Consider the following 144,179-nt stretch of genomic DNA (forward strand, 5'->3'; position numbering starts at 1 on the left):
TTTGGTGGAGCTCTATTCTTTTAGCCTTCTTTTGTCTGGGAAACTCCTCATTTCGCCTTCCATTTCAATTGAGAGACTTGATGTGTAGAGCAGCCTTGGTTGCAGGCCTTCATTTTTCATGACTTGGAATATTCCTTGCCATTCCCTTCTGACCTGCAGTGTTTCTGTTGAGAAGTCAGCTGCTAGCTGTATCGGGGCTCCCTTATATGTTACTACCTCTTTCTCTCTTGCTTGCTTTAGGATTCTCTGTTTGTCTTTGATATTTGTCATTTTAGTGATGATATGTCTTGGAGAAGGCCTCATTGGGTTCCTTTTGAATGGTAACCTCTGTGCTTCCTGGACTTGTGCGACATTTTCTCTCCTCCAATTTGGGAAGTTTTCCATCATTACTTTTTCAAACAGGTTCTCTATCCCTTCCTCATCCTCTTCTCCTTCTGGTATCCTTATTATAAGAATATTATTATGTTTCAGGTTGTCCTGCATTTCCCTAAATGCCTCTTCATTCTTTTAGAGTCTTTTTTCATTTTCTTGCTCTTTCTGGGAGCTTTTCTCTACCTTGTCCTCCCACTCACTTATTCAATCCTCTGCTTCAATGAGCTTGTTTTTTACTCCTTCTACTGTGTTCTTCAATTCAGAAATTATATTTTTCATATCCTCTTGTCTCTTGTTGATAGTTTCTATGTCCTTTTTCGTGCTGATATAGGTTGCGGTAAGTTCCTCGTAGTTTCCATGTAGTTCTTTGTAATTCTGTCTGAGCCCACTGAGCTCATTGAGCTTCCTTAGAACTGTTGTTTGGAACTCAGTATCTGATAGTTTAGTTGCCTCTATTTCATTCCATTCTCTTTCTGGGGATTCTTCCTTTCTCTTCAAGTGGGTGGTATTTCTTTGTCTTTGCACTATTTTGAGACTCTTCTTTTTTGCTTCTGCTTCTTAAATTGATCTGTCTTGATTTCCTGGCTTTGTGGTGTGAACTTCTATGTTAGGAGACAGCTATTTTTACTTTCTGGATATGCTTTTGATGATATCAGATGTTGACTCTGTGTGGCTTTAGACAGACTGTTTGAGACTTCCAGTAATCTACTGTTTGTGGCTGTCTCCTTCAGCTGTTAATTTAGTCACTCTGCACTCAGCAAGCCAACAGCCTAGGGCAGGGCAGAGTCCCTCCTGGGGGCAAGGTTATTGGGATCTCTCTCCCTGCAGCCATATGGGGAGGAGTCAGCACTGGGTTCCTGCCAGTTACTCTCTCCATTCTCTCCCCAAAGCCTCCATTTCCAGTCTCTCCTCAAGTGTCCCCTGACCTCTCTGCACCTCTTTTAGCCAGGTATCTACTATCTGTGGTTGCCACTTTGCACTCAGCAGGTGGCTTAGACAGCACAGGACAGGGTGGAATCCCTGTTGGGTCCTCTGACATTGGTGCCACTCAGGGGAGTGGTCTCTGCCTGAACAAGATGGTTGCTGCCACACGGAGGATAAGTCAGCACTGAGATCTGGCCAGCTACTCTTTCAATTCTCTCCACAAAGTTCAAGGCCACTTAACCAAAACAGTCTGGTTCTAGCCTAAGAACTGACAAATATATCAATTAAACAGAATAGAGAGCTCATAAATAAACCCATGTCAATAGGGTCAGTTAACATTTGACAAAGTGGACAGGAACATAAAATGGAGTAAGCATAGCCTCTTCAATTAATGATGTTGGGGGATCTGTACAAATGCATGCAAAACAATGAAACTAGACCACAAACTTACACCATACACAAAAATAAACTCAAGATAGCTAAATATAAGTTGACACAATAAAAATCCTAGAGGAAATCATAGGCAGGAAAATTTCAGATATCCCATGCAACAGTATTTTCACCAATACATCCTCTAGGGCAAGGGATATAATGGAAAGAGTAAACAAATAAAAATACATCAAACTAAAAATTTTCTGCATGGCTAAAGAAAACTTCAAAAAAAAAATGAAAAAGAACAATCGTACAGAAACATATACTTGCCATTCATACCTCAGAGAAGGGTTTGACCTCCAAAAAGAACTCACATGACTCCACATCAGGAAGTCAAACAATTCAAATTAATAAATGGGTAAAAATGGGTCACTGGTTCGATTCCCAGGCATGTCACATGCCTGGGTGGTGGACCAGAGTCCCCAATGGGGGACATGCTAGAGGCAATCACACATAGATGTTTCTCTCCCTCTCTTTCCCCTTCCCTTCCCCTCTGTCTAAAAATAAACAAGCAAACAAATAAATAATGTATTTTTAATGGGCAAAGAACCTGAATAAACACTTCTCCAAGGACATACAGAGGTCCCATAGACACATGAAAAAATGTTCAGTATCAGTAGCCATTAGAGATGCAAGTCAAAACCACAATGAGATACCATTTCACATCAGTCAGAATGGCCATCATTAATAAATCAATAAACAACAAATACTGGCAAGGATGTGGAGAAAAGGGGACCCTAGTACACTGTTGGTATGAATGCAGACTGGTGCAGTCACTGTGGAAAACACTATGGAATTTCCTCAAAACACAAATATGAAATTGCCTTTTGATCCAGTGATCCCACTGATGGGAATTTACCCCAAGAATCCTGCTCACCAATTCAAAAGAACCTATGCATATCAATGTTCATAGCCACCTTATTTACAATAGTGAAGTGCTGGAAACAGACTAAGTGCCTATCAGTAAATGAGTGGATCAAAAAACTGGTACCTTTACACAATGGAATCCTACACAGCAAAAAAAAAAGAAGGAACTCCTCCTACCTTTCATGACAGCATGGATAGAATTGGATAACATTTTATTAAGTGAAATAGGCCAGGTGGTGAAAGACAAATACCATATGATCTCATCTTAAGTGTAACTTAATCAACAAAACAAGCAAATGAGCAAAATAGAACCAGAAACTTGGAAATAAAGAACAATCTGACAGGGACCATAGGGAAGAGGGGAGATGGATAATGAGGGAAAGAAGTTGAGGAGGCAAGCAGAACAACATGAATAGAGGATTCATGGGCACAGACAATGGTGGGTGATTGACTGTGGAAGTAGGTGGCTACAGGGTTCGGGTGAGCAAGGGTGGAAAAGGTAGGACAACTGTAACTAAACAATAAATATAATAATAATAAAAATATAAAAATAAATTTTAAAAATGGATCAAAGACCTAAATATAAGATCTGAAACAATGAATTACATAGAAGAAAGCATAGCTACTAAACTTATGGTCCTTGGTCATGGTCCTTTTTATGAATTTGACCCCAAGACAAGGGAAGTAAAGGCAAGAATAAATGAATATGACTGTATCAAACCAAAAAACTTCTGCACAGCAAAAGAAACTGACAACAAAACAGGCAACCAACCAAATGGGAGATGATATTTGCAAAGGATAAGTCCAACAAAGGTTTAATATCCAGAATATATAAAGAGCTCATAAAACTCACCACTAAACAAACAATTCAATAAAAAATGAGTAGAAGACCTGAACAGACAACTCTCCCAAGAAGACATACAAATGGCAAACAGATATATGAAAACATGTTCAACCTCACTAGTTATTAAGGAAATGCAATTCAAAACTACAATGAGACCCGAGCTCTCCCTCTTACCAGTACCTTTCACTTTCCCTCTTTTTCTTCCTAAGTATGTTACCTTTGTTTTTCCTTCTCCTATGCTCCAAGGGCTCCTCTCTTGCTTCTCTAACTTGTCTCCTGAGCCTATGCAGCACAGCTAGCTCACTTCTACTACTGCTGTAACTTCGTAAATAAACTTTCTCTTGTAGTCTGAAAAAAAAAATACTACAATAAGATACCACCTCATACCCATTAGAATGGCTATTATCAAATAGACAAATAATAAAAAGTGTTGGAAAGCTTATGGAGAAAAAAGAACCTTCACTCACTTATGGGGAATGTGGACCGGTGTCCTGACTGGCTCTGTGCCCAGCTGAACAGATCAGGAGACCAACAGCCAATATGGAAAACAATCTGGTGGTTTCTCAAAAAATTAAGAATCAAGTTACCATATGACCCAGCAATCTCTCTCTTGGGTATATACCAGTAAAACTCAAAAACATGTATTCACAAAAATATATGCATCCTTGTGTTTGTTGCGGCATTATTCCCAGTGCACCAGGCAGAGGATAACCAAAATGTCCTTCAATAGAGGACTGGTAAAAAAGATATGGTACATATGTAAAATGGAATGTTATGCAGCCACAAGAAGAGACAAAATACTGCCATTTGCAACAACATGGATAGATCCTGAGAATATTATGCTAAGTGAAATAAGTCAGTCAGAAAAAGCTAAGAACCATGTGATTTTACTCATGTAAAAAAATCCTGAGGTGCCTACACACTTCAGAAACCCTGAGACTGAAGCTAGGGAAAGGTATGTGGAGTCAAGGCCCAGAGTATATCAACAGAGATAAAAGTAAGAGGATCAGTAAAAGAGTTTAATGAAACATAAATAGGTCCAGGGAGGGCTTAAGTAAAGTCATGGTTGATCCATAGCAGATTGTTAAGAAACATCCCTTACTCTTGGAAGTACTGTTATAGAAACTACCATGCACCCCTCACAGGTATCCTGGGAGCTTGGTCAGGGGTGGAATTCCTGAGCACATACACCCTGGGCTGACCTGCAAATAAGGAAGGGGAAATTTCTTGTTAAATTGTAATTGTGGGTCCAGGATGGAGGGTGAGAGACTGTCCCAAAAATACTGCAAAGCCAGAAAGACCTGTCATGGCTGGAGGGAATAAGAACACTGATATTGGGAGAAGCAGTGCCCAAACACCTGGCCTCGAACATCTGTTCTCAAACATTTGTGACTCGCCATAGCCCAGGAGGCAGAGAGCGATGAGACAGATGTGGGGCATCACACCTGGTCGAGGCAATTCCACTGCTCCCAGCTCCACTGTCCCTCCCATAGGGATGCAGGGACATGGGTCACCACCATGCCATGATCCAGAGGTGCCAATTCATGCCCTCTTTTTGTGCCCACACCACTCGTCCTCTGATGCAAGATGGGTATTTTTCCTTACAGGCAGTGGGGACCAGCCTCAATCTTCCCTTCCCAGAATCAGTGTCCTGACTGGCTCTGTGCCCAGCTGAACAGATCAGGAGACCAACAGCAAGACTCCCTTCCACACCTGCCCTCCTGGGCCTTCACTCCCACACTAAAGTCTGCTTTCTGGCTGACTCTGGACACCCAGCCATTCCTCCACACATACTCTGTCTGTTCCAAGTCACCCTATTTGTGGCCTAATTTGCCTCTGTTCTTTGAGAAGAAATCCAGACTTTACAATTGCAAGTCTGAGAAGGACCTATTGATAACTTTGCTTGCCTCCCCATTTTCACTCCCTCCTGCTAACTCCCCAGCATCTGCCTCTGCCCCCTTATTTCCCCCACCTTATCCCGAGCTTCACATTAACCAGGTTCTCCAACTGTAGTCAAGGCTTTTAAGCAGCCCATGGGCACATGAACAAGTCTTTCAAATAAACTGGGTATAGAGTAAGCAGTCTCAACTTGGTATGCACAAACCTGAGGATTTTTGTCAATGCTGACTGGTAGTAATTTCACTTTCTAAGTCCCCATCTCCTTAATAGTAACAGAGGGGTTTGACTGTGGGAAGAGGGTCAGGAGGGATGAAAATTTGGTCTTTCCAAATCAATGTCTGGCATTCTGATAATTTCTACTTCTAGTTGCAGCAATTTCACATCAATCTGATCACAGATTGATGTGGTTATGCTCAGTGAAAATTAGTTAAATGCCTCATCTAAAAGCTGGAGCAGATGGCTGCTGAGGTGGTCAGGGAAAGGACAGCCTTCCTTCCCTCCTCTGCACTTCCGCACAGAGAGCCAAACCAAAAAAAGTTGCCTGAGTATCAGGGGAATGGGGGAATGGGGAAGATACTTGTTCGGCCACTGTTTTCTTCTTTTCTTCCTTTCAAGTATACAGAGGAGAGCAGCTGTCCCCTCACACTAAGTACTGTGGCCAGTTGTGGTTTCTTGTTGTAGAAGATGCATACTGCAGGGGATAGTCCCTCTGTCCTGGCTCCAAGGCACAAGCAGACTGATAAAGGGATTGGCATACTTTCTTCCCTTGGACTCCTGCTAGAAGCTACATTCCTCTGCTGCATTTGGGAAAGACTTCTTGTCTTAGCTAACTTCCAGATACTTTACGGGGAAAACACAGAAACTTCCAGGTCCCTTCACAGCTTCCCAAACCAGGAGAAGCTGGTGGAAGGCTGCCCAGCCATTTTTGTGGTGGAGATGGGTCACAATGCAGGACTCCATGCCAGTACTTCCAAGGGAATACTCTGCTTGGCACAAGACATTGGAAACATATATTTGCTCATGACCCTGAATCACACTGAAACCTCACAGGCAATTTTCTTGAGGCCTCTCCCCCAACTAAGGCAGAGCCCTCCCCCTACACACACATACAGTTTTGACTAAAATTAAGGAAGAGGGGCATGTCTTTAGTCTCTGCTTGCTTCTCAAGATTTTATTCTCTTCTCTGCTTTCCACCAGCTAACCTCAATCTGGATTTCTGTTCCCTCTTCTTCAGTGTTCATTTGGCCTTAGGGCCTCCACAATCCTCTCTGAGGCCATAATCTCTTCCACAGACACCCTGAAACCTCTGTTCCTGTCTCTTGATTCAAGTTCAAGCTGAGAGAATGAATCCGATTGGTTTAGTTCAGCCTCTTGCACCATGTGACAATCACCTGTCCATCACTGCTTTAGCCAACAGAGTTGCAGGCAGTGGGTATTCCCAGGAGAGAGGTAAGGCCTGCAAGCAGGCAGTGACATTTACAGTACACTCTCAGAATTGTTCTTAGGTTTAAACATGATGGGGAGTAAATACATGGCTACTAGCTCCAAACATGGTACACGACAGGTGCCCCTTCCCCTCTCAAATGTGGGAAAAATGTATCCATGGTCTCCACCCTCCCTGTCCTAACTGTAGCCCTAACATTTCCACCATTTTCTATCTTCCCACCTGGGTCTCTTCAAAACCAACACTGCTCAGCAGCAGTAGCAACCCTAAGCAGACAGTGAGCTGCAAAGCTAGCAGTGTACGGGAGCCACATCTTTCACTCAAAAAGGATGGACAAACATGTTTAGAGAAGAAAAGAGGCCAATAAAAAGGTGTAGTCACCCAATGCTGCTAGTTTTGCTGGTTGCCCAGGTCTGACCAGAAAGCCAAAGTCTTCCCCAGTCAGCAGAGAGGGAAAAGGTTGGTCTGTTTCCATGTCTTTTCCCCTCTCTCTCTCAACACCTCTCTCACATCAGAAAATGTTTCTGAGCAATCCCAATATTCACCCCTTTTTCTTAATGGTTGGCAGGTGGCCAAGGGAGGAGGTTAAACAGAGAACAGAATGAGCAGGCAGAAAGCATGTGAGCAGAGCTGGAAGTAGAGGTGGAAATTTTTCTAACTGACTTTCCCCAAACTCAGCATGGTTTTCTCTAGACCCTTGGGCCTGTGTGTTTGAGCATAAGCAACAGGATCCCACCTCACTCACAGAGAGAGTGATAGTAAATGGAGCACCCACAGCTGAATCCTGGCTTCCAATCCAACACATATAGCACTGTGGAATCCTCCAGCAAGTTACACAGCCTCCCAGAGTCCATTGTTCTCATCTGTAAAATGAACATAGTAGTGGAACCTAGCTCATAAAGTTGATGCAAACTCCAAATAAAGAGAAGTATATGCAAACTTATAACACAGAAACTGGCATTTACCAAGTGGTCAGTAAGAGACAACCATTATCCATTTTGTCAAAGAGAGACAAAGAAATCCATCTCTTTGTTTTAATTGATTAATTTATTTATTTTTGTTCACCTACATTTATCTTCACCTTCTCACCACCACTTTCCCCTGCCCCCCTCCCTCAACTCCATCCCTCGGTCCTTCCTCACTTTGGCTTTGTCCATGAGTCCTTGATATAGGTTCCTTGACTTGACCCTTGCCTTCCCTTTCCCAGCACCCCCATCCCTCCTTCCCTCTGGACTCTGTTGGTTTTATTTTCTTTTTTTCTTTTAATTTATTTTCTTTATTTTTACAAATGCATTTGTCTCTGCCTTCCCCCCACCACCTTCCCCTTACTCCTCCCCCCCTTCCTGCCTCAATCCTTCCCCTTTGGCTTTGTCCATGAGACCTTGAAACACATTCCCCAACCCACCTATTCCCTTCCTTTTCCCCCATCCCCCCCTTCCCTCCATTGCTCTTGTCTCTGTTCATTTCTTTTCCTTTCAATATTGTTGGTCTTATTTTCCTTGCATCTTTGTATTATTGGTTAGGTTCAGCTTACAGGTGAGATCATACGGTATTTGTCTTTCACCCCCTGGCTTATTTCGCTTAGCATAATGCTCTCTAGTTCCATCCATGCTATCACAAAGTATAGTAGTTCTTTTTTTCTTTCTGCTGCATAGTATTCCATTGTGTAAATGTACCATAGTTTTTTCATCCAGTCATCTACTGATGGGTAGTTAGGTTGCTTCCAACACTTGGCTATTGTCAATTGTGCTGCTATGAACATTGGGGTGCATAGGTTCTTTTGAACTGGTGTTTTGGGATTCTTAGGGTATAGTCCCAGCAGGGGAACCAATGGGACAAAATGCAGTTCCATTTTCAGCTTCTTGAGGAAATTCCACACTGCTTTCCACAATGGCTGCACCAGTCTGCATTCCCACCAACAGTGGACTAGGGTTCCCTTTTCTCCACAGCCTCGCCAGCACCTGTTGTTTGTGGATCTGTTTATGAAGGCCATTCTGACCTGTGCGAGGTGGTACCTCATGGTGGTTTTGATCTGCATTTCTCTGATGGCTAGTGATGCTGAGCATCCTTTCAAATGCCTCTGGGCCCTCTGTATCTCCTCCTTGGAAAAGCCTCTGCCCAGGTCCTTTGCCCATTTTTTGATTGGATCGTTTGTCTTCTTGGAGTGGAGTCGAGTGAGTTCTTTATATATCTTGGAGATCAAACCTCTATCTGATGTATCATTAGCGAATATATTTTCCCATAGGGTTGGCTCCCTTTTCATTTTGCTGATGTTTTCTTTTGCCGTGCAGAAGCTTCTTATTTTGATGAGGTCCCACTTGTTTATTCTTTCCTTTATGTCCCTTGCTTTCGGAGACATATCAGTGAAAAAATGGCTGCGTGGGATATCTGAGAATTTCCTGCCAATGTTCTCCTCTAGGACTTTGATGGTGTTGCGACTTATATTTAAGTCTTTTATCCATCTTGAGTTTATTTTTGTGTATGGTGTCAGCTGATGATCCAATTTCAATTTTTTGCATGTAGCCGTCCAGCTCTCCCAACACCATTTGTTGAAGAAGCTATTATGGCTCCATTTTAAGCTTCTGCCCCTTTTGTCAAATATTAGTTGCCCATAGAGACCTGGGCTTATTTCTGGGCTTTCTATTCTGTTCCACTGGTCTGTGGGTCTGTTCTTGTTCCAGTATTAGATTGTTTTGAGTATAGTGTCTTGGTTACAGATTGATGTCCGGTATTGTGATCCCTCCTACTTTGTGTTTCTTTCTCAAAATTGCTGCAGCTATTCGGGGTCATTTATGGTCCCATATAAATTTTTGATATATCTGTTCTATTTCTGTGAAATACGTCATTGGTATCAATATGGATTGTCTTGAATCTATAAATTGCTTTGGGTAGTATGGACATTTTGATGATATTAATTCTTCCAATCCATGAGCACGGTATATGCTTCCATTTATTTGTGTTTTCCTTAATTTCTTTCTTCAATGTTGTATAGTTTTCTGCATACAGGTTTCACTTCCTTGGTTACATTTATTCCTGAGTACTTTATTTTTCTTCTTGCTATATTGAATGGTATCTTTTTTCTGATTTCTTCTTCTATTTCATTGCTGGTGTACAAAAATGCCTTTGATTTCTGAATATCGACTTTGTATCCTGCTGTTTTACCAAGTTCACTTATTAGGTTGAGTAGTTTTTTGATAGAGTCTACAGGGCTTTCTATGTACACTATCATGTCACCTGCAAACAGTGATAGTTTTACTTCCTCCTTTCCTATTTGGATGCATATTATTTCTTTTTATTCTCTCAACACTGTGGCTAGGACTTCCAATACCATGTTCAAAAGAAGTGGTGAAAGCGAAGATCCTTGTCGTGTTCCCAATCTTAGTGGGAAAGCTTTCAGTTTTTGCTCATTGAGTATGATGTTGGCTCTAGGTTTTTCATGTATGGCCTTTATTATGTTGAGGAACGCCTCATTTATTCCCATTTTGCTGAGTGTTTTGATCATGAGTGGGTGCTGTACCTTATTGAATGCTTTTTCTGCATCTATGGAGATGATCATGTAATTTTTGTCTTTCCTTTTGTTTATGTGATGTATTACATTTATAGATTTACATATACTCAACCATCCTTGCCACATCCTGAGATGATTCCCCCTTGATTGGGGTGGATAATCTTTTGAATGTATTGCTGGATGCGGTTTGCCAATATTTTGTTGAGGATTTTAGCATCTATATTCATCAGCGAAATTGGCCTGTAGTTTTCTTTCTTTGTAAGGTCTTTATCTGGTTTTGGGATCAGGGTGATGCTGGCCTCATAGAAAGAGTCTGGGAGTCTTCCCTCCTCTTGGATGTTTTGAAATAATCTGAGAAGGAAAGGGGTTAGCTCTTCATTAAATGTTTTGTAAAATTCTCCTGTGAAACATCCAGCCCAGGGATTTTGTGTGCCGGGTGTTTCTTGATTACTGCTTCAATTTCCTCAGCTATTATCATTCTGTTAAGGCTTTCTGCTTCTTCTTCATTGACTGTTGGAAGATAATGCTTTTCTACAAATTTGTCAATTTCATCAAGATTTTTAAATTTCTTGGTTATAGTTGTTCATCATAGTTTCTTACAATCCTTTGTATTTGTGTGGTGTCCGTTGTTATTTCTCCTCTTTCGTTTCTGATATTATTTATTTGGCTCCTGCTCTATTTTTTCTTGATGAGTCTGCTGAAATGTTTGTAGATTTTATTTACAAATAACCAAATAAAGAACCAACTCTTGGATTGGTTGATCCTCTGAATTGTTCTTTTTGTCTCTATGTCATTCAGTTCTGCTCTAATCTTGACTATTTCCTTCCTTCTCCTTGCTCTGGGATTTATTTGTTGTTGTTTCTCCAGCTCTTGAAGTTGTAGTGTTAGGTCATTTATTTAAAATGTTTCTGTCTTTTCTAGGTAGGCCTGTATTGCTATGAACTTGCCTCTCAGGAATGCCTTTGCTGTGTCCCATAGGTTTTGGTCAGTTGTATGTTCCTTTTCATTTGTTTCCAGAAACTTTTTGATTTCTTCTGTAATCGCATTATTGACCCATTCATTGTTTAATAGTGTGCTGTTCAGTCTCCATGAGTTTGCAAGTTTTTGAGGTTTCCCCCCTGAGGTTGATTGCCATTTTCAAGCGCTTGTGGTCTGAGAAAATGTTTGTTAGTATTTCAATTTTCCTGAATACGTTGAGGCTTTCTTTGTGTCCAATCATGTGGGCTATCTTTTTAAAACCGCCATGAACATTTGAAAAGAATGTGTATTTTTCTTCATTGGGATGAAAAGTTTTATATATGTCATTTAAGTCCATTGATTTAATGCGTCATTCAGCTCTGCAATATCCTTGTTGATGTTTTGTTTGGAAGATCTGTCCATTTTTGACAGTGAAGTGTTAAAATTCCCTACTATCAATGTGTTGCTGTCTATACCTATTTTGAAGTCATCCAAGATTTTCCTTATATATTTGGGTACTCCTATATTGGGTGCATATAAGTTTACAATGTTTATGTCTTCTTGATGGATTCTTCCTTTCAATATTATGAAGTGTCCCTCTGGGTCTCTTTTTATGGCCTTTGTTTTGAAACCGGTTTGTCCAAAATAAGTATTGTTACCCTTGCTTTTTTTCTTGTCCATTTTCTTGGAAAAATTTTTTTCCATATCTTTACTTTCAGTCTGTGTATGTCTTTTATTCTCAGGTGTCTCTTGTAAGGAGCATATGTGTGGGTCATGTTTTCTTATCCATTCAGCTATCCTGTGTCTTTTGATTGGGGCATTTAGTTTTGGAAGCAACCTAAATGCCCATCAGTAGATGATTGGATCAAAAAATTATGGTACATATACACAATGGAATACTACGCAGCAGAAAGGAAAAAAGAACTACTACCCTTCGCGACAGCATGGATGGAACTGGAGAGCATCATGCCAAGCGAAATAAGCCAGGGGGCGAAAGACAAATACCATATGATCTCACCTATAAGCGGAACCTAACCAACAATGCAAAGAAGCAAGGCAAATATGACCAGCAACACTGAAAGGAAAAGAAATCAACAGAGACAAGAGGGAAGGGGGGGCAGGGAAAGGGAAGGGAAGGGGAAAGTCAAGGAACATATAGCAAGGACTCATGGACAAAACCAAAGGGGAAGAGCTGAGGGAGGGAAGGTGGGAGGGGGCAAGGGAAAGAGGGGGGGGGGAGGCAGAGACGAATGTATTTAAAAAGTAAATAAATTAATTTAAAAAAAAAGAGTTATTATTGATAGAAACATTCATTTTTTTCCCTTTATACCTGTGTTTTCTCTTTCTCATTCTTTTTCTGCATCTTTTTAAACCAGTTCCTTTAGCATATCTTGTAGTGCTGGTTTGGCTGAGATGTATTCTTTTAGTGTTCTTTTGTCTGGGAAACTCTTTATTTCATCTTCTATTTTAATTGAGAGTCTTCCTGGGTAGAGCAGTCTTGATTGTAGGCCTTTGCTTTTCATTGCTTGGAATATTTGTTGCTATTCCCTTCAAGCTGGGACTGTTTCTGTTGAGAAGTCAGCTGCTAGCCATATCAGGGCTGCTTTGTATGTTACTACCTGTTTCTCCCTTGCTATCTTTACGATTCTCTGTTTGTCTTTGATATTCGCCATTTTAATGATGATGTGTCTTGGAGTGGGCCTCATTGGGTTCTTCTTGAATGGGGCCCTCTCTGCTTCCTGGACCCATGAAATCTTTTCTGTCTTCAAATTGGGGAAATTTTCCATCATTACGTTTCAAACAGATTCTCTATCACTTGCTCCTCTTCATCTCCTTCTGGTATTCTTATTTTGAGGATATTATTATGTTTCAAGTTGTCATGCATGTCCCTCAATGCCTCTTCTGTATTTTTGAGTCTGTTTTCATTTTCCTGTTCTTTCTGGGAGCTTTCTTCTACCTTGTCTTCCAGCTTGCTGTTTCGATCCTCTGCTTTAACAGGCCTGCTTTTGATACCTTCTACTGTGTTCTTCAATTAAGAAATGGTATTCTTCATTTCTTCTTTTATCTTCTTGGTAGTTTTCTATGTCCTTTTCCAGTTTGATATAGTTTGCAGTAAGTTCCTCATAGTTTCCCTGTAGTTTCTCATAGTTTTTGAGCTCACTGAGCTCCTTGAGCTTCCTTAGAGCCATTGTTTTGAATTCAATATCTTATAGTTCACTTGACTCTCTTTCATTTAGCTCTCTCTATGGGAATTTCTCCTTTCCCCTCATTTACAGGGTTTTTCTTTCCTTCTCCTTATTTTTGAGAGGTTTTTTTGTTTGTTTGTTTGTTTGTTTGGGTTTTTTTGCTTCTGCTTCAATTGATCAGACTTGATTTCTTGACTTTGTGAATTAAACTTCTATGGTAGTAGGCAGGTCTTTTTTTATTTGTTTGTTTGTTTGTTTGTTTATTCTTTTCTTTTCTTTCTGTGTCTGCCTCTGATGATGTCAGTTGTTCACCCTGTGTGACCACAGGCTGTTTGTTTGAGCCTTCCAGGAATCTACTGTCTGTATTTGTCTCCTGTAATTGTTACTCTGCCCTCCGCTGTCAGGATTAGGCACCACTGGGTGGGACAGTGCCTCTGGAGGGTGGGACTCTCATGTCCTTACAGTCTGCTGTCACTCTGGGGAGTCATCTGCCTGAGCAAGATGGAGACCATAGAAGGGGGATGGAGTCAATACCGGGATTGCCCCCCCCCCCGGCTATTCCCTTAGTTCTCTCCCCAGTGCCTCCAACTTCAGTCTCTCCTCAAGAGTCTCTAGGCAGCTCTGTGTCCCCTTTAGCCAGGGGTCTACTATCTCTGGAGGCAGCTCTACACTCAGCATGAAGGCCCACATGCAACCTCTGTCTGGGCCCAACTGCTCTATGGCAGGGTTATTATTTCCTTTCCCACTGCTACCTCTTTGGGGTGTGGCCTGCCTGCCCAAAATGGAGACTATGGAATGGGAAAGAGTCAGCTCCGGAAATCCCCAGCTACTCCTCCAGTTATTTCCCCAATGCCTCCATCTCCAGTGTCTCCTCAAAGGTCTCTAGGCAGCTGTTTGTCCTCTTTGGCTAGAGATCCTCTATTTCTCATGGCCGCGCTGCACTCAACACCTCATCCAATGCCACGTGTGTGCAAGCTCTGGGCGGAGTGCACAGAGGCAAGATTATTAATTCCCTTATGCCTGAGAAAGATGGTAGCTGCAGAGTAGGAGGTGAGTTATCACTGGGACTCCACTGGCCACTGTCTCAGATCTCTTCACAAAGCTTTTCTCACCAATCTTTCCTCACCAATCTTTCCTCAGGCATCAGCCCACTCTACTCCCACCTCTACCCAGCAATCAGGGAGGGTGGTTGCCACTGCAAATTTTTGCGTTGGCCCTTTAAACGTCTTTACATCTCCAGCCACTGTCTCTGGCATAGAGTGCCGCTAAGGTTTTCATGGTTGCGTTTTTGTCTGTGTGATTTTCCGGTTTCAGATGCTGTAGTCTAGGGGTCCCTGCTTATGATTCAGACTCTGTTCTTCTCAGGGGAATCGAACTGGCCTTTTCAATGACCCTTTGGTGTTGGTGCCTGTGGGCACCTAGCCCACCCTCTCAAACCTCACCTCACTTCTCACCCATTAGGATGTGCGAAAGTCGATTCCACTGTGTGTCCGAGGCTCCAAGGCTCCTCTCACTCTATTGTTCCATTGTTTTCCCTGTGATTTCTCCACATTTTAGTCACAATTCCAGTTTGGTCTTGGGAGGAGGTCAGCATGACTTCCACTCACTCCTCCACCATCTTCTACCCCTCCATCTTTTTTTTCCCCTTGGCAAGTCTGCCCACTGCCTGCCATGTCCCACCCCACAGTATAACAAAAACAGGGCTGGGCAGCTGGAGAAGCTGTGTGTGATGCTGGACCTCTCTCAGCCCTTTGGTTAAAATTCCAAGCATGTGCAGAGAGTAAGAAGAAGCTTGCTTTAGAAGACAGCTCTGCCCTTTTTTGTCCCCTTCTTTGTCCCATGGAATGTTCTGGTCTTTGAAAGTCAGATTTCATGCTATTCATCAATTTATTTCCTTCATACTTTTCCCAGTTCTGGAAAGTAGACTCACTAAAACTCTAAAGATTTCTCTTTTTTCTTTTTTTTCTTTTTTTGCTTTGTCTCTTCCTTCTCTGTTTTTCCTATTCTTCTTCTCCTTTTGTATCTATCTAAAGTGAAGAATTGTGGCTGATCACCATTACTGGCCCTTCACCTTCTCCACAGAGAAGTTGGGTATTAGAATATCATAATCTGTGTGTCACTCAAACTTTCTCCCTGGATCAGGCATCCCTCACACAGCACCAAGAAGAAGCAGAAGCAACACAGACTTGAGCCGTGATCAATGAGGATGAATCCACGCAAGAGTAGTATGCAAGATGATGAGACCTAACTCACAGAGGTAGATGAGGCGACTACCAATCTGGACTCCAACATTTCCACCACCCCCAACCTTTGTCTAGACACAGATCTCTCCATTAGCCAGGATACACTCCCCATCCAACTACTTAGATCTCTGTAAAAGGTAGCCCTTTGGCTACAGGTCACAGAAGACCTGTCCAGGCACAGCTCAACTTCACCCATATGCTTAGAAGGAGAATGAAGCTCTGCTCCATGCCCAGTAGCATGGTCTTTCTGACCTCTGCCATGTGAACCTCACTTGAAAGAGAAGGGAGAAAAAGAAAGGGATGCAAAGAGAGAGCTGAAGAGAGGCCCTTGGCAAATGGTATAAACATATATCAGAGGTGCATGTGCATGCAATTCTCTGCAACCACCGGAGTCAAGCAGGAGCACAAGTGACTGGCCTGGCCTCTGCTCACATACATAGCTCTCTATAAAGCCTTCTGCAACTCTTTTGCCCCATCTGGAGCTCACCTGTTGTTTGGTTTATTCAACAGATATTTGTGAGGTACCAATACTGTGACAGTCTCTGCAGCACTGACCTTCACAGCCGATGCTGTAAATTGAAACACTGGAGGACTTTACAGCTCTGACTCTTGTCAGCAATTACCCTGGAGTGGCCAGACAGATCTAGAGTACAAGCTATCTGGGGTTACCAGAAGCCCCTCAAGACAATGGGAGAGGAGCCCTGACCCTGAGTGGGCCTGGGAGACTGGGGATGTAGGAACAGAAGAAGGTGAAGGCCATCTTCTTAGGCAGATCCACAGAAGATATGGGAAGTCCCTAACAGATGCCTCCAGGGTTGGAGACTTGGCAATCTTGATTAGAGGTCCAGATAAAAATGTATGTCATCACAACTGCTCCCTATACCCAAGATGCCAAAATAAAAACATTATAGACTGAGCTAGGGGCAGGGAAAGCAAGCTAGGCTAATGCCTGCTCCATGCATGAATGCAGCTAGCCAACCCTCTGCCATACTAGTGGACTCATTTTATTCCTTTGTTCAGTATTATTTTTTTCTTGGCTTGTTTTCATTTTGTTTCCTTTCCCATTTTTGGCTTCTGTTAACATCATGTTCTACTAAGGATTATGTGCTTCAGAAGCTTAAGAAAAGGCCAGGAATCTCAAGCAGATGAGGGGTTTTGAAACACCTCAGAGTACCATGTCCTTTAAACCTGGAAGAATCATTTGTTTCTAGTGCCATCATTCAGCCATTTCTGAGAACTGCAGCTGAAAGAGCTACAGTAATGAGCCTAGTTGCCCTCAGTGCTGAAAAACCCTTTTTCTTCTTGGGAAAACGCCAGTATAACTTGGCACAAAGTCTGAGCTGGAGGTGTTTTCAGAGTAAAACAATGGCTTTAAAATTTTCAAGAGCTTGCAGTAACAGTTACTGGGCCTGAGACAGGACCAGGGAAACTGGAAGTTTTTGATGGACAAGATTCAGCAACTATCTCAGTCCTCATTTTAGACCATATCTGGATAAGATCAGTTTTACATGTAAAAAAATAAATCTGCTTTTTGCCCTGAAGAAGAGTTCAGTGTGCATTTTTTTCCAGGCCAGCTGGAGCCCCTCACTCGTCTGTCCCTTTGCGCACAGTCAGCCCCCACCATCCAGCATGTCCTGCCTCAAATTGTCAGAGAAAAAAAGTATCATCCTCCCAAGGATGTGCATTCCTTGTAACTCTAATTGTAACGGGTACAGCCAGGGCCCCCCAAAGGGTATTGGTAATGGGGTCCAGAGATTGGGGTGTCCAAGAAAAATATATTCTCCCCACCCCAGAGTGGGCTGCCATGGGGGATGGGAGCCTTGAGCAGGGCCATTGAGAGTAATTTTGTATGTCAATAACAGGATAGCTTCATACCTCATATGCAAAGAGTGTTATTTTGCATTTCACCAAAGCTAATCAGGAAGGTTTCAAAGACTTAATAGGAATGTAACTGGGGGAGAAGGAGGAGAGACAGTGGCCTACAGGAGAGACAAAGGGAAACAGACTTTGGGAAAACAGTGTGAAGACCACACAGGAAGAAAGAGGGAAAAAGGACTCTTGCTAGTGAGCCATGAGAAGGTGCCACATGGTTATGGATTAAGAGCTGGAGATCACCATGATGCAGTGGATGGTGCTGAGACCTGTGAGAGGCCTGCCTAGCTGAGCCCTGGACTTCTGTTCTTTTTCTTCTGAAGAACTGTACTGCTGACTGGCCGGACCAGCCAAAGGAGGGGAAGGCAGGACTGTATGGGTGTTGGTGATTGTTTTGAAGGGATTTTGAGGTTTAAAGGTGACATTTAGCAATTAATCAAACCTGTATAACTTTTGAATAAATAGTTCCTTTCTTTTTCACCAAATTCTGTCATTCAGAGCTATAATTCCAAGGGCAGCAGGCAAAGGACCCACAACTGAGAGAACCCCCGGGAAGGAGGGTGTCGTTGTTTCAGTAATAGCATCTGGGTATCTCCCCGCCACAGGTCCTTTTGTTCGGTAACATAATCCTACTACGACTCCTGGCATGTTGAGGTGCTAGTGTTGTCTCTGGGTATATTGTGCTCAGATGAATTTCCTTCTGCAAGAGCCTCAACTTCCACAGTAACAATGACTCAGATGGCCAAACCCAACAATGTGATTTCTAGGAATATATTGTATCTTCCCAAGAAATACACTAGAGTAAAATTCTGAATAAATTCACTCATAGTAGTGTTTTAATAGCAAAATATAGGCAATAAAATAAATACCTCTCAATAAGAGAATATAAAATGAATAGTGGTACAATACAATGGAACACTAAGTAGCCATAAAAAAAAAAAAAATGATGTGGATCATCATTAAAATGGCAAATGTCAAGACAAAGAGAGAATCCTCAACGCAGCAAGGGAGAAGGAGAAAGTAACATACAAGGGGGCCCCGATATGCCTAGGAGCTGACTTCTCAACAGAAACACTACAAGCCAGAAGGGAATGGCAACAAATATTCCAAGCCATGAAAAGCAAGAAAAGCATGAAAAGCATGAAAAGCTACAGCCAAGGCTGCTCTACCCAGCTAGGCTCTCCATTAAAATAGAAGGGGAAATACGGAGTTTTCCAGACAAGAGAAGACTAAAAGAATACATCTCTACCAAACCAGCACTCCAAGATATGCTAAGGGGACTGGTTTAAGCAGATGAAGGAAAAGAATGAGAGACAGAGGAACACAGGTACAAAGAGAAAAGATGAGTAACTTTCTATCAGTAATATCTCTCAATGTGAATGGACTAAATGCCCCAATCAAAACACACAGGGTAGCTGAATGGGTAAGAAAACACGATCCACATATACACTGCCTACAAGAGACCCACCTCAAAGCAAGAGACCTACACAGATTGAAAGTAAAGGGACAGAAAAAAATATTCAAAGCAAATGGGCAAGAGAAAAAGGCCAGGGTTGCCATACTTGTATCAGACAAAGTAGACTTCAAAACAAAGGCCATAAAGAGAGACCCAGAGGGGCACTTTATAATACTTAAAGGAAGAATCTATCAAGAAGACATCAACATTGTAAACTTATATGCTCCCAATAGAGGAGCCCCCAAGTTTATAAGGAAATTGTTGGATGACTTCAAAAAGATATAGAGGCAACACACTGATAGTAGGGGATTTCAACACCCCACTGTCCAAAATGGACAGATCTTCCAAAGAAAACATTAATAAACATATTGTGGCGCTGAATGACACACTGAATCAAAGAGACTTAACTGACATATATAGAACCTTACATCCCAAAGAAGAACAATACACATTCTTTTCAAATGCTCATGGCAGTTTTTCAAAGATAGACCACATGATAGGACACAAAGCAAGCCTCAGCAAATTCAGGAAAATTGAAATAATACCAAACTTTTTCTCCGACCACAAGGCCTTGAAACTGGAAATGAACCTCAAAGAGAAACCTCAAAAACTTGCAAACTCATGGAGACTGAACAGTACACTATTAAACAATGAATGGGTCAATAATGAGATAAGAGAAGAAATCAAAAAATTTCTGGAAACAAATGAAAATGAACACACAACAGTCCAAAACCGATGGGACACAGCAAAGGCAGTCCTGAGAGTGAAGTTCATACCAATACAGGCTTACCTAAAAAAGATAGAAACATTTCAAATAAAAGACCTAACACTACAACTTCAAGAGCTGGAGAAACAACAACAAATAAATCCCAGAGCAAGTAGAAGGAAGGAAATAGTCAAGATTAGAGCAGAACTGAATGACACAGAGACAAAAAGAACAATTCAGAGGATCAACCAATCCAGAAGCTGGTTCTCTGAAAAGATAAATAAAATTTACAAGCCTTTAAGCAGACTCATCAAGAAAAAAAGGGAGAGGACCCAAAGAAATAATATCAGAAATGAAAGGGGAGAAATAACAACTGATACCACAGAAATACAAATGATCATCAGAAACTATTATGAACAATTATATGCCAAGAAACTTGAAAATCTTGATGAAATGGACAAATTTTTAGAAAAGTATAATCTTCCAACACTGAAGGAATAAGAAACAGAAAGCTTGAACATACCGATAACAGCTGGGGAAATCGAAGCAGTAATGAGGAAACTCCCAGCACACAAAAGCCCAGGGCCGGACGGTTTCACAGGAGAATTTTACAAAACTTTGAAGGAAGAACTAACCCCTGTCCTTCTCAGACTATTCCAAAAAATCCAAGAGGAGGGAAGACTCCCAGACTCTTTCTATGAGGCCAGCATCACCCGATCCCAAAACCAGATAAATACCGTACAAAGAAAGAAAACTACAGGCCAATTTCGCTGATGAATATAGATGCTAAAATCCTCAACAAAATATTGGCAAACCGCATCCAGCAATACATTCAAAAGATTAACCACCAGGATCTGGTGGGATTCATCCCAGGGATGCAGGGATGGTTCAATATATGCAAATCAGTAAACGTGATACATCACATAAATAAAAGAAAAGACAAAAACCACATGATCATCTCGATAGAGGCAGAAAAAGCATTCGATAAGGTACAGCACCCATTTATGATCAAAACACTCAGCAAAATGGGAATAAATGGGGCATTCCTCAACATAATAAAGGCCATATATGAAAAACCTACAGCCAACATCATACTCAACGGGCAAAAACTGAAAGCTTTCCCACTAAGATTGGGAACACGACAAGGATGTCCGCTCTCACCGCTTCTTTTCAACATCGTATTTGAAGTCCTAGCCACAGTGGTCAGACAAGAGAAAGAGATAAAAGGCATCCAAATAGGAAAGGAGGAAGTAAGGCTATCACTGTTTGCAGATGACATGATTGTTTACAAAGTAACCCTGTAGACTCTACCAAAAAACTCCTCAACCAAATAAGTCAATTTGTCAAAACAGCAGGATACAAAGTCAACATTCAGAAATCAAAGGCATTTTTGTACACCACGAATGCAATAGAAGAAGAAGAAATCAGAGAAAAAATACCATTTGATATAGCAAGAGGAAAAATAAAGTACCTAGGCATAGATTTAACCAAAGACGTAAAAGACCTGTATGCAGAAAATTATACAACATTGAAAAAAGAAATTAAGGAAGACACAAATAAATAAAGCATATACCGTGCTCATGGATTAATATCCTCAAAATGTCCATACTACCCAAAGCAATTTATAGATTCAACGCAATCCCTATTAAGATACCAATGACGTATCTCAGAGAAAAAGAACAGACATTTCAAAAATTTATATGGAACCATAAATGACCCCGAATAGCTGCAGCAATTTTGAGAAAGAAACACAAAGTAGGAGGGATCACAATACCGGACATCAAACTCTACTACAAAGCCACCATACTCAAAACAATCTGGTACTGGCACAAGAATAGACCTGTAGACCAGTGGAACAGAATAGAAAGCCCAGAAATAAATCCCGGTCTCTATAGGCATCTAATATTTGACAAAGGGGGCAGAAGCATAAAATGGAGCCATAATAGCCTCTTCAACAAATGGTGTTGGGAGAGCTGGACGGCTACATGCAAAAAATTGAAATTGGATCATCAGCTGACACCATACACAAAAATAAACTCAAGATGGATAAAAGACTTAAATATAAGTCGCAACACCATCAAAGTCCTAGAGGAGAACATTGGCAGGAAATTCTCAGATATCCCACGCAGCCATTTTTTCACTGATATGTCTCCGAAAGCAAGGGACATAAAGGAAAGAATAAACAAGTGGGACCTCATCAAAATAAGAAGCTTCTGCACGGCAAAAGAAAACATCAGCAAAATGAAAAGGGAGCCAACCCTATGGGAAAATATATTCGCTAATGATACATCAGATAGAGGTTTGATCTCCAAGATATATAAAGAACTCACTCGACTCCACTCCAAGAAGACAAACGATCCAATCAAAAAATGGGCAAAGGACCTGGGCAGAGGCTTTTCCAAGGAGGAGATACAGAGGGCCCAGAGGCATTTGAAAGGATGCTCAGCATCACTAGCCATCAGAGAAATGCAGATCAAAACCACAAGGAGATACCACCTCGCACAGGTCAGAATGGCCTTCATAAACAGATCCACAAACAACAGGTGCTGGCGAGGCTGTGGAGAAAAGGGAACCCTAGTCCACTGTTGGTGGGAATGCAGACTGGTGCAGCCATTGTGGAAAGCAGTGTGGAATTTCCTCAAGAAGCTGAGAATGGAACTGCCTTTTGACCCAGTGATTTCCCTGCTGGGACTATACCCTAAGAACATCAAAATGCCAATATAAAGAACCTATGCACCCCAATGTTCATAGCAGCACAATTGACAATAGCCAAGTGTTGGAAGCAACCTAAATGCCCATCAGTAGATGATTGGATCAAAAAATCATGGTACATATACACAATGGAATACTACGCAGCAGAAAGGAAAAAAGAACTACTACCCTTCGCGACAGCATGGATGGAACTGGAGAGCATCATGCTAAGCGAAATAAGCCAGGGGGCGAAAGACAAATACCATATGATCTCACCTATAAGCGGAACCTAACCAACAATACAAAGATGCAAGGAAAACATAACCAGCAACACTGAAAGGAAAAGAAATCAACAGAGACAAGAGGGAAGGAGGGAGGGGTGGGCAGGGAAAGGGAAGGGAAGGGGAAAGTCAAGGAACATATAGCAAGGACTCATGGACAAAACCAAAGGGGAAGAGCTGAGGGAGGGAAGAAGGGAGGGGACAAGGGAAAGTGGTTGGGGGGAGGCAGAGACAAATGTATTTAAAAAATAAATAAATAAATAAATAAATAAATAAATAAATAATAAAATAAAATTTAAAAAATAGTAATTCTGAATAACCCACTGAAGTCCAGTTGAAGGGAAGCCTTATAACCAAGGCCTTACACAGGAAGTCACATCAAGACTGGAAGGAAGTGTGAAAGATGAGAGGGTTGCCTGGGCTCCCATGAGTGGCACCTGAATTCCCTGAGGCGAATCTCAGCTGTAATGAGGTTCCTCCTGAATATTGTGGGGCCTAAACCCAAAGCCAGGCTCCCCAGCCTACAGCACCAGAACCAGGAAAGATGCTTCATAACATCCAGCTCTGAAGAACAGTGGGTTTCTGTCCACCAGGGAGAAATGAGGTGCAGCCACCCTCTTAAAGGAACGAAACACAAAATTTTGTTTTCCCCACTAACCCTGGGCTAAGGCAGAGAAAGGTCAGAACAAACTGGAACCATGTAAGGAGAGTCTGGATTTGGTAGGTCTGGGCAGAGAGCTGAAGGGTCAGTCACTAGGATCATAGTGCTCAGTCATCCCCACTATAACGCAGAAGCCATCTTTCTTGGACAGACAAAACCCTCCATGTGGGTATACAATGAGAAGCTCTCAGTGACTAAACCTAACAGTCATCTTGCAGGCAGAGGCAAATCCCTGGGTGTTTTGGGACTTTTGCCAACCCACCCCTGGGACCAGTGGTGGAAATAGCCAGCCTTGGTGTCCTTGGTCTTTTCCACAGGCACCCAGGCCCAGCAGAGGGAATCACAAGCTGTGAATCACTGATAGCTACAAACAGGTGGCCCAGAACCATTCACTGGTAGTGTCTAACATAGGTTTGAACCAGAGTCTTTGCAGATCTACCTAATACATAGAAACAAACACAAAGAGGCAGCCAAAATTAGGAGACAAACAAAAGACCACAAAAGAGAGAGAGAGAGAATTCTTCAGAAGAAGAGTTAAAAGAAATAAATGAAAGAAATTTTTCAGATATAGACTTCAAAGTACTGATTATAAGTATGATCATCAGCAAGAAAAAAGACATAGGAACCATAAAAAAGGACCAGTAAGAAATAAAGAATGCAATATCTGAAATAAATAATACCCTGAAAGGAATAAGCAGTAGGTTAGACAAAGCAGAGGATTGAATCAGTGTTTGGAAGATGAAACATTTTCTTAAAAAAACAATCAGAAGAGCAAAAAGAAAAAAATGAAAAATGAGGATAGTTTAAGAGACCTTTGGGACAACATGAGCTGCTACAGTGTCTGCATCTTAAGGGTACCAGAGGAGGAAAGGGAGCAAGAGATCAGGAAATTATTTAAAGAAATGCAAATTGAAACAACAATGAGATACCACTTTACACCAGTAAGAATGGCCATCAAAAACAGATCAACAAACAATGGGTGCTGGCGAGGCTGTGGAGAAAAGGGAACCCTAGTACACTGTTGGTGGGAATGCAGACTGGTGCGGCCACTGTGGAAACAGTGTGGAATTTCCTCAAAAATCTGTAAAATGGAACTGCCTTTTGACCCAGTGATTCCCCTGCTGGGATTATATCCTAAGAATCCCAAAACACCAATTCAAAAGAATCTATGCACCTCAATGTTCATAGCAGTGCAATTTACAATAGCCAAGTGTTGGAAGCTATCTAAATGCCCATTAGTAGATGAGTGGATCAAAAAACTATGGCACATTTAACAATGGAATACTACGCAGCAGAAAGAAAAAAAGAACTACTACCCATCGTGACAGCATGGATGAAACTAGAGAACATTATGCGAAGCGAAATAAGCCAGGGGGTGAAAGACAAATACCATATGATCTCACCTATAAGTGCAACCTAACCAACACAACAAACAAGCAAAAAAAATATAACCAGCAACACTGAAAGAAAAAAAAAACCAACAGAGTCAAGAGGGTCAAGAGGGAAGGGGGAGGGGGAAGGGAAGGGAAGGGAAGAGTCAAGTCAAGGAACATGTATAAAGGACCCATTGACAAAACCAAAGTGGGGAAGGATTGAGGGAGGGAGGTGGGGGAGAGGGGCAGGGGAAAGTGGTCGCGGGAAGGTGGAGACAAATGTATTTGAACAAAAAATAAAGAAATAAAACAATAAAAAATGATCAGCACAGAGAGCCTAAAGAAAATAAAGAAATAATGACCAAAAACTGGCCTAACCTGGTAAAGGAAAAATACACACAAGTCCAGGAAGTGTGCAGTCCCAAACAAGATGGACCCAAAGAGGTCCACACCAAGATACATCATAATTAAAATGGCAAAACTTAAAGATAAGAAGAGGACCTTAATAGCCACAAGAGAAAAGCAGTTATCTACAAGAGAGCTTCCATAAGACTGTCATCTGATTTCTCAATAGAAACATTTCAGGCCAGAAGAAATTGGTATGAAGTATTCAAAATGACAAAATGCAAGGACCAACAATAAAGATGTATTTACCCAGCTAGGCTATAATTTAAAATTGAAGGAGGAATAAAGAACTTGTCACACACACACACACACACACACACACACACACACACACACACACACAAATGCTAATAGAGTTTGTTACAACCAAACCAATATTAGAAGAAATGTTAATGGGCCTGCTTTTAGAAGGAAAAAAAAAAAAACCGAAGAACATAGTTAAGAGATAAAACCCTTTTGTATAGGGTTTTAGGTATAGGTATAGGGTATAGTCCAGAAAGCAAAAGGACCTCTATCAAATTGAACCCAAGGAGGCCCACTCCAAGACAAATGATAATTAAAATTCCAAATTATAAGGAAAAGGAGAGACTCTAAAAGGCAGCAAGAGAGAAACAAATAGTAACATACAAAAGAGCTCCAATAAGTCTAGCAGCTGACTTCTCAACAGGAACACTATAAGCCAGAAGGGAATGGCAGGAAATATTCCAAGTAATGAAAAGCAAAGGCCTGCAACCAAGACTGTTCTACCCAGCAAGGATCTCACTTAAAATGGAAGGTGAAATAAGGAGATTCCCAGACCAGAAAAAGAAAAAGGCTAAAAGAATATATGTTCTCTAAACCAGCATGGCAAGATATGCTAAAGGGACTGCTTTAAGAAGATGAGGAAAAGAGTGTGAGAGAGAGAGAGGAACACAAGTACAAAGTGGTAAAAAAGGCAATGAATAAGTACCTATCAATAATAACCTTAAATGTAAATGGATTAAACACTCCAATCAAATGACATAGGATAGTTGAATGGATAAGAAAACATGACCCACACGTATGCTGCCTATGGAGGCCCACCTCAGAACAACAAAACTACACAGACTGAAAGTTAAGGGTTGGGAAAAAAAAATATTCCAAACTAATGGAGAGGAAAAAAATGCTGGGATGGCAATACTTATATCAGACAAAATAGATTTCAAAACAAAGGCCATAAAGAGAAACTCAGAAGGACACCTCATAATACTCAAGGGAAGACTCCATCAGGAAGACATAAACATTGTAAACATATGCACCCAACATAGAATCACCCAAATATATAAGGAAAGTCATGGAAGATGTCAAAAAAGATATAGACAGGAACACTATTATGAGAAAAACATTATAACACCCCACTGCCAAAATGGATAGATCTTACAAACAATATATCAACAAGGGTATTGTGGCACTGAATGATGAATTAGATCAAATGGACTTATGATTATATATATATATATATGAGAGAGAGAGAGAGAACCTTCATCCAAAAGAAGCAAAACACACATTCTTTTCAAATGCACATGAAACATTTTCAAAGACAGAACATGTGATAAGATAAAAAAACAAGCCTCAACAAATTCAAGAAAAATTGAAATAATATCAGGCATCTTCTCAGACCACAATGGCTTGAAACTAGAAACCAACCTCAGGGAAAAAAACTAAAGAACATTCAAACTCATGGAGACTGAATAACATGCTATTACACAATGAATGGGTTAATAATGAGATCAAAGAAGAAATCAAAAGCTTCTGGAAACAAATGGAAATGAACACACAACACTTCAAAAACTATGGGACACAGCAAAGGCAGTCCTAAGAGGGAAGTTCATAGTGATAGGGGCCTACCTAAAAAAGATAGAAACATTTCAAATAAATAACCTAACCCTATGTCTGCAAGACTAGACAAACAACAACAAACAAAGTCCAGAGCAAGTAGAAGGAAGGAAATAATCAAGATCAGAACAGAATTAATGGACATAAAGACTAAAAGAATAATTCAAAGTATCAATGAATCCAGTAGCTGGTTCTTTGAAAAGATAAACAAAATCAACAAGCTTTTCAGAAGACTCATCAAGAAAAAAAGAGAGAGGGTCCAAATAAATAAAATCAAATAAGAAAGAGGAGAAATTGCAACCAATACCACAGAAACACAAAAAATTGTAAGAAATTACTATGAATAACTATATGCCAAGAAATTTGAAAATGTGAATGGAATGGACAAATTTTGAGAAACATGTAATACTCTAAAACTGAATCATAAAAAGTGAACACTCTGAACAGACCAATATCAGCTAGGGAAATTGAAGCAGTAATCAAAAAATTCCCAGCACACAAAAGCCCTGGACTGGATGGTTTCACAGGAGAATTCTACAAAACATTTAAGAAATACCTAGCTCCTGTCCTACTCAAACTATTCCAAAAAAGACAAGAAGAGGGAGTATTTCCAAACTTTTTATGAGGCTAGCATCATCCTAATCCCAAAACCAGATAAAGACACAAGAAAGAAAACTATGGGCCAATATTGTTGAAGAACATAGAAGCTAAAATCCTGAACAAAATATGGGCAAACCACATCCAGCAATACAATAAAAAGCTCATGCACCATGATCAAATGAGATTCATCCCAGGGATGCAAGGATTGTACAATATTCACAAATCAATAAATGTAATATATCACAAAAACAAAAGGAAAGACAAAAATCATGTAATCATATCAATAGACATGGTAAAAGCTTTTCATAAGATACAGCACACATTTATGATTAAAAACACTTAGCAAAGTGGGAGGAGAGGGGGCGTACCTCAACATAATAAAAGCCATACATGAGAAACCTACAGGTAATGTCATACTCAGTGGGCACACTAAAAGCTTTCCCACTAAGATCAGGAGCAAGAAAAAGGTATCTGCTTTTACCACTTCCATTTAACATAATATTGGAAGTCCTAGCCACAGAAATCAGACAAAAAAAAAAAAAAAGGCATCCAAACTGGAAAGGAAGAAGTAAAACTATCATTGTTAGCAGAAGACATGATAGTGTACATAGAAAACCCTATATACTCCACCAAAAAAACTACTCAACCTAATAAGTTAATTTGGCAAAACAGAAGGATACAAAGTCAATATTCAGAAATTGAAAGCATTTTTCTACACCAACAATGAAATATCTGAAACAGAAATCAGAAAAAAATCCCATTTACTATAGCAACAACAAAAATGAAACACTTAGGAATAAACTTAACCAAGGTGGTAGAAGACCTATGCTCAGAAAACTACATAACACTGAAGAAAGAAATTAAGGAAGACACAAATAAATGGAAGCATATACCGTATTCATGGTTTGGAAGAATTAATATCATCAAAATGTACATACGACCCAAAGCATTGTTATGATTCAATGCAATCCCTATCAAAATACCAATGACATATTTCACAGTTATAAAACAAACATTTCAAAAATTTTTATGGAACCATTAATGATCCTGAATAGCTGCAGCAATTTTGAGAAATAAGAACAAAGTGGGAGGGATCACAATACCTGACATCAAACTATATTACAAAGGCAACTGTAATCCAAACAGTCTGGTACTGGCATAAGAACAGACACATAGATGAATGGAACAGAATAGAGAGCCCAGAAATAAACCCATGCCTCTATGTCCAATTAATGCTTGAGAAGGAGGACAGAAGCTTAAAATGGAGTAAAAACAGCATCTTCAACAAATGGTCTTAGAGAAGGTGGACAACTACATGCAAAAAAAAAAAAAAAAAAAAAAAGAAACTCAAGCACCAGCTTACACCATACACAAAAATGATTTCAAGATGGAAAAAAGACTTAATTATAAGTCATGACAGCATAAAAGTCCTAGAGGAGAACATAAGCAGGAAATTCTCAGATATTCCACATGGCAATATTTTCACTATTATGCCCCTTAAAGCAAGAAATATAAAGGACAGAATAAATAAATGGGACTACATCAAATTAAAAAGTTTCTGCATGGCTGAAGAAAGCATCAGCAAGATGAAAAGGGAACCAATAATATGGGCAAATATATTCGCCAATGATACCTCAGACAGGGATTTGATCTCCAAAATATATAAAGAACTCACGTGACCCACTCCAGGAAGAGAAAAAATCCAATTAGAAAATTGTTCAAAGGACCTGAACAGACACTTCTCCAGAGAAGACATATACAGGACAGAGGGATATATGAAAGGATGCTCAGCATCACTAGCCATTACAGAGATGCAATTTAAAACCACAATGAAAGACCACTTCACACCAGTCAGAATGGCCATCATAAACAGATCAACAAACAATGGGTGCTGTCAAGGCTGTGGAGAAAAGGAACCCCAGTACATTGTTGGTGGGAATTCAGACTGGTGCAGCCATTGTGGGATATATTATGAAATTTCCTAAAATATCTAAAAATAGAACTGCCATTTGATGCAGTAATTCCCCTGCTGGGATTTTATCCTAAGAATCCCAAAACAGCAATTCAAAAGAACCTCTGGCCCCCAATGTTCATAGCAGCACAATTGACAATAGCCAAGTGCTGGCAGCAACCTAAGTGCCCATCAGTAAATGAGTGGATCAAAATACTATGGTACATATACACAATGGAATCCTATGCAGCATAAAGAATGAAGGAACTCCTACGTTTCGTGACAGCATGGATGGAACTGGAGAGTATTATGCTAAGTGAAATAAGCCAGGTGGTGAAAAACAAATACGATATGAACCCATTTATAAGTGGAACCTAATCAACAAAACAAACAAGTGAACAAAATAGAACCAGTAGAACCAGACACATGGAAATAAAGAACAAACTGACAGTGACCAGAGGGGAAGCAGGAGGGAGATAATGTGGTAAAGAAGGGGAAGGGTGAAGTCAAGGAACATGTATAAAGGACCTATGGACAAAGAAAATGGGATGTCGGGGGAAGATTGAATGTGGGAGGTGGGGGTGGTTAGGGGAGTGGAGAGCAATGGGGGGGAATTGGGGACAACTGTAATTGAACATCTATAACATAATTTTTTTAAGAAAAGAAGAAAACAAAAAAGTGAAAGAAAACCAGAGAAAAACAGTCTAAGAATAAAATGGTACTGCATGCATATCCATCAATAATCAGCTCTAAACATAAATGGTTTAAATGCTCCCACCAAAAGACATAGTGTAGCTGAATGCATAAGAAAATAAAACCCATATACTCTGCCTCCAAGAGACCCATTTCAGAACAAAAGATACACACAGACTAAAAGTAAAAGTATGGACACAATTCATTTCATGAAAATGGAAAAAAAAAAAAAGCTGGAGTAGCAGTACTTATATCTGACAAAATAGACTTTAAAACCAAGGTTATAATAAGCAAAACAGAAGGACACTATATAATTATTAAGAAAACAATCCGACAAGAGGATATAACCATAGGAAACATTTACACACCCAACATAGGAACACCTAGATATGTAAAGCAAATTTTAATGGACATAAAGGGAGAGATTAATTGAAATACAGACATAGTCAGGGATTTTAATGCCCCACTGACTTCAATGGATAGATCTTCCAGGCAGAAAATCAACAGACAGCAGCATTAAATGACACTTTAGATAAGATGAATTTAACTGATATCTTCAGAGCATTTCATCCCAAAGCAGCAGAATATACATTCTTTTCAAGTACACATGAAAAATTTTCTCAGGTTAGGACAAAAAACAAGTCCTTTATTTTTTTATTTCATTTTTTTTTTTGTTCAAATACATTTGTCTCCACCTTCCCATTACCACTGTCCCCTCCTCCCCTCCCTCAATCCTTCCCCACTTTGGCTTTGTCCATGAGTCCTTGCTATATGTTCCTTGACTTGACCCTTCTCTTTCCTTTCCCGGCCCACCCCTCCCTCATTTCCTCTTGTCTCTGTTGGTTTCTTTTATTTTAATGTTGGTGGACATATTGTCCTTGCTTCTTTGTTTTGTTGGTTAGGTTGCACTTACAGGTGAGATCATATGGAATTTGTCTTTCGCCCCCTGGCTTATTTCGCTTAGCATAATGCCCTCTAGTTCCATCCGTGCAGTAGCGAAGTATAGTACTTCTTTTTCTATCTGCTGTGTAATATTCCATTGTGTAAATGTACCATGGTTTTTTGATCCACTCATCTACTGATGTGCATTTAGGTTGCTTCCAACACTTGGCTATTGTAAATTGCACTGCTATGATTATTGCGGTGCATAGGTTCTTTTGAATTGGTGTTTGGGAGTTCTTAGGGTATAGTCCCAGCAGGGGAATCACTGGATCAAAAGGCAGTTCCATTTTTAGATCTTTGAGGAAATTCCATACTGTTTTCCACAATGGCCGCACCAGTCTGCATTCCCACCAAGTGTACTAGGGTTCCCTTTTCTCCACAGCCTCACCAGCATCTATTGTTTGTTGATCTGGTATGATGGCCATTCTGACTGGTGTGATGTGGTATCTCATTGTGGTTTTAATTTGCATTTCACTGATGGCTAGCGATGCTGAGCATCCTTTCATATGTCTCTGGGCCATCTGTATCTCTTCCTTAGAGAAGTGTCTGCTCAGGTCCTTTGCCCATTTTTTGATTGGATCTTTGTCTTCTTGGAGTGGAGTAGAGTGAGTTCTTTATATATTTTGAAGATCAAACCTCTATCTGATGTATCATTAGCAAATATATTTTCCCATAGGGTTGGCTCCCTTTTCATTTTGCTGATGTTTTCTTTAGCCATGCAGAAGCTTCTTATTTTGATGAGGTCCCACTTGTGTATTCTTTCCTTTATGTCCCTTGCTTTAGGGGACATATTGGTGAAATATTGCTACATGGGATATCTGAGTTTCTGGTCAATATTCTCTTCTAGTACTTTTACGGTATTGCAACTCATATTTAAGTCTTTTTTCCACCTTGAGTTTATTTTGTGTATGGTGTCAGCTGATGATCCAATTTCAATTTTTTGCATGTAGCCGTCCAGCTCTCCCAACACCATTTGTTGAAGAGGCTATTATGGCTCCATTTTATGCTTCTGCCCCCTTTTGTCAAATATTAGATGTCCATAGAGACCTGGGCTTATTTCTGGGCTTTCTATTCTGTTCCACTGGTCTATGGGTCTGTTCTTGTGCCAGTACCAGATTGTTTTGAGTATTACGGCTTTGTAATATAGTCTGATGTCCGGTATTGTGATCCCTCCTGCTTTGTTTTTTTTTTTTCTCAAAATTGCTGCAGATATTCAGGGTCAGTTATGGTTCCATATAAATTTTGAAATGTCTGTTCTATGCCTGTGAAACATGTCATTGGTATTTTAGTAGGGATTGCATTGAATCTATAATTTGCTTTGGGTAGTATGGACATTTTGATGATATTAATTCTTCCAATCCATGAGCACAGTATATACTTCCATTTATTTGTGTCTTCTTTAATTTCTTTCTTCAATGTTGTATAGTTTTCTCTGTAGAGGTCTTTTACCTCCTTGGTTACATTTATTCCTAGGTACTTTAATTTTCATGCTTTTTTAGCAAATGGTATTTTTTTTTTCTGATTTCAACTTCTTCTGTTTCATTGCTGGTGTACAAAATTGCCTTTGATTTCTGAATATTGACTCTGTATCCCACTGTTTTGCCAAATTCACTTATTAGGTTGAGTAGTTTTTGGTGGAGTCTACAGGGTTTACTATGTACACTTTCATGTCATATGCAAACTGATAGTTTTACTTCCTCCTCTCCTATTTGGGTGCCTTTTATTTCTTTTTCTTGTCTGACCATTGTGGCTAGGAATTCCAATATGATATTGAATAGAAGTGGTGAAAACGGACATCCTTATCGTGTTCCCGTTCTTAGTGGGAAAGCTTTTAGTTTTTGCCTGTTGAGTAAGATGTTAGCTGTATGTTTTTCATATATGGCCTTTATTACATTGAGGTATGGCCCCTTTATTCCTATTTTGCTGTGTGTTTTTATCATAAATGGGTGCTGCGCCTTATCGAATGCTTTTTCTGCGTCTATCGAGATGATAATGTGGATTTTGTCTTTCCTTTTGTTTATGTGATGTATTACGTTTATTGATTTGCATATATTGAACCATCCTTGCATCCCTGGGAGGAATCCCACTTGATCTTGGTGGATGATCTTTTTAATGTATTGCTGGATGGGGTTAGCCAATTTTTGTTGAGGATTTTAGCATCTATGTTCATCAGCGATATTGGCCTGTAGTTTTCTGTCTTTGTAGGGTCTTTATCTAGTTTTGGGATTAGGGTGATGCTCGCCTCATAAAAAGAGTCTGGGAGTCTTCCCTCCTCTTGGATTTTTTGAAATAGTCTAAGAAAGACAGGAGTTAGCTCTTCCTTAAATGTTTTGTAAAATTCTCCTGTGAAACCGTCTGGCCCAGGGATTTTGTGTGCCAGGAGTTTCTTGATTACTGCTTCAATTTCCCCCGCTGTTATCGGTCTGTTCAAGCTTTCTGTTTCTTCTTCCTTCAGTGTTGGAAGATTATACTTTTCTAGAAATTTGTCCATTTCATCAAGGTTTTCAAATTTCTTGGCATATAATTGTTCATAGTAGTTTCTGACAATGCTTTGTATTTCTGTGGTATCAGTTGTTATTTCTCTTTCATTTTTGATATTATTTCTTTGGGTCCTCTCCCTTTTTTTCTTGAAGAGTCTGCTAATAGCTTGTCGATTTTATCTATCTCTTCAAAGAGCCAGCTCCTGGATTGCTCTTTTTGTTCCTATGTCATTCAATTCTGCTCTGATCTTGATTATTTCCTTCCTCCTACTTACTCTGGGATTTGTTGTTGTTATTATTTGTTGTTGTTTATTTGTTGTTCAAGAACTTCCAGTTCTTGAAGTTGTAGAGTCAGATCTTTTATTTGAAATGTTTCTATCTTTTTTAGGGAGGCCTGTATTGCTATAAACTTCCCTCTCAGGACTGCCTTTGCTGTGTCACATAGGTTTTGGACTGTTGTATGTTCCTTTTCATTTGTTTCCAGAAACTTTTTGATTTCTTCTCTAATCTCATTATTGACCCATTCATTGTTTAATAGTGTGCTGTTCAGTCTCCATGAGCTTGCACGTTTTTGAGGTTTTGTCTTGAGATTGATTTCCAGTTTCAAGCCCTTGTGTGGTCCAAGAAAATGCTTGTTTGTATTTCAAATTTCCTGAGTTTATTGAGGCTTGTTTTCTGTCCTATCATATGGTCTATTTTTGAAAATGTTCCATGTGCATTGAAAATAACATGTATTTTGCTTCTTTGTGATGAAATGTTATATATATATATATATATATATATATATATATATATATATATATAATCAGTTAAGTCCATTTCATCTAATGCATTGTTCAGTTCCCCAATATTCTGATGATATTTTGTTTGGAAGATCTATCCAATATTGACAGTGGGGTGTTAACATCCCCTACTACCAGTGTGTTGCTGTGTGTATCTTTCTTGAAGCCCTTTAAGATTTTCCTTAAATATTTGGGTACTCCTATGTTGGGTATACATAGGTTTACAGTATTTCAGTTTTCTGGATGGATTCTTCCTTTGAGTATTATAAATTGTTTTTCTGAGTCTCTATTTATAGACTTTGTTTTGAAATGTATTTTGTCTGATATAATAATATAAGTATTGCTACTCTATTTTTTTTCCCTGTCCTTTTGCTTGGAACATTTTTTTCCATCCCTTTACTTTCAGTCTGTTTAGGTCCTTTGTTCTGAGGTGTGTCTCTTGTAGGCAGCATATGTGTGGGTCCTGTTTTCTGATCCATTCAGCTATCCTGTGTCTGTTGGCATTTAGTCCATTTATATTTAAAGTTATTATTGAGAGGTACTTATTTATTTCTTCCCTTTGTATCTGTATTCGTCTCTTTCTCACTCTTTTTCTTCAACTTCTTAAAGAAGTCCCTTTACCATATCTTGCAATGCTGGTTAGGTTGAGGTGTATTCTTTTCGCCTTCTTTTGTCTGGGAAACTCCTTATTTCACCTTCCATTTTAATTGAGAACCTTGCTGGGTAGTGCAGTCATGGTTGCAGCTCTTTGCTTTTCATTACTTGGAATATTTCTTTCCATTCCCCTCTGATTTGTAGGGTTTCTTTGAGGAGTCATCAGCTAGCCATATCGGGCATCCTTACCTGGTACTATCTTTGCTTCCTTTAAGATTCTCTCCTTGTCTCTGCTTTTTTCATTTTAATTATGATGAGTCTTGAAGTGGGCCTCTTTGGGTTCCTCTTGAATGAGCTCTCTCTGCTTTTGGGACTTGTGTGACTTTTTCCCAACTCAAATTAAGGAAGTTTTCCATCATTACTTTTTCAGACAGGTTCTCTATCCCTTGATCCTCTTCTTCTCCTCTGGTATCCCTATTATAAGGATATTGTTACATTTTAGGTTGTCCTGCATTTCCCTGAACACCTCTTCATTGTTTTTCAGTCTTTTTTCATTTTCTTGCTCTTTCTGGGAGCCTTTTTCTACCCTATTCTCTAGCTCAGTGATTCAATCCTCAGCTTCATCAAGCCTGCTTTTGATTACTCCTACTGGTCCTTCAATTCAGAAATTGTATTCTTCATTTCCTCTTGCCTCTTGTTGATTGTTTCTATGTCCTTTTTCATGCTGATATCATTTGCAGTAAGTTCCTTGTAGTTTCCCTGTTCTTTGTAATTCTCTGTGAGCTCACTGAGCTCATTGAGTTTCCTAGAACAATTGTTTTGAACTCAATATCTGATAGTTGACTTGCCTCTATTTCATTTAGTTCTCTTTCTGGGGATTCATGTTTTTCCTTCAATTGAGGGGCGTGTTTCTTTGTTTCCCATTATTTGTGAGACTGTTTTTTGTTGTTGTTTTGGGGTTTTTTGTTTTTTGGGTTTTTTCGGTTTTTTTTGTTTTTTTTTTTTTGCTTCTGCTTCTTAAATTGATCTGTCTTGACTTCCTGACTTTGTGGTGTGAACTTCTATTGTAGGAGACTGCTTTTTCTTTCTGGATCTGCCTCTGATGATGTCAGCTGTTGACCTCATCTGACCATAAGTAGTCTTTTTGAGACACCCAGGAATCTACTGATTGTGGCTGTTTCCTTCAGCTGTTAATCTAGTCACTCTGCACTAAGCAATCAGGCTTAAACACTGCAGGGTTGCTCAGAAACCTTCCTCAGGGGAGGGTTATTGTGTCCTTTCCGGCCCTTCTGCTCAGTGGAGTGCTCTGCATGAGCAAGATGGCTGCTGCTGAGTGGGGGATGACTCAGCACCAGGATCCTGCCAGCTATTCCCTCAGTTCTTTCCCCAAAGCCTCCTTCCTCACTCTCCCCTCAGGCGTCTCTAGCCCACTCTTCCCCTGCCTTTGCCAGAGCTCAAGGTTAGTGCTTGCAAATAAAAATTTATGCATTGGCCTTTTAAATGGCTCTTTGTATCTCCAGCTACCCATCTCTGGCAGAGAGCAACCCTCCCACTTTTCGCAGCTGGCTCTTATCTGTGTACTTTTTGGACTGTGGTGCTATAGGCTGGAGATCACCTCTTATGGTTTAGACCCCACTTTTCCCAGGGGGATCCAACTGGCCATTTAAATATCCCTCTGGTGCTGCCACCTCTGGGCACCCAACCTACCTTCTTGAATCTCTACCGCACTTCTTAGCAATTGGGTTGTGCAAAAGCTGACTCTTCTGTCTGTCCAAGGTTATAAGGCTCCTCTCTCACTATTGTTCAGTTATTTGATCCAAGTGATTTCTCCACAATTTAATTGTAATTCCAGATTGGTCCTGGGAGGAGGTCAGTGTGACTTCCATTCACTCCTCCGCCATTTTGCCACCACATTTCTTTAATTTCAGTTCTTTAAGGGAGAGGTAAAAGTTTCTCATGAGATTGCAGGGTCTCAGTTTCCTTCATCTCCAAATTATCATCATTCCAAGGAAGCATTCCTTGGAGTGGCTCATTACGGAGACCTATACCAGGAACCCCATAAGGCATCAAATCTGAAGGGTCTGGCTCAACTGCGGCCACATTAAAGCTGCTACCTCACACAATTGTCAATACAATGAATTCTGCTTTTTTTCTTTTAGTTTATTTTCGTTCAGTTACAGTTGTCCCGCCTTTTTCTCCAGCTCTGTAGAGAGTGAGAAGCCTCCTTATGGCCCAGTCACATATTGTGCATGTACAAGCAATGCAAGTCAGGGACCTTGGTGCCAGGAACCAGGCAGCTCTGTGGAAAGTCAGGCCTAATTAAAAGCTCAGGTCTGTGCAGGTTCAGGGCACCTGACTTCCTGAAGGGGCGGGGGCACAAAGCATGTACCTAATTAATAGCCCTCACCCACACATATGGGCATTCCTGCTGAAGGCTGAACTGGGTAAATCTGTACTGTTTTGTTGGGGACTGGCTAAATGGACCAGCCACCATTCCCCTCAGTGAGAGACATCTGGACATCTTATTGACTGGAGAATCCCAGGGCCCCATCAGACAACATGTCCAAATGGTGAATAATGTGAGGTGTTTTTTTTTAAAATGTCCTTTGCCAGTTAGAGATGCATATTATAATATTTATAGGTAAAATAACATGCTACAAGAAATTTCCTTTTTAAAGAACTCCAGGTTTTAAAAAACAATGTAAGAGAAGGGGTAGCTCAAACAAGATGGAAAATATTGATAGTTATTAAAGTTTAGGGATAGTTACATAAGAATTTTTCATTACATTATCCTGTTTTGTTCATTTTTTAAATTTTCCAATCGAAGTCTTATTGTTTTTAAGTTAAGAACAATGCGTTAACATTAAAAAACCAACTTACCAAATTACATATTACTAAAAAACTTACAAAAATTAGATAAAGTCAATAATAGTTAAATAAATCAAATTAGAAGTGATGAAATATTATTTTTAGAGAGGTTTTAAACCACCATAGTATGAGATATAGACACATGCAGTACTGTCTGAATCATAAACCATGTGAATTTTCTGGCAAATAGTTTAGCAATATGTATCAGAAAACTTTAACAATGTGTGCCCTGGACTTTTGGAGAAATTGGTGCTTCTAAGAATGGAACAGGAAATAGAGCTACAGCATGTTGTAGTGCCAGAATCTTAAAAAAATGTCAGGAAAATAACCCCACAATGATTGGGTTATGTCAAAGGGAAACAGGGGTTAATTGAAATAGCCCCCGTTAACCAAAGCTGGAACAATTTAACAAAATTAAGTAGCACTGAATGATAACCTGAAGCTTAAAATGAATAGCCATGAGTCCATTCTGATAAAAATGAACAAAGGTGGGGCATAGCTGCCCATTGTTTAAGTGTGGGTTGTACATCATGACTTGCTTCCAAAGACCCTGAAAAGAAGAGTTACTTTACATTGGAGAAACCTGACGATACCAACAGCAAAATGTCATATTGAGAGTTTGTGCCTTTGATTTGTTGGAATAAAAAGGCATCTTACCTCTGTGTTCTTCAACATCAAAACACATGCACCCAGTGTATGAGAAAAGTGTCAAACCCCAAGTGATGAACATTCTACAAAATACCTGACCCTCTCAGTACTGTCAAGGCCATCAAAACCAAGAAACATGACAACTAAATGTACTGGGATCCTGGAATAGAAAAAAACATTAGGGGGAAATGAGAAAACCTAAACAAAGGTTGTAATTCTGGGCCTCACCTACTGTACATACACTCAGGGATTGTCTGATTCTGTGGATGCATGTCTTTGACTGGGGTTGGGATGTTTTGCAGTTCTGTAGAGGCTGAGTTAGCTAATGTGGGCTGACAGAGGTGCATATTATCCCTGCTCAAGATAATGTTCATGAATCTTGTCCAGAAGAGACTATATACAGCTCAGTAAATCCAGTTCTCATATAACTGCCTGTAGCATCTTACTTTTTCCTCATTAATTAAATGAGATGTATTGCTTTTCTAGTTGTATGGTGTATGTGTGTGTGTGTGTGTGTGTGTGTGATTTTAAAAAAAATTTTGCAATATTTCTTAACTCATGTAACAATACTATGAATTGATTGTGTTGTCACAACTATTTGATGGAAAACAGAGGTCCAAAGCAATGCTGCCAGAGCTCAGATCTAACCAACCCGGCACCTGCCTCCAGGTGCTTAAACATAACACAGACTTCTGCCTTATCATTGCCCTGTGTCCTGTAGCTTCTGGACTCACCCTTTCCCTTGCTCCTAGGTAAAATGGCTCTCTGTCCCTTCCTACTTATTTTGAAAATTATAGTTCCTGCCCTGCTGTCTCTTAGGACCATTGCTGGGCAAGGGGTTCTAGGGGAGATGGCATTTTTCCGATGCACTACTCTGTCCCTCTGCACCTAGCAAATCCTCTCTCCTTTTCACCCTGTGTCAGCTTCCACATGAAACTCAGCCCCTTCTCCTTGAATTTCTCAAAGCAACATTGATAAAGGGTTAACATTAGAGATGGGATTTTCAGCCTAGTACAGAATTAGAAACTTGAATGTTAGTTTGCCCTACAAACTCATCACATGTTTGCTGCAGGGATGTTTCTCCCATTAGCCCTTCTTCAGGTTGGGCTTACTGCCATCTCCTTGGGGCTTCTCCTTACAGACTCTTCTCATGCTCTCCACCCTTCCCCTTTTGGGGGTCCTCACATCCACCTCTCACCTTCCCACAAGCAGAGGTAAAATGACTATCACACAGAACAATTTATCTCTTTGACTTTTCCCATTCAGACTATGATGGGAGCTGAGGGATCATCTTTCGGAATCAAACATTATCAGTAAGGTTATTTTCCCCCCAACAAGTGACTTTTCAACTATGTTTTAAATATTTTTGCTTCCTCTACTTCAAATCATAGGCAACTTTTCAAATATAATTTTTCTTCCTAGTACATAAAAATCAATTTTCCCCAACAAAAGGTGATAAGCTGTCAGCATGCAGTGCATGCACTTGCTACTGGCCTGAAGACACTTCCTGAAGAGGAGATTCTAGAATATGCTGAGCAGCTGCAGCTTTGTGAGAATAAGGATACACATGCCCCACACTATTTTTTTAAACATTTTTGTAAAAATTTTATTGTATTTTTTCCATTACTGTTTAGCTCCCTTATACCCACCTCCTCCCTGCAATCAACACACTGTTGTCCATGTCCTTGAGTCATTTTTCCTTTTTGCTTCACCCCTTCACCCCACAACCTACCAACCTCCCACCCCCCCCACCAATAGTTGTCATCCTGCTCTCTATGAGTCTGTCTCTGTTTTGCCTGTTGGTTGTCATTAGATTCCACTTATAAATGTAATCATATGGTATTTATCTTTCTCTGACTCGCTTATTTCACTTAGCATAATACTTTCTAGGTCCATCCATACTATAGCAAAGGGTAAAATATTCTTCTTTTTTAAGGCCAATAGTATTCCATTATGTAAATGTCCCATAGTTGTTTTATCCACTCATGTACTTGGGCTGCTTCCATACGTTGGCGATCATAAATAATGCTGCAATAAACATAGCAGTGCTTATGTTCTTTCTAGTATTTTGGGTTTCTTCAGATATAGTCTCAGAAGTGGGATCGCTGGGTCATAAGGCAGTTCCATTTTTAATTTTTTGAGGTAACTCTATAGTGCTTTCCATAGCAGTTACACCAGTCTGCATTCCCACCAGCAGTGCAAAAGGGTTCCCTGTTCTCCATATCCTCACCCGCACTTGTTTGTTGATTTATTGATGATAGCCAATCTGACAGGTGTGAAACGTTCACTTGAATGAGCTGTTGGCTCAAAAAATCATGGACACACATCTTAAAATGTATTCCCTGCCTTGGGATCTCATGGTCTTGCCAATAAAATAAAGATAAGTAGACCACAGGACAACAAAGCGAGGTCAAACTCAGGGAAACCAGTATTTTAAGAGACTATGTGAGGAGGCATAAGTCAACTTTGTGGAACTCTCCAATTTGATTACAACCTCATTTTCAAACCTATGTAGAAGCTGGGATTGAGGCCTCTAAGTGGACTATTGGAAGCGCCACAGAGGGCAGACACTGAGCAGAGTCAAGACTTGTTCTATCCCTCTGTCTGCCCACCACACTGGGCACCAGCCTTTGCCCCATTAGGACACAGGCTGAGCCACAAGTCTGCTACGGTTGACTCAGAGCCTATGGAGGGCTGAAAATCTCAGCCATTGAGTCAAATCTAACAGGGTAAAATGCAGCCAGAACAAACACCAGTCTTCCCTGGAGATTTTAAAAAATACAGCCCAAAACAGGCAAAAATGAAACAGGTTACTGGGTTGGGGTGATGGAATTATGATTCATTTATTTCATTTTCTAGTAAACAATGTCCTGTGGCCTCTACAATAAGCAGTGGTGGTCACCCAACAGGGATGGAGCAGAGCATGACAAAGCACAGTGGAACACAGCACCCTCCGAGTACCCCAAACGTGGATCCTAACCTGGGTGCTCCAGGCAGGGGAGGGAAGGGTGGGCGGCTCAATCCCCTACTTACTGCTCTGTGACAGATGGGCAGATGAGGGAGAGCTCTGAGGAGGCAGCCAACCCTTGGGACTGGTCACTCAAGTCCTATTAGGCATTGGACATTGCAGGTGAGGGAAAGGTTGACCACAGCGTAACAGAGAAAAGGCAGACAGAGGGAAGAGTATATGTGCCTCAGCAATGTCACTGGGACATTAAATTCAAAACTGGGAGTCGAGGAAAATGAAGTACAGAGATGGTCAGGGGCCAAATCCTGCTGGGTCTGGGTAAGGGATTTGGGCTTGTGTGGGAAATGGAAACTACTGGGGGATTTAAACTCAGTAGTAGTGGGGGTCAGAAATGAGTTTCTGAAAAACCAGCATGGCAGCCATGAGACAATCCAGGGATGGACTGAAAATAGTGAGACCCACTAGGATACTATCACATTTGTACAGGAGGAGGTGACATGGCCTGAACCAGGAGGAAATGAGGTCAGTCAGGGGACTTGGTGACAGACACTGGGACACACATCAGAAACACTTCAAGTAACAGAAGCCCCCCACAAATGTGATGAGCTTACGCTCTGCAGACACTAAAAAATGTCAGGAGACAGCAGTCAGTTTGGAATGAACATGACTGTGATGGTGTCCCTCCATTCTACCACCCTCAGTAAGTGGCTCTTTGTCCTCATACCTATAGCTTCAGGGTCACAAGTAGCTGCTGCACTTCCAGCCCTCCTTCCAGGCAGGGAAGGAGTTAAGGGCCTTTCTCTTAAGAAGGCTTTGACTTTTCATTTAGGAAATGGTGCCCTCCCTCATCTCACTGGTTAGGACTGTGTCATAAAGCCACCCAGAGCTGCAAGGATGGCGAAGTGACTTTAGTGGAATTTCCTGGTGTGGTACCTGAACAAAATCAAAGTTCAGTTAGAGAAAAGGAGCAGATGAGTATTAGGTGGGCACCCAGCAGAGGGCTTGCCCTACGTTTGATGAGCCCAGAGGAACATAAAGTCTGTGTGGCCATGGGTATTTGGGGAAATTGAGCAGTTAGAACACCCACCTAAAGCTTGGATGCAGACATCTACCTGAAGCTATAGATTCAAGGTCACCAGCTCATAGTGAAAGGATGAATTTCCAGCACTTTCCCAGCCCATTCCATGACTCTGCTCTAGAGAAACTATGTGTCCTCTAGACCTTTTGAAATAAGAACAAGCTTCTGGAAGAAAGAACCCATTGCCTTAGCTCTGGAATGATTTCTGTGTATAAATCTTGGCCCATCATGAACTTGTCAGCCCCTTGGGGGAAGGGTTGTGCCTCCTTCCTGGTCACCCTTGGAAGTTCACACAGGGCAGGGCACTTTGGGGACCAGAGCTAAAGACCTGAGGTTGACAAAGAGGGAAACAGCCTCTGTCGACAGTGGAATTCCAAGCCTTTCCTTTAGCAAGCCTCAACATTCATCTTTGCCTTTGGGCATTGACCTGGGCTAACTGGGAGGGGGAAAATATCAGCTCCCTTTCTCCCACCAGCAATCCAGACCTTCATCTGTAATTGGGGGCTGCCAGGAAGGCAGCTTCCATGTTCATTGTTAATTATCCTTTTTAATTATACTGAAAAGGCCCTTTCCTTTGTGATTAGCTCTTCTGCAGAAGGAGAGCCAGCCTGTCAGCACCCTGCCCGTGTCCCCCCGGGCAGCTCTGGCAGCTCCAGAGCAAGCCAGTCATGACTGGGCCAACTGTCCATCCTATTCTGTCTAGCCTCATGGACCACTACTTCTGAAGGAAAGAGCTCTTCTCGTAAGGCCTTTCACAGCTCCTCAGCAGTCAGTGCCACAAAATTTCTCCTTCCTCCCTCCTCCACCAGGTGCCTTCATCTTTTCCCTGGCCTCAATCTCTACCTCTTTCTGAGACTGAGGCTCCTCAGCATAACTTGAACCCCCATAGGCCTCTACAACTTAACTGTAAACTCTTGGCCAGACTTGCGGACTCTTCCACTGACTTCTCTCTGCCTAAAATGAGCCTTCCCTGTGTCAGTCAGTTCCTGGGGACCACCACTAACTCTAAAGGCCCAGCAGACACCTCCTCCCATGTGAAGCCAGGATAGTGGCTTTTTGTCTCCAGAACCTTGAGCACACTACCACAATAGCCCCTGCTGTCATTTTAATTGCTCTGCTTTTTCCAACTGCGAGCACATCAGGGACAGGAGCCACGTTTTATTTTCTGTAATCTCAATGCCTATATGGGAAATGGTGAGTGAGTGGGTGAATGTTCAGGAGACTGAATTTATATTTGGGTGCACCCCCTGCCACAGGTCTCCAAATGGCTAAGGAAGGACACACCCTGATACTGTAACCAGTGATGGAACAGTTTCTGGGACATGGAGGCAGTGGGGGCAGGGAGGTCAAATGACCATTCCTCTGGGAACGTGGAGGAACAGATTCACGTGGGTTGTTCTTGGTCACACACTGACCTTGGTGTCAGTCCTAGACAGCCTGTATGGAGCAGCTGGACAGCCAAGCTTGCTTGTCCTGGCACACTAGGCACAGGCTTTTCCCATGTGCTTGAGCCAACTGCTCAGGTTCAGACCCACCCCACCAAACCCACAAGACCTTCCTTGCAAGCCACAAAACCCCCTTGGGTCTGTTTCCTAAGCTGTGACACAATCACATGACCCCAAGTTCTCATATACATTAAATCACATCACTCATCACTCAGGGTGATACCTGCAGACTTCTTGGCATGCTACTGGTTCTTCCAGCTCCTAATCTTCCCTTGCTGTCACCTGTTCCTGTCACCTCCCATCCAACCCTCAGTAAAACTTCCAGGGGAGAGGGGCTGAGGCCGTCTGTTGGCTCGGGGCCCAGCTGAACTCCAAAGGAAGTGGTGGTGGCGCTGCTGGTGGGGCTGCCGGGAATCGAGCTCTCGCCCAGCATACTTTCCTGGCAGAGGGCCTGAGGGGCAAGCTGTGTCATAGGAAAGCCACCGGTAATCAGCTATATTGCACAGAAAACGGGAATGGATGGAGAAAAATAAACACACATTTTCTAAGTGCTTTTATCAGTGTTTTTGTTTCATTTTGTTTTGAACACTATGATTTATTTCCAAACAGCACACAGACGGTCTGCAGGGCAGGACTAGGCCAAATGGCTGTCTGGGTCCCAAGGTGTCTGGAGATACTGGTCCCACCCACAGCAGCTGCCAGGGAAGGAGGACCCTTGCCCAGATGGCTCAGCCGAAGCTTCAGGCAAGCACAGTGGCTCTGAGGCTCCTAGGCCCCACCCTTCAGCTGGGCACAAGCAGTTGCAGCCACCCAAAGGGCGCTGGCAGGGGCAGGGGCAGCCAGGAAATCAACTAGGGGACACAGCAGCTTCAGGAACACTGGTGATTCGACCAAACTTGCCGAAACCAGGCTCTTTGGAAAACAACCTTATCTTTGGGAGAACACCTCTTGGCTTAGTCTCTCCTCTCGATTTCCCTTTGCTTTCCAAAAGTTAAAAAATAAAATAAAATAAACAAAAACACACACATTTTTTGGGGAAAAGGTGTTCTTCACACACTCAGAGAGCTCTACCACCTCTCACTGAACCCGCTCCGTGAAGTTCTCAGGGAAGACACCCCGGCATTTATCCAAGTCCTTGTGCTGGTTCCAGTCACTCTCCTTCACGCCCATGAGCCAGCCTTCATCCTGAAGGGGAAGCAGATCATCCAGGGATGGGGAAGGAGGGTACTTGGGCCTTACAGAGTATGTGTCTCACTGAGAACCTGTTGGGAAGATGTCCCCTCCTCTAGCCTGTCACTTCTCCCCTTAAAGAATGCCTCCTCCAGGCAGCATTCCATTCTAATCTCCCCAGATCCAAACCTAACTGCCCCAGAAGCTATCTGCCCTTCAGCAAGTGGACTGAATTCGATACTTGGTGAGTCCTCTTCACTCTGGAAAGGCAGGCTGACTGCTGCACTGGTCTGAACGTGTCTGAACAACCCCCTCAATCCCAGCCAAGGAAATCTCCATCTTCAGGTACCCACAAAGAACACTTCACTGAGGATATCAGCTGTCCTTCCAGACTTACACAGACAACTCCAGAAAGTTCTGTTGAGCATTAAAAGCTTCAAGTGACCTGACAGCACCACACCAAACCCTCCAATGGGGTCTTTGCCCTAACTCTAACCCCTCCCAAGGATTATGACAACTTCCCTGGCTCCTGGCCCTGACCCTGGGCCTGCAGGAGCCACTGACCTGGCCTGTGGCTGAGGCCAACACTGTCACTACAGTGGGCTCTGCCTGGTACCCACTTATATGTTTTTGCTCTTTCATTCCATGTCACTACCCGCCTTGTCAGAGACTCTACATATGTACTACCTGAGGCACTTGTACCCACCCCAGCTGACGTCAGCTATGGGCCAGGGGCCAGGATTCTGCTTCTGAAAACCCTACCCAGCCCAGACCTAGCCCACGACAGAGATCAGTGGAGACCTGAGGTTTAGGAGAATTGGCTGATTCAGCATTAGGCCCAAGAAATCCTTGTTACTCAAACCTCCCATCCCAGTGTGGCTTCAGTAAATACCTGGTGCCGTAAAGTCCAGCCCAGGGCCCCCACCCAAGTTGGCCTCATCTCACATCCAGCCCCCCTCCCACCTTCAGCCACCCTGACAATTAAACCATACAGATGTGGTGATAACTAAATGGGTCACCCTAACCAGGACTTTTATGCACTGTTAATGTCACCTGGATATCAAGGTAGGCACCCCCAAACCACCACTGGCACCCCACAAAAGCTAATCAACGCCATACAGTGGGATTCCTGGTGAAGGGCCACAGCTATGTGCACAAACCAGCCTGTTCCGACCTAAGAGATAGTTCCGCCTCATCTGGCGAGGCCCTGGCCACAGGGGAGCCCACTGAGTAAAAATACTAACAAGCCGAAGCCATAGCAGGAGGAGGCGGTTCTGGAAGACATCTGGGGTAAGAAACAGCTGGGGCTATGGCTGAGGTGCTCAAGGGTCATACACTGCTAGAGACCACACACTGTCCCCGTGGGTTCTGTGTGGACGGGCAGAGGGCCAGCCTGGAGGGGACAGCATGCAGGGTCACGGGAGCCCAACCTGAGGCCATGGAGAAAGCACCTTAGTGACAGTAAGTGGGGCAGGAGAAGTCATGGGTGGATGGCCAGGGACCCTGTCCTGGGAGAAAGGAGAGCTCGGGGCAGGGAAGGGAAAAAGGGGAGAAACATGTAGAAACCTGGGAGAGGGAAGACAAAGCCTGAGTAAAAAAGAAAACAAGAAGACTGAGGCAGGAAAAAGTTCAAGGAAGAAAGTGAGAAAAGAGAAAACAGACAGACAGGGAGACAGCAACAGGGGGAGGATGTGACAACATGGGAGATGGGCCAGCAAAAAGGCAGAGGGAAAGGATAGAAAGAAAGAAGAAAGGGAGGGGAATAATGAATGATGAGAGAAAAGGACAGGAAAGGAAGAGAGAGGAGAGTCCCAACTAACCAGCAGCTGGTGGGGCTCCCTGGCCAGTGGCCCCACAGCCAGCCCAGCCCCACACCAGCCTCACCTGCTCTTCAGGGTTCTGGAAAGGGATCACCAGCACCACATCCCCAGCCTTGAGCTGCAGCTCGTCCGTGTCAGTGGCTGTGTAGTCATGCTGGGCCTGCACCTGCAGAGGTTGGGGAGAGCTGGACATCCTCCACTCTAAGGCCCTTAGTCCCACCTGCAACCCTGCACAGTGCACCAGGCCCTGAGGTGGCTCTAGTGCGGTGTGCAACAGTGACCAGGAGCACGTGAACATCGCTAGACGAGATACCACATCTCCGATTGGGTAGCAGAGGCTACTCCTAAGCAGGACAACTTTGGGCCAACCACACAGCCTCTGAGGCTCCATGCTCTCATCTATAAAGGGGGTGATTCCACCACCAGGACACTGTCACACAGTGGCAATCAGGCTGTGGGGTCAGCAGCCTGGGCTCACCTTGAACATGAATCCCGGGGGCAGGTCCAAACGCACAGTCCCGTTGCCTCCCTCCACAGTGCCATTCACAGCTGCTGGGAAGGTCTCCACCACGACGGCAGGCAGAGAATTCTGGGCAGGGGTTTGGGAGGAGAGCACAGGTCAGCCTGAGCAGAAGTGAGCCCACGGGGCAGGGATGATGAGCAGGGGGAAGCATGTCTGAGCCTGATGCCAGCCCATCCTGCCTCCAGTCTCAACAGTAACTATGACCTGGACAATGCAAGGAGAACAGGCAAGACACAGTGCTGGGAGGCACAGGCAGGCAGGCTGGCAGACAGATAGCAGGGAAGAAAGAGCCTTGGTCCCTGAGTCTTACGGAAGCTGCTTCACTTGCTGCCGACTCCCCAGGCTCCTGGGCTCCCACCGCAGGTTGGATCCCACCCGCTACCTCTGAGGCTTCTGCTGGCTGCAACATAAATGCCGGCATGGGGTCAGACACAAAGTGGGGCACCGCCACCAGGACAAGGAACAGGGCCACCGAGAGCACCACCCAAGTGGTGTCCAGAGTTGGCCAGAGTCTCTCTGCACAGTACTGAGAACCTCGGGAGGAAAGATGAGGCCATGGGCTTGAGGAGCAGCTGGAGAGATGTTGACAGGCACAAGACAGCACAGGCCCCAGGGGGCCACCCCTGACCCTCCCTCATAAGCCCCAGCCCTGAGCACAAGATCTGGCCTAGTCTCAGATTCCTGGAACCTGCCAGACCCACCTGCCCTCACAGGCTGCTCCCAGAAGAGGATGAGGCACAGGCTGAAGGCCTGGACAAGGCCAAGTGGATGCATCAGAATGCAGTCAGGCTGCCCTTGGCCAGCACTCAAACTTGGCCACTTCACGCTCTGGGAGCAATCCTTCAACCTTCCTAGCTCTGTAAAAGATGTCTAGTGTAGGGGTAAGGTTAAATGAGAAAATTCTGAAAAGTTCCCACCATAAACCAGTGGGTGCTCTAAATGTTCCTCCCTCCCACTGTGAAAGGCCTCAAGCCAGGAGGCTGGGGTGAGAGTGGTGAGGGGAGAGGGGCTAATCTGACCCCAGCCACCCTTAACACATATGACAAGCCCCATCCTGAGGCACGCGGCTCATAGCCCTTGCCTCAACCTCAGTCTCATGGTGGCCTTGTCCATCCTGTGCCCCTTCTCTGGGCTCATCTTTCATGCTACACTCCGAGATACTGGGGACAGATGGGAAGCTGGTAGGTGGGCACTTACTTGGGCAGGGCCCGGCTCTGCCGTCTGGTTGGGCCAGGCCACAGCAAAGGTGCCCTCGGCAGCACTGGGCTCCCTGGAAGGTAAGCTGCCAGCTGGACTCTCCGTGGGCTGATGATGGCCACCAGGGAGCACAGGGTGGGAGGATAGGAGGCAGGGAGAAGAAGGTATTGGGCAGGGCATGAGACAGAAGACAGGCATGAGCTGCCAGTGCAGGCAGAGGGGAGAGTGGTGCCTGTGGCAGGCTGCCCTGCCAAAGCCTAGCAGGGAACTTATACAGACCCTCAGAAAGGACACGCACTTCCAGTTCTTTGATCCACTGCCAAAGGGACAGGTAGGTGTATGAATGTACCACCACATTTTCAGCACCCACTGAAATCTTCTCATCAGAATGGCTCTCCCAGCTCCCACCAGGACTCCTCCAGAGTGAAACCCTATTGTGGAGCTTCCCAAGAGGCCCGGAGCCAGGCTGCCAACACTATCACCCCAGACCCTGCTCCTGCAGGGCAGGTCCCATGCCCTCCCTGACCCTTTACGTCAGAGCCACTAGGTTCTGACAACACATGCTCAGCAGGCCCTGCTCACATAAGGGCACCTAACCTCATTCTGCCTTCCCTCCCCTCCTTCTCTGTCCCAGCAGCCCCCTGATGCCACTGCCCTATGTGGCCCCTGGGGACAGAAAGCTCCTCAAGGGCAAGTACCCTCCACACCAAGGCCCTCCAGCTCTAGGCCTCAGCCCAGCATGAGGGGACCGTGCCCATTTTGGGTGACCTGCTAGTCACTGTCTAGGGCCACTCACAGGTCCTGACAACTGGGCCACACCAAGAAGGACCTCCTTCTCAGGCTACACCAAGGAGCTCTTTTCCCATAGGGCCTGGGTAGAGGCATGGCGCCTCCCCAGAAGGAGGTGGCATAACATTCCCCTGTGCACCTGTGAACAAGCCAGATGCAGGAATAGGTAGTGGGCCTAGCACACGCAGAAGAGCAGCTCCCCTACTGTCCCCCTGTTCCCAGGGACAGGCACAAAGCAAACATGGCTTACCTCCCAGAGGTCCCAGGGGATCGGCTGAGTGCAGCACAGGGAGGACAGAGTTAGCACAGAAGTTAGAGACAGAGGCAGACAAGCAGTCCCCAGTAATCCCCCTACCCTGCACCCACCCAGGGTGAGCCAGCAGGCACAGGCCAGCCCTGAGCCAGGCTCTGCGGTCCCTAGACAGCTGAGTCCTGGACACATCTCAGGGGCTGCAGCATCAGGCCAGGGAGTGCCCAACATAGGGCCGCTGCGAGGGGAGGTGCGCGGTGCTAGGTTGGATGGTACACTGCCAGGTGAGTGTTCAGCTGACTTTTCTCCTGAGGGCCCTCTCACCAGCCTCTGTCTGCTCTCTTCCCTTTCCCCATAATCAAGACCAGAGAGGTGACAATGGCCAGGGACCACAGTGTGAGTGGGAGGAGATCCTTAAAGGCCCAGACCTGCATGGGCCCACAGGGCTAGTGAGCAGGCGTGAGTCCATGGCCTGGTAGCCCAGAGACCAGTGGGACCATGGGTGGTGGCAGACTCAGACCAACCTGACCAGAGGGTGTAGCCGCCTTCACGGGGCTTGCCACAGGCAGGAGGGGGTCAAAGTCCAGGTCCAGAAGACTGGCCTGCTCCGAGAAAGGCCCCAGGGCCTCAAACTTGGCAGCGGTGGCAGTAGAGGAAGAAGGCAGTTAGTGACAAATAGAAAACGCTCAACACAGACACACACAGCAGCTGCCCAAGGAACATGATGTCCACCTCACACACAAAGCAGCACTATCCACGCCAGACCCTGGCACACACTACCACCCACACAAGCCTGGCACCCACCTCAGTCATTGGCAACAGGCCAACTACCTGCCAGACCAATGGCAAACCCCCTCTCTTGGTTGGTCTCTGCCCTGTAGGCTGATGGAGGTACCTGTGCCTCTCATCTCCCTGCATTACAAACTCCCAAGACTTCACACACCCCCAGAGGCAGCACAGGCTACAGACCAGGCTGGACTAGATCACAGATGGTATCTCTGACTCATAGGGCTCCTGGGATAGGCTTCAGCCTCCTCTCACAACCCCAAATGGATAGGCCACCCTGTGAATACAACAAACCCCTAGCCAGCTCCAGGAAGTGAGGGCAGGACTGAGCCAGCCACTCTGCCTAGGAGCCCAATCATTAAGATGGAGTCCCCAACACTTGTGGCACCTGTGTCGCATTGAAGATTCTGTCCCAGCCAGCCCTGAGATTATCATTCAGTGGTTCTGGGTACAACTCAAGAATGTTCGTGTGACAAGCACAGCCCTAGGAGGCTGGGACATGGTGGCCCCGTTCACGCTGGGAGAACTAGCCCCACTGTAAGCTGGGCCTCACCATCTTGGTAAAAAAGGGTCTTTCCCAGAAACACCTGCAGAGGACAGCCAGCTCAGCACCAGAGCCCAGACAACATGCTGCCCTCCTGGGAGAAGCAGTCTCCATCTGTTATGAGGGGTCTCCATTTCTGGGTCAGGAAGGAAACTGGCTCAGCCCAGGCCCTCCTCCCCAGCCCTCATGCAGTTCTGGGAGGGCTACAGCCCCCAGAAGCCTAGTCCAGCCCGGCTCCACTTGTTCTTGATGGGCACTCAGCACTGATAGGAAGCGCCTCTAGCCCTTGTCCCTCTGAGGCCCTCTGTAAAAGGACACAAGACCTGGAGGAATGGGGAGGGGCTTGCACAGCTGAGGTGTGGCCTGCCAGGACACAGCCCAAGCCTTCAGGTCTGAGAATGAACACTTGGTGCCAAGCCACAGAGCCTAGTGATCCCAGGCCACGTGGACTCACTTCCTGGACAGGAGGCCCTGGCCCTGGAGGCCCTGCCCAAGCTCACCTCAATGACTAACTTTTTTAGTCAAGCCCTGTTCAATGATCCTGGGGGAGAGACATCATTGCTCTGTCCCCCTAACCCTTTGTCCCTAAGGAAAAGCATGCTCAGGATACCCTAGGTGCACAGACACTAGGTGCCCTCCCACCAGCCTGCAGGCAGCATCTCTCTCCCCAAGTAGCCCCACAACCTGCCTTTCTCAGAAGTCATTCAGGCCCAGACAGCTGCACCCTCATGCTCCAAGGGAACATGGTCACCAAGCTAAAGGACAGACCTCCACCATCCCCACCGTGCAGGACCAGGACTGTCCTTGTCACAGGGAAGCAGGCTACTCACCACAACCCAGACGAGCAGCCCTGTCAGCATAGCTTCGTGGATGGAACCAGCCCACCCCAGCCCCAGGCAACAGCACTCACAGTGTACATTCCCCATTCCCACTGGGCAGATACCCGGCTCCCTGCAGTGAGCAGAGGGGCAGCAAGGGCAGAGTGCAGTAAATATGGAGATGGACACACTCAGAACAGGCAGTCTGGCTGCAGGTCAGGCCCACAGGCTCACCTGTTACACGGAGACAACCCCCTCACAGAGGGTGATTGAAAACTGAACAAGGCTGTGTAGGTAAGTACTGGCACCACTCCCCAGTCAGGATTCACTAGAGCTCAGGTAACCCAGGCAGAGGCACGCTCCAACTGCAAGCATCCCAGCAGCGTGCTACCCTGGAGGTCTGACCACCTGTTTATTACAATTCTCCAGGAGTGCCGCTGGGCCAGCCTCAGCTACCTTCTACAGACAGGGGCTGCTACACCTCCTGGGCCCCTGAGCCAGGGCATCACCCTGCACCCACCTAGCACCCCCTACTGAAAGTTCCTACTTCTGACCCAAAGTCCTCCCTGGGGGTTGGCTGGAAGCCCACTCGCCCCAAGAGCCCTCTTAGCAGAGACTACTCTCAGATCCCATCCGCCTTTCCCTCTATATTCATGCCTTCCAGCTCTGCCCCTCCACTTCTGGCCTCTGAGTTTGTACTAAGGAGAAAGAGCCCAGAGCTCCCCAGGCAGAGCAACCCTACAGCAGCAGCCCAACACAGGCCCACTGCATCCCGATATCAGCAGTCCACATGAGACCAAACCTCACATGGAAAGCACCTGGCAGGGAGGCCTGGAAACCAGGCTTGGAGCAGTTAACACCCTGCGTGCAGCCCGCTCCAGTGCTACCACAGCGCCCTTCCCCTGTTCGGCCCTCCTCTTGTCCATCTGTGAACAGGCATTACGTGCCTCCTTAGGGCATTTATGAGCACATTGAACTCCAGAAGTTCCTCAGCCCATCTCTCACCCCTTCTGCCCTATAAACATGCCGCTGTTTCAGCTGCTCCAGGCTGCCTGCTCCAGGAAGCCTCCCCTGACCAGCCCAGGTCCTCCATGCTCCCCACCCCTTTTGGCCATAGCACTGATGGAACCACAAGGCCACTGCTGTGCTGACCATCTCTGCTAGGACCATTTGCCTATGGCCCTGATCTGGCCACAGTACATGCTCAGAGGTGGATCGATGAGAAATGATGGATGAAAGGATGAGGAATGAGTGAGAGGGAGGCTCAAGGCCAGGCTCTCTGGCCAGATTCCAAGCTCTTGAGACAGGGGAATAGGGTGTGGGATGGAGGGAAGGCCATGCACACCCCAAGAGAGCAAGAGGAGGGGGAGCTGGGCCGCGGCAGCCGCGGCTGACCTGGGAGGGGGTGGTCACGCTGATCTCAGGGACAAAGGTGTCATCAAACAGGCTGAGGATCTGCTCCTGCTTGACCTCCTTTGATGGGGTGTGTTTGGGAGGCGGAGGGACTGGTGGGCCTTTCCGGAGCTGTGGTTCAACAGTGGGTGAGGGGCCACACAGGGAGGCACAGCAGAGCGTGGAGGTTGGGTGGGAAAGGAGGGGGAGATAGAGACAAAGCCATGGTTAGTCACATCCCAGGCCACGGCCCCACCCAAGCAACTGAGAAAAATGAAGCAAAAAGAGTCACTGTTCCCCAAGACAGACACCAGGACCACGGCCACCCTCCCACAGCACGAGGTCCAAAAACACTGTGCAGAGAGAAAGGAGAAAAGGGAAGGAAAAAAAGGGAGGAGGGAAGGAAGTGAAAGAAGAGAAAAGAAGGGAGTGCCCATAGGAGGGCTCACCACCTGGTGAGAAGGCTGAGAAACAAACAGTAGCTGAGATACAGCCCAAGAGCCCAGCCTTCTCTCAGGCCTCCACATCCTGGGCTCTCTCCACATCCTGTGAGATGAGCTCCAGCTTGGTCCCTGCTATCATCTGTGGGGGCCAGCACAGAGCCAGGGCCCAGAGGAGGCAGAAGAAAGATTGTCACACACCGGCCCACTTGGGGGGCCTCAGGCAAGTCACACAACACACCAGAGCTTGGGCTTCTTCATTTCTCAAGTTGGGCTGATAACAGCATCTGCTTCACAGATGATTGTCAGGATTCAATTAATAAAAATAGGCAATGTGCTGGCACAGTGTCCAGCCCAAAGTAAGTGCTATTCAAGTGTGGGTTCTCAGCCCAATTAACATCTTTGTCTTAATCAGCTATTGAATGGGGTGATGGCATAAACCCAACAGAGCTGGGGTACAACCTAACATGGTCCAGCAAGGTCTGCCCATGGACACTGTACCTCTTCCCTTCCCTTCCCTTCTAGTTCCTGGGGATGCTGCAGAAACCCGGAGAAACCTGGTAGGGGCAGAGGCCAGGCTTCTCCAGCAGGGGCCACACCGGAAGCCCAGGCCTGTCCCCTTGCCCACCTCACATAACCCTTTCTGAGCCCTTTCTTTTGCTGTCCCTCTAAAGGTCCTGCAAGGCCCCACACAGGAGAGAAGGTGAGGACAGGGGAGGCAGCTGCTTCTGAGGACCTATGTCTCAGTTGGAAAAGGAGATAGAGAAAGTCAAGCCACCCAAAATCCAGGGAGGGAAGGGAGAGGGGGAACAATGCTGTGAGGCAGGGGGACACTAAGGAGGAAATAAACAGTCACAGATGCCCCTGAGAGGGTCAGGGCCATTAAGGTGAGCCTGGACCAAGCAGGGTCCAAGGAAGAACAAGACCAGACTTAGCCCCCTATGGTAAAAGCTCTGGCTCCAAACCTACCCAGGCCCAGGAAGGAAACAGAAAACTAGAAAAGAGAGGGCATAACAGAAAAGTAGGAAAAAGAGCAGAGAGGGAAGGCGACAGGCCACTAAGATACCTGAGACGGGGACTTGGGGAGGACAGCCCCAGGGGTGGCCACACTGGCCGGTTCAGGATCATGGTTGACTCGGATCTCAGGGGTGGCAGCAGGGGAACTGTCCGGCGGAGGTGAAGGGCTCTTGTTCCCTTTTGCAGGGGCGTTGTCACTGTGGAGGCAAAACAAGAGGGAGCCCAGTGGAGGGAGGTCCCAGCGTCTGAAAGGAAATGTGCAAGTCCACAGGTGTGTGTCTGAAGGGGCATGTGCATGTCCAGATGCCTTGAGGTCCATGTGCATGAAAATAGGTGCGTATGTATGAGCATGTAGAGAAGTCTGTGAAACTGAGTATAACGTGTGTCCACACAGATTCACTGGGAAAATGTTTCATCTCCACGTGCGAAACTGCGTCCGTGTGCCTGAGGACTGGTGAAATTGAGACCACAGAACACATGGGGAGCTCTGGGCTGGAGGCCTGTGGTCCCCAGGGGATGGGGGCAGATCCCAAGGAGCCTGTGCCCGAGGCAGCCCTGCAGCCCCAAAGGCCTGCATTAGGCTGGCCCCACGGAGGGCCCAAGCTCCCCAGCAGGAGAAAGACAAACATCCGAAAGGCAAAGTAAGCCTCAGCCCACACGCCACACACAAGCTGTGCAGGCTCAGCCCCCCACCTCAGCCTGACCCCAAAGTCCTCTCACTGCCTCCCTGCCTGTCCACCCACTCCCACCAGAATGCCAAGCACAGCCTGGCTCCCAGCCACACCATGCTCCCAGCCACACCACGCCATCACTGTCTCTGTATCTCTGCTCCCACGGGCCACAGGCCCTTTCAGGAAAATGTGGGAGACCACCCAGAAGCCATGGCAGGTGGGTGAACAGGAGGCAGTGCCTATAGCAGAGCAGCTGGGATGATAGGGTGAGACCTCCAAGCCAGATTGTTCAGGCAAATGTGCATAAACCTCCACATGGATGCAAACGGAGCAGAAACTGAACACCTATGTTTGTACTCCCATTAACTCGAGGACAGTGCTGACCAAGACTAGCCACAAGCCATATGTGGTATTTATATTTATATTTATATTTATATTTATATTTAAATTAAACTAAAAATTCAGCTCCTCAGTCACACTGGCCACATTCCAAATGCTGGCCAGCCATTTGAGGTGAGTGGCCACTGTGCTGGACAGGGTAGTAGCTGATCACCTGGGAGAGGGCGATCTAGACGGCAGAATGGATGTGAGAGTCACTGCTGGTACTGCCCTATCTTTATTGAATTTGCATTTCATGGGATGTATTTGCCTCCTTGAAGAATATAAATGGGGAGAGGGGGGTAAAAGGGAACAAAATTGTAATGGGAAAAAAGTTAAATCAAAAAAATAAATATATATATGTATTTTTTTAAAAAAGAAAGTATACATAAGGACAGCACACAGGCACACACCCCTTCAGAACAACCACTGCACGGCACAGCCCTCCCTGTACCACCCAGGCCTCCTTTCTGGCGACACAATCCACCTGCTAACGCTCTGGATCCAGCTGCTGCTGGCACACATGGGTCTGCAAAGGCAGATGCTAAACTGAGCCCAGGCTGTCTATCTGCCATTCCCCCCATGACCCCTCTGTCTGACCCACAGCCACACATGACACCACGCAGCCCCGACTCTGTGGGCAGCACCACACACAGGAAGGCAGGTTAGGGGTTAGTGGCGCCCTCAGAGAAGGGCATGAGGCGCATGCGCTGGGGCCACCAGCCAGGCTGTTGGCCTGGGGTATCCCCACAATGCAGCACTCACTGCCGGTACCTGTTCTTCTTTCTGCGCAGTCGGGAGAACAGTTTAGTTTTCTTTCTGTGGGGACGGACAGGACGTGGAGGTCTTCATTTGGGGGAAAAGTGGGATGTGGGGCTGGCCTGTCCCCATCCCCCATCAGCAACTCCTAACAAAGGGGTTGGGCAAAGAAGCAAAGTCTCCCCTAACACCCAGGGGTCATGAAAAGGGCCCGACCCTGCCTTTGGGCCACCATCATCCAGTCCTGAGCCCCCTGGCTGACCTGGGCATGCTGCCAGGTGCCCTGAGGTAGTGCTGACAAAATGAGCAGAGGGGGAGCTGCCCCAACTCAGCCTGGCAAGCTGCTGAAGTCCAGCCCACAGGAGCTCCAGGCCCAAAGTACCAGGTAGGACTGGAGTCAGCTGCCACACGGGGCCCTGAGAGAGGAGGCAAATAGGCCTCCTTCAGTATAAGGCAGGCTCACAAGACTCCATGTCCCTTGCTCTTTCCTCAGAATGACCAGCCCCTTTGCCACAGAATGGCTGTCTGAGAGTATGAATGCCCAGGATGACGACCACTCACCCCTCGCACCCAACCTGGACACTCCCACCGTGACCTCAGTCAGGCCAGGCAGTGCAGCACAAGGGGAGGCAGGTCCTCCATCCAGTGACCTGGGAAATTGCCTTTGGCCTTTATTCCAGCTCATTCCACCCCCAGCACTCCTCAGTCCAGGGCACTCTCTGGGTCCCTCTGTCTCACATATATTTTATTTTCAGGGCAAAAGGGAGTAACCTTAGTCATTGAACCTCCTTAGTCCTAGGTAGTACCCTAATCACCCCCAAGCAGCAGATACAATCACCCCATTTTATTGATAAGGAAAGTAAGGTTCCCTGTGCTCTCCACACTGCACTACAATGGCCAGAAAGGAAGGAAAATATCAGACTCATTATAATATCCCATGAGCAACAGACAAAGGGCAAGACTTTCCCTCTCCTCCCTCATGCTTGCCCCTCAGGAAACAGTTGTCTCCTCAGACGCAGTGAGGCAGGAGGGGCCCAGGGCTGGGCTAAGGGCAGGAACAAGGATGCCTTTGCGGGTGTACTGAATGCCACCATACTGAGGCTTGTGCTTCCTGGGAGCACAAGAGAGAAAAGATGGGGCCGCCCCAATCTAAGAGGGCTAATCACTTTCCAAAAGGCTCCACACCTGTGAATCACTCAGTTCCCCCTTACCCTCTCCCAAACCTACACAGGCACCCTGTCTGTTCCTGCTCCACAGGAAGTGAGGTTCAGGTGCTGTGCCAACTGCTGAGGAATGCTCCTCCCCTGATGGGAGACGCAGGAAATGGCAGTGACCTCACCTGCTCCCCTGGGCACAGGGAGGCCAAACCCACGGGACCACAAGAAAAAGCCTTGTCCCAACCTTGCATGAGCAGCAAGCAACAGAAGCCCACCCCAAGTCACACCTCCCACACCTGCCAGCAGCCTGGAGGGCAGTGGTTATTACATACCTGGGCTGGGCCTTGACTGTGAAGGTGTTGCTCCCGTGCTGCTTCTCCAGGCCCACCAGCACATCGTGGAGATTCTGGTTGAGCTGCAGGAGGGATAGCAACCAGGTAGGGGGACCTTTGGAGCCACCAAATAGACCCATTCTCCCCAATGCCATCCCGTTTCTTCCCTATTAACCCCTTCCCCGCCCCCACCCCCATCCCCACCTGAAACAAGATCCTCTTCCTCATCAGTTGGAGCTGGGAACCAGCATACCACACCCAGGAAACCAGGGGGAGCAGTGGAAGACGTGGGCTGCTCTGCTAACAATTACTGTTTCTGGAGACCATCTTTCCCTTTCTTTCTCCTTGTAGGGATTTCCCAAAATTCCACATAAAGGTTGTAGTATTTTTAAATTTTTTTAAACTAGTTTTGCAAACTAACTATTGATCCTACTTGTTTAGGTCATTTTGCCAAGATGATTCAAGGTCACACTACAACTGCCAGATTCCACCAGATGCACAGGCAAGAGAAGAGGTTTATCACATGCACATAGTAAGTCTCATTACTGAGACTATTTCCCTCTTTTTTCTGGCTACTAGGAAGTTCAGAGATTAATTTTCCTTCTGTTTTATGTAAATATTTTCTTCCCCCTCTCTCTGCCTGTTTTTTAAATTTTCCCAGGCTGTCTCAAGTCTCTGAAGGAAAAGGAAAAGGAGGAAGGAAAGGGACTGCCTAAAAGGCAGGAAATCATCCTCAGGATGGCAACTCAGGAGAGGCCCCAACCTTGGTTTTCCACCTCCTGCCCTGGGCCTGGAATCCACCACCATCACTTTATTCCTCTGGGCCCGCAACACAGAGTCAGACCCACCCACTTGCACAGATGGAGAAAGCTGCCAAGATTGAGTTTCTCCAACACAGCTTTGCAGTTTAACTGCCAGTTAAATTAAAATGAAAATAACAGAACATAGAAATTTAAGCTAATCAGACCCTTTCTTACATCAGATTCTGGCAAATAACAAAGATGTCTTTCAATATCTTAAGACACATGAAAGAACATTAAAAATTGAGAAAATTCTAGCAATTTATTTCTTATCTGTCTACAAATTGGGAAACTGCCACCATTTTCTAACACTGAGTTCCCTGGGCCAACGTTGTCTGAGAACACATTTACAGTGAGTGGGGCTGACTCTGTTCAGGCAGGAAGAGTAGGACCAGGAGCAGGACGAAGGCTGGGTCTAGACCTTCCAGCTCTACTGACAGCCTGACAGCCTGACAGCCTCCACCGCACACCCAGCAGCTCCCACTGGGCGGAATACTCTGAATGCAGGGGCCAGAGGGAACATTGCGGTCAACAGTATATGCAGAACCTCAGCAGGGTAAAGGGAGCTCATCAGTCCCTTCTGTGCCTCTGAGAGTTGCCCTGAGCAGGGTGGATGGAGCAAGGCCCAGAGTCCCTGAGGCCCATAGGAGTCACCAAAGCCTACCTTACTCATCTCCTTGTGGAAGTTTTCCTCCAGGCCTGCAATGCTCTGAAACGTGTTGACATAGAAACCTACACGGCTGCAGGGGGGAGGGAAGCAGACAAAGTGAACATGCAGGTCAGTGTGGACAACCCTCCCCAGAGACACAGCCCTGAAAGGGTGCAAGGCACCATGGACAGAGTTGTGCAGCCTTGGAAAGGAGGCTGAGGCTCAGGCACCACCTCCCGGCCCTCACCTGTTCCACAAGGATGGTAGCTCCTCCTGCAGGTCCACATTCATCTCCTCAAACACCTTCTGGGCTTTGATGAGCTCCTCCTCCGCCTGAGGGGCAGGACCAGTCATTCCTTCTGCTGGGCCCCTGTCCCAGCCAGCCAAGGCCAGGCCAACCCCCCCCCCACCTTCAAGACCTGCCCCCTTACCCCCACCTAACAGGTTCAGACCAGGGCTCTGGGCTAAATGGAGGTGGAACTGGATGTGGACACCTGGGAAGACTACCCCTTGTGGCCTCTGGGGACCTTGCAGCCAGGCCCTCAGGTGCTGCTCCAGGAAGGGGAGAGCAGAGAAAAAGGCAGGGGCTCTCTTTCTGGCCCTGGCAAACCAGGAGAGAGGCGAGGGATGCGTAGGGCACAATAAGAAGGCACAGACGTGGGTCCCAAGGTGCTGAAACACAGGAGGGTGAAGAGGCAGACCCAGACCCACCATGTGGGGACCCAGTCCACTTACATGTGAACCTCTCAAAGGCTAGGTGTCAGCCTGCTGCCCAGCTCTCTGGGCCTTGCTGTCCCCTCCAGAGTTTTCCTTTCCTCCTGTCTCAAGGCTGCCTCCTACTCCGTCTCAGCCACCAGCCTGCATTTCCCCTCCCTGGGACAGTCTTTACTACCCTCCTTCCACCCTCCTACCATTCTCTCCTCTGTCACATGTCCACACTAGATGGAGGGCAAGGCCAGGGGAGCATGGAATTGAGCAGCTGGGTAGGGTGCCTGAGCCCACTTCCAAGGCCTTCCTCTTCCCTGGGCAAGCCCTGTGCCCTCCAGCTGCTTAAATCTACCAAGCAGTGGTGGCAGGCCTCATCACAGAGCCAAGAATGGAAAGAAATGCAGCAGCATCAAGGGCCTCCTCCAAAGGTGGAGGGCCAGGCAAGGGTGGAGGTGAGTCATGAGACCCCACCCCAGAAAGGGCTCCGCTCGCTCATTCTGGAGGGCACTGATGGAAATAGTGACTCAGCAGGCTGACTTGGATTCAGGGTCTGAATCATGGCCCAGGAATGTGGCAGGACCCACCCAAAAGAAAACTTCCCTCCAGCAGCCTCAAATTCTCAGGCCTCTAACCAAGGCAGCCAACTGGCCTGAATGCCAAGTGCCACAAAGCACAAGCTTTCCCCAAGCCCAACAGGCTGGCCCACCCAGCGTCAGGCACCAGGACCAACCCAAATAAGCCTTGTCTCCACTCTGCCCAGAGCTGAGCCTGGTGACTTGAGGGAGGGTCTGGAGGAGAGAGGGGCCACCATCTCTCCTGACTACAACTGCCTTCAAGTTGTTGGAACTGGCTGAAGTGAGCATGAACTCCTTACCTAAGTTTTAAGAATGTAATTTAAAAATTAAAGATAGCATGAGGAAAAAAAAAAAATGTCTCTCTAAACATGCATGCCTCAGCCATTCCTGGATGGATTAGATCTGGGCTGGATACCCTGACTGGAGGCTATGGATGACGGTTTGTAAAACCCATAATGTGAGTGACTCCAACACACCTAGCTGTGAGTGCCTCACACTGTCATGCACACATCCCACCCAACAACCTGGAGTCTAACTCCAGTCCCATGTCCCCCCGCTGGAGTCCACCTCAGCTACCCCAGTTCCTGCACCTTCAGAGGCTGCCTCTCACTAAAGATTCAGCCTCCACCCAACAATGCTGGTCCTAACTTTCCAATAAATAATCATGACCATGACAAACCGTGGCACAGTATCTCTTCACTGTGTGCCAGGTCTGTCCCAACATTCCAGCAATACTGCAAGAGCAGAATGGCTCCATTTTAGAGTTCCTGGAGGTCAAGGCCTTAAGCCTTTTATTCCTTTTGAGTCATATTCTCATGTCCTCGATCTCCGAGAAGAAACTGGGTGTCAGGGAGTATAGGAGAGGAAGGGAGTACAGGAGAACTGTCATTGTTGGGGAGGCCTTGTAGCCCTGGCGGCTCTGCTACATGCTGACGAATGGACAAGGACAGCGGACCCAAAATCAGCCTGTGCACTGGGCACCAGGCCACCAGCATCCTGCAGGCAAGCTTTGGGAGACCATGGCAAGTATGAAGAACAGCTCAAAACTGAAGAACAGAGGACATCTGGAGCTGATCAGCTGGAGATTTCACAGTTCCACAGGGTTGCAGTTTCCCCAAAGTCAAGTCAGCCATCAAGACAACCCCAGGTCCCAAGTACCCAGCTCACAGCCAGACAGCTGCCCAAGGAAACCCAGCCAGGCGTGATGCAGGGTGGGAGCAGAAGGAGGATATGCTCAAATAAAAACTGAATCCAAATGGGAAAGCAAATTTGGCTGAAAGACAAAACATCTGCAGTCCAACATCCAAAGATGACATCATGTGCTTTAGCCTCCCCTGCTGCTCCCCATGGGTCACAGTGTGGGGCCCTCCCAGCAGGATCCTCAACCACACCCATTGCAGGAGCCCAAAAGCAGTCACAGGCCCCACCCCAGGCCCCAAAGGCTCTCAGGGGTGCTCCTACCCAATAAAAATGTTCACTTGGCTTCCTGCCAAACACGTTTCAGGAAAACTATACAGAAACCCTGTCTCTGGGTCAGTGGCCCCATTCCCCCTTCAGTAAGAGTGCTAAGCTCTACAAAAGGCTCAGTCTAGCCCATCACTCCTCCCACAGGAGGGGACACAGAGGCCTATCAAAGACACCCTATGCCATCACCCTCAGACCCTGGAGCTCCTGGTCACCCTACCCTCAAAAATCAGCCCACAGGTTTGACCTAAAAAAATCAGCAGGTCAGGTAAAATTGGGCCACAAGCCCATGCTGAGCCCAAAGTCTCCACATCATCGGCATTCAATACATGTGGGTTGAAGATGATGAAATCAGAAGGTGGCCCCGCAAAATCAAAAATGGGGCAGCTGCCCAGAGAGAAACCCAACCTCCTGGGTCAGGCCTGTCGCCTGTCCCCACCCCAACACCATGAAGGGGTACTAGAGTAAGTTCAGTTTCACTGAAGAAAAAGCCATCAGGCCACTTCTCTCAGGGCACTGTGTCCAGCAGCCCCTGCCACACCAAGCCCATTCCGAGAGCAGGGCCTGAGAAGACTGAAGTATTGCCAGAGGAGTAGGATCACTTAGGAGTTTTGTACCAAGAACCTCCTCCATGGAGCCCTCCAGGACCACTGTGGTGCAGACTGTCCTCCATGAAACTCCCAAAGGGCAACCCCAGGTCTCAACATACCAGCCTGGCTGAAGAACCCTGCCAGTGTCCCCTCCAGGGGCATCGTGGGGACTCACACCCAAGGGTCCCAATGAGTCTGGCCACCTGTGGCAGGGACACCCACATGGAGCCCAGGGCCAGTGAGCTAGGAAAATGGCCCAGCACCCAGGCCTTGAGTCACATAAGCCCCAACTCAGGCACTAACTGGCTCAGGGACACTGGGCAGGAGATTTCGCCCCTCTGCAGGTCTGTCTCTGCAGTAAATTCAGAATCACCTTACAGCTCTTTTGAGGCTTGAAGGACAACACATGTCAGGACAATAGTCCTCACAGAGGATAAAGGGTTCCAAGGCTTTCCTGGGCTTCTGGACTCTAAAATGTCAGTCTCAGGGCCAGAAACCCCAATGCTGAACAACAGACTCACCCCAGACAACCAGAGTCCCCAGCCTCTATCCCCTCCTGTGTTTGACCTCTGGTCTTAATATGTAACGGGAGCTCTCCCAGCACAGGTATTTGAAACCAGCCCTGTCTCCCAACCCAGGAAGAGGGCTGAGCCCTCCCCAGCCAGGCAGTGCAGCACAAGGACAGGACAACAGACCAGAAGGTGCCAGCACGTGCAAGGTTAGAAGCCAGCGTCACCTGATTTCGGAGCAGGTTAGTTTGAGCTACAAGATGAGCCTGCAGTTTGCCTTGGCACCACTGGGGGGCGGCTTTCTCAAGCAGCGAGACAGGCTGGTGGGGGAAGGGAGGTCAAGGCAAAGGAGAGTGGAAGAACAGGAGGGAAATGGGGAGAGAAACAGAGACATAGATATTAAACACCAAGTCCAAATGTCCCGTACACAGTAACAGACAAGCTGGCTGCCCCCCCCCCGCCCCCCAGGGATCCAGCCCACCCCTCCAGGGATCCAGCCCTTTCTGCAGGCTGAGAGAATTAAGGGAAGCCCCCAGCAGGGCACAGAAGGTAGTGAAATCCAACTGCAAAGCAAAATGTGAGAACTGTTAGCAAATGCAGAGGGGTTCAGCAAGTATGATCCTGCTCTGGGGTGGGGTGGATGGGGTTGGGGGACTCATCCTCACGGCTCTGTGGAGAATGTGGCCAGCCCAAGTCCGGTGCTCCCCCACCGGCTCACACTCCTACACCTCCAATCCCTACCCCCAACCCAACAACCTTGCTTGTTCCAGGGAAGACAGGGTCACATCAGATTATGTGATACAATTCCACTCAGAGAGCTTATCAGGGCCAGGCAGAGCCTTCCCAGGGAACCCCAAGCCTGTTCTCCTTCTGGAAAGTGGCCTCTGAGTGAATGGAGGGATCATAGGCCAGGGAAGGCATCAGAGAATGAGCCAGAGGTGGGTCCTCTCCCAGGGGACCACAAGGACCTTTCAGTCACCCACTCCAGCTCTGAGACTTGGCACTAGTCACAGGTAGAAACCCATCCATAAAAAGGCTTGAGCGTTCCCTCCCGCAGTGGAGTATGAGAGCCAGGGTGCAAAGGAGCAGGTAAGTGCAGCCCAAAAGGGTGGCTCCCTGGGGCCTGTACACACCCCCACCCCCCACTTTGTCTCCCTGAACACTGCCCTGGCCCCTCTTCAGCCCCTACCTTGGCAATTTTGACTTCATCCTTCTTTTTGGCTGTTTGGAGAGACTCGTAATGGTGCCGGGCACTGTCATAGTCCACCAGCTTCCGCCCTCGCTTGGCAATGCGTGACTGGGAGACAAAAGGAAGGGGAAAGAGCTGAACAGGGTCTGGCAAAAGGCCTGCTGTGATGCTGACCCAGCTGGGCCCAGAGAAATGGGGATCTGAGTGAAGGCAGGGGACCCACACAGCAGACCCTGGGCTCAAGAACAATGTATAACGCATGTTTGAGATGCCATTGCTCAAACATTTCTGGTGGCAAAGAGCTCATTTCTTCGAAGCAATCTGTGTCCTCTGTGGTCCTTTCTCATACAGAAGTGAAACCATTTCCTTGCAGATATTAACCCATTTATATGTCAGGACCCACCAGCCAATACTGTGTCAGAGGAGCCTCTTCCCTAGTTTGGCCCTCAGATCCTCAAAGATGCCTTCTGGATTCCAGGTTTCTCTTCTCCAGGGCTACCACCATCAACCTCCCTACCACACTCCCCACATGACACCTTGGGAGCCTGAGGCATCCATATTGGGTGACTGAGGGGGCCAGCATGGAGCATGACCGCCAGTGGATCAGGTCCAGTGTGACAAGTCACCACCTCTGCTCCAGACACCTCTTCTTCCATGGCTAAAGCACCCAGGTTCCCCAGGCCTTGGTGGAGATGATGGCACACTGAAAATTCACAGCACATACCCAGGCCCCACACAGGCAGCTGTCTTTTTGAAAATATAAAAGCACACGAATACAAAAAAGGTCAATGCACAAGTTTGTATCTGTTTCCCTCCAAGTGCACACAGCCTAACACAAGGCACCTTTAGACACAAATGCCGAGACCAGACATCCCCTTAAATCATATAGTCCCATAGACTCCACAGTGCCTTGGCCACACGCATGTACAGGCACAACGGGGTTAGTTCCCCTAGCCCAGAGACCTGAGGGTACAGGGCCCAAAGCTGCCAGTTCAGAAAGGCCCAAGTCTGGAGCTGGCAGGTTAGCCTCAGCAGGAGCAGCCCTGGATGGATGAGGTACCCAGTAAAGGGGAAGCCTGCCTTCAGGGCAGAGTCATTGCCTCCACTCCTGGCCCCTGGCCCCAGCTTCCCTGTGCAAGCTGTCAGCTCGACAGTCTCTCACCTTGATGTCAGGGAACTGGCCCAGGTACGTGTCCATGGTCAGCAGTGCCTGGTCCACCAGCTTCTGGTGGTAATCCATCCAGAGCAGGTCATTGTTCTAAAGAAGCAAGAGCATGTGAGTGCACCTCCGGGGCTGCCAGCCACCCCAACCCACAGCTCGTGCCTCCCAGGGACCTTGGGGATCAGCTCTTGCCCATCACTTCAAGGGTCAGTGGCTTCTGAAAACCTCAGTTTCTTCATCTGTAAAATGGGCTAGCGGCCGGGGCCAGCAGGACCTTGACCTGCCCCCACTCACCTCAGCAATCTTGTTCGCTTCATCCCTGCCAGGCCAGTCGGGTTCATACACCTCCTGCAGACACTCGTTCAGCTTTCTGGAAGCCTCATGCATGGCTGTGGGGCAGAAGGGCCATGCTGCAGCCAGGGCCACGGGGACCTAGGACAGGGGGTCCCCCAGAGGCCAAGGAGGTATGTGGGCCTCCACAACAGTCCTCATCCATTCCTCACACACCCTGACACCCTTCCTAGCTCTTCATGCATCAGCTCCACATGAGGAAAGCTGCTCCCTGCATCCTGTGAAGTCTGGCCCACTCAGGCCAGGTCTGCCCTTTACCTTTGACCGAGGCCAGGTAGGTCCGAAGATCCTTCTGCAGCCTGGTGCCCTCATTCTGCAAAGAGGAAGATGAGAACAAGGTGAGGACCTGAGGGTACGCCCTGAATCTCACTCTCTCCTCCCTGCACTCCCACATAGACTAACTAATAAAGGCTGTCCTCATCAGTACATTAAGAGGACTAGAGAAGAGGGACATGGAAATGCCTCCTGGCCAGGGTCTGGCACCAGCTTAACTCACAGCACAGCAGCTATCACCTGTCTGGCCACAAACACGTACTGAGCACCCACTGTGTTCTTGGCACCATCCCTTCCGCAGGAGCCATGTGCCTGAAGGGACGTTCATCCCGAGTTTGTCAGCACCTGTCTGTCTCTTCCAAGCACTATTTTCAGCCCTGTAAGGAAGTTAGGAAGACAGAGATCTCTCTACCCTGGAGACACTGGGGACATGGCTAAATGACACACACACGGCACAGCACGCATGTATGACAGACCTGGCATGCAGAAGCCTACCCTCAGAGAACCACAGAATGGGTGACCAATGAACATAGAAACATGGGTAAGGGTCAGGGAGCAGAGGCACCTTGTTCCAAAAGCTTAGGTGGTACCCAAGACCAACGGGCTCCCACTGCATTGTGCCAGGGATGGAGGATGGCTTACAGGAAGGGGATGGCCTAATCAGGGTGCAGATAAGTGTGGGGGTCATGCCCAGGACTCTCAGGACACTGGCCCAGCCAAGAGGGAAGGTGTAGGACATAAGAGGGGAGTAGGCCAGGTAGGGAAGCTACCATCATGCTGGACCTGATCTGCTGGTGGTCACACTTCCAAACTCAGCTTCTCTTCCTGCCAAGCCTCCCTCATCTCACTCCCGTACCCACCAGCGCCCAGCACCTGTGTACACTGCTCCGCAAGGAAAGGGTCACCCATGGGGTGGGGTGTTGCACTTGCCCGGATTTTAAGCTGTACCAGGGGCCCTTGTACCTCCCAGACAAGGCCACACTGTAAGCAGACACATGGGACACAGATGTTCAAGGGGCCATCCAGAATCTGCCACCCACGTGCAGCAACAGCTGGGCCCCTAAACCAGCTTTAAGGTCAGTCTCCAGGGTCAGACATAGCCCTTCACCATCAAGCTGCTCCTGAGGGGCAGTGCCAAGGCCAGCAAGCACAGAATTCATGTGCTCAAGTCCAAATCTGATCCTTCTGTCTCTGGAGCTGCCTAGAGTTCTAACACACTCCTTACAGAGCAGCTAGGGGAAGGATCAAGTTCTGGACCTACTGCCCCCTTGGCCTGCTCTCTGGGCTCCAGAGGCTGGAAGGGCACTACAGCTCAGGACCAACACCTACTACAATGGTGGCAGCTCAGCCACACTCCACTGTACCTCCCTCCAGAGAGTGCTCCCCACCACCTCTGACATCAGCTCCCACAGATGGCCTCAGACCCACTGGGAAGATGGAAGACTGAGCCCCGTCTTCCCAGTGGGTCTGAGGGTAGGAGCATGCCCTCCTGCACGCAGCCCCTCTGGCTTCAGCTGACCTTTGCCACTGTGCATCAATGACAGTGGGTCTTCCCTTCCAGACTGCAATGCCTACTTGGAGTCTGAATGGGCCCTAGGGACAAGAAGGATGAATAGACAGCAAGGATGAGTCCTGGGGTACAGGCTATAGATAGCCCCTAGGAGAAGAGTTTGGCCCACTTGTAGGACCCTGGGTGGTTTCCAGGACTGCCTGAGTTGGGCTTACAGCATTCAGGGAGAGAGGAAGGACAAGAGGCCTCCAGGATTTCTCAATGCAGGGACAGAGGACAGTGGTGCTGTGATGAGCACTGAGTGAGCCCCACAGAGGCTGTGATAACAAGTAGCAAAAAGGTGACCTATACCCTCTCCTAGGATCTACCTCCACAGGAAGGATAGGAAGGAATGTGCTTCCCTGAAGGCCATATTCCCTTCCATCCCAGCCCCTGAACTAGTGCTGGGCCCACTGTGCTTGGTGTTCAGAGATGAAGAACAGGAGGATGCTCAGCTTCGAGGGTCCCCATGCTTGATCTTCTCCCCGCCTTTCAGAGGGTCCCCCAAGCCCTGCAGGCTGGAAAGACTAAGCCCACTTCGGCTCCCTGAATTCACTCCCTGCAGACTAGTGTGACCCTCACACCTTTGTAAAAATCCGGACATGCCCCCGGCAGGGTCCAGTCACTCCCACATACCAATCAAATCCAGAACTGACTGGCCACCTGAACATCCAAGGGAGGTTACCCCAAGTCTTGAATAAGAACTCAAATTTGGCCCCTCCTGCTACCACCCTTGGCCCTTGAAAAGCTGGCCACCCCATCCAACCTGAGGGTGGAAAGAGTGCCAGTTAAAGTGGCCACTCCATGTCCACAGCCAGAGACCCACCAGCACTGGTCGCCTTTAGCCCCGGCCTCACTGCCCACCCCTCTGCCTAAGGATCAGTGAATGACTCCTTGTTCAGAGCCAGGGACCCAGAGGCAATGACTCTGAGGAGCAAATGCGGAGAGCAACTCTCTGGTCACAGTGGTGGGACAAGGCCACAGGAAACCTCAGCTCCCAGGCCGCACTTTCCTCATCTTCTACCAAACAGCTCAGCCTGCTTGGGACAGCCCCATCTCCCAGCCCAGGCTGCAGCTCAGGCTTCCCTAACATTTCCCTCCAGGCAGCCGGCTGCCCTCAGGACTGGCTTCAGCTCCTGAGCAAGAGCCTGAGAGTGAACAGATCTGGATTTAAGCTCCTGAGTCCCTCCACCAACTGTGTGGCCTTGGAAGAGCTGTTTAATCTTTCTGAGCTTTATATGCCTCATCAGTAAAACAAAGAGAATATTAGCATCTAGCTCAGGGATGCAAGGCTTCCCTGTAAAACATACCACCATACCAGGTCCATGGTAGGTACTCTAGTAACAATAACGCCTAAAAGACTTTCAGAGAAGTATCCCATAATTAAGGAGGACAGATGAATAGGGAACTTGTCCCATGGGCTTATAGGAGACAGAATCAGAAGCAAAAACTTCCGGTTTCTTGTTCAACCACCTATTTTGCAGTTGAGAAAACTGAGGCCCAAGGAGCAGGGGCTCACCCCGCACCACAGAGGCAGTCTCTGCCATGGTGCTTACCACGGCCGGGAAACACCCCCTACGGCTGGTCTGTGGGACAGGCAGCCACGGGGGTGCCTACCCCTGTCCTGGGAGTCTCTCAGCCAAGCCCCTGAAGGTGGACTTGGCCCTGGTATTCAGAGATGTGCCAGTCAGCTCCCTGACCCTCTCCCAGCATGTTTGCCAGCACCCGGCCAGTGGGCTGTCAGAGTCCTCCAAAAACGGCCCCTTTCCCTGGGTTCCATTCCAGCTGTAGAGATGTTGGTGGGTGCTCAACTGCCCCTTTTCCTAGCAGAGCTCAGACCCAGCCCTCACTTCCCATGCCCATTCCCAGTCCTATCACCTCTTTTGGCCTTCATCTCTATCTGTCTCTCACTGGGGCAAAGCTGCAGAAGCCAGAGTCATGGCCCAGCTCTCCTTCCTTTCCTACTGCCTTGGCCCTTCCCAGGGAGAAGAGGTTCACCAGGGTCCTCTCATTGCCCTGCTACTGTCTCAGACACAGGGGTGGCTTTTTCTAGACTCTATGGGGGAGTGGTTTCAGGGACAATCCAGTCAGGGTATCCAGAGCCTTTAAGTCAGAAAGTCTTCCCTGTATCTAAACACTGCCCCCCAGGCTGCCACATGATTAAGCCTTTCTGTAACTGGCCACTGGCCTACAAAGGAACCTAGTAAGGAAGCCCTTAAAGTTCCCTGCAATCTTTGAAAGCAGAGAAGTATGGGTCTGATTCCACTCCCACACTTGGATGACCTTGGGAAAATTACCTAATTTCTCTGAGCTTTGAGTCTTTCATCTATAGAAAGAGAACAGTGACACAGGTTGCCTTATACAGTTGTTGGGACACATCCACAAACCATCTACAAATGGCCTGGCTTAAAGCCTGTCACACAGCCAGGCATAGTCGATGCTCAGCAGGAACCCAAAACAAATCCAGTCTGTTCTGCTCCCACAGTAAATCCTGCAGATGACCCTTTCCTTACAAGTTTCCATAGCTCCCACTTGACTTGACAGTCAAGGTTTTCCAGAGTCTGGCCACAATCTACTGTCTACATTCACCCATCCCTCACCCTCCCCCCACCACCCTTTCAATGTCTTACCAAGGACCTCAAGTACACCCCTGTCCTTCCTCTTGCCCATGGTCCATGTCCAGTGCCAGTGCTTTCTCCTCCAGGAAGGCTTATGTGACCTTACCAGACCACACTGATCCTCTTCTCCAAGCTCCCCTACTCCACAAATTCAGCTTTTGACAGTTTCCACCTGGCAATACAGTCCCTTTTCCACAAGCTCCCTAAGGCCAAGGGCTACCCATACTCACCAACTGTTTGTTGAAATTCTGGACACATTGTTCAAACTGCTCATCCTTTGTCTCATCTGCCTTCCCCAGCTTCTGGAGGACCTGCAGAGGTAGAGGGAGAAGAAAAGAGTGTTACCTTGAGAAAGGAACTGGCCAGACCAAAAGGGCCCAGTCATCTATACCACAGGCCCTTCCCCACCTCAGCCTGAGTCTGGGAGGCCCCCAGCGAATATCACCAGCCCAGGGCACTGGGACCATCCGAAGGTCTCATGGCTGCTATGATCCCCAAGAATAGGACTGCAGGTCTTGAGACCTCCTCCCCCTTTCTCCAGAGCTTGCCCATCAGCCAAGAGGAGGAACTTAGGACAGGCTTGCTATAGTGACTAAAACCAGGAGAAGAGAGCTTCAAAGATAGCAGGAGGAATCAGGTGGCCCTCCTTGATGGCTTCACACTGTACGCTGGGGTGCTCCACCCCAACCCTCACAGGCAGCTGAAAGTAAGCTGAACACCAGAGGTGGCCCCATCTCCCCACATGGCTCCAAGTCCTGGGTCCAAGGTTCCTGAATCCCAGAAGGAGATGCAGAGCAGTCCCTGAGCTGGGAGGTGGCTACTCAGGGTGAGAAGAGCAGCCAGGGGTGGCCAGGGACTAGGCTCTGTGTCACTAGGAATCAGATCCCAATCTGACTCAATTTTCAGATATGACCCACTCTAGCCACCCTGCTCCCTTCTCCACAGCCCAGCAGGCCACACTGGGCGGGCACACACCCCGACAGGCTCGCTGCCGTAGCCACATGCTGGAGAGGAGGTGGAGGGCAGAGGTGGAAGGCAGAGGTGGAAGGCAGAGGTGGGTACAGGCAGAGGCAGAGACAGAGACAGAGACAGAGACACCCAAGACCTGCAGAGGAACCCAAGAGGAAGCCCTGATCAGAAGGGCTGGCCCATCAGGTTCTCCCAGATTCTCTACTCTGCAGTCCTGTTCTCTCCAGTCCCAGGGAGGAGCAGGGAGAGAAAGAGGAAGGGAGAATGAGGATGGAGGAGAGGGGAGGAGGGAAGAAAAGAGGGAGGGAGAAAGGGAAAGAGAGGCACAAGATAGAGGCAAAGAGGGGTGAGAACCATGGGAGAAGGAAAGAAAAATATGAGAAATTAGAGTTCAAAAGGGGGATGCTGAGGCAGAGTGGGGACGGGGTTTGCAGGTTTGCCTGCCATCTACAGTGCAGGGCAGTACCTCCATTAAGCAGCAGAAGAAAAACATTGAGATGTTCAGTAGAGGCAGTGGCCAAAACCCAAAAAGAATGAAAAGGAAACAGGTGGTGGTGAGGGTGGCAGGCAGAGGAAAAAAAGCTGGGACAGGGCAAGGGTGAGTATCCAATGGGGCTGTGCCCCATGGGACCAGCGGAGCCAGCCCAGCAGCTGCCTGAGGCCAGCAGGTCCTCACTGTTCTCCCCTCAAAGACCCTAAAGTGGGCTACTCTGCATGGAGCACCAGCTTTGCCCACCCAAGACCCAGACTTGGGTCCTGGACTGACGAGTGCCCAGTTCCTGAGCAGACCATGGACCCTTCCCTCCTGACCAGCCCAGGAGGGCCAGTACTTCCTTGATGCTCCTGTCTGGCTGGCCCAGGAACCACAGCAGGCCAATCAGCACTCAGTAGTATATTTTGCCATCTGTTGCCAAGCACCTGCTCTGGGCCCAGTGCCAAACACCTCGGCTGGGGTAGCAGAGATCCAGCCCCAAGATATGGGTCCAGCCCCAAGAGAGAGGGAGGCACATGGGCCTGCAGGAGTCCAGGGTAGAGCTATACCTAGCCTGGGCAATCAAGGAGGATTTCCAGGGGAAAGAAGCAACTCATGTGGAGGGAGAGCTTATAGCAAAGGCAAGGAAACTAGAAAGATGAGGTACCTTACCAAGGAATTTCTAATCATTCAAGGCAACCTGATGTCACAGAGGATACTGAGAGACAGTGTGAATGGCAGGAGAGGCAGGAGTATGCATTGGGGAGCAGCCCACAAACAATTCTGGGCTACACAGTCAGGATACAATCTATTGGGCAAGTGCAGCTGGATACCAAGCAGACACTAAGGTGAGAGGAGGAAAGCTAAACGAGCCACCACCATACCCACAGGCCCCTATTTCCCATGGCAGCCACCTCCATTTGGTCTTGTAGAAACATAGTGGAGCTGCCCCAGCCATGGAAACAGCCTGAGGTCCAGCTCTGTCCCCAGCTCCTATGAAGGGCTGGGCACAGGATAGACACACAGCATGTTCTTGGTGGCCACTGGCTAATCTGAGCCATGGGTTTTGAGGGCAGAGTCATGACCTTGAACAAAATATCCCATCACTCCACTTCAGCCTCCTCTTATGCAGTCACCTCTTATGATCATATACGAAAAGTTTGTCATCAAACCTAGGATTAGAAATATCATCCATGTTAATCCAAAGTCTGGTCTTGGGTAACCCAAGCTGACTGCAGTGGGTCCCAGCCCTGAAGAAGCAGTGTGGAGGGGGTAAACAGCTTGGGAGGCTCTGAGTGACCTCAAGCTAACTGCTTGACCTCTCCCCACCTCAGTGCCCCATCTCTGACATGGGAGTAATACCTGTAACCGCAACATGGCTAAGGCTCAGGAAAATGCTCAGTAAATGCATGCTGGTCTTGGCCTCATTTAATCCTCACTTAAATCCACCCCCATTTTACAGATGAGGGAAGAAGGGCACGTGGCCTGGGTCCCTGTCCTTAAGGAGCTCCCACTGTTGTTACTGGAAGAAAAAACAATCTGAGGAACACCTGCCCAAGGGCAGGGACCAGGACACAATTCAGTTCAATAAAATCCCACAGACTCAATTGTTATCTGCTTCCTATTTCCCACCCTCCATAACTTGGACTGCTGTCACACCCAGCAGCCGCTAGGTGCTTGAACTGCAACCCACCTTCTCCCTGCCACCTAAAAGCTGCTTATCTGCGCCCCTTCCCACGGGGAGGATGCAAGGCTGCTGTCTATAGCCCCCACCAGTTCTTCTCCTGGACACACACAGAGGCCCTTCACTTGCTGAAAGGGAAGCTGTGGCCAAGGCCTTGGGCCTTGGGGATGCAAGTGCTCCATCCCTTCGATGCATGGTTAGTGGGGCCTCCCTGCGTCAAGCTCACAGACAGATGACTGAAAGCAGCAGAGGGATTCTGGGTGGCCAGGAGGGGCCTGGCCTACAGGGGCTCAGAGAATGCAGGATGACTGAGCTGCGTTTTGAAGGATAAGCAGAAGTTATGTGAGGAAGAGGTCCTGATGGCAAACAGTCAGAATTTCCACTCTGTCCAGGGTTATATATCGGGGAAGCCCCAGACGCTACTGTGCCACCCGTCTCCCTTTCTGATAAGCAAAGCAAAGGGAGCCTTTTAATGATGGGACAGAGGACAGGCACACAGGCCCCACCACACTTGGCATTAGCCCAAAAGGAGGAAGCAGACGAGTTCAGCAGCACAACAGCCAGCAGTGCAGGAAGCCTTATCAGTGTCACTCTGGTTCCTCTCACCACATCCTCAGCTCAGTCAGATAGGAGTTGAAGTGCCTGAGAAGTGACAATGCTGTTCAGGGCGTTCGGAGCAGGGCAGACACAGGAGCACCCTTCCAACAACATGCACAGTTCAGCCTCTCTGAACCTGGGCTGTGGACAGGGCCAGCAGCCCCACCCTGGGGAAGAAGGGAGGCTCTCTGTGGCCATAATGCTATGGAGGAGAGAGGTGTTCTTTCCCCAGCCTCTGGGCAGAGGCCTTTCTCACAGCCCAGAGCATGGACGGAGACCTGCCAAGCCCTCTCCTGTCCTCCTAGCCAGCAAACAGCCCAGAGAACAGGCAAGCCCACGACAAACATGTGCCTCTACACAGCTGTGCTACATGACCACCAAACCCACAGGGGCAGAAGGCCCCCCGGGGCCAGTCTTATCTAAACTAAGAGGAGTTCATCACTGCCCACTGAATCTGCAACTTTACAGACATGAAGTGCTGCCTCTTCACAGATAAATACCTTCACCTCCATGAATAGATGCCAGGTACGCACAGGTAAATCAGGACACTGAGTCTAAGGTCTTCATAGTGAGTACTCAGAGCTGAAGAGTACTTCCAAAACTGGAAGACAGGCACCCGGTAGACCGTGTCTGCTTGCACCACTCCAGCTGGCCCACTAGGGTAGACTGTGTCTGCAGGCTCACTGGCTGCGCCAACGCTGGGTGGCCCTCCTGGGACGGCTGAGCCCTGATCCCCAGGCCATCCCCTCTTGGGGCCTCTGCCTCCCAGAGTGGCCAGACCCCCCAGACGGGTGATGCAACATGACGATATCTGAATGGCATGACATAAGGCAGGAATCAGTACTTTCTAGAACCTAAGGCAGGGGAGGAAGAAAGCCCGAGGGAGACGGGGCCCACCTTTCCAATCAGCCCTGCCTCCAGGCGCTGTGCCACATAGCAAAGCTGGGGGCCCGGCCAGCAGCCATGGCACCCATCACAGCTGCAGCAGAAGGCATTTTACATGGCCACCCATCCTTCACCCAAAGTGACCCCAGAACCCTAACCCACAGCTGCACACCCACTCACACTCACATTCACACTCACCCACCCAAGAGGGGCTTCATCCAGCGCCCCCCCAACCAAGGGACACATCACCCAGCTGCTGGAACCCCAGAGGGCCTTCACCTTCCTCATCATCTCCTCCAGCCCCTGCCCGGCTGCCGCCTCAATCAGCCTCAGTCTTCAAGCCAGCCGTACCCGGGTGGTGGGCGGCACCACCTCACTGCTTCCTCCCAGCAGAGCTGTGGTCAGAGGACCACAGTAACAGGATGCACATCCTCGCACCCTCACACAGAGGCTCCCAGAGAGGCAGGGACCAACACACAGATGGTCAGGCAGGTGGAAGGCCAGGTTTTCCCACAGATCACTCAACACACACAGCTGGGCCCTGTTCTGGGGGTTACGTCCCAAGAGGGAAAAGTGAGGCAGGTCCACTAGAACTGGGTTGAAGGCCACCAAGTGGCCACAGCCACCCTCCCCAAGGCAGACACGACAAGATGGGATATTCTGCTCTCAGACCTCTGGGTTTCTGGCTCTCTGCCCATACCTGGGACTTGCATGCTATGAGTGTCCAGCCACACTGCAGAGGGTGTTGACAGCGCAGAGCCAGCCTCAGGCTCCTCAGCCCCCTGAGAGGGATCTGACACTAGAGTGCTTACCCTGTTCCCACACTCCTCCCAGGAACCAGGAGCCACTCAGGCAGGGTCTCAGGAGTGCTTGTAAGACAGCACGGAGGAAGAAGAAAGAGGTCAGCTCCAGCCCACCACTCACTGCCACATTCCACATGCCCCTCCCAACCTCGTAGTTTGAACTATAAACCTCAAAGGCAGTTGAAAGAACAGTCCATCACAGTACAACAAACTGACAGATACCCTTCCCCACATGCACCAACTATTACCACTGGCCCACACTTGTCTTCTCTCTTTTTGTCAGTAATCAGTACGCATCGTTCGCTTACATGTTGCTGAACCTCTGCAAAATAAGCTTCAGATATCATGATCCTTTACCCCCAAATACTTCACCCCTAAATACTTCAGTATATTTCCTAATAACAAGTGTGTTTTCTTAAATACCCATAGAACCATTAGCACACCCAATATGTTAAGAATTTGTTTAATACTATTATCTGATAGGCAGCCCATAGTCAAATACCCCTAGCTGTTTCCCAAAATGCTCCTTATGTCTCTGTTGTTTTTAGATCTGGGATACAACATGGTTCACACATTGCTTTTGAATGTCATGTCTCTTGTCTCCTTTAATCTAGAATATTCCCTGCTACACCTACTGATTATTTGCCATTGTATACATTTTTTCTTCTCTTTCATGATATATTTTTACGAGCATGAACCAGTCACAAAAATGCTCCACACTCTAGATTCATCTGATTATTTCTTTGTGATTAAGTTCAGGTTAAACAGTGATTTGGCAAAAGTACTATGGAGGTGGTGTTGTGTCCTTCTGGCCGCATTACCTGAGAATATGCCCTGCTTAATATGCTGAGCTTGACCCCCTTGTTGGGCAGCGTTTGCCAGGTGTCTGCTCTAAAGGTAGCTTTCCTCTTGGTAATCAATCAGCCTTCTGAGGGGCAACACACTGCCACTGTGTGAATGTCTGAAGCCAACAAATTTTCACACAGCGCTTTTACCATCCACTAATACTTTGCTACTCAAGTGGGATCCACAGACCAGCAGCATCACAATCATCTGGGAGCCCGGCTGGTACAAATACAGAATTTCAGCACCCTATTCCCTGCTCCGGACCTGCTGAGATCGACTTTGAACTGTAATAAGTCCCCTGGTGCTCAGTATGCACACTAAAGTCTGAGCAGCACTGCACCTGTCAGTTTTGACTGAACCAGGTCCCCCCAAGGTGGCTACCATGCCTCCACATGGCCAGGCATTCCACCCAGAACAACTGCCCCTGCTTGTACCACTGAGTGGAGGGCTTGGGGATATCACCATTGTGTTTGAATCTATTACCATCATTATTCTTTTCGATGCTCCAACTCTCCTACATTTGGCCAGTGGGAGCCTGTGGCCATGTCCTTATTTGTCTTCAAATACTTCCTTGCTTTCTGACACTATGAGATGCTACAGGCTCAGCTGGTACTTTCCCTGCCCTGGCCCAGAATCAGCCAATTCTCCAAAGAGCCCTGGTTCCCTTCAGGAGGAGGTGTGTTCATTGCTGCAGGTGTCACTACTCCTAGGCATCTCGTTGACTCTTTAGGCCATGCCCTGGACAATCTATGCTTACTCCCATTTTAATGATAAGAAAAGGAATGCTGAGATATTAAGGAATTTGGACCCATGACTAAGAAGGAGCAAAGTCAGGACTCTATGGCTTTGTGGTGGCTGTGGACAAGTATGGCTCAAACCTCGTCTGCTCCGGCAAACCATATAGATGCAACAGCCCCAGCAGCTGCCCTCTGGGTCCATTCCTGCATCCAGTCAAGGCCGCATAGTCAGGCTGCTCTGGTGACTGTGAGTGTGGTGGGTTACAAAGGGACAACAGGCTCCACCAACAGGCAGCTGGGGCCCAGGAGCCCCAGGAGCACTGTGCTGCAGCCTGGCCCTCCCCAGGGCCTGCCTTCCTTGGCCTCTTCTTCTAAGTGGGCTTGGGGCACTCCTACTTAGTGAGTGAGAGGATGAGACACAGAAGAACCTGGGAGCTGGCCAGGACCAGACCTGGGTATTCTGAATCCTGGGTCCTTTCACCAAGTGTCTCTCCTGGGATGTGGCTCTTGACCCCAGGCTGGTGAGTAACTGTACAAGAGGGTAGCTTTGGCTTCTCATTCAGCCCAGGAAACTGCCTCTCTCTCCAGACAGCCATGTGAACTCATTCATAAAGAGGAAGCAGGCAACTCTGCCTTCAGAGCAGCACTGCTCACCAAGGCCCGTGATCTCCTAGTGACAAGTTTGGCCTGATCAGAACCCCCAGAGCTGCTGCATGCCCTTGGCTTGAAAGGGGCCACAGGGAGAGGCGCTGGAAAGAGAGGCCTGGCCTCCCTGGGAGGGCGTTAAGCCCATGGACCCTATGGCCTGGCTCCAGCCCAGCTAGAAGGATAACTACCTCAGGTTCCTGCTTGAGCCAGAGCCAGGGATCCAAGAAAGAAAGTTCAGGACACATGGCTGAAACAAAACTCCTTAGGCTCATGCAGCAACAAGAGGCTTTATCCTACAACTTTCCAAAGGTTTGATGACTTAAGAAAGATAAATTTTGAAATACTGGCCTTGAGCAAGAACCAAGAACTGCATCCCATCCATAAGAGGCAAAAACACTCCCCAGCACTAAGGCCCCCATGCAGCACCCCTCTACACATACACAGGTTCCCGTGCCCATGCAGCATCACCCCTGCACTCACATGTCACAGGCTGAGGCTTGCCACCTGTCTGTGCACACACTCACACACACTCCCTGCAAAGGGCTCCTGCCTCAGCCTGTGGCGGCCATGGAGCCAGAGCAAAGGCCAAGAGAAACTGAGAAGAGCCAGAATGATGAAGAGATGGAGTAAAAATCAGAGAAAGGGAAACCAGCAGTGGCCCAAGGTGAAAAGGTGCAGTTCCAGGCCATGTTCATGCACACACACAGGGCCGCCCCTGAGAGGCCTGGCCCAGGGGCCTCAGTCCCCACCCCTAGTCTTTGCCCTCCATTCTCGCTCAGAACCTGTCCCCCGAGGCTGGTTCTGGAAACGAGCGATCTACCATCCTGCCTTCCTCCCAGGGCAAATACTGGTAGTTTGGTTCACACTCCAGAGGGGATTCCTAACCATCAGATTCTACCTCTCAGTCACACACCTTCCCAACCTACCCAGCAAGCTCTCCATGGACACCAGTGGCAGGTACTACATCTGCCCCAGCTTCTGAGTTCCAATAAGCCCCACTGAAATCACATAACAAGGCATGACCCTAGAGAGCCTGGTTCAAGGACCCACCCTTAGCAAGATCCACCACCCTTGACACCCTTACAGGTGGTCTCATTTCACCAGGGCAACCTGAGGTAGTGATTGTTGGCCCCATTTTACAGATGAAGAAACTGAGGCTCAAAGGGACTCAGCCAATAAGTGGCAGAACCAGGACCCCAAACCCAATGATTCAACTTGTGATTCTCAAACAGAGGATTCACAGACACCTGGGAGTAATAGGCAGCACTTCTAGGGTTTACTGCAAAGGATTCCCACTCCCTCTTGCTTTATTCTAAAAATTTTACTGGTAGAAACAACACTCTTGTGACACAACTAACACAGATATACAGACTGTATAGCAGAATACAAAGTTTGCAAAGATTTTAGCAATGACATGTAAAACTAGAAACACATTTTCAGGTTTCCACTGGCCAGCTGCAGCTGGGCTGTCCACCCCCTCCAAGCTCCAAGGCCTCGCCTCAACTTGGCAATTTGTTTTTTAAGTCCTTGTGTTCTGGAAATCACCATCCCTGACACTAGTCCAAAAAGGCTCACCATCCTTTTCTGTGAGCCCCTGGTCAGAAGAGCTGCCTGACTGAGGAAGCCAACTGGTCTTTCTTGGGAGACTATACCTCTAAAATTATCTCCTTCCTCTTTTAGTGACTTTCTCTTTCCATTATGAAATACTGTCAGAGTAAAAAGTGATGTCTGGTTTCCTCTTTTAGGTCCTTAACTGGATACATAAAAGCTTGCCTAGCTCCACAATAATGCCTTGAAATGTGACTGGTTGGTCAAAAGCCAAAGTGCAGAGATATCCTCCCAGCCCAGGCCTTTTCCACTGTGACCCTTCCAGGGCTAGCAGCTTAATTTCACCCCTGAGAAAGTTGGAGGGATTGGAGTCTCCCTCTCCCTCTCCACATCCATCTATCCAGGTAGAAGGGAAGGTTTCTGTCCCAGGTGAGGAGTTTCCAGTTGACTCCAGGCAGGAAGACTCCCTCCCGCCTCTCCTTTCTCCACTCCCAGCCAGCGTACCTGAAATTCCATCCCATTCAGCAGATAAGCTGGGTCCAGGGTCAGGGTAGGGCTACCCAGACTTTAGAAAAACTAGGATAGGCGAGGTGACTGGACCAGCCTAGAACAGAGCACAGCAGAGCAGAGGTAGTAGGGACCAAAGTCAAGATGGGGAAGGGGTTCGGGGTCCTCAGAGGGGCCAGGCTGGGTTGGTAGGGGGTGAGATGGAGGCCACAAAACAGCAGTAGCCACTCATCCAAAGGCATCCAAAAGACCTACAAGTGTCCTCCAAATTCTCCTGTGAGAAGATCAAGGTGTTCCACAGGAAAAGGCACTGAGGCTCAAAGTCCCTAATCTCAGGGAGTAAGAGACCAGCTAGGTTGTGAACACAGCCATCAGCTTCCAACACCAAGGTGCCACCTTGCATAGAGTGGGGTGGGGTCTTCCAAGAGGAGGACAGGGTAAAGCAGCACTGCGGCCCCAAAGAAGTACTGGAGGGCCCTGGCTGAGTGGCAACAGGCTCTCTCTGCCCCTCAGAGAACCCCTCCCCACCAGGCTAAGCCCATTTCTAGCCTCACAGAACCAGGAGTCCACAGGGGTAGGAGGGCTTTTGGAAGGACCAAAACCATCCAGACCAATGTGGGCCCTCTACCTTTTACAACCAAGCACCTTCCGACTATGTAGACCTCTCTACTAGCCTTCCACCCGACCCAGCCCACGCTCCAGTGGAAGAAAGGACTGTTCACAATTGCTGCTACCTCCTTGGTGGCCCCCACCTGATTTCACCTCTCACAGCCCAGACCCAACAGCCCTTCCAGTGAGGAGCCCCCACCATGGACATCGGGCCTTGCCCCTGGGCTATGAGGGCTGGGGTCATCTTGGATGTCCTCCCCTAGTCTATCTAGTTCTGTTCTGCAGGGAGCAAAACAAGGTCCCTGCCCTGGAGGGGCCAGTGCTCCAAGGGACAAGCATGTGGTGCTCCAAGTCTACCAACAAAAACCCAGTAGGGCACAGAGTAGGTGGGGCAAAGGAGGTACTGCTCTCAGCAAGAGCTCCAGGAAGTGACATATGAGACCTGATGATGGAGGGATGCCAGAGAAAGGGCACAGCAGGTACAAAGACCCTGAGGTGGGAAGAGCAAAGCCAATGTCTCTGAAGAGAAGGTTGTGGACAAAAAAAGGGGAGAAGCAACCTCACTGGGTGACCTGCTCATAAATTCCTAACTGGGCAGATCATAGTACGTATTCACAGCCCAGGCACATAACTTCTTTAGTAAAAGGTTTATCTTTGTCTTAAGCCCTACCCATTGTTTCTGTGCATCTAGATTAACATCCCTTTGATAAACCAGAAGTAAGACCTCTAGAAGGGGGTATTAACCCTAAAGAGAGCACATTATCTCCAATCCCTACCTTGCTTTTCCCCACCTTCACATCATCTTCCTTTCATTCCCTCCGTAATTTCAAATGCATAAAAGAAATTACAAACCTGTTATTCTCTGCAGCACTTGAGATCCTGCTCCCCTGCATATGTCATCAGTTTGGCTCAAATAAACTCAAAAAACTTCCCTAAAAGTTTGGACATTTCTTACACAGACACTGAAGAGCTCTGACCTGACTTGCAGTTTTAAAAACTTTCAGGCTACTGTACGGGGGGACACATGGCAGAGCAGGGTGGCACAGAACTGGTTTAGCGGTGACTGCAATGACCCAGGTGAGAGGCAATGGTGGCTTTGGCAAAGAAGGGAAATGAGAAGTAGAAAAAATAAGGAGCGGTGCTCACTTAGGCAGCACATATACTAAAATTGGAATGATACAGAGAAGATTAGCATGGCCCCTGTGCAAGGATGACACGCAAATTCGTGAAGCATTCCATATTTTTTGGAACAATAAGAAATAAATTTTTTTTAAAAAGAGAGGAAAAGGAAAAAATAAGAAAAAAGAAGGGGTGACAAAGAGAAGTGAAGGGCACTCCAGGGTCTGTCAAGGAAGGGGGTGTCATCATCTCAGATGGGGACACCTGGGTATCATGGTGAGCTTGAGGTATACAGAGATAACAGAGAGGGAGGTGGGGACACACCAGCCAGGGATCCTGGGGTGGCAAGAAAGACCTCCCATCAGACTCCTGCCACTCCCCATTCCCCACCCACCTGCCTCAGTCACACTCACTCCAGCAACCAGCTCAGAGCGTAGGGTCTGTCTGGACAGCTGCTAAGGAAAGGGGAGGGAGAGTCAGGGGCAGCGAAGAGCACCTATTGCTCGGCACGCCTGTGGGTGGGAGAGGCTCTGGGCAAGAGGTGCAGGGAGCAGGCCCAGCAGTACAACCCTGACAGGGAACTCCACCTTTCTGAGCCCTGAGCCTCATCAGTGAAACAGCCAAGACCTCCCTGTCAAGGGGGAATTTAAGGATGGATAAATGTGTGGTTGTATAGGTAAGAGGGCTGGTTTCCTTCCTGTCCCATTACCATATCTTGACAAAAGATACCTCCCATCCAAGCCAGAAAGCTCTGGAAGCCTCTCCCACCCAGTCCCCACTCTGACCCCTCCCCACCACACAGCCCACATGGGCCTTTCTTGGTGCCTGGCGCCTGCAGCCCAGCACACCTGCTCCCCATGACTCATTTGGGCTCACACAGGACATTCCTCACAGAGAGCAAACACCAGCCCACTCCACCTCCCTCTCCTGGCCCAACATCCCCTCAGCAGCTTCCTCACCCCTCAGCTTTGCAGGGACCCTGCAAGCCCCCACACGCCCCGCTGGCTTCTTTGGTAAAAGGGTAAAATGATAAGGGCTTCATGGAAACCAAAGAACAGCAGAAAGTACTGGCCTCTTCCAACCACCAGCAACCTCATGGGCAGCCTGATGGCCCTTGATATTCAACATGCCAGAGCCAAGCCTGGATGCAGCCCACTCTATGGAGAGGTTCAGAGAGGGCCACAGCCAGGGCCACCCACTGGCCCTCGTGTTGTGTTGGGTGGGACATTCCGGCCCCACCCTTGGCCCAGTGCTCCATGCCACCTGTTCAGAGATATCAACACAGCCACCCCAAGAGTCATCACCCTCCCACCTGTCCACTCTATGCAAGTGTGGGTGCTATTCTCAGCCCAGGCTCCTGGATGCCGGCCATCAACACAGGGGTAGAATCTGTCCCCAGGCCACCCACCTCCCCTCAGCACCTGCCTCCTGGGCTCAGTGGGAGAACAGCCTGTTCAGAGGAGCAGCAGGCATGGGCACAGCTCAGAAGAGAACAGAGCCAAGGAAGGAGAGGGTGAATGCCCTGCCCGTACCCGCTTGCCTTTCCTGGGGACCAACCAAAGGTCCGACCAGTAGAGGACCACAAAACCCCCACAGTCTTCATTAAGTAACCTGCTTCTCTACTGATGCCCAACATGCTGGCCCTTCACCTCACCTCCTCCAAGAAGCCTTCCCTGATCCTACTCCAGATACAGAGACACTCACTTGTCCCTCCAGATGCCCTCAGCCCTTTACATATGTCTGTACCTGTCTGAGAAGCTCAACCTAAATGTGCTAATCAGGTTATTCATTAATTTGATGAGTCGGAATCCTCCATTTCCAGGTCTGTGCAATTGGAACTATTAAATAGTACAGAAAGGAGATAAGATATGTGGTATTTTTTCAAACACATTATTGCTGTTATTTTACTTTTGTAATTCAAAAGAGTTGATCAATGCACAGAGTCTGCTTTAAGCAGCTCCCATCTAGCCCCACCCACCCAAGTGTACACCATACACAACACAGAAGTGAGGAGGACTGACCCTCATATCAGTCCCTGAAGTCACTCCCAGCCCCTCCTCTGCCTGGGAGCTATGCTAATGGCTTTCCTGCCTCAGCACTGCACTGCCCACAAGTTCCCAATATCTGTGAAGGCACCACTGAAAAGACTCCTCACTTAGTGGATGGAGAATCAAGGATGGGGACTTGCTGGTTCTGGGGTGGCTGTGCTCCCAGCCCAGGGCTAGATCCACTGCATTTCACTAGAGCCAAGGATGGAGGAGAGTGGTAAGGGACTAGAATAGGAGGGGGTGTTTGATCAACTTGCAGGTTAAGGGTCAAGGTTGGGGGACAGAAGAACAAGAGCGGACCAAGAACGGACTAGGGGAGTCATGTAGCTGTCCCAGTCTTGACAGATGGAATTAATGTCCAGGGACAGAATGGGCTTTTCTGGGCTTCCTCCTACTAACCCTGTACCCTATTATTCTTGTGCTAGTGGAGAATGGACGGGTAAGAGAAACAGAGTGCACAGCAGGGTACTGAAGAGGAAGGCACCATCCTGCAACCCCAGCAGATGCAGGAGGTCAGCACACAGTGGGCCTTGCCTCACTGCCTCCAGGACTCCATACCAGAGACCTGAGCAGGTAGGTCATCACTCTCCAGGTCTCAGCGCCCCACCTCTGCAATTGGAGGAGGGAGATGAGGACCAGGTGAGCACAAAAGACCCAGCTCTGGCTTCCCAGGACTCAGGCAGTGTCCACTCTGGAGTCCCTGTCTCACCATCTAAGGAGGTCTCTGGGGCCTGGCCTACATTCTTCCTCTCAGTTCTTCCAGGCTCCCACCAAAGGCTCCAGAAAAGCTGAGGCAGTGAGAACAGAAAGGGATGGCAGACATCCTCTCCCAGAAATCACAGCTGATACCAGCACATGCTTTCTGCCTACTGGGGAGGGGCTCATGCCTACTGTCCCCCAGGAGAAACACAGGGAAAGTTGTCTCACCACATAGTATCCAATCCCTTTTGTTAAAAAAAATTTAAAAAAAAAAAAAAGAACTGAAGGAATGTGCCAAAGGAGGCATGCAAAAAAACACAGAAAAGAGCAGAATGGGGCTAGGCCTCAGTCTGAATGTCCAGCCCCGGGCCCTGGATGTTGGCCCTTAGCCATCCCACACTGCAACTCTGGACACGTCCAGATTATCTAAAAGCTGGAAGGAATTCCTGCTACCTGCAGGGAGAAGGGGTCAGGGTGGAAGGCATAAAATGGTGCGGAGTGAAGCGGGGTCCATGTTGTCACCTGGCCCATGGCCCCCATAGAACCTCTCTGGGCAACCCTCTCCCCAAAGGCCTCAGGCCCCACCATGTGAATCCCAAGCTGGACCTGGACTCCTTAAATGATGGTGGGTCAAATCCATCCCAGACTTGGGTAGGATGGCCCAACAGGACACACACACAGGGCATGGGTGGAGCTGAACATCCCACACTTGCCTAAGGCACCTCAATCACCCTCACCTCACAGAACTGGGCCCACAAGCTGCTACCCCAAATTTATGTCCTCAGGTGTGAAATGGAGACACTGTTCTCCCATTTAATCCTCAAAAATAGAAAAACTGAGGCTCAGAGAAAATAAGTAACTTGCCCAAGGTCAAAGGCTTGAAACGAACAGAGCTGAGATTTGAGCCTGGGTCTTCCACCTTGCCACACTGAATTATATGCTTTGCAAAACCTTTCCCATCCCTTATGCACAGGAGGTTCACACTCCAATTCACTTGGCATTGAGTGCTTACTATGTGCAGTGCCAGGGTCATAGCCTCCACCCTCCAAGGCTCAAGGTCCAGGAGAAAGAGATGGTTACCCTACTTTACAGAGGAACAAACCAAAGTGAGAGGGTTTAAGTAGCTGGTCCCAGTCCCAGGTGGAGGGAAGAAAGAACAAGCACTGGACCAAGTGGGGCTCCAGGTGTGCTAAGAGCACTTGATTGCTCAGGGCTCTCCCTCCACCACGATGCTCAGGAGTGGCAGCGCTGCCTGCAGAACATGGAGGTGGCCTCCCCTGGTGTCCTGGAGTTCTTAGCAGGCAAGGTGACTCACAAGTGCAGTGGTACAAAGTTGGGACACAGGCATCAGGTTCTGTTCTACTGCTGACCATGGCTTCCCCAGTGCTGACTCAGCTTCCCTACCCAAACCACCGCCCCCAGCCTCGCCCCCCAGCAAGGCCCTGCACACACCTGCCCTCGGGCTTTCACAGGGCCCAGGCCAGTAGGACCAGGATCAGGCCCCAGCATGGTGCTCAACATCTTTATGTGGACAAAAAGGGGCCACTTACTAAACCTGAGGGGAGGCCTGCATGATGGCCTTGCAATCTCAGAGACCTAAAGTAAACACATAGGATAGTCTGAAATTAAAAACTTTTTAACTGGAGGCAGGTCATGGTGGGCAGTCATGTCCTAAGCTAGAATCTTCCCTGGCAAAAGTCAACCTTTACCTTTACTGAGCCTGCCTATTCTCTTTTTGCATCTACTGTAACATACCTTCAGAGTGTCAAATTTATCTTTTCCGGATCCCTCAAAACACAGGCACCACACCAGAAAGACAAACCATAAATCCCCTCGTTGTTATTGAATTAATTGGTGACTGTTAGCTATCCTGCATCCACCTATGTAAAAAAAGTATATGTCTATCATTTTACTTTTTATCCACTCTCAGAAGTTTCTCTGCTTTGCTTTCTCCCACTTCCCTAATCTATCACCAGTGGATTTCATGTAACCCACTTATGTTTTCTCTTTTGATTGTAATGCATAAAAGAAGGTAAAAAACTGCCATTTTCTGGAGCATTTTCTCAGTCCACTGAGGTTTTACTTCCCAGCAATTGTTGTCACTTTGGCTCAAATAAATTCATAACACTTCTTACAGGTTTGGGCATTTCTTATGTTGCCGCTCAAAAAGGACCTAGGGCCTCCCTTGGCTATGGCCTTCTTCAGGCCCACAGTCTATACAATCAGGAGAGCCAGGCTTGGGGAAGATGGTGGCATTCCAGCTCAGCAAAGCCTGATTCCAGAACAGACTGCTCCACTGAGTCCTCAGGGAGGAGGGCAAGGGGAACACAGATATATAAACTCCCGGCTTAGTTTAAGTTTCAAAAAAACAATATTTGGGTCCTGGCCCAGGTTCAGCAAATGCATCCAATTAATTGTGGATCCTTTTTCTTGGTTTAGATCACAAGACTCCATTTGTATTCCTGATCACTAACATGTCTTAGAAGTCTCCTTGCCCCAGGGTCCTGCCCAACTCACTCTTGTAGGAAGTGGAAACTGTAGTACCCATGCCCAGCTCTCCCTCTGTGAAGTCAGGCCAGCTCTGTCCAAATATGACCACTCCCCCATCCCCTCATGGAGTCTTTTGGGGGATTCCCCAACACAGGGAAGGGCCAGCTCTGCAGGTTAACCTTCTCCTCTAGTGTGCCTGCCTTCTTGGTTAATCAAGGGTCCCAAGGTATACACACATAGCACACACAACATGTTGTACCCCACAAAGGCAGCCCCTACAATGACTTTCACTGAAAACACTTAAGCACTTACACTTGCACTTTAATTATCACTATCACCCCCTGATTCTCTGCATTCAGAGATGGCCAGAGGCAGTACCTGGGAAAGGCCAACTTGGGGCCAAGTCTCAGGACTGAAAGGAAGGAAATGCCAGGGATTCCCTGAGCCTCAGGGCACTCATCTGTCAAAGGGGACCGCATTCCGGTCCTGCTACTTCATACGTCACCATGAGACAAATGAAAAATGGTGGGTGTGAGGGTTTTTAGTAAAAAATTACAGAATGCCATGGAAATGTTAAGATTGCCCTCACTTCCTGAACCTTCTAGACCTGGCTGGACCCAGCCGGAACTCAGCTCTGCCATTATCACCCACGTCCTAGAGGTCACCACATCTCACAGACTGGACAGGGATCTCAACTTCCCAACTCCCCGATTAACATATACTCTGGAGCCCAGCCATGGTTCAACCCAAGTCTCTCAAGCCTGTACCCTTCTGCTACAATCAGGCTCCATGAATGAATGAATGAATGAATGAATGATGTGAGACCCCTCACCTCTGCCCCAAGCTCCCTGCCCTCATCTGACCTCTTAAACCACACCCCACCTGGAACCATTTGCCTTCCCCCAACCCATTCAGTCAGGATCTCATTTGTGGGGAGGCACTCTGACGTCCCACCTCAGGGAGCTAATACCACTACCTCCCAATTTAGCTTTCTCAGCCTATTCAGGAAAAGAGGAGGAAATGCATTGCAATTCAATTTCAAGAATCTGTCATACGCAAAGACAAATGGCTCAAATCACAAAAGCCAGAACGGTACATATATGTGGTCTGGGGGCTTCCCCAAGATGGCCCCCACCAGGGATGAGGCACTGACAACACATTCTCCTCCTCCTGAACCCTCCCCATAAGTCCTGGGGCAGGAACTTCCATTCCTGTTGACAGAGCATGAAATCAGAGCCCAGGGAGGGCATGGCTTGTACAGGGCCCCAAAGAGGGCAAGTGGTTACTGGGGCCATACTCCTTTCCTTCTGTGTTTGGGTCTGTCTTCCTCCCACACAAACCTCCTGTCTCTTCCCTTTTCCCCCTTCAATCTTTCCTCTACCCTTGCCCAGCTGCAGTGCTCCCAGGCCAGGGGTTCGCACCTCATGTGCCCATCACCGTACCTGGTCCTGAGGCAGTTATCAGGGCTGGAGGACATGTGCTAAGAAACTTGATGCTATCTTGGAGCAAAGAAAGAGGGGACCCACAGCAGATGGGAAAGGGGAAGCAAGGGTCTCTCTCTTAGAGGGGTCTCCCCTGGCCTAGGTCTCCCTGAACCAGTTCTGTCCCTAGTGTCCATGTTGGGCCCAGGCTCCCCCAGGGTTCAGAAATATTGGCCATAGTCCTGGGGAGATGCCGAGCTGAGCCAAGGGTCCAAAGAAAGTAGCAGGAGCTGTTGGAAAACCTGGCCTCTAGCAAGGGCTCTCCTGTCACCCCATCCCTTTCTGATCCCACGGACTCCTCAAGGCACAGTCATGTTGGGAACTGTCCTATTTGGTTTCATGAACTGTAGCTTCGCCAACAGGCAAGAGGGCTCCAAGGCTGGTGCTAAGCAAGGAGGCCTTGGGAAAACAGGCCACTGAAGAGAAAAAACCTGTCCCCTTGACAGGGACGCAGCCCCTGACTCCCTCACATCACCCTGCTTGGCCCCGGAGGATGGCTGGTCAGTCAATGACAGGTAAGACCCCTCGAGGTCAGGGGCAGCCTAAGACAGGCACAGTTGCATAGGGGCCATCAGGGAAGGACTTGGGAGACACAGAGAAAGGGCAAAAGACCCTCACCCCTCAGTTTTGATATGGCTGGAGTCCCCATTCTATCTGAAAGAAGTCTCCTTACGTCTTGGCTGCTCTGCTCTGCCCACCTGGCTCAGGCTTGAAACAATACTAGAGGCAGCCCTAGACTGGATGAGGCAGTTCCTGGGGGAAATCAGGCCTAGAACTAAATTCCTTAAAGCATGCTTTGTTTTTCCCTCAAAGCTGTGATGGCCAGCTCATGCTAGAAAGGAAATTTACATTGTTCACAGACCCTGACCCTAAAATCTTTGGCACTCTTATGTGTACTCATCTCATCTCAGACCCATGTAATCGGTGTGTTCCTGCCATTTGTTTTTTTCAATCATCTATTTTCTGTAAACATTAACATACTGATGTAATGAGATCACCTGTACATTCCTAATACCTAGCCCTCATTGACAACCCTTTCAATAAAAGCCATTGCACACAAGGGCTTGGGGGATTCTCTGCTAGAGGGAACCACCACCCCCTTTTCCTGGCAGACCGAAAAAGTGTCTGGAATGGCTTATTTTTATTTCCCCATCTGTGATGACCTGGAGTGTCTCTGTGGGACCAGAGCCTGCCTCCACTCTACAGGCATGTGTAGACACCCTGACCTCTCACCAGGCCACTGCTTCCCCTGACCTTCCATCTATACATTTCCACTACTGCTGTCCACTCCCCACCCAGAGGGCTGTGCTTACAGCTTCAGGTCCCTACCAGCCAACATGCCCCCTCCTCCTGCAAAGACCTCCTTCTCTGAGGAGTCTCCCCAGCTCTGACCCAGCAGCTAGGGGACCCCATCTGACCAACAGCCTGGCTTCAATCAAAGGGCAGAGCATACAGGGTGCTTTGGAGAGGAGTGAACTGATCTACTGATGGCCTCTCCCAGCTCTGAAGTTCTCCAAGCCTGTGTCACCTGCTCCTCAGTGTCACCCTGGGGACCCCAACAGACAGAGGAACAGGTATCCATGTAATGGGGTACACACCAGCCTTTCCAGCAAGGTAGGGCACAAATGCCAACCAGCCCTGAAGGGGTAAATTCTGGGACAACAGCCCTCTGCAGACCTCCTTGTGTCTTCCTGGACAGGGCTGCATTCTAACCTGAAGCCAAGGTCATTCCCTCAGGGTACTCAGGACTCACCCCTCACTCTGCCTCCTCTTCTTCCTCAGAAACCAAAGGCTTCTGAGGCCCAGGACAGTGAGATAGTGGGTCCTCAGTGAGCCCAGACTGGGAGATGAACAAATGGCTCAAGCCACACCTGAGGAAAAAAGGTGAACAGGCTAGGAAAATGGGGATCTGGCAGCAAAGCCTGCTGGTTCCTCTTGGCCCTTCAGGACCTGATCTTCCTCACCTGTCTTTTCAGATGCAGGCTTATCCCACCCCCTCACACACATTCCAGCCACCTTGAACAGGCTTCCAGAAACATCCCTCCCCACCCCACAACCTGCCTCCTTTGCCCTTCAAACCCAGCTCAGGGGCCACATCCTCTGAGAAGCTTTTCTTGACTGCCCAAGGTGGATGGGAAATTCTTCAGGGCCCTAGTGCCCTTGCCCTGGTACCCTCCAGTGCTGAGCTGGGCACTGTGTAAGGGCTGGGAGCTCTTTGGGGGCAGGGGCAGGTTCTTCTCCTCTCAGTATGCTCAGCATCCTGGCCCACATTGGGTGGACCATAAATGAGAGAATGACACTGGCAGTGAACAAGGCCATCACAGCCACTGGAGATAATTCAGTGTAAGAAGTTGAGGCATCTAAAACAAGGAGCCAGCGGGAATGTCCCCCCTCAAAGGTGCCCTGTGAGCTCCAGAATGGTGGCCGCAGGGACCGAGAAGGCCTAGGACCTCAGCCCAGCAGATCAGTGATGAGTCCCTCCTCCAGTCCTGTGGTAGCTGCAGGCTGCACCCACCCCCTCACTCCCTCAGCTCCAGATACTCTGCTTGCTGCTCATTGCTCTGTGATTTCGAACCGCAGAGGTAGAGATATCTGCAGCTCACTGGCTTTCCATGGGCCTTCCACTGCAGAAAGAGCAGTGGAGACCCAGCCCATTGCCCCAGGCTTGGGTACAGCACGGGGCGGGGCACCAATGCCCACTTCCTACCGCAGCATGGACAGTTCTCAGTGCCCACAGACCAGTGTCCACCATCAGACTCCAACTCCCACAGTTGCCCCATGCTGTGGTCCTCATCCCACCCCAGGTGAAGTCCTGGAAGCAGGGAGCAGAAATGGGTGTGAAGGCAACAGCTCACTGGCCGTTAAACAGTAAGGTCTTAGATCCAGCAAATCCCCAGGTCAGCGATCTCTAGCACCTGTGTCAAAACTTTCTCAGGTTGGAAGAGCACTCCTGCAGAAGGTCCAGGCATATGGCCTAACGTCAGGCAGGACTCCCTGGAAGGGCCCCAGTCCATTCCTGGGAACCCTGTTTCTGGCCCAAACACCTCAGCGCCTGGCTCAGGCAAGCTCCACCACAGCTCTGAGCTATTCTGTGGGAGAAGGTGCTGTGCAGTGAGGCCTGAGTCCCTCTGAATGACCTATAGTGGGGTGGAATGTGCCCCTCTATCTGACTCCAAGACCTGAGCTCCCACTGCTGCTCTCCTGCTCTCTGTAGGCTGAAATCCTGCAGCCAGAGCTCCCTCCCCCTGCACCCTAAAACCCAGTGAGCTTCCTAGGCCTCTGCCAGCCATCAGCCTATGTTCTCCCCTGCTTGAAGAATCCATGCATCTGTGCCAGAGGTATGAACATGTGTGCCAATCTAGGGACACTACAGTGACAATAGGAGGCAGGACCCAGCTTCATGGAGTAGATATTCTAGGGACCTTGCCCCAGGATACCATGGGCCTGCCTGCAGCCTGGACCCAGAAGAGCTGCCTCCCTATCCACAGGGCCAGTCCAGAGGGTGGGAAGCAAGCTCCCAGAGCAGTAGGTTTCAGACTTCTAGACTCCACACCTGGAAAAGTAAAGTCTTCCCTGTATGTGTGTATGTATGTGTGGTATGATAAGCAGAAGGACTATTTCCTCCCCAAGAACATTAAGAAACAACTAATATTACCATCATTTCATCAAAGAAACATTTAAACAAAAGTAGACAGATAAAATCTCAGAATAAAGGTTGTTCTTTTATAATGAGTGAAGTGAGTGGAGATCTAGGGGAAAACTGGGGCCCCGAATCTCATTTAATAGGAAAGGAAGAGATCTTAGGGACCAAAATCTGTCAAATGCCCCCAATAAGAGATAGCTTTCCTGGTCAGAAGGGCCTCACTCATCTTTTTTGCAAGTCCCCCAGACAACCCAGACAGCTGACCATGATAGCCCAAGTCACACCATTGCTCTGAGCCTCAGTTTCTTCATCTGCTGAATAGGAATCATAATGACCTCACCAGGCTTCAGTAGAGATGAGAATTTTTACCAAGCACCTGGCACTCAGCAGCTACATAATAAACCAGGGCTATCACTGTTAAGTTAATATTTAACAAAGGGTTCCCATGGGGCAGGAAGAACCTGCCCTTCTCAAGTCCCCAGCCTTGGCATGGAGCCAGCTTCCCTGCCCAGTCCAGAGAACCATGTAGTCTCTTTGGGAAGTGGCATCTCTTTGGGGAGGCACCAGGAACCAGCTAGCTCCCATGAGGCGTGTCCCTTCCACAGACAAGAACAGCTCCTTTAGGGAACCAGGGGCCCTGCCCTTTGCTCATGTCAATTTAATCTGCCCAGCATTTAGTCTGTAGCACACACTACCTATTTCAGATAAGGAGACTGAGACTCAGAGAGGTCAACATGACTTTCCTCGTAATTGGTGGGGAGGGATCCAAATCCAAAGCGCCAGAGCCCGAGTGGTTTTCCCCATACTGTAATGATGCTTGATGTGAAAATTTTACAAGTGGCCCTCGCATGCTAGGCCATCTTTGCTGCCTTTCCCCTCCTCTTTTAGCAGCCCTCTCACTTCCCCATCCTACATCCTCGGCGGGAGTCCTTGCCCTCTGAGGCTGCCCACACCTGCCCTCTGATGGGTGTTTTTAACATTGGTGTCCTTTTCTTTACAGCTCTAATCCCAAAAGAAGACTTGCCAAAAGGCAGTTTTAGAGAAAACACAATATACCAGGGTGATATCCAACAGGAAGCCTTACGCCCCCAGGTGCCCTGTAACCTGGAGACCAGAAGCTTCCACTCAGCCTCTCCCTACTCAATCTCCTGTGCTCTGTGAGGAGCGACATTCACATACACATACCTGAGTCCTCAGCACCTGCACTAGGGATGCTCAGGAAAAGTTTAGCCTATCCAGCACATTCCACTGAGGAAAAGCTAAAGGCCACCATCCCCTGCTTCACTGCCCTAATAATAATTACCTGCCACCACAGATGCATGTTTCTTTACTGTCTCTCCAGCTAGCATGTCAGCTCCCTGAATGTGGGGCTTGGTTTTGTTTGGCCTATACCCCTGTCCCTAGAACAGTGTCCACCACCTACGGGTGCCCAACATGTGTTTCATGAATAAATGAATAAATGAGCATCCTCATCCCTTTGCCAAGAGCCAAAGTGGAACCCAGAGAGGGAAAATTGACCCAGACCCACACTTATGTGCAGGCAAGTCAAGATCATCTGGAGCTGTCTGATTCACTCCCCACTGCAAGCCGCCCCTCTACATCACGTACACATACCACCTGGGACTAGGGCAACATCACAATCCCTGATCAGACAAGGGCTCAGCAGGGATTAGCTGTCTATCAAGGCCTGTAACAGGTTGCACTGTATGTTCAATCGCACTGCTCTGCCCCAAAGCTGGTATTTAGTGAGCACTTGTCCAAGGTTTTATTCCAAAACATGCAAAGAGAAACCATTATTACTCCCACCTTATACATAAGGAAGCTGGGCTGAGGAAGGTCCTGCCACTTGCCCAAGGTCCTGACTAGCAGGGAGCCCAGGATAGCCTGCCTGCCAGGCCTACACACACATTTCCTCTTTGCCTTTTGTAAGACAGAGGACCAACACAAAGGGCAGGACCCAGGAATTCCAGAACCTCATGAAAAAAGAGCCATGTGAGGAGGGAAGAGCAGAGCATTCTCCTCACATTGTCTAAACCACACAGTTTGTACAGATGAGCTGGGCTGAGATGGCAGAGTTGCTTCATGGCCTGGCCAGGTGCCTGTGGGTAAAGGTGAGAAGGAGCTTTGGTGGTGTTAGAATGCACAAGAGTTCAAGCCTCAGCTTTTCTGAGAACCCATAGGGTACACAGATACCCTTAGATTCAAGGCTTAAGCAAAATGGCCCAAATCTACTGCCCACTGCCCACTCCCAACACACCATACCCCTTCTCTTCAGATGTACAGGCAGCTTTGCAATGCTCACACTCACTTTACACCTTGGTCCATACTGTACCCCCTGGAACACCTTTTCCACACCTCATGCAGCTCAATATGCTCACCTATTCAGCAGGTCCCTGAGCAAAACAACCTTAGCTTCACTTTAAGCCCTGCCATGAACAAGCAGACTCTACTAAGTGGAGACTCACCTACCCAGGGCCCACTGGACCTCAGGGAAGGCTGGAGGCCAGGCTTCCAATTTCCCCACACCCACGTTCCTTAGCCAAATGTCCATCAAGCCCCCATAAAGTCCCTACCCAGACATCATGCCCAGTTCAGACACCTCTTTCCATGGGCAAGATGGAACCACTGTACATCAATAACTCGAGCTCAGGGAGAAGCTCATCTGAGACTGAAGAGGTGCAGAAGTGGTACAAGCTCAGAGGAAAGATACACAGACCAGGGATATAAAGAGAGAGAAAGCAAGTAAAAGGGGGTCTGGGCGGGCACTGATGAGAAAGAGAGCAGGAAGATTCTTCAGGCGCTCAAGGACAGAGAGATGGACACCACAAGGGAAGAGGAATGGAGAATGTGGGTGGAGAGGAGTAATTCTGGACTAGGGCATAGGAAAGGGGGAGGTGGGAGGAGGAGACCTGGGTGGGCTTGCTCCTCCCAGGGCCTGCTCTCTGGTATAAGGAGGCTACTCTTGAGGCTGCTGTGAGGATAAGGATTGGTTGTAAAGTCCTGACTCCTACTGAAGGGCGAAAATGGATGCTGCAGGAGAAGCCTTTGATCACCAGATGAGCATGGCACCATCCTAGTCATGTGTCAGGGTTCTATAAATAACTGCCACTGCACCTTCCCTCCAGTAAGCATTTGCTCCCACATTCCGGGGCTTTCTGTCCAGTGACAGCCCTGGGCCCTCTCCCTCTCAGGGGGCCTCCCCACCAGACAAAATGCACACGCTCACCCACTCACCCCCACAGGGCCTTCTCCCTTACCATCAGCCCAGACCCCCAGCTCAAGGACAGCCTCCCTCATGGACAGTCTATGAGGACTTCTGGGCAGTGGACCTCAGCGGAGAGCAGGCCAGATTCCACCCCCGCCCCAGCTGTCCCTTCTCCCCAACCCCTCCCCTCCTCCAAGGGGCCAAGCCAGACAATCTCTAATCCTCTGTCATCTGACCCAGCTCCACCCTAAATTAGCTCTGCCTAGCCACCCTACTGAGGCCCAAAAATGGACCATGTCATTTATAGAGGATCCAAGAAGCAAAACACAATGGGAAGATGACCTCATGGCACCCTGAGCCTGAGCTCCAGGCATGCACTCTGCACCCCAGACACTCTGGGGGCACCTGGGAGCTGGAAGGTGAGCAGCAATGATGCCAAGCTGGCAGACCCTGGTGACTCTTCCCATATATTCTCATGTTCTCCTCACACCAGGCCCAGAGGCCACAGGACCTTACAACCATAGATCCAGGCAGAACAGAGCCACAAAAACCTTGCTCCCCACTGCTCCTGGGCTCAGCCTGGGCCCAGCTCAGGCACAGGACACATGCGCAGTCAGGATTTGCTTAATAAGGGAAGGCAAAGGAGCACACAGCACAAACCAGCTCACCCACAGGCCAGTTTAAGGGCTCCCAAGCCAAGCCTCCAAACATCCTTGTTTGTTCATCAACAGTCACTCAGCACCCACCCTGCCCCTTAGGAAGCACCCAGAGCAGTGGTAGATGCAGGCTGATCAATGGGTTGCCAAGCCAGGACCTATGGAGAGACACACTGAGCTGAGGGACCGGAGAGCTGGCTCCAAAGGCACCACAGAGCAAGCTTTCCTTGACCATACTGTCACCCTCTGAGTCCTGGTGGACTGAGCTACTGCTTGTCCCTGCCCTGGTCCGCCTGTGGCAACTGGACAACAGGAACCTCCATGTTACTCACTGATTTGACAAGTGAGACAAGGGCAGCGGTGCCTATGAGACCACTGACAATCTGAGTTTGAGGTGGTTCTGTCACCACCAGAAGGTGCTGGGAGGCAGCCAGATCATGGCACTCAGGCTGTGACAGACTCTGAGCTGCAGGAGGGAGAGCGGAGAGGTCCCGGGGTGTTAACACATCAGGATTTCCTGGAAAGGGGTACCCAGCTAGGCCAACAAGGAGAGGACAGAAGAAAGGCTACTTTCTGAGACTCTGTCAGGAAGCCTGTTGTGCTACTCTGGCTTCTGATGGGGGATGGTATGCTAACCATTGCCCACCCATGGCATTAAGCTGCTCCAGTCCCGGCTCAGGTAGGGCCAGCCATTGTGCAAGATCAGCATCCATAGCTGACCCGCTGTCAGCCAACTGCCTGTGGCCACAAAATGGGCTAAAGAGAGAAGGGCGGCAGCTCAGGGGAGTCAGTGATAACATTGCCACTTATATGGAGGGGACATAGCCCAGGCCTACTACCCATGAATTAATGAAAGATGTTTCTGCAGTGACAAGGAAACCACGGTAAAGGGGACACAGCAAGAGCAAAGGGGAACCAAGGAGTAGGACTTCAGTGGAGTGGAGACAGGGAACTTGGTTTCAGCTCTCTGCTTTCCATTCTTCTCCCTGGTCCCTTAAGAGCAGGAAGCTGGTTTAGGCCCAGAGCAGCCCCTCCAGGTACTGAGATGAATTACCCAGTCACAGAAAGGGAATGGGGCAGGAAGGGGTGGGGCGGGAAGGGCAGCAGCATCTGCCCTCTCCAACCAGGGAGACTGAAGACTTCCCAGCATCCACTAACAATCTTTGGGCTCTAATCCGTCCTCTAAACCTGGGAGGGTAAGGCGGGTAGGGAGGGCAGCTGGGGCAGGCCAGATCTGCAGCTTGGCTGAGGGCCCTCTCCTCCATCCACTGCCATCCATCTCCTCAGCCCAGGACTACCAGGATGAGAAGCAGGACTCTGAGGGAGGCTAGGGGAAGCTCTAGCCCGTGCACTCCCTCCATCACGTGGCTTCATCCTAAGGGAGCCCTCAGGTTCTAGCAGTGCAAAAATCATTGTTTATAAATAGCCGCAAGCCTTGCAAGGGAAAGCCAGCAGTCCCCGGTTTCCCACTTGGCTGCACATGTCGCGGGCGCGAGGCAGAACCTAAGGTGGGGAGGACAGGGGCCACCCCGGCAGAAGAATATACCCTGCAATCTCAGATTTCAGAGTCCGAGTGGGCAAGGGAAGTGGCGTCAGCAGCTGGCATTACACAATGTAATAAAGCAGAGGTGGCTTGGGGCAGAAGGCCGAGCGCGCAGGACCCCAGCCCCTAGTCCTGCATTTCCTGAACAGTCAGGGCGCCGCCAGAGAGCCAGGCTCCAGGCCCGGCCTGTGGCCAGTTGCTCTCAGCTCTAGGGCTCAGCTTTCCCGCGGTGCCCTCCTCGACCCTACGGCCCACCGCCCTCCTCCGAGTCCCGGCAGTGGGCCCCAAAAGCCGGGGCCGCCACCCCTCCTCGCCGCCGGAAACGCGAAGCCCCCAAGGGGTGCGAAGCCTTTCATTCCCCAGAGCTTCCAAGCCACAGGCACCCTCGAAAAAGGAAACCCAATCCTCCGGCAGCCAGCGGGGGAGAGGCGGGCGGGAGGAGGGCACAGCGGGCACTGGCGGCGCCCAGGGACCAGCCGCAAGCTACGGGCCCCGGGGCCGCAAGGCGGCCGAGGGGCAGCCTCGGGATTGCCGCAGCACTGCTACCCAAAAGACCAAGGCAGAGGGACCTCCCCTTGAGCTGGCGGCCCTCAGGACCCGTGGGGGCCTGGACTGCCAGGGGCGCCACCTCGTCCCAATTCTCCCGGCCCTCGGCCTCCAGGGTGAAGTTAGCCTGGACCTCAACGCACCGGAGGTCAGCGTGGGCAGCCACTTCTCCCCAGACGTGAGGCAAAACTACAAACGGTCCGGGAGGGAGGGTGGAAGGGGAGACAGCTGGGCTCTCTCCAGCCCGCCGAGGGGGTGGGGAAGACAGATGACGCGGACCGGAGAAGACAACCAGAGCTCCGGGAAGCTCAGCCCGTGGACCCCCGCAAGGCCTGCGGCAGCGGGGTCTTCCCGAGGTGACAGCGCTCGAACCCCGGTGAGGAGCAGCCCCTCGGGCAGAAGAGAGGCAGGTGGTCGGAACGGCGCAGTAGACGACTCTCGGCTAGCTCACCTTCTCCTGCGCGCGGGTGAGCTTCTTCTGCACATTACTGGCGATCTTCCCCGCCGTCACCCCCTTACTGCCCATCTCTGCCATTGCGCCTCGGGCCTAGCCCGGTGTCGGGCCCCGCGCTAAGCCCCGGCCGCAGGCTGCGGGCTCCGGTCCGGCTCCACGCCGCGCACTGGATAGCCTAGCCGACCGGCGGAGGCGGAGCGTGCGCCAGAGGAGCCAGCGAGAGAGCGAGCAAGGCGGGGACCGAGAGAGGGAGGGACGGACTCGGGTGGGGAGGGGGGAAGAGAGAAGGGGCTGGGCCTGCGGCTGCGATCAGCGCCCCCCGCCCGCCGTGCCGGACAGACACTGCCTTTTAAAGGACCTCTCAGCCGGCGGGGAGAGAGCAGCGCGCATGTGCGCTGGGCTTCCACAAGCGGGACAAATGTGACTACCGTGGGTCCCGCGCCGCCAAGGGCCGGGTTCTCCTCCCCAGTAGTCACCTCCGGCAGCCGAGGAAAGAAGGCCAGATGGAATAGCAGGGTGCTTTCGAAAAGAAGATATAATGTGCGGTGATTGGTGCTCGATCCTGGAATCCGGGAGCCTCCTCCCCACCCACCTGTCTCCTTCCAAGGCTTCTGTGGCCCCGCACTCCATTCTCAGCCTCCTCCCGGCCTGCAGACTCACGGGTCTCCACCTGGGTTCTCTGATGCCTCCCGGGCATGTTCACATCTCTGTCCCAGACGCCTAGTCCCATGCCAACCAGGTGCTCAGTCTTCCAGTTTGCCAAGAAGTTATTTTATCATAATAACAACCTAACGTTAGTGAGCGCTCACCTAGGGCTTGCACTCTGCTAGGTGCCTCCTAGACAGGTATTATCTCGTCCAGTCTTCATAACAGCCCTGAGTTAGGTGCTATTATTAAAATGCACTCTAATATAATAATAGAAGTATTATTCTTATTTTACAAATGAGGTACAGAGTTCTGGAACCAGCTCTCTAATTCTCAGGCTTTCAACCACTATACCTTGGGAGTCTCCTCTTGCTTGCTGGAAGAAAAATGATTAATGATTAGTAGTCAAAGAGAAAATAAGGTTACTGCTAACCACCTTTGCCAAAAGACCAATGACACTTATTCAACATTAATAAATACAGGGTGGGGAAAAAGTAGGTTTACAGTTGTTCATATGGAAAATAATACAATAATTAATAAATAATACAAGAATAAACTGTTTCACATAGTCACAACTGTAAATCTACTTTTGCCCCACGCTGTATGTATCCCACTCACACTCCTCCCCCAAATCACATCAGGGCTGTGAAGGATGCCACAGCTCTTTGTCCACCCTGGAAGGTTTCTCAGGATCTGTGGGCTAAGTTGAATGCAGAGAGGTGTCCTGGAGGCCCTGCTGAGACTGACCACCTAGACATGTCCAATGTGTGGACAGGAGCCAGGGCAAGGGTCCCCAGGAGCAAGAAGGGCTCTTGAAGACCATAAGCCAGGCCGCCTTAAACAGGTGGAGAAATAGGCACAAGAATAAGAGCCATTCTCTCTTCCCTGTGATGCAGAGCCATTCTCTCTTCCCTGTGGCTGATAGTCCTCTGGTACTCTCTCTGGATACTCCTGGTTCCTCCCATCACTGCTCAGCACCTATAAGTGAGAATCTTAATCAGGCCTCCCTCCTGGCCAATTATTCCTATTTTACAGAAAGACAGACTGAGGCTCTGCAGCTGCTGAAGGTCATAACAGATGATCAGAGATTCAGACCCAGGCCCTCCTGCATTAAAGCCCTCAGTTGATACACTGAACTGCTTCCCAGAAAAAGTACCAAGCACTGCATGAATGGAAAGCTTTTTGTTAAAATCATTATTATAAGCTCATGCCTGATATGTGAGTCACAAAAACAAAACCTAAATAATGCAGCCTGAGTTTCAAGGCAGCTTTTTCTTAAAAGCTCAACACACTCTCACCTCTAGTCTCTCTCCTCCTCATTTTGTATTTGTCATTTTTCTAACCACTCTCTAAGAGCAATTTCTTCCAGCACTCCTCTGAAGAAAGGAGGAAATGAACAGAAGTCAAATCCTATTACAGTCAGCCCCAGGAACAGTGGGAGAGTCTGCTGCGCTACCGCTCTTTGGTATTTTGAAATATCACTTGACAAAAATTTAAAAAATGGAAGCAACTTTCTTGGTTTTCAGATTAGGGTCACCTATATGGCACAATAATTAGAGGGGCCATTAGAGGATCACTTTAAACAACAATTACAGAGATTATGTAGCAACATAAAAATAATGCTTGTGGCATACTTATGAGTGAAAGGGGAATATAAACTGTGCATGCATTATCCTTGCAACCACATTAAAAAAAAATGTAAATGCTCATGACCAAAGACCAAAAGAACCATGTACAAAGGAAATAGATATGTTACGGTCAAGGCATTATGGCTGATTTTTTTCTTTTAATTTCCTAAATATTCTGGAATATTCTCTAGTGGCTTCATAACTAAAAACACACACACACTGCTCTATTGTTAAGAAGATAATTCTGTATTTGATTTCTAGATTGGAAAGACTTTTCCAAGCACAAAAGCATTGGAAGATATATTGAAGTAAAAAATGCTAGTTTGGTATTACATAAAAATTAAAATTTTTTAAAGTTCAAGAAATACCATCAACACATAGGGTAAAAGTTTGGAAGGAAATGCTCCAGAAATGTCAAAATGTCAATACAAGTCCAAAGGTAGGAATGTAGGAGATTTTTACTTTCTTCTGTGTGATTTTTCTATAGTGTTCTTTTGTTTGGTTGGTTGGTTGGTTTTGTTTTGTTTTGTTTTTTACCATTGTAGCCCATTGTCTTTACTATTGGGATTAAAAAAAGAAAAAAAGCTATTTCCATTTTGAAAAGAAATTTGGCATAAAAAATTTAAAGTATAAGAAACTAGGGAAATATTTTTGAAAATAAAATAGAACTCTTACAATTCATAAGGAAAACATTAAGATTTCACTTATTTAAATTGGTGGGTGGATGGTACAAATGGACAATTCTCAAAACTGGAGATGCAAGTGATCAATAAGTAGATTTTTAAAATTCAGTTTTACCAGGAAAAAAAGTTAAATCAATGAGATACCATTCCTGACCCCACTTTCATCAAATCAACAAAATCATTTTTTAAATTATGTTACTTAAAACCAGAAACAGACACTCTCACATACTGCTTCTGAGAGTGTAACTGATATAGAATTCTGAAAAGCAATTTTGCAATATGTATTAAGAATCATCAAAATATCCATATTCTTCAGCCCTAGAATCTCAAGTCTAAGACAAAATTCAAAATTTTAGCAAAGTTTTAATAACACAGATTTTCATCAGATTTATTATAATTGTAAAAAATTGGAAACATATGAGTGTGAGCTGTTGTTGCCATTCATGCTTGCTCACTCCCTTAGTCTGCGAACATGTCTGAGCACCTACTAATTACCAGCCCTAGGCTCACTGCAGAAACAGCGATGGGTTCAATGAAGCCCCTTCCAGAGATACATCCCTGTGTAGGGAGGGGACCAGAGGCTCTTTGAAGGGCCTGAAGTCAGTCAGGTCTCTAGGAAGACCTGAAGTCAGCATTGGCAGAACAGTGAGGGAGTCTGGTGCCTAGCAGATCCATTAAATGTTGAGGCCAGAAGAAATGACAGACAAATACCCAGTGCACTACTGGCCCCCCTTTCCTTCTGTCCCTTTAGCACTCCAGCCTCTGAATCCTGCGTGCCTCTAGCTCTCCACAGCAGAGACCCCTGGGCCCACCTGTCCAGCCCACCTCAGACATCAGCAAAAGGCCTATTACCACCTGTGATTAACTGAACTACAATATAAACATACATGAAATGTTTATCAAAACAATAATGCTTGTGGAGTTTCTTGAGATGATGATGTGCTGAGATGTGTTGTTAACATAATACAGGATATTAAGTTGCATAACAATATAGTGCTAACTACTATCCAAATGTGTTTGATATAGGGATCTCTAAGTGGAGCAATTTGGAGTGAGGGATTTTTTTCTCTTCTTTTTTATTTTCAAATTTTACATATGCATTATTTGTGTAATCAGAAAGAAATGCTATTAAAAAATACAAATATTGTTACTGAAATGAGGAAAATGTCCCCCAAGACTCTAGCTGGGCAACCACAATGTGGTGGAGTAGAAACAGAAAGCACAGGGAGGAGTATGTGTGCTGTGCCTGCACATCTGAACTGTGAAGTATGGGGAAGTGATTTTTCAAACCATGAAGAACTCAGACAAGCAAAGGGAAGCCCTCCCTTCCCATGGAAAGAAAAGAGCTCTATCCCATGTTTTTCTACTATTCTTCAAGAACTGATTAAGAGGCTCTGAACCAGCACTATGATTGTCATCATTATCATTCTATTTGACAGAGCAAGATTTTTTTGTTTATACTCTTAACTGTTAGAATAATCCCGTGTTCAACAGCAGTAGGACTTTTTGACATTCATTCATAGCTAAAGACTTGGAGCACACAGCCATCCCCCCTGCCCTGCCCCACGAAGGCACACAGCTGGTGGGTCCTGTGCTGACATCACTTAGCACCTTGCCAGCTCCAGCTTGGGAACAGACCTACTGCACACCTTGGTCTGGGTCCTTGGGCTTCATCTCTTAGACATAAAAGATCCAGAAGACTTTTACAGGCAGAACCAGAAAAGGATCTGTCTTTCTACAAGCATGATTTCAGGGCAGCATATGTGTGGAATGATGTCTAAGACTCGAATTATCATCATTCTCTCTCACATGTAAAATGCCACCATGATATTGTAGGAGAGGCACACCAACCCAAAGTCAAGTCGGCTCCTCCATTTACCACTTTTCCATCTTTGGTGACATTATTTAAATTGTTCCAGCCTCATCTTTAATATGGGGGAAGGGGTAAATAACACTCTTTAGATTACTATGCAAATAAAGAACAATATTCAGGTATAGAAAGCCTGTGGAATATTAAAAGTGACTGTGAATGGTGGCTATATAGTGGATGGCAAATGCTATAAATTTGGTCTGCCCTACTTGTCCTACTTTCCTTAGGAACTCCTTCCTTGTTTAATGTGATTTGAGGCAGCCTTGTTCTTTGTACCATGATATGAACATACCATGGGCAGGCCATTCACTGCAACCATAACAGTTGGCCCAAGGATAAACACATGATCCAAGCAGAGCGACTAAGAGCCTTTCCTGGATTTGTAGGAGTGTGTGCTCGTAGGACACAGAAGTTCCTCTTTCTGCTAGAGTTGCTAAAATGGGAGGATGTGAGTCTAGAGTCTCCAGAGGCCAGCTTTCCCACCATGTTAAAGATCCTGCCTAGAAGATAAAGTCATCACAAGTTGAGAGTCAGAGAGATGAGGACAGAGAGAGAAAAAGAGAGACAGACATAACAATATTTCTTGCTAAAGCCAATTTGAGGCCACTTGCAATCTTCAGAGTCATGACTAATATAACCTAGCATAAAATGTCCTTCTCAAAGACAACTCTAATGGAGCTTCTCTTGAGTGTCTCTACCTGAATTAATATAAAATTAATATAGACTATCCAAACTCAGTTTTGAGTGCAAGGGATTAAAAATAGTTACGCCCAGCCAGTAGGCATAAACCAGGACTGTTCCAGGCAAATCAGAATATCTAAGCACCTAAGCTGGGGGATAGAAGTTAAAGTAAAAGTAAGAGCCCTGACCAGTATGGCTCAGTTGTCTGGGCATCATCCCGCAAGGCAATTTTTGGTCCGCGGTCACCAGTTTGGTCCCCAGTCAGGGCATGCAGAAGGCAGCCAGCTGATTGATGTTTCTCTCTAGCATCAATGTTTCTCTCCCTCTCTTTCTTCCTCCCTTCTCCTCTCTCAAAAAATAAATACAATCTTAAAAAAAAAGAGTAAAGGTGGGAAAGGAGGCTACAGTCATGCAGTTCACAGTAAGTGTTTAAGCTGGTGCTGACCACAGCACCTGTCCATTCTCTGGGCATCCTTTCTCCTTTCTCCTGTCTAGGCATGCTTTATGAGACCCTTGCAGAGATGGGAAAGTGACACACCAGAGAATCTTCTGAAAGGAGACATGTCCCCCGGTTTCACCTCCTGACTTCCAAACCTACAGACCCAGATGTTTAGCTCCAGTCTTGATCCAGTTTAACCATGCCCTACAGGAGTATCCTGGCCAGTCAGGAGGCCACCAAATAGCTCCAGGATGTTTTCAAGGTTTCCAGCAAAACCCAGTTTCTCCCTTTTGCCACCAGCAAATGAATTCTCTCCCAAAGCAAAAAAATAAAATAAAATTCTTAGATAACTGACTCCTTTTTGTTCCTCCCACATCTTTAAACTTTGAGTGACCTGTGTGTGGTCTCTGGTATGGCTGTCAGGTAGTAGGCCAAGAAGATGACAACAACATAGGCTTTATACCACAAGTTCCAGGCTCGGTTGTTATGAGTCATGTGACCTTGAGCCAGTCACTGCCGGCTCCTTTCAAATGGAACAGTTATAGAAGACAAGGCTGTTGTTGAAGATTAAAGGTAGCCCAGGGTGTAGAGGCCTGGGTGGATGGCAGTTACTATTATGACATCCTGTTCTAAAGGTCAGGAACAGTGTCTCTTAGTTAATCTGGTTTGTGGCCTCTTTGCTGGTGAGACACAGTTGGCTGACCTTTGCCAGCTTCACAGATGGGTAATCAGACTTTCAGAAAAGCAAACTTTGCCCAGCACTCCTTCAATATATCACTGATGAGTTCCTTTAGAAGTGAAATTTCAGCTTCTGGAATTACTCAACAGAAATTTATTATAATTATCTTTATCTATGAACAAATGGTTTATTAAACAAAGTTCAGGACAAGATTGCACATGTATGTTTTTAAGCATTTCTGAAGTTTTATTTATTTATAAATAAATTAACAAGCTATGGAATACTAAGAGAACTGGTGGGTTACTTGAAACTGCGCTCCATTGACAACATATGAGGTACCCTTTAGGAAAGTCATTCTGGGGTGTGAACAAAACCTTACAAATGCTGGCCTCTTAAGATACATCTGATACTGTCCTTAGAGCAAAGTTTTAAGGACAGGGATATTCCTTTAAACAAATAAAATACTGAAAAGGTGGGCACAGCCCAAATATCCAAGCATGAGTTGGTTAAGTGAGTTAAATTTCTAAATTTTGATATGTCTATATTTGAATATTGAGCTACCATTAAAAGTTGATAAGTGAAACTTCTTAAAAATTTTGAAAGTCTGCTCTTCTGAAGATATCATTATGAAAATGAAGACTAATTCACTCTTATAAAAACTGCTTATGATACTTATAACTGTCAAAGGACTTGTTTCCAGAATATATAAACAATTTTAACTCAATAACAAGAAGGCAAACAATGCACTAAAAAAAATTTTTTTTAAGTAAATGAAGGGAAGGGGAAAGTCAAGGAACATATAGCAAGGACTCATGGACAAAACCAAAGGGGAAGAGCTGAGGGAGGGAAGGAAGGAGGGGGCAAGGGAAAGTGGTGGGGGGTAACAAATTCACCAAGCTGCATACTTAGGATCTGGGTGCTGCCCTGGATGACTTCTTCCTCAATAAAAATAAGAAAATAAAGTCAAAAAATAAAAAATTAAAAAAAATAATAATAATAAAGTAAATGATTTGAATAAATTAATCTTCACCAAAGGAGATAGCAATAGTACATGAAAAAATGCTAAACTTCATTAGTCATTAGGAAAATGCAAATTAAAATCATAATGAGCTAACACTACTCACTCCCCCAAAATGGCTAAAATTAAAAAAAGACTGACAACATCAAATGTTTTTTAGGATATGGAGCAACTCGAGCTCTGCCCAGAGCCACTTACACCTTATGCCAGATTTCTTCTCCTTTCCTCATGGTGAATTCTTCTTTTTCTATCTTTTCCTCCACATATTCTACTCAACTTCATCATATGTATCCAAAGTCTAATTGTGGGCCCACAATTAGCATGTTTCATTGCTGAGCTTTCCTGTGGCTGCAAATCACAACCCAGATTCAGAGGAGCTGCCCAACTCAGACAGATCCCTGGTATATGCTGGTGCTTTTAATATATCCTTCCTAAAAACATGCACACCCTACCCAACTCTCCTTCCTTCGTATATTTATCTGCTTCCTAACAACCCCTCCTCATCCTTCAGATCCATTCACATGTCACCTATCCAGAGAGCCTTCTTCAACCCATTTCACTTAGGCAGGGCTAAGTGGCCCTCTTCTGTACTCCTCAGAATCTTGTACTTGTCCAAAAATTATCCTGTAATATTGGGGGGGCACTCTGAGACCCAATCCCTAATTCTTACAGTTAGTGATGGTGCATCCACTCTGTTCTTCCTGGCCTGATGATGACCAGAGTTGGGGGAGGAGGTTGTGATCATTAGAAGGAAGAATCATTTCTTTCTCAGACTCCAACTTGAGAAATGACAATCCCCTGCACAGAATTGTGCTTGCTTTTGAGTGTACATAATGTTCAGGGTTTGTTTGTTTGTTTGTTTGAAATTTCTATTTTTATTTTTTAATTTATTTTTTTAATTTAAATATTTTATTGTTTATGTTATAACAGTTGTCCCAATTTTTCCCCTTTGTACACCTCCACTCAGCCCACCCCCCACTCCCACAGTCAATCCCCACACCATTGTCCATGTCCATGGGTCATTCATAAATATTCTTTGACAAATTCCCTCTCCTTCTTTCAACCAGTCCCCTTCTCCCTCCTCCCCTCTTACAACTCTCAGTCTGTTCCATGTTTCTGTGCCTCTGGTTCTATTTTATGATGCCCCATTTGAGAACCATAGCCTCTGACTGAGGCTTCTGGGTGGCAAGGACTGGGTCTGATAGGCTCTGGACCCATGTCCTCCATGAGTCCAAGCATGGGTCAGGCACTCACCAAATGTATGCTAGATGTTTCCATTGCATCTGATTTTCAAAGTAGTCCACCTAAGATCAGGGAAGGTGCTCAGGACTCAAGAGTACAAACCTCCCCAGAGCTGGTATCTCATAAATGGACAAGCTGCATTTGTCAAATTTGCCTGCCTTTTTGTCTTTTCTTGTAGATTCCACCCTTCTCATATCCTCTCTCTCTTACATTTGCTTTGGTAAGCATGTGTATGATGTGATGGTTTTATAAGTCACTGGCCATGCTTAATTCACTTATTTCCTGATGACCTGTATTGTTTCTAAAGTTGGCTTCTACCATTCCAGCCTTGTTATGGCTCTTGGAAGCTGGTGAAAGCACTGAGGATATGGCTGAGCTTGGTGGACCTCTGGGTGTCGGGTACAGCAGGGCAGACAGAGATACACATTCACAGAGTGCAGGTGGCCAGCATTACTCTTACAATGAAATCATGTTTCTTGCATTTTATATTTTACAGAGCAGGACACAGAACATAAAGATAGTTTTTGTTCAGTCTACGTAAACATCTGACAATGCCCGATTCAATGGGCTCTGCCCCCAAAACAATGCTTCCTTAAATTTAAGAAAAAAAAGGAATGCAAAATGTGCACTCATAGTAGTGGGGTAGATCTCAATCCACAGTTCTGGCTATGAAGAAATAATTGACTTCCTTTACTCCTCTCTCAAACCCTTATTTCACTGTCAGGTCACTGCTGCCCTTGGTTCGCATGTCTCCACACTTAAAGGCCCAGATCCTTACATCCATCTTCTGGACACTTTCATTCACCACAGTGTGCTCTTCCTCGTTCTCTCTCCAGTCTGGGGTCCAAGGGGCACCCATGTAGTGGCATCATATGCCTCTTCTAGGGCAGGGAAGAAACATCCTTCATAACTGCGTTTTGGAATACCCAACTTTGGTGGCCTCTCAAGCTGGTGAGCAGACACAAGGAATCATTTTTCTTCTCCCTTCATGATGGGGCCACAGGTATAACCTTCTGAGGCTTCCTTAGGCCCACCACTTACACAGGATAGCAGAGTTTCTCCTACTTTCTGCATGACTCTATTCTGTTCTCAGATTTTCTCAAACCTGCTGGGATTTTTCTCACTCTCCCTTTTCCTGGACATTGGTCCCAACAGTAGGGCCAGGGAGTCTCTGTAGAACCTGGAAGCATCTACATTGTCCACTTCTCTGATTCCCCACAATCTCACCATAACAATAGCTTTCCAGTTTTTTAAAAAGATTTTTATTTATTTTTTTAGAGAGGGGTAGGGAGGGAAAAAGAGATGGAGAGAAACATCAATGTGCAAGAGAAACATCAATCAGTTGCCTCTTGCATGCTCCCAACCAGGGATCTATCCTCAACTCAGGTATGTGTCCTGACTGGGAATCCAGCCAGCAACCTTTTGGTTCACAGCCTGACACCCAACCCACACCAGCCAGGGCAAGAAGAGCTTTCTGATCTGACAAGAGGAAAACTTGCTCTAGGTTAAATCACCAGGTCCTGTCCCCAGTCTACTGGTGAAATAAACAGGTGCAGGCTCTTCAAAAGTTCATTCTTTGAGGCAATAAAAGTAGACAGCTCATCTGTTTGAAACAGGCAGATTTGGGGATAACAGAAAATGCTGAGGGCGAAGCAATCATTAGCATTACAAATACTATCCCATGTATATCACAATATGTAGTTTATATATATAAACAATTTATGCAAATCCCACTGCAAAGATAAAACAGGGAGCTGTTTTGTATAGTCCAAGGACCAAGAACGGCCAGCCAGTCAGAGCAGAAACAAAGGCTATTGAGAGTGAACCTGCCCCCATCAGCATGTACTAGGTGGCCTTGGACACTGGGGACACCCAGGAGAGAATGCAACAAGTCCCTGCCAGCAGGATTCTTCAATCTGGATGGAAACAGACAATACTCTATAAACAACCCATAGTAAATGATCATCTGTAACACAATGAAGTGCTACTTCTTGCCCAAACTTCTACAATTGGGAGGAAAAACCTAAACAAGGATAAACATTTTGAATTGGCTTTAAATTATAGACATACAAATGTATTGGGTTGGCCAAAAAGTCTCTTTATTTTTTTTCTGTTAAATAAAATTCATTTTCACCAATAGCTTTATTGATTTGGATATATTGAGTATGTCAGCTATCTCCTGCATGGTATAGCATCGATTGTTCTCAGTTATTGTCTCAATTTGATCACTATCAATGACAAGTGTTCTATCAGACCATGGAGCACTGTCCAATGAGAAATATCCAGCGCAAAACTTCCCAAACCACTTTTGAGATGCTTGATCAGACACTGCACCTACTCCATACACTGCACAACTCTTTTTTCTCTTGCATTTCAGTTGCATTCTTACTATTCTTGAAATAATAAAACAAAACATGCCAAAAAATGTTGCATATTTTCTTCCATGTTCAATATTAAAAGGCTACAAAAAAATTCACCAATTTTGGTAAGTTTTTAGAATTAATTTATTTTATTTTATTGTTCAAATATATTTGTCTTCATTTACCCACCACCACTTTCCCCTGCCCTACCCACCCCCACCGCTCCCCCTCAGTCCTTCCCCACTTGACTTCATCCATGTGTCCTTCACACCTGTTCCTTCATCTGACCCTTCCCCTTCCCCTCCCCAAATCCCCCACCTTCCCTCCCTCCTGTCCTGAAAGAATGAAAGAACATTCTTTCTTTCAATATTGCTGGTCACATTTTCCTTGCCTGCTTGCTTTGGTGATTAGGTTCCACCTATAGGTGAGATCATACAGTATTTGTCTTTCACTACTTGACTTATTTCACAACCTGACTCCACTCAACCCAGCCCCCACTCCCACAGTCAATCCCCACACCATTGTCCATGTCCATGGGTCATTCATAAATATTCTTTGACAAATTCCCTCTCCTTCTTTCAACCAGTCCCCTCCTCCCTCCTCCCCTCTTACAACCCTTTGCCTTCCTCCACCTACCCACCCCTCCACCCTCTCCTAGTCAATTCCCACTCTGTTGTCCATGTCCATATGCATTCCAGTTCCATCCATGCTGTCATGAAGGGTAGTAGCTTGCTCTTTCTGCTGCATAATATTCCACTGACTAAATGTACCACAGTTTTTCAATCCACTCATTTACTGATGGGCACTTGGGTTGCTTCCAGCAATTGGCTATTGTAAACTATGCTGCTATGAACATTGGGGTGCATAGGTTCTTTTGAATTGTTATTTCGGGATCCTTAGGGTATAATCCCAGCAGTGGAATCACTGGGTCAAAAGGCAGTTCCATTTTTAGCTTTTTCAGAAAATTCCATACTGTTTTCCACAGTGGCTACACCAGTCTGCATTCCCACCAACAGTGTACTAGGGTTCCCTTTTCTCCACAATCTCACCAGTACTTGTTGTTTGTTGATTTGTTTATGATGGCCATTCTGACCAATGTGAAGTGGTGTCTCATTGTGGTTTTAATTAGCATTTCTCTGATGGCTAGTGATGCTGAGCATCTTTTCATATGTCTCTGGGCCTTGTGTATGTCCTCCTTGGAAAAGTGTCTATTCAGGTCATTTGCCCATTTTTTAATTGGATGGTTTGTCTTCCTGGAGTGGAACTGTGTGAGTTCTTTATATGTTTTGGAGATCAAATCTTTTTCCTAGGTTTCATTGGCAAATATGTTTTCCCATATGATTCCTTTCTGACTGGTTCCTTTTTGATTTTGCTGATATTTTCTTTGGCCGTGCAGAAGCTTCTTCTTCTTTTCTTTTTCTTGAAATTTATATAATTGTATTAACCAATATTACGCCAAGAAATGTGATAATTATTTTAGGAACTAAAGATTAAAAAAAGAAAGAGAATTGGTAAATCAACTACCATATATATGGAGAAATCAAATTTCCTCATACGAAATACATTCTTCCCTCCATTAAAAATACATAATTATCACCATAACTAAATATAGAGGTTTAGCTTTATAGCTTTTTTCTTTTTTAAAATAAAATGTTAAATGTTTTATTTTTTTATTTTTAAACCATGTTTATTCTATTAGTTGTCTTAATTTTTCACCCTTTGCCTTCCTCCACCCACCCACCCCTCCACCCTCTCCTAGTCAATTCCCACTCTGTTGTCCATGTCCATAGGTCATTCATACATGTTCTTTGTTTAGTCCCATCTCCTTCTATCCACCATGTCTTCCTTCCCCATCCCCTGTGGTCACTTTCAGTCTGCTCCATGTTTCCATGCTTGTGGTTTCTTTTGTTCATTAGTTTATTTTGTTGAACAGATCCCACTTACATATGAGATCATATGGTATTTGTCTTTCACTGACTGGCTTATTTCACTTAGCATAATATTCTCCAGTTCCATCCATGATGTTGCAAAAGGTAGGAGTTCCTTCTTTCTTTCTCTTTTTTTACATGCAGATTGATTTTATTTATTTATTTTTTCAAATGTCAAGATCCATTATAAAATATTAAAAAATTTAAATCCATTTTAAAGTATTAGCAATTAAAACAACATGACACCAGCACAGAAATAATCAAGTAGATCAATGAAATAAAATGAGCGTTCTAGGAACAAATGTATATATCTGTCTAACAATGTAGTATATGTTTCAACTGATATTTCAAATCAGTGGGGAAAATAGGAGTTACTCAAGGAACAAGGTGCATGGACCACTATTACTTGTAATCAAACTAAGAGCCCTATTTCACACATTATAAAAAAATATGCAGGTGAGTTAAAAATCTATATGTAAAATCTAAGGAGTTTTAAGACAAAATACACAATAATATTTTTCTTACCCTGAATTTTAAGATATTTAAACCCAGAAGCTATAAAGTAATATACTGACAATATGAATATATTAAACATTTAAGACTGTAGAGTCATATACATATAAAAAAGTTAAAGAACACATAATGGAATATGAAAGTATTTGCAACACACCTAAAAACGGTTAATAATTTGTTTGGGCTTTGTTAGGGAAAAAATTCTACAAATATTTAGTCAAAAAATGGACAAAGAATACCATATCTTGCAATGCTGGTTTGGTGGAGGTGTGTTCTTTTGTCTTCTTTTGTCTGGGAAACTCCTTACTTCACTGTCCATTTTAACTGAGAGCAGTCTTGGCTGCAGGCCCTTGCTTTTCATTATTTGAAATATTTCTTGCCATTCTCTTCTGGCTTGGAGTGTTTCTGTTGAGAAGTCAGCTGCTAGCTCTATTAGGGCTCCCTTGTATGTTACTACCTGTTTCTCCCTTGCTGCCTTTAGTATTCTCTGTTTGTCTTTGATATTTGCCATTTTAATGATGATGTGTCTTGGAGTGGGCCTCATTGAGTTCCTCTTGAATGGGACCCCCTGTGCTTCCTGGACTTGTGTGACATTTTCTCTCCTCAAATTAGGGAAGTTTTCCATCATTACTTTTTCAGACAGGTTCTCTATCCCTTGATCCTCTTCTCCTTCTGGTATCCCTATTATAAGGATATTATTACCTTTCAGGTTGTCCTGCATTTCCCTGTACACCTCTTCATTCTTTTTCAGTCTTTCTTCATTTTCTTGCTCTTTCTGGGAGCTTTTTGCTACCCTATTCTCCAGCTTGCTGATTCGAATCTCAGCTTCATCAAGCCTGCTTTTGATTCCTCCTACTGGTCCTTCATTCAGAAATTGTATTCTTCATTTCCTCTTGCCTTTTGTTGATTGTTTCTATGTTCTTTTTCATGTTGATAATGTTTGCAGTAAGTTCCTCCTAGTTTCCTTGTAGTTCTTTGTAATTCTCTGTGAGTTCGCTGAGCTCATTGAGCTTCCTTAGAACCATTGTTTTGAACTCAATATCTGATAGTTGACTTGCCTCTATTTCATTTAGCTCTCTTTCTGGGGATTCATGTTTTCCCTTCAATTTGGGGAGTGTTTCTTTGCTTTCCCATTATTTGTGAGACTCTTTCGCTTCTGCTTCTTAAATTGATCTGTCTTGACTTCCTGACTTTGTGGTGTGAACTTCTATTGTAGGAGACTGCATTTTTCTTTCTGGATCTGCCTCTGATGGTGTCACCTCTTGACCTTATCTGATGTTAGGCAGTCTTTTTAAGACCTCCAGGAATCTACTGTCTGTGGCTGTTTCCTTCAGCTGTTAATCTAGTCACTCTACACTCAGCAATCAGGCTTCACACCACAAGGCAGGGCAAAATTCCTACTGGGGGTGGGGTTATTGTGTCCTCTCAGGCTGCTGCCATTCAAGGGAGTGGTCTGCCTGAGCAAGATGGCTGCTGCCGATTGAAGGATAACTCAGCACCAGGATCTTGCCAACTATTCCCTTAGATCTTTCCCCATAGCCTCCTTCCCCAGTCTCTTCTCAGGCAACTCCAGCCCACTCTGCCCCTGCTTTTGCCAGTGCCCAGGGTAACTGGATGCCAATAAAAATTTATGCGTTGGCCCTTTAAATGGCTCTTTGCATCTCTAGCTGCCCATTTCTGGCAGAGAGTAACCCTGCTGCTTTTCACAGCTAGCTGTTATTTGTCTACTTTTTGGGCTCTGGTGCTGAAGGCTGGAAATCCTCACCTATGGGTCAGACCCCACTCTTCTCAGGGGGATCCAACTGGCCATTTAAATAGCCCTCTGTTGCTACCACTCATGTGTGCCCAGCCCATCTTTTCGAGTCTTTACCACACTCCTTTCCAGTTAGGTTGTGCTAAAGCCAATTCCTCTTTCTATCCAAGGCTTTAAGGCTCCTCCATCACTATTGTTCAGTTGTTTTCCAGGTGATTTTTGCACAATTTAGTTGTAATCCCAGATTGGTGCTGGGAGGATGTCAGTGTGACTTCCATTCACTTCTCTGCCATCTTTCATTTCTCTCATCAGGGTTTTCTTTGTAGACTATGATGTCACTTGCAAATAGGGATAGTTTAATTTCTACCTATCTCATCTGTGGTCCTTTAATGTCTTTTTCATGACTATTTTCCCTGGCTATAATTTCCACTACTGTGTTGAATAACAGTGGACATCCTTGCCTTATTCCCAGTGTCCAGGGGAAAGCATTCAATCTTTCACTATTAAGTATGATGTTAGCTATAGTTTATCAGATTAGTGAAGTTCCCTCTATCTCTTGTTTTCTGAGTGTATTTATCATGAATGGGTGTTGAATTCTTTTCAATGCTTTTACTGCATCAATTGATGTGATCATATAATTTTTCTTCTTTGTAGACTGTTAATATAATGGATTACATAAATTAATTTTTGAATATTGAACCAGCCCTGCCTCCTGGGAATAAATCCAACTTGGTTATTGTGTATATATCTTTCTTATATATTTGTTAAAAGCATTTGCTAATATTTGTTAATAATTTGTCCATCTACATCCATACCATATATGATCATCTAAACATCTCACATTAGTATATTCTGAATTAATTTATTTGCAGGTTAAGTCCATGAACATTGGCTTAAACACCTTAGTTTATTTTTTCCTATGTAATAATAAGTCTTGATAAAGGCAGTTTATGGAAGATGGAGCTGTTCAAGGGTGTCATTAAGGACATAGATTCCTTCCATCTTCCAACTCCATTACTTTAGTAATAACTTGTGGGACCACTGCAGGATTGCTGTTGCAACTCCATTTTAGTAAGGAGAAATGGTCATAATAAAGGACTGAAGTTACATGCTCTCCAAGTACATCTCTTGTACCAAGGTTATCCAAAGCTCCACCCAATGGATGACTTTTGCTTCCACCTCAAATTAGCCAGAACTAGATCATCTGCTATGCTTAGCAACAAGGAAATTTGGGAAAGTGACTATCAAAGCAAGCACAGTGCTGGACTCAGTGTGCTGATAGGCTGGAACCACCAGTGTCATTACCTGAGAGAAGGCAACTATCAATGTTGTCACCTTGGATTGCCTATATGATCACTTTATGACTGAGTGTTATCAACAACATCAGGCTCAACTGTATGTTTCCATTCAGGATCATGCTGGCACCAAATATTACCATATCTCATGGAATTTATAAGAGAACAGGCAGATTTTATGTGTCAGTATTGGCATCAAGCCAAGAGAAGGGAAACAACTTCATAATGCCCCATAGAAAAGTTTGACCATAGTCTTGGTAGAGGAAGTGGTTGGAAAATTAAGTCTTCTCATGACCCTGTGTTCTATGCGCATGCTGCACCTGAAAATTAAAACATTAGCAAGAGCTGGCATCCAACTGGTCACCCTAAAAAGTATGATTTATTTTTAGTAAAATAATATCCCTCCTCACATTAAACATATGTCGTTATTTTTTTTTATTTTATTTTTATTTTATTGGTGTTTTCTAACCTTTTCTAAAGGAAAATTTTAAAAATAAAGAAAAATAATGACAGTGTACATGAAAAATCTTATAGACTCCACCAAAAAACTCCTCAACCTAATAAGTGAATTTGACAAAACAGCAGGATACAAAGTCAATATTCAGAAATCAAAGGCATTTTTATACCCCAACAATGAAATATCAGAATCAGAAATCAGGAAAAAAAATCCCACTTGCTATAGCAACAAGAAAAATAAAGTACCTAGGAATAAACTTAACCAAGGAGGTAACAGACTTGTACTCAGAAAACTATACATCACTGAAGAAAGAAATTAAGCAAGTAAATGGAAGCATATACCATGTTCATGGATTGAAAGAATTAACATCATCAAAATGTCCATACTACCCAAAGCAATTTGTAGATTCAATGCAATCCCTATTAAAATACCAATGATATATTTCACAGGTATAGAACAAACATTTAAAATTTAAATGGAACCATGAATGACCCTAAGTAGCCACAGCAATCTTGAGGAAAAAAAGAACAAAGTAGGAAGAATCACAATAACTGACATCAAACTATATTACAAGGCCACTGTAATCCAAACAGTCTGGTACTGGCATAAGAACAGACATAGAGATCATAGAACAGAACAGAAAGCCCAGAAATAAACACATGTCTCTATGGTCAATGAATATTTAACAAAGGGGGCAGATGCATAAAATGGGGTAAAAATAGCCTCTTCCACAAATGGTGTTGGTAAAGTTGGACAGCTACATGCAAAAAAAATGAAATCTGACCACCAACTGACACCATACACAAAAATAAACTCAAGATGGATAAAAGACTTAAATATAAGTCATGACACCATAAAAGTTCTAGAGGAAAACAGGCAGGAAACTCTCAGTTATCCTATGCAGCAATATTTTCACTGATGTGGTATTGTAGTTTGGCACCATGCAGGTGTTGTGATCCTTAGCGAATTTTTAACAAATGGGTTTAACATCCATTGATGTTTCATTCCCAAAGCAATTATTTCATTGGAGACTGCAAAATGGCTATTTTCTAATCCTAACATTCCTTCTACACTTCCTGCTGAAAAGATAGTATACCTGCTTAATTTTTTCCTTTTATTTTCAGAATAATGAATTGCTGTAATCATCATTGATGGTGGTAAATAGGATGTCTTTTTTCCTCTTTCTTTTTCTTTTTAAACATTTCTATGGACTCATGGATTTTTATTTATTCAGTGGGAGTCTCTCACCTGGCTCCTTGTCCTTTTGATATGTCCTTATTAGTCTTTAAAAGTGGATCAGACAGGGTTTCCAGAGAAACAGAATATACATATATGTATAAATATCATATTAGTTCTCTGTGTGTATGTGTGTGTGTACATATATATTATTTTAAGGATCTGTTGTGCTAGGCAAGTTTGCAATCTATAGGGCAACCCACATGATTTTTCTGTTACTTTCAGACAGAATGCCTTCTGCTCTAGGAAGTTTTTGCTCTTAAAGCCTTTAACTTTAACATGTGTCACCCACATTTTCAGGGATAAAGCCCTTTAGTTAAAGTCAACTGATTGTAGATGTTAACCACATCTGTAAGATACCTTCACAGCAACATCTACACTAGTATTTGATCAAATAACTGGGCATCACAGCTTTGCCAAGTTGACACATAAAATTAACCATCACAAATGTTTTCTCTTTTATTGATTTTTAGAGAGAGAGAAGGGAGAGGAAGAGAAAGAGAGAGAAAGAGAGAAAGAAACATCAATTTGTTATTTCACTTATTACTCATGCATTCATTGGTTGGTTCTTATATGTTCCCCAAACAAAAATCAAACACACAACCTTGGCATATCGGGAGGATGCTCTAACCAACTGAGCTACCTTGCACAAAAGTCTTTCTTAATTGCTGGCATAAGATGTTCCAAAACTCACCTAGTATTTTTTTCTCTCCATCCCTGGAATTAGCTATTTCTCTAAGAGTTATAATTTATTTCACTGGAAAATGGTATTAAAAACCAAAATTGGTTGCTAGGTATGCTCATTGCTCCCTATATATGATTGTTCCTGGGCCCTTTTAGGGGACAGAGCTAGAAAATTTACACTTTAAAAAATGTGTATTCTAATTGATATTTCAAGTTTAAATTTAATATTATAGAGTTTTTCCTCTTTAACTTCTTTTATTTTATATTTATATGTCTCTTAAGTTGAAAATCTCGGCTTCAATCAGTATATTTACTTATTTACTTTAACCTACAACATGAATTGAATACTTTTAAAATTACCTTACTAAGGTTACTTGAAAGGCTAAAATTAGTGAATAAAGCTTAAGACTAATTTTCAATTCTTCTGTCCTTAGAAGTTTATTTGTGTTGAAAAAAGACAAAAGAAAACAAATATAAATCAAAAGTAAAGAGTTATATCTCCTGGTCAAGATGGCAGAGTGAGTAAATACTGTGCTTGCCTCCTCCCATGACTACATCAAAATTACAACTAAATTATAAAACAAGCATCATTGAGAACCATCTGAACACAATTGAACAGAAGTCCTGTAACTAATTATATAAAGAAGTCATGATGAGACTGGTAGGAGGGGTGGAGATAAGGACAGGCAGGTCCCACTCCCTTAGTGTGGCAATTAAGAATAGAGAGGGAGGAGAGATCCAAGATGGCAGAGCAGTGAGTGGAAGTTACACTAACCTCCTCCCAGAACAAATCTGGAGTTACAACTAAATTGTGGAGAAGTCACCCAGAACAAACAACTGAACAATAGCCAGAGAGAATCCTTATAACCTCAAACAGATAGAAGAATCAACTTCAACATAACCTGGTAGAGAGTGCAGTGAAGACACAAGAGGGCTGGCTGGGCACACACAGGCAGCAGATGAAATGCTGGAGGAATACTTAAGCAGCCACTTGGATCCCCCTGAGAAGTACGGGGTCTAAACCCTAAGCTGGGATCCCCAGCCTATAGCACCAGAGCCTGAAAAGTACACAGATAACATCCAGTGGTGAAAGCCCGCAGAATTGCTCTCTAGCAGAAAAGGGCAGCTGGAGACGCAAAGAGCCATTTAAAGGGCCAATGCATAAATTTGCATTTGCAGCCACTTATCCTGGATTCCAACAAAGGGTGGAGGGGCAGAGCGGACAAGAGACACTTGAGACTAGGGAGAGAAGCTTTAGAGAGAGAACTGAGAGAGTAGCCACCGGGATCCCAGTGCTGAGTCATTCCCCATAGTGCAGCAGTCATCTTGCTCAGGCAGACCACTCCCCTCTGAGTGGCCACAGTCTGCAGGGGAAACAATAGTTCTTACCTCAGGAGGGATTCTCCCTTCACAGTGGCGCTTAAGCCTGACTGCTGAGTGCAGAGTGGCTAGATTAACAACTGAATGAGTCAGCCACAGACAGTAGATCCCTGGAAGTCTCAAACAGACTGCCTAAGGTCAGACAGGATCACCAACTGACATCACCAGAGGTGGATCCAGAAAGAAAAAATAGTGGTAAATACTAGATGCTACCAAGATGAAATCCACAATGGACTTCTCCGTGATTTGTGATATTTTCTTTCCTGCACAGCATTTTAACATCCACTTCTTGTCCATCAAGTTTGTCACTAGATCTTACACTATATTAAGTCATTAGATTTTATCCATGGTTTATTTCAACTCACATATTTTTTGCCTCCCTTCTTTTACCCCATTTTACCTTCTTATTTCCTCTTATTATTTTCGTTTTACATTTTGTTTTTTCTCTTGCTACAACTTGTTTCCACTCTACACTCTTACTATTTCTCCCCCGCCCAGCCTCTTAAGACCAATTTCCTTGCCAGTGGTCATCTCACATTCTTTTTCCTTCTCTTAAAATAACAGCATTCTCTCACCACCTTTAGCAATCCTTGCCCAATGGTTGTGATAGGGTAGTTGTTGCATTTTTTCAATTGTATCTTGACACTTTCACTAATTTTGTATTTCAAATCTCAAATTTTACTGTTCCCCTCTTCTACTCTTTTTTTAATCTCAAATTTTAATTTTGCACTGTCTTGGCTTACTTTTTTTGTTTGTTTGTTTTCTTTCATCCTGCCTTTTTTCACCTTTGTTTCTTTCTTTTTCTTTTTCTTTTCATCACAGATTTTAATTTTTCCCTTTCTTAGCCTGGTTTTTTTCCTCACTCTTAATGTTCCCTATCCCTCTATAATCTCAAAATCATTTCCCTTTCCTCTGTACATCTCTTAAGATTTTCTTTCTTTCTTTTTTCCCTTTTATTCCCATCCCACCTATATTAATTTTAGCTCATTTGTTGTTGATAGTGCTGTAGTGGATCTTTCTCTCCAATTTGCTTCCTATTCTTTTATTTTTTTTAAAAATACTTTTTAAAAAGATTTTTTTAATTTATTTTTAGAGAGAGGGGAAGGAATGAAGGGAGAGAAACATCAATGTGTGCTTGCTTCTTGCACACCCCCTATTGTGGACCTGGCCCATGGCCCACAACCCAGGAATGTGCCCTGACTGGAAACTGAACCAACAACACTTTGCTTCGCAGTCTGGTGCCCAATCCATTGAACCACACCAGCCAGAGCATTTTTTTAATTTACTTTTTTTCCTTTTCCTTTCTTTCTCTCACTTTATTTTATTTTATTTTGTTTTAATTTCTGTTTAAACCTAATACTAAAGACTTCCCTTCTTTTACTTCATTCTACCTTCTTCATTCCCTATTTTATTTATGAAGTAAATTTTACTTTCTCTCTTTGCATCGTCTCAATTCTCAACTCTTATTAGTGCTCCTCCCTCTACTCTCTCAAAATCATTTTTCTTTCAGTAGATCATCTCATATTTGCTTTCCTTTCTTATAATAGTCTTAATCTCTTTACACCCTTAATTCATTTGCTCTTGATAGTGGGATTGCCGTGGGAGTTACTTTTGCAGGTGTGGGTTTGTTTCCTTGGCTTTGTGGTTTTGCTCTAGCAGCACCTGCACAACACCACACAAAACAAGGTGGGTGGAGTGACCCTCAGTAAACCAGCTGGAGGGAAGGACCCACCAAAGAATGACCCAATGACAATCAAAACCTAATTACATCCAGAGAACCAACATAAATGGTATAAAGGGTATCCCAAGAGCATCAGGATCAGGAGATCAAAGAGAGTGTGCCACTGAACCCCATAGGTCTCTTACCATAGAAGTTAACACCACAAAGACAGGGAGCCAAAACAGATCAATTTAAGAAGTAGAAGCAAACAAGAAGAGTCTCCTTAAAAATGGAAAGACAGAGAAACAACCCTCAATTGAAATGAAGGGAGGAATCCTCAAAAAGAGTGTTAAATTAAATAGAGACAAGTAAACTATCAGATATTGAGTTCAAACAATGATTATAAGAAAGCTCAATGAGCTCAGTGAGAATTACAAAAAACTACAGGAAAGCTACAAGGAACTTATTGCAAACTACCTCAGCATAAAAAAGGAAATATAAATTATCAACAAGAGCAAGGAGAAAATGAAGAATACAATTTCTGAATTGAAGAATACAGTAGAAAGAATCAAAAGCAGGCTAGATGAAGGAGAGGACTGACTCAGAAAGCTGGAGGACATGGTAAAAAAAATTCCCAGAGAGCAACAAAAGGAAAAAATATTCAAAAAGAATAAGAAGGGTTAAGGGAACTGCAGGGCAACATGAAAAATAATAATATCTATAAAATAGAAATACCAGAAGCAGAGAGGAGGAGCAAGGGATAGAAATCGCATTTGAAAAACTAATGATGAAAAACTTCCCTAATTTGATGAGGAAAAAAGTCACACAAGTCCAGGAAGCAGAGAGAGTCCCAATCAAGATAACCCAAGAAACCGACTCCAAGACACGTCTTCATTAATTTGGCAAACTTCAAAGACAAAGAGAGAATCTTAAAAGAAGCAAGAAAGAAACAGGAAGCAACAAACAAGGGAGCTCTGATAAGGCTAGCAGCTGACCTCTCAATGGAAACACTAGAAGACAGAAGGGAATGGCAAGAATATTCCCAGTAATGAAAAGCAAAGATCTGCAGCCAAGACTACTCTACTCACAAGGGCTCTTGTTTAAAATGGAAGGGGAGATTTATTAAATTTTAATTTCCTTTTAGCTCCTTTCTCCACTCGCAGCCAGCCAGCTGGCAAAGCAGTCCCAAGACAGCCCTTCCAGGACAAGATGGCGGACAAGTAAGTGGAAGTCACACTGACCTCCTCCCAAAAACAACCTGGAATTACAACTAAATTGTGGAGAAATCACCTGGAACAAACAACTGAACAATAGCAAGAGAGGAGCCTTGCAAACTTGGAGACAGAAGAATTGACTTTAGCGCAATATAACTGGTAAGGAGGGCAGTAGGGACTCGAGAAGGCGGGCAGGGCACCCATGGGTGGCAGCACCAGAAGGATGTTGAAAGAGCCAGTTGGAGCCCCCTGAGAAGAGCAGGGTCTAAACCAAAAGCACAGGGATCTCTAGCCGACAACACCAGAGCCCAAAAAGTACACAGAAAACAGCCAGCTGCGAAAAGCAGCAGGGTTGCTCTCTGCCAGAGACAGGTAGCTGGAAATGCACAGAACTGTTTAAAGGACCAATGCATAAATTTTTATTTGCAGCCACTTACCCTGGTCTCTGGCAAAGATGGGGGCAGAGTGGGCCAAAGACACTGAGGAGAGACTGAGGAGGGAGGGTTTGGAGAGACGACAGATAGAGTAGCCAGCGGGATCCCAGTGCTGACTCCTCCCCCATATGGTGGCAGTGTGAAAGGACCCAATAATCCTGCCCTCAGGAGGGATTCTGCCCCTTGCTGAGCTGCCTAAGTCAGCCTGCTGAGTGCAGAGTGAATAGATTAACAGCTGAAGGAGACAGCCACAAATAGTACATTACTAGAAGTCTCAAACAGACTGGCTAAGGTCAGACAGGGATGACATCTGACATCATCAGAAGCAGATCCAGAAAGTAAAAACAGTGGTCTCCAACCATAGAAGTTCATACCACAGATCAATTTAAGAAGCAGAAGCAAAAGAGAAGAATTTCACAAATAATGGGAAGACAAAGAAATACGCCCCACTTGAAGGGAAAGGAAGAATCCCTACGAAGAAAATTAAATGAAAGAGAGGCAAGTAAACTATCAGATATTGAGTTCAAAACAATGGTTCTAAGGAAGCTCAATGAGCTCAGTGAGCTCAGAGAGAATTACCAAAAACTGCAGGGAAACCACAAGGAACTTAATGAAAACTACATCAGCATGAAAAAGGACATAGACATTATCAATAAGGGACAAGAGGAAATGAAGAATACAATTTCTGAATTGAAGAATACAGTAGAAGGAATCAAAAACAGGCTAGAGGAAGCTGAGGACCAAATCAGCGAGCTGGAGGACAAGATTGAGAAAAACTCCCGGAAAGAGCATGAAAATGAAAAGAAGACTCAAAAAGAATGAAGAAACATTGAAGGAAATGCAGGACAACCTGAAACATAATAATATCCTATAAGAGGGACACCAGAAGGAGAAGAGGAGGAGCAAGGGATAGAGAATCTGTTTGAAAAAGTCATGATGGAAAACTTCCCTAATTGGAGAGGAGAAAAAGTCTCACAAGTCCATGAAGCACAGAGGGTCCCATTCAAGAGGAACCCAATGAAGCCCACTCCAAGACACATCATCATTAAAATGGCAAATATCAAAGACAAACAAAGAATCCTAAAGCAAGCAAGGGAGAAACAGGTAGTAACATATAAGGGAGCCCCAATACGGCTAGCAGCTGACTTCTCAACAGAAACACTCCAAGCCAGAAGGGAATGGCAAGAAATATTCCAAGTATTGGAAAGCAAAGGCCTGCAACCAAGACTGCTCTACCCAGCAAGGCTCTCTATTAACATGGAAGATGAAATAAGGAGTTTCCCAGACAAAAGAAGGCTAAAAGAAAACACCTCCACCAAACCAGCACTGCACAATATGCTAAAGAGACTGCTTTAAGATGAAGAAAAAGTTTCTATGAATACCCAGTTCCTTTCAGAGTTGCCAATAGTTGATATTACCAATATTTTTAATACTCATTAATCTGATTGTGAAAATGATGTTATTTTAATTATTCCTTTATTATTTGTTGAAGCTAAACCTGTTTTTGTATATTTCTTCCTATTTCTATTATTTTTTAAAAAGTTTTAAATGACTTTTTAGTATTCTTTATCCATTTATTGATTACAGGTTTATAGAACTTTTTTCAAAAAAAATCACCTCAAAATCTATTAACCATATTTTAAATGTGTCGCAAATACTCTTTTATTCTATTCCTTGTCCTTTAACTTTTTTTATTTGTATATTACTATATAGTCTTAAATGTTTAATATAGTCATATTGTCAATATTTACTTTATAGCTTCTAGGGTGGAGTATTTTACTTCAGGCCATGAAAAATATTAGTTCTATTTTCTTCTAAAACTCCTTAGATTCTACATATTGATTTTTAACTCACCTGAATATTTCTTGAATAATTTTGTGAAATAGGGCTCTATATTTGTTTTATTTCAAGTAATAGTGGTCCATGTACCTTATTTGTTGAATAAGCCTTATTTTCCCCATTGAGTTGAAATATCAACTTAATCATATGTTATATTGTTAGACATATATACATTTGTCTCTAGAATGTTCATTATATTTCACTGATCTACTTGATTATCTCTGTGCTGGTGTCATGTTGGTTTAATTGCTGAAACTTTATAATGGTTTCAAATTTTTTAAATATTTTCTAATTTGACATTTAAAAAATAAATAAAATCAATCTGCACTTAAGAAAGAAAGAACGAATGAAAGAAAAGAAGAGATAGATGGAAATCCTACCTTTTCTGACAACATGGATGGAAGTGGAGAATATTAAGCTAAGTGAAATAAGCCAGTTGATGAAAGACAAATACCATATGATCTCACCTGTAAGTGGACTCTATTCAACAAAATAAACTAACAAACAAAATAAACCACAGGCATGGAAACATGGAGTAGACTGAAAGTGACCAGAGGGAATGGGGAAAGAGGATAATTGTGGCAAGAAGGGAAAGGGACTAGTCAAAGAATATCTATGAATGACCCATGGACATGGACAACAGAATGGGAATTGACTGTGGGAGCAAGGGGTGGGGGTAGGATGGGTGGAGGGGGGTAAAAGGGTAAAAATTGAGACAACTGTAATAGAATAAACATGATTTATAAACTAAAATAATAAAACTGTAAAAAAAATTAAATTAAAAAATAAAATGGAAAGTGAAATAAGGAGTTTCCCAGACCAAAAAAAAAAGAAAAGAAAGAAAGAAACTAAAATAATACACCTCCATCAAACCAGCATTGCAAGGTATGCTAAAGGGACTGCTTTAAGAAGATGAAAAAAAAAAAAAGAGTGAGAGAGAGAGAGAAACACAAATACAAAGAGGAAATATGAATAAGTACCTATCAATAGTAACCTTCAATGTAAATGGATTAAATGTTCTAATCAAAAGACATATGGTAGCTGAATAAATAAGAAAACATAACTCATACAAATGCAGCCTACAAGAGATCTAACTCAGAAGAAAAAAACCTACACAGAAGAAAGTGAAGGGTTGGAAAAAAATATTCCAAGCAAATGGACAGAGAAAGAAAAGCCAGGGTAGCAATACATATATCAGGCAAAGTAGACTTCAAAACAAAAGCTGTAAAAAGAGAAACAGAAGGAAACTTCATAATCCTCAAGGGAAGAATCCACCAGGAAGACATAAATACTGTAAATATATATGCAGTCAACATAAGAGCATCCACTACATAAGGAAAATCTTGGAGGACTTCAAGAAAGATATACATAGCAACACACTAATAGTAGGAGGTTTTAACACCCCACTGTCAGAAATGGATAAATCTTCCAAATAAAACATCAACAAAGATATTGTGGAACTGACTGATTAGATCAAATGGACTTAAATGACATATATAGAACCTTCCATCCCAAAGAAGCAAAATACACATTCTTTTCAAACATACATGGAACACTTTCAAAGATAGACCACTTGATAGTACACAAAACGAGCCTCAACACATTCAGGAAATTCGAAATCATAACAAACATTTTCTCAGACCACAATGGCTTGAAACTAGAAACTGAGCTCAAGGAAAAACCTCAAAAACTTGCAAACTCATGGAGACTGAATAGCATGCTATTAAACAATGAATGGGTTAATAATAAGATCAAGGAAGAAATCAAAAAGTTTCTGGAAACAAGCCATGACTGATGTCACTCAGTAGATTGAGCACCAGCCTACAAACCAAAAGGTTGTAGGTTCAATTCCCAGTTAAGGCACATGCCTGGGTTGCAGGCCAGGTCCCCAGGAGGCAGCGCAACAGTGGTAACCACACATTGATGTTTCTCTCCCTCTCCTTCTCCCTCCCTTCCACTCTGTCTAAAGATAAAATAAAGAAAACCTTTATAAAAAAGACTTTCTGGAAACAAATGAAAATGAACACACAACAATCCAAAAGCTATGGGCCACAGCAAAGGCAGTCCTAAAAAGGAACTTCATAGCAAAATAGGCCTACCTAAAAAGGACAGAAACATTTCAAATAAATAACCTCACTCTACACCTACAAGGACTGGAGGAAAAACAACAGAGCCCAGAGAGAGTAAAAGGAAGAAAATTATAAAGATCAGAGCAGAATTAAATGACATAGGGACTCAAAGGACAACTCAAAGTATCAATAAATCCAGGAACTGATTATTTGAAAAGAAAAATAAAAGCAAAAAGCTTTTAATGAGACTCATCAAGAAATAAAGACAATCAAAATAAATAAAATCAAAAAGGAAAGAGGAGAAATTACAACTGATACCTCAGAAATATGAAGGATTGTAGAAATTACTCTGAACAACTTTATGCCAAGAAATTTGAAAACTTGAGTGAAATGGACAAATTTCTAGAAACATATAACCTTCCAAAACTGAATTGAGAGGAAGTAGAAAACATGAACAGACTGATAACACCTGGTGAAATTGAGGCAGTAATCAAAAAACTCCCACCACACAAAAGTCCTGAACCACACAGTTTCACAGAATTTTACAGAGCATTTAAGGAACAGCTAACCCCTGTCCTCCTCAAACTATTCTAAAAAATTCAAGAACATGTATGACTCCCAAACTCTTTTTTATGAGGCCACATTCATCCTAATCCTAAAACCAAATAAAGGCACAACAAAGAAAACTATAGGCCAATATTGCTGATGAACATAAATGCTAAAATCCTCAACAAGATATTGGCAAACCAGATCCAGCATTATATTAAAAAGATCAACCCTGGCTCATGTGGCCCAGTGGATTGAGTGCCAGCCTGGGAATCCAAGGGTCAGTGGTTGGGTTCCCAGTCAAGGCACATGCCTGGCTTGCAGGCCTGGTCTGCAGTTGGGGGCATGAGAGGTAACCACACATTGATGTTCTCTCCCTCTCTTCCTCCTTCTCTCCCTGTCTCTCTAAAAGTAAATAAATAAAATCTTTCAAAAACAAAGATCATACACCAGGATCAAGTGGGACTCATCCCAGGGATGCAAGGAAGGTCCTATATTTGCAAATCAATAAATGTAATACATCACATAAAAAAACCCAAAAATCATACATTCATATCAATAGATGCAGAAAAAGCATTTAATAAGGTACAGCACCCATTTATGATAAAAAACACTCAGCAAAGTGGAAGTAAAGAGAGCATCCCTCAACATATAAAGGTTATATACAAGAAACCTACAGTGAACACCATACTCAATGGGCAAAATCTAAAAGCTTTCCCACTACGATCAGGAATAAGACAAGGTTGTCCACTTTGACCACTCCTCTTCAACATAGTATTGGAAGTTCTAGCTACAGCAATCAGACAAGAAAAAGAAATAATAGGCATCCAAATTGGAAAGGAGAAAGTAAAACTGTCATAGTTTGTAGATGACATGAGAGTATACATAGAAAACCCTACATGCTCCACAAAAAAACTACTCAACCAAATAAATGAATTTGCTGGAACCGTGGGATATAAAGTCAGCATTCAGAAATTGAAGGCATTTTGTACACCCACAATGAAATGTCAGAATCAGAAATCAGGAAAAAATCCCATTTGCTATAGTAACAAGAAAATTACCTAGGAATAAACTTAACCCAGGAGGTAAAAGACCTGTACACAGAAAACTATACAATATTGAAGAAAGAAATTAAGGGAGACACAAATAAATGGAAGCATATACTGTGTTCATAAATTGGGAGAATTAACATCATCAAAATGCCCATACTACCCAAAACAATTTATAGATTCAATGCAATCCCTATTAAAATACCAATGACATATTTCAGAGACATAGAACAAACATTTCAAAAATTTATATGTAACTATAAATGACCCTGAGTAGTTGCAGCAATCTTAAGAAGGAATAACAAACTAGGACAATACCTGACATCAAACTATATTACAAGGCCACTGAAATCCAAACAGTCTGGTACTGGCATAAGAACAGATACATAGATCACTGGAACAGAATAGAGAGCCCAGAAATAAACCCATGTCTCTATGGTCAATTAATATTTGACAAAGGGGGCAGAACCTTAAAATTGAATAAAAATAGCCTCTTCAGCAAATGATGTTGGGAGATCTGGACAGCTGCATGCAAAAAAAAAAAATGAAACTCAACCACTAACTTACACCATACAGAAAAATAAACTCAAGATGGCAAAAGACTGAAAAATAAGTTTCTACACCATAGAAGTCCTATAGGTGAACATAGGCAGGAAAATTTCAGATATCTCGCACAGCAATATATTCACTGATATATATCATAGACCAAAGGATATAAAGAAAAGAATAAACAAATGGGGTTACATCAAATTAAAAAGCTTCTACATAGCTAAAGAAAACATCCATACAATGAAATGGGAACCAACTGTAGGGGAAAATATATTTGCCATTGATACCTTGGACAGGGGTTTGATCTACAAAATATTTAAAGAACCCAAATGACTACAATCCAGGAAGACAATCGAATTAAAAAATAGACAAAGGACCTGAGCTGATACTTCTCCAAGAAGGGCATACACAGGGCCCAGATACATATGAAAGGATGCTCAGCATCACTCACCATAAGACAGATGCAAATTAAAGCCACAGAGATATCACTTCACACTGGTCAGAATGACCATCATAAACAAATGAACAACCAACAAGCGCTGGCGAGGTTGTAGAGAAAAGGGAACCCTAGGACACTGTTGGTGGGAATGCAGATTTGGGCAGCCACTGTGGAAAACAGTTTGGAATTTCCTCAAAAAGCTAAAAATGGAACTTCCTTTTGACCCAGTGATTTTACTGCTGGTATTATACCCTAGGAATCCTGAAATAACAATTCAAAGAACTTATGTACCTCAATGTTCATAGCAGCACATTTACAACAGCCAATTGCTGGAAGCAACCTAAGTGCCCCTTACTAAATGAGTGGATCAAAAACTGTGGTACATTTACACAGTGGAATACTATGCAGGAGAAATAAAGAAGGAATTCCTACCCTGCGAGACAGAATGGGTAGAACTGGAGAGCATTATGCTAAGTTAAGTAAGACAGGTGGTAAAAGACAAATGCCATATGGTCTCACCTATAAGTGGAACCTAATAAGCAAAAGAAACAATCAAGAAAAATATAATCAGCAACATTGAAAGAAAACACAAACCAACAGTAACCAGAGGTGAGGGGGTAGGGAGAAATCAGGATAAAGAAAGGGAGGGATCAAGTCAATGAACATGTATAAAGTACCCATGGACAAGGACAACAGGAGGGTGGATTGAATGTGGGAGAGGGGGGATGGGCAGGGCCGGGGAGAGTAATCAGGAGAAACAGAGACAACTGTAACTGAACAACAATTAAAAAAGAATAATAATTTTAAAAAAAAGAATAGCAAGGGATATCTTAGCTGTGAGAAGTCTTAGCCCACACTTGAATTCTCAGCCTAGGGCACCTTTGCTTGAAGAGAAGCCCCCATAACATTTGGCTGTGAAAATCATTGAGGATTGCCCCTGAGTGAGACAAAGAGAAAATGGATTCCTAGGCATCCCTCTTGACGGGTCATGCCCAGACTCACTCTCTTACAGACTCACTGCTTTGAGCTCCAGTGTGGGGGCAATATTTCAAAGAGGGCCAGGGTCAGATAGGGAGAAACATTGACTGGCTTTAGAGCAAGGGATGGAAATGGAGGGGTTGAGATGGCTCGTTCCAGAGGCAAAAAGCTGGTAGGTGCCATTACTCCTTTCTTGAGCCTTTCTCCCCATCCAGTCAACAGGTGCAATGTGCACCAAATCTGAGTCTCTATTAATGTAGCTAAGAGCATTGCCCTGCCCTGGTGATTCCCTGAGGCCCACCCAACTCATGTGACCAGCCCACGTTGCTTACAGAGGCTTTTTCACAGAAGTGGCCTACCTCAACTCATGCTGCACACTTTTTAAAAACTCTCAAAAGTCCACAAACCACAAACAAGCAGCCAGCCTCAACATGCCCTCTACCTCTTCCCAAGCAAAGCACAAGCAGTGACCTGTCTCAACTTGCATTGTAACTTCCATCAGGTGGCCCTAAGCCTGGCACAAGCTAAGACCAGTGTTGGCCTGGAATGTGGCTTCAATTAAGTATCCACAAACTCAGCACAAGGATCAACTAGCCTCTGCTGGCATTGTGATGCCTACCAAAAGGTACCAAGCCAGCAATAGTGTATGCCAGTCTTAGTTCATAAAGTAACTTCCTCCAAGTCCTGCATGTCTAATACAAGCAGCGACCAATTAAAGATCACTTTGTAGCTCCCACCAGGCAGCCCAAAGCTAGAAATAAAAGCAGCTGAACTGGACTCACACCAGAGTCTCACTAAAGCAACTCTCATGTAGTGGGTTCAACCCTTGCACAACAGCCTTTCTGCTGTAGCCATAGTCTGCCCTCAAAGGCAGTTAGCCTGAGTGTTAACCCCACCAGTTGACATGCCAATACCAATCGAAGTTCAGCTATAACAGGAGGGCACACACAACCCACACAAAGGAAACATCTGGAGCAACCAGTTCAGGTGACCAGGGAGACTGCCACACAGGACCCCACAAAACACCTGCTACATAAGGCCACATTGCCAAAACTGGGAGACATAGCTAACCTACCTAAAACATAGAAACAAACACAGAGAAGCACAAAAAAATGGAGAGAAAAAGAAACATCCCAAATGAAAATAAATGAGAAATCTCTAGAAAAAGAACTAGATAAAATGGAGACAAGCCATCTATCCATAGTTAAAACTGGTTATAAGGATTCTCAATGAACTTAGGTGAAGATTAGATAAAACTAATGAGAACCTCATAAAAATATAGATATCATAAAAAAACGAGTCAGAAATGAAAAATAAAATAAAAATAAAGAATATATTAGAAGGAATCACACAGCAGATTAGATAAAGCAGAGGACTCAGTCAGCAATGGGGAAGACAAGGTAGTAGAAAATGCACAATCAGAACAACAAAAACAAAAGGAATTTTAAAGAACTAGGATAGTTTAATGGACCTCTGGACAACATCAAATGTACCAACATTCACATCACAGGGGTACCAGAAGGAAAAGAGAGAGAAAAAGTGTTTAAAGATTATTTGAAGAAATAATGACTGAAAAATTTCCTAACCTGGTAAGGAAATAAACGTAAAATCCGGGAACTGCAGAAAGTCCCAAAAAGATTAACCCAAATATACATCATAATTAAGATGTCAAAGTTGAAGACAAAGAGAATCCTAAAATGTAGCAAGAGAAAAGCAGTTAGTTACCTATAAGGGAGACCCCATAAAATTGTCAGCTGATTTTCAACAGAAGCTTTGCAGACCAGCAGGGAGTGGCATAAAATATTAAAAGTGATGAAAAGCAAAGACTAGTAAACCAATATGCTCTACACAGCAAGGCTTTCATTTAGAATGAAGGAGAGAGAAAGAGTTTTCCAACTAAGAAAAAAGGCCAAAGGAGTTTATCACCACTAAATTAGTATTACAAAAAATGCTAATGGACGCCTTGAAGTAAAAACTATCAAGAACATAAATGAAAAATGCAGGAAAAATTCTCACTAACAGAGGCACACACATTAAAAGCAGTAAATCAACCAACTAAAAATATATTTAAAAGGTTAAAAATCAAAAGTAAGAAAATCATGTGTAATTAAATATAATAAATTAAGACATGCACATAAAAGAAGTTAAAAATCATAAATATTGGCAAACCGCATCCAGCAATACGTTAAAAGATTATCCACCATGATCAGTGGGATTCATCCCAGGGATGCAGGGATGGTTCAATACACGCAAATCAGTAAACATGATATATCACATAAATAAAAGACAAAAACTACATGATCATCTCGATAGACACAGAAAAAGCATTCGATAAGGTACAGCACCCATTCATGATCAAAACACTCAGCAAAATGGGAATAAATGGGGCATTCCTCAACGTAATAAAGGCCATATATGAAAAACCTACAGCCAATATCATACTCAATGGGCAAAAACTGAAAGCTTTCCCACTAAGATCGGGAACACGACAAGGGTGTCCATTCTCACCGCTTCTTTTCAACATCATATTGGAAGTCCTAGCCACAGTAGTCAGACAAGAGAGAGAGATAAAAGGCATCCAAATAGGAAAGGAGGAAGTAAAGTTATCATTGTTTGCAGATGACATGATAGTGTACATAGAGAACCCTGTAGACTCTACCAAACAACTCCTCAACCTAATAAGTGAATTTGGCAAAACAGCAGGATACAAAGTCAACATTCAGAAATCAAAGGCATTTTGTACACCAGCAATGCGATAGAAGAAGAAGAAATCAGAAAAAAAAAATACCATTTGATATAGCAAGAAGAAAAAAAAGTACCTAGACATAAATTTAACCAAAGACGTAAAAGACTGGTATGCAGAAAACTATACAACATTGAAAAAAGAAATTAAGGAAGACACAAATAAATGGAAGCATATACCGTGCTCATGGATTGGAAGAATTAATATCATCAAAATGTCCATACTACCCAAAGCAATTTATAGATTCAATGCAATCCCTATTAAGATACCAATGACGTACTTCACAGAAATAGAACAGAAATTTCAAAAATTTATATGGAACCATAAATGACCCCGAATAGTAGCAGCAATTTTGAGAAAGAAACACAAAGTAGGAGGGATCACAATACCGGACATCAAACTCTACTACAAAGCCACCATACTCAAAACAATCTGGTACTGGCACAAGAACAGACCCATAGACCAGTGGAACAGAATAGAAAGCCCAGAAATAAACCCCGGTCTCTATGGACATCTCTATTTGACAAAGGGGGCAGAAGCATAAAATGGAGCAATAACAGCCTCTTCAACAAATGGTGTTGGGAGAGCTGGACGGCTACATGCAAAAAATTGAAATTGGATCATCAGCTGACACCATACACAAAAATAAACTCAAGATGGATAAAAGACTTAAATATAAGTCGCAACACCATCAAAGTCCTAGAGGAGAACATTGGCAGGAAACTCTCAGATATCCCATGCAGCAATTTTTTCACTGATATGTCTCCGAAAGCAAGGGACATAAAGGAAAGAATAAACAAGTGGGACCTCATCAAAATAAGAAGCTTCTGCACGGCGAAAGAAAACATCAGCAAAATGAAAAGGGAGCCAACCCTATGGGAAAATATATTTGCTAATGATACATCAGATTGAGGTTTGATCTCCAAGATATATAAAGAACTCACTCGACTCCACTCCAAGAAGACAAATGATCCAATCAAAAAATGGGCAAAGGACCTGGGCAGACGCTTTTCCTAGGAGGAGATACAGAGGGCCCAGAGGCATTTGAAAGGATGCTCAGCATCACTAGCCATCAGAGAAATGCAGATCAAAACCACCATGTGGTACCACCTCACACCGGTCAGAATGGCCAGCATAAACAGATCCACAAACAACAGGTGCTGGCGAGGCTGTGGAGAAAAGGGAACCCTAGGACACTGTTGGTGGGAATGCAGGCTGGTGCAGCCACTGTGGAAAGCAGTGTGGAATTTCCTCAAAAAGCTGAAAATGGAACTGCCTTTTGATCCAGTGATTCCCCTGCTGAGACTATACCCTAAGAATACCAAAACGCCAATACAAAAGAACCTATGCACCCCAATGTTCATAGCAGCACAATTGACAATAGCGAAGTGTTGGAAGCAACCTAAATGCCCATCAGTAGATGACTGGATCAAAAAATTATGGTACATATACACAATGGAATACTACGCAGCAGAAAGAAAAAAAGAACTACTAAACTTCGCGACAGCATGGATGGAACTGGAGAGCATTATGCTAATCAAAATAAGCCAGGGTGCGAAAGACAAATACCATATGATCTCACCTATAAGTGGAACCTAACCAACAATACAAAGATGCAAGGAAAATAAGACCAGCAACACTGAAAGGAAAAGAAACCAACAGAGACAAGAGGGAAGGTGGGAGGGGAAGGGAAAAGGAAGGGAAGGAGAAATTGAAGGAACATATAGCAAGGACTCATGGACAAAACCAAAGGGGAAGAGGTGAGGGAGGGAAGGGGGAAGGGAAAGTGGTGGGGGGTAGGCAGAGACAAACGTATTTGAAAAAATAAATTAAAATAAAATTTTTTTAAAAAAGAAGGAAGTGCTGGGAAGGGGTTGATTTGGCAGTGTACTATTGCAGGAACATGCTGTTACAACCCTTCTCAGCTTAAAAGGAATTCTTAAGCAGAGATGACCATCTTAAAAATTATCTTTTCTCATGTGTTCCCCATAAAATGATACAGCTACTCTGGAGAATAGTTTGGTAGGTTCTTGAAAAACTCAACATGTGCTTATCATACAACCTGACAGTTGCACTTGTGGGCATTTATTCCAGAGAAATAAAAACATTCCCACATAAATACCTGTACCTAATTGTACCAAAATGTTCATAGCAGCTTTATTTGTAATAGTTAAGAAGTGGAAAGAACCAAAAATGTTCCTCAAGAGATGAATTGTTACACTAATTATGACACTACCCACAATAAATCACTCAGCAACAAAAAGATACAGACTATTCTTGCACGTAAGTACTTTGATGGAGCTCAAAAACATTACGTTTAGTGAAAAAAAAATCTCAAAAAGTCATACACTGTGATTGTATTTATATAACATTTTATAAATAACAAAATTGTAGAGATGAAAAATAGATTATTGGTTGTCAAGTGATAGGAATGCTGGAGAAGAACAGGTAAGTGTGATTATAAAGACACAAGGGAGATCTTTGTGGCGATGGAATAGCTCTGTGTCTTAATTGCAATGTTGATTACACAAATCTATAGATCAAACAACATAGAACTATGTAACACATTAGTATGGATATCAAATTTGTGGTATTGATATTGTACTATAATTTGTAAGATGTTAACCACTGGGAGAAACTGGGTGAAGGGTCCATGAAACTCATCTGTACTGTTTTTGCAACTTTCTGTGAATCTATAATTATTTCCAAATAAAAAAATTAGAGTTCTAAAAAAAAAAAAGAAAGAAAGAAATCATAGCAAGCATCTTCTCTGACCACAATGCTATGAAACTAGAAATCAATCACAAGGACACTGAAAAACATGCAAAGACATGGAAGCTAAATAACATGTTATTAAATAATGAATGGGTCAACAATGAGATCAAGGAAGAAATTAAAAGATACTTTTGAACAAATGAAAATGAGGACACAGCAATTCAAAATCTGTGGGACACTGGGAAAGCAATCCTAAGAAGGAAATTCATAGCATCACAGGCCTACCTCAAAAGACAGAAAAAAGCTCAAATAAACAGTCTAACTTTGCACTTAGAGGAACTTGAAAAGGAAAACAAACAAAGCACAAACTGAGTTAAAGGAAATAATGAAGAGCAGAAATAAATAAAATAGAGTATAAAAATCAATACAAAAGATAAATGAATCCAAGAGCTGGTTCTTTGAAAGATAAACAAGATTCATAAACCTTTAACCAGGTCATCAAGAAAAAAAAGAGAAAGGACCCAAATAAATAAAATCAGAAATGAAAGAAGAGAAATAACAACCGACACCAAAGAAATACAAAGGGTTGTAAGAAAAGATTAAAAACAACTATATTCCAACAACCAAAATAGATAAATTCCTAGAAACATACAATCTTCCAAAACTAAATCAGAAAGAATCCAAGAATATGAATAGACAGATTACACCTAATGAAATTAAAGCAGTAATAAAAACACTCCCTACAAACAAAAGCCCTGGGCTGTATGGCTTACCAGGTTAATTTTACCAAGTTTTCTGAGAAGAACTAACACCTCTCCTTCTCAAATTATTTCATGAAATACAAGAAGAGGGAAGGCTCCCAAATTCATTTTATGAGGCCAGCACTATCCTAATTCCAAAATCAGATATGGACACTACAAAGAAATAAAATTATAGGCCAGTATCCCTGATGAACATAGATGCTAATATCCTCAACAAAATATTAGCGAACAATACAGCAATGCATCAAAAAAGAAATCATACACTATGATCAAGTGGGATTTGTTCTGGGAATGCAAGCTTGGTATAACATTCACAAATCAATAAATGTGATTTCCCACATAAAGAAAATGAAGGATAAGCCCACATAATCAATCAATAGATAAAGAATAAAGCATTTGATAAAATTCAGCACCCATTTATGATTAAAACTGTCAGCAAAGTGGGATTAGAAGGAACATACCTAAACATAATAAAGACCATATATAATGAACCCACTGCCAACATCATACTCAATGGGCAAAAACTACAAGCATTCCCCTTAAGACTGGGAACAAAACATAGATGTCCATTTTCACTTCTCTTATTCAATATAGTACTGGAAGTCTTAGCCACAGCAGTCAGACAAGAAGAAAAAAATAAAAGGCAGCCAAATTGGAAAGGAAGAAATAAACCAGTCATTATTTGCAGATGACATGATACTGAATATAGAGAACACCAAAGATTCTACCAAGAAACTACTAGAACTGATAAATGAATTCAGTGAAGTAGCAGGATACAAAATTAATATCTAGAAATCAGTTTCATTTTTATATACCAATAACAAACTAACAGAAAACAAAATTAAGAAAACAATTCCATTCACAAAGCTTCCAAAAGAAGGAAATGCCTAGGAATAAATCTAACCAATGATGTAAAAGACATGTACACAGAAAATTATAAGACCCTGAAGAAGGAAATTAAAAAAGATACAGATAAGTGGGAGTACTTACTGTGTTCATGGATAGGAAGAGTTAACCTATCATTAAAATGTCCATACTACTCAAAGCAATCAATAGATTCAATGTAATTTCTATCAAGATTCCAATAATATATTTCACAGAAGCAGAACAAATATTTCAAAAATTTATGGAACCAAAATAGGCCCCAAATAGCATCAATGATCCCGAGAAAGAAGAACAAAGTTGGAAGAATCATGCTACCTAATTCCAAACTGTAGTACAAGGCTATAGTAATCAAAACAGACTCATTGGCATAAAAACAGACACATAGATCAATGGAACATAATAGAGAGCCCAGAAATATGCCCACACCTTTAAAGTCAATTAATATTTGACAGAGGAAGCAAGGTAGTTTATTCAATAAATGGTGTTGGGAAAATTGGACAGATATGCGCAGAAAAATGAAACTAGACCACCACCTTACACCACACACAAAAATAAATTCAAAATGGATTAAAGGCTTAATTAAATGTTAGACCTAAAACCATAGAAATCTTACAAGAACACATGGACAGCAAAATCTTAGACACTGCTTATAGGAATTTATTTTCAGTTATATCTCCCCAGGAAAGGGAAACAAAAGAAAAAATAAACAAGTGGGACTACATCAAACTAAAAGTTTTTGCACAGCAAAGAAAAACATCAACAAAACAAAGAGACAACCCACAAAATAAGAGAACATATTTGCCAATACATCTGATAGGAGGTTAGTATTTAAAATTTATAATGTACTTACAAAACTCAACACAAAAAAATAAACAACCGAATTTAAAAAATGAGCAAAGGACCTGAATAAACACTTCTCCAAAGCGGACGTACAGATGACAAATAGACATATGAAAGATGTTCAATGTCATTAACCATCAAAGAAATGCAAACTAAAACCACAATGAGATACAACCTCAAACATGTCAGAATGGTTATCATCAATAAATCAACAAACAAGTGTGGCAAAGATGTGGAAAAAGGGAAATCCTTTTGTACTCTTGGTGGGTTGCAGGTTGGTGCAGCCACTGTAGAAAGCAGTATGGAGATACTTGAAAAAATTAAAAATGACTTTCCCTTTTGACTCAGCAATTCCAGTTCTGCGAATATGACAGTGGAACTAAAAACACTAACTAGAAATAACATAAGCATCCCTATGTTCATTGCAGCATCGTTTACTATCACCAAGATATGGAAGCAGCCCAAGTGTCCATCAATAGATGAGTGGATAAAACAACTCTGGGACATATACACAATGGTATACTACTTGGCTGTAAAAAAGAAGAAAATTTTACCCTTTGTTACAGTATGGATGGACCTGGAGAGCATTTTGCTAAGTGAAATAAACAGCCAGAGAAAGACAAATGCTATATGATTTCCCTCATGTGTGGAACTTAATGAACAAACTGAACTAACAAGGAAAATGGGGGCAGACTCATAGATGGATAACAGTTTACAGCTAGTGAGGGGGATGGTTAGGGGGTGGAGAGACAGAGGAAAAAGGACTCATGGACACCAGTGTGGTGATTTCTGGGGGCAGGGTTAAGGGGACAAAATGGTTGTTAAAAATATAATAAAGATCAAATTTTTTTAAAGTGGCCTTAAATGACACATTAGACCAGATGGACTTAAGCAATATTTTTTGGACATAGCCCCTAAAAGAGAATATGTATTTTGTTCAAGGGCACATAGAACATTATCTAGAATAGACCAAAAAAAGTCTCAAAAAATTTTTAAAGATTAAAATTATATCAAGCGCCTTCTCTGATCACTATGGTATGAACTTAAAAATCAATTACATAAAGAGAACTGAAAAACACACAAACAATGGCTAAATTAACATGCTAATAAACAATGAATGGGTTAACCACAAGATCAAGGAAAAATATCAAAATACGCCTGGAGATAAATGAAAATAAAAACACAATGAGTCAGAATCTATGGGACACAGCAAAACAGTCCTAAAAGGAGAATTAATAGCAATACAAGCCTATCTCAAGAAAAAAGAAAAAATCCCAAAGAAATAATCTAATCTTACACCTAAAAGAACTAAAAAAGAAGACCAAACAAAGCCCAAAGTGAGTAGAAAGAAGGAAACAATAAAAATCAGAAGGGAGGTAAATGAAATAGAGTTTTAAAAAGCAATAGAAAAGATTAATAAAACCACCCTGGCTGGTATGGCTCAATGGATTGGGCACTACCTGTGAACCCAAGGGTTGCTGGTTTGATTCCCAGTCAGGGAACATGCCTGAGTTGTGGGCCAGGCCCCCAGTAGGGGACGCAGAAGAGGCAACCACATATTGATGTTTTTCTCCCTTTCTTTCTCCCTCCCTTCCCTTCTGTAAAAATAAAATTAAAAAAGATTAATAAAACAAAGAGCTGCCTCCTTGAAAAGATAAACAAAATATTAAAACTTTAGCCAGACTCATCAAGGAAAAAAAAAAGAGAGAGAGCAGGTTCAAATAAGTGTAATCAGAAATGAAAGATGAGGTGACAACTGACACCACAGAAATACAAGGTATTATAAGGAAATACTATGAACAGTTATATGCCAAAAAAGTGAACAACCTGAAGAAATAGATAAATACCTAAACATACAACAGTCCAAGGCTGAAAAGAAGAAACAGAAAATCTGAACTAACTACTAACAATTTAATCAGTATTAAAATCTCCCAACAAACAAAAGCCCTGAACAAGATGGCTTCACAGGAATTTTACCAAACATTCAAAAAAGAATTAATACCTATGCTTCTCAAACTATTCCAAAAATTGAAGAGGAGGCAAACTACCCAAACTTATGTTATGAGGCCAGCATTACCCTGATATCAAAATTAGACAAAAACACCACAAATAAAATTATACATCTGTATCTCTCATAAATATAGAAACCTAAATCCTCAACCAAAGGATTAGCAAACCAAAGTCAGCAAAATATTGAAAAGATCAGTACCATGATCAAGTGGGATTTATTCCTGGGATGCAAGGTTGATTCAATATTTTCAATTAATTAACATGATACCTCATATAAACAAAATAAAAGGTAAAAAAATCACATGATCATATCAATAAATGCAGAAAAAAGCACTTGACAAATTCTGACATCTATTTATAATAACTCTCAGCAAAGTGAGGATAGAGAGATCATACCTCAACATAATAAATTCCATATATGGCAAATTCACAGTAAACGTCATACTCAATGGTGAAAAACTTTGAATGAAAAATGAAAATGAAAAAATGAAAGCTTTATTTTTAAGATCAGGACAAAGACAAGAATGTTCACTTTCACTACTTTTATTCAACACAGTATTAAATATCGTAGCTCCAGCAATCACACAAGAAAAAGAAATAAAACACATCCAAATTAGAAAGAAGTCAAACTGTCATTTGCAAATGATATGATACTACTAAACCAAGGAGGTAAAAGACTTATATCAAATAACCATAAGATATTAAGAAAGAAACTGAAAAACATACAAGTAAATAGAATCATATGCCATGCTCATAGTTAGGAAGAATTGATATTGTTAAAATGTATGCACTACCCAAAGAAATCAACCGGTTTCAAGTGATATTTAAAAAAAAAAAAGAAAGAAAGAAAAAAAAAAGAAAGTCACAAAGACTGAAGATTCTCTTCATTTTGACATTAAAAAAAAAAAGTGATCCATATCAAAATACCAATGACACTTCTCACAGAACTGGATGAAATAATCCTAAAATTATTAAGGAACCACAAAACCCCCAAATAGCCAGTGCAATCTTGAGATAGAAAAACAGAGTTAGAGGTTTCATGCTACCTGATATAAAACTAAACTACAAGTCTATAATAATCAAAATATAGTAATACTAGCATAAAAACAGACAGATTAATGGAACAGAACAGAGAGCCCAGAAATAAATGTACACCTATATGGTCAATTAATTTATGAAAAAAGAGGCAAAAATATGCAATGGGGTAAAAACAGTCTCTCCAATAAATAATATTGGGAAAACCGGGCAGATAGATGAAAAAGAATAAAACTGGATCACATTTTTACATTGTATACAAGGCAAATAAAAATGGAGTAAAGGTTTAATGTGAGACCTGAAACCATAAAACTCCTAGAAGAAAACATAGGCTTTAAACTCCTTGACATTACTCTTAGTAATACTTTTTTTTAATGTGTTTCCTTGGGAAAGGGGAAAAACTAGACCACATCAAATTAAAAAGTTTTTGCACAGAATGGAAAATCTTCAACAAAATGAACAGGCAACCCACAGAATAGGAGAATAATCACTAATATTACATTTGATAAATGTTTAATAGCCAAAATATATAAGGAACTCATACAGCTCAACACCTAAACAACTAAAAAAAATCTCATTTTAAAAATGGACAGAAGACACTTTTCCAAAGAGGATAGATGACCAATAGACATATGAAAAGATGCTTAACATCACTAATCATCCAGGAAATTCAAATGAAACCCACAGTGAGATAACACCTCACACCCATCAGGATGACTATCATCAATAAATCAACATACAACAGCCACTGTTGAAAACAATATAAAGTTTTCTCAAAAAAATTACAAATAATACAAAGATGCAAGGAAAATATGACCAGCAACACTGAAAGGAAAAGAAATCAACAGAGACAAGAGGGAAGGAGGGAGCGGGGGCAGGGAAAGGGAAGGGAAGGGGAAAGTCAAGGAACATATAGCAAGGACTCATGGACAAAACCAAAGGGGAAGAGCTGAGGGAGGGAAGGAGGGAGGGGTGAAGGGAAAGTGGTGGGGGGGAGGCAGAGACAAATGTATTTAAAAAATAAATAAATAAAAAGACATTAAAGTCAAAAAAAATTACAAATAGAACCACCAAATGACCCAGCAGGTCCACTTGGCTATATTCTCTATGCTTTACTTTACGTCCCCATGACTGTTTCTTCAATTTGTACATCTTAACTTCATACATGTTTTCACCCATATTCCCAGCCCCACTCTGATCTGGTAACCATCAAAATTTGCTCTGTATCTATGAGTTTGTTTCTGTTTTGCTTGCTTACTTAGTTTTTTAGATTCCATATATAAATTAAGTCACATGGTATTTTTTCCTTTCTCTCTCTGACCCATTTTACTTAGCATAATATCCTCTAGGTCCATTGATGCTGTTGCAAATGGCAAAATTTTATTCCTCGTTGTGGCTGAGTAATATGCTATTGCATACACATACCACTTCTTCTTTACCCATTCAAGCATTGATGGATATTAAGGTTGATTCTATATCTTGGCTATTATAAATAATGCTGCAATGAACATATATGGATATATATGTCTTTTTAATTAGTTTTGTGTTTCTTCAGATAAATCCCCAGAATTAGAACTTCTGAGTCCTTCTTTGTTTCTTATTGTAGCTTTTGTTTTAAAATTTATTTTGACTGATGTAAGTATTGCTATCCCAACTTTTTAACATTAATAAATAATTTATTTATCAGAGCAATGTATTTTCTTATTTTATATTTCATTGACTATGATATTACAGTTGTCCCAATTTTTCTGCCTTCACCCCTGCTCCAATCCACATGCTCCCCACTTATATAACTTTTCCCACACCATTTTTTATGTCCATGGGTCCTTCAGGTATGTCTTTTGACTAACCCCTTCACCTTCTTTCAGACAATCCCCTCCTCCCTCCTCCCCTGTTAGAGCTGTTAATTCATTCCATGATTCTATGCCTCTGGTTCAATTTTGCTCTTCAGTTCATTTCGCTCATTAGATTCCTCTTATAATTGGGATCATATGGTATATACTTTTCACTGACTGGCTTGTTTTGCTTAGTATAATAGTTTCCAGTTCCATCCATGCTGTTGCAAAAGGTAGGAATTCCTTTTATACTGCTGCGTATGATTCCATTGTGTAAATGTACTACAGCTTCTTTATCCACTCATCTATTAATCTTGGCTATTGTACATTGCACTGCTATGAACCTGAGGGTTCACAAATTCTTTTGAATTGGTGTGTCGGGGTATAGGATATATTTCCAGCAGTGGATTCACTGGATCATAAGGCAGTGCCATTTTTAATTTTTCGAGAAAATTCCATACTGTTTTCCACAGTGTCTGTACCAGTCTGCATTCCCACCAACAGTGTACTAGGATTCCCTTTCTTCCACATTCTCTCTAGCACTGGTTGTTTATTAATGATAGCCATTTTGGCAGGTGTAGAATGATATCCCATTGTCATTTTAATTTGCATCTCTCTGATGGATAGTGATGCTGAGCACCCTTTCATATGTCTCTGGGCCATCTGTATGTCCTTCCTGGAGAAGTGTTTATTCAGGTCCTTTGCCCATTTTTTTATTGTATTGTTTGTCTTTCTGGTGTTGAGTCATATGAGCTCCTTAGAGATTTGGGAGATTAAACCCTTTCCCAATGTTTCATTGGCAAATATGTTCTCCCATATAGTCAATTCCATTTTTATTTTGATGATGGTGTTTTTAGCCATTTAATTTGATGTAGTCTTATTTTTTGTTTTCCATTATTTCCCTTGCCCTAGGAGACATATCAGCAAAAACATTGCTATATGAGATATCTAAAATATTGCTGCCAATATTTTCCACTAGGATTTTTATAGTAGCCCAGCTTATATTTAAGTTTTTATCCACTTTGAGTTTATTCTTGTATACAGTATAAGTCGGTGGTCTACTTGCATATTTTTGCATGTACCAGGCTAGCTCTCCCAGCATCATTTATTGGAGAGACTCTATTTACTCCATTGGATGCTTATGCCCCCTTTGTCAAATATTAATTTACCACAGAAGCATTAGTTTAATTTGGGCTCTCTATTCTGTTCCATTGATCTATGTGTCTGTTCTTATGCCATTACCAGATTGTTTTTATTACAGTGGCCTTGTAGTGTAGTTTGATATCAGGTATTGTGAATCCTGAAACTTTGTTCTTCTTTCTCAAGATTGCTGAGGCTATTTGAGGTCTTTTTTGGTTACATATAAAATTTTGAAATATATCTTTTTGATCTCT

General features: G+C 44.8%; 1 protein-coding gene and 1 non-coding gene across 14 annotated transcripts; one reads left to right on the forward strand and one right to left on the reverse strand.

The window, feature by feature from the left end:
- Positions 1-44,564: 44,564 nt before the first annotated feature.
- Positions 44,565-98,939, reverse strand: BIN1 (bridging integrator 1). Of its 13 annotated transcripts, XM_054575032.1 has the most exons (20): positions 98,691-98,939; positions 70,735-70,815; positions 66,323-66,377; positions 66,008-66,102; positions 65,714-65,809; positions 64,552-64,659; positions 63,590-63,682; positions 59,764-59,849; positions 59,532-59,607; positions 58,068-58,150; positions 56,594-56,638; positions 54,820-54,967; positions 53,317-53,445; positions 50,298-50,405; positions 49,774-49,797; positions 48,735-48,842; positions 47,848-47,937; positions 47,493-47,603; positions 47,079-47,180; positions 44,565-45,209 (listed from the first exon to the last, which is right to left on the reverse strand). In XM_054575032.1, exons 1-20 carry the CDS (start codon positions 98,772-98,774, stop codon positions 45,102-45,104), a joined length of 1,830 nt encoding a protein of 609 aa, XP_054431007.1. In that variant the 5' UTR covers positions 98,775-98,939; the 3' UTR covers positions 44,565-45,101. The 13 variants fall into 13 exon arrangements, with proteins under 13 accessions (XP_054431007.1, XP_054431008.1, XP_054431009.1 ...); XM_054575033.1 differs by lacking the exon at positions 56,594-56,638; XM_054575034.1 differs by lacking the exons at positions 49,774-49,797; positions 50,298-50,405 and having other exon boundaries at positions 98,691-98,937.
- On the forward strand, positions 81,948-82,054 carry LOC129071866 (U6 spliceosomal RNA). Its single transcript, XR_008529292.1, has one exon. It is a non-coding gene; the product is annotated as a U6 spliceosomal RNA (small nuclear RNA).
- Positions 98,940-144,179: the final 45,240 nt, after the last annotated feature.

The sequence above is a fragment of the Pteronotus mesoamericanus genome, unplaced genomic scaffold (assembly GCF_021234165.1).
Source record: "Pteronotus mesoamericanus isolate MK-2021 breed Mesoamerican mustached bat unplaced genomic scaffold, CSHL_Meso_final contig_27, whole genome shotgun sequence".
Taxonomy (NCBI): Eukaryota; Metazoa; Chordata; class Mammalia; order Chiroptera; family Mormoopidae; genus Pteronotus; species Pteronotus mesoamericanus.

Coding starts and splice junctions, on each gene's coding strand:
- BIN1 (XM_054575032.1), bottom strand. CDS start 98,774: ATGGCAGAGATGGGCAGTAAGGGGGTGACGGCGGGGAAGATCGCCAGT. Junction 64,660..65,713: donor GCCAGTTCCCTGACATCAAG/GTGAGAGACTGT, acceptor TTTGTCTCCCAG/TCACGCATTGCCAAGCGAGG. Junction 47,938..48,734: donor CAGAGCCGGGCCCTGCCCAA/GTAAGTGCCCAC, acceptor TTTATGTTGCAG/CCAGCAGAAGCCTCAGAGGT.